General features: G+C 41.4%; 1 protein-coding gene and 1 long non-coding RNA gene across 8 annotated transcripts; one reads left to right on the top strand and one right to left on the bottom strand.

Annotated features, from left to right (window-relative positions):
* Nucleotides 1-75,603: 75,603 nt before the first annotated feature.
* LOC127379819 (uncharacterized) lies at nucleotides 75,604-114,620 on the bottom strand. Of its 7 annotated transcripts, XR_007888371.1 has the most exons (9): nucleotides 105,362-105,398; nucleotides 98,476-98,558; nucleotides 89,519-89,604; nucleotides 88,232-88,401; nucleotides 83,917-84,011; nucleotides 80,871-80,997; nucleotides 77,192-77,344; nucleotides 76,627-76,712; nucleotides 75,604-76,172 (listed from the first exon to the last, which is right to left on the bottom strand). It is a non-coding gene; the product is annotated as an uncharacterized LOC127379819 (long non-coding RNA). The 7 variants fall into 7 exon arrangements; XR_007888375.1 differs by lacking the exons at nucleotides 98,476-98,558; nucleotides 105,362-105,398 and adding an exon at nucleotides 114,508-114,620; XR_007888374.1 differs by lacking the exons at nucleotides 98,476-98,558; nucleotides 105,362-105,398 and adding an exon at nucleotides 105,587-105,623.
* A 3,424-nt stretch (nucleotides 114,621-118,044) lies between these two features.
* On the top strand, nucleotides 118,045-119,382 carry POU3F3 (POU class 3 homeobox 3). The gene is given in 2 exon segments (XM_051628608.1): nucleotides 118,045-118,499; nucleotides 118,501-119,382. Coding segments are annotated over 2 exon segments (1,320 nt in total). The 3' UTR covers nucleotides 119,366-119,382.
* The last annotated feature ends 1,417 nt before the right edge of the window (nucleotides 119,383-120,799 follow it).

Here is a 120,799-nt window from a genome sequence, read left to right as displayed (position 1 = left end):
GGGCACAGAGTCCCCAGACCAAATCTCAAGCCCTCTTCTGCCAACCTTCTCAAACCATCTCAAAACTTCAGTAATAATCTGAGCCAGAGATGAAACAGAAACAGAGTCAGTACCCTGGAGGTAAAGAGCTCCTCATCACCTTATTAGCCAAGACTCAATAAAATTTGGCTCACTTTAATGTTTTTTTGCCAATCTCTTATGCTTGAGCATAATTCTTTTGCCCTAAGGGCAAAGGGTGGCAGAAAAGAGAGGAAGAGCTTTCACCTATTTGTTCTTCATTTGTAGTAACAATTCATATTTCTAGGAGTGTGTATTGCTAAGCAAAAGGGACCATTTTCAGTGGTCACAAAATTATGCTTTCATTCTTCCTTAATGTGTTTTCTCAGGAAGAATTTTTTTTTTTTTTTCAAGTATAAATAAGGAGAACCTATTCAAGGCATTTTTGTTTATTTAATAGTCACATTCTTTCTCTAAAAAAAAAAAAAAAACAACAACCCTCCATAACACCTTGATTGCGTTACAACTTCATTGCATAAATAAACCTGAAGTTTTACTGGAAGAGAGGCAGCTATTTTAAAGATGGCAAAATGTCAGCTCTTGGATGGTTGGTTTCATTTAATAGGGCTCCACATGAATTTATTAACTGTTCCATAACGTCTTCTGCCTGCACCAAATGGCAGACTTTAGGCAGAAACCCAATGTATGTTTAGCTAATGTATAACAAACAGAGTATTTACATGGTCAGTGGACCCTATTAGGTATTAAGAATGGCCTCTTTCTAAATTTACTGTTAATTCCCTTCCGCAACAAGCTAAATAAAGTGTTCACTTCTTAGAGAAAGCTAAGAAAATGTGAACATCTATGGGTGCACATCTATAGGTCTTTTATTTTAAAATGTCTTTAACAGAACTTCTGACAGTTATCTTATTTTCTTTTCCTGCAAGGGTGACAATGTAGTTTAAGATATTGTTTCCTGACTTTAAAGGTGCCTTGTGGTTTTTAAGGCTATTTCAACAGCTAAAGAAATTCTACTGCAGACACAATGTATCAGTTCATTTCTTAAGCAATAAACGGCAAGCAGGGTGGTGCTGAATAAGCATGCTTATATGGAATTTCTCTTTGAAAAGCCCACTAGTTAGGCCCTATAACACTTCAGTTGATATTTCTACAGTGCAAACACGATAGTGGAAATTAAGTTGCCCCAGCAAATTCAGTTTAGGAGAAATTAGTTATGAATAAAATACTGCTGCTGGCCTTAGAACATTGAATTTATCCACCAAATAATATCTTAGAAATACTACTTCAGAAGAAATCAGCTCTAAATAATTGATAAATTTGGTTTGTTTAGAAACCTTTTGACCCCTGTAATAGAAAGTAAAAACACATTTCAGTTATTAAAGTCACATATATTCCCTCTGGTGGGGGAAGCTTTTAATTTTAAGCTGGTCTCTGTTGGGGCCATTTGATAAAGCCTGGAAAAACCTTTTCAACTGCTGCTGGTGGATTTGGGTCAGCTTCCCTTGGGAAAATGGCAAAAGATAAATTTGTAGCTTTTCATAACACATAAGGAAACTTCAGAGATTTTAAACATCAAGAACTATTGGAACTGAAAGACACAGTTTCCCTTTTGTTTCTCCCCCTCCTCCTCCTGCTCCTTCTTCTCTTTTCTTCCCAAAAAGAACTTTAAATTCCCTTGTTGTTCTAATTTTTTAATTTTTTTTAACCATAGGGGCTATAATGTTTTGTCCTCTCTAACTGCACTACTAGTGGTCCTTATTAACGTAAGATTTATTTTGAGATAGAAACATCATTATACAGTTTTTGTTTTCAAATGAAGTCATTTTATTCTACTGCTTTCAAAACCAAGAGCAAAATAAAAAACCCTCTATCACATTTTTTTTAAATGCATTTCTTAAACTTTGTTTCAGTAGCTGTTACCAGATCTTTATGTCCACAAATGTAAGTTGGTCTCATTTCCCCAGGACAGTAATCTCAGTTTATGAATGAGGGCACTGACTCTACTGGGATTGCCAAAACGCAGCTAACCTCACCACACTGCTGTTTCACAACAGGAAAATGAACATGAGTGGGGGAAAAGAAACATATTTAATGCTTATAAAAGCAAAAAGACAGAGTAACACCCCACCGTAGAACATTCAAGTAGCCACTTTGTGCATAAAACAAATACCCACAGGCAACAAGTGGAATCATGCTGCCCCCAGAACCTCAGACACGCAGGCATCCCTGCTCATTTTTTAAGAGGTTGCTGCTTTTCTATGTCCCCTCAGGAGCTACCTCCAAGAAGTAACACCCGCAGACTTTGTGGTACATACCCATTTCTATACATTAATCTGAAAATACCAGATTCACTTCATATAAACTACTGAATGCCCACCATTCAACAAATAACAACCTTCTTTTGCCAATAGCCTGCTCTGAACAAGAACAAAATAAAAGCTATGCATTTTCTTACAGTTTCTGCAATTGAGCCTCTCTGCTGTTGTCAGTAAGACCAAAGTATGATTTACTGGGATACACTGGTGAGCACAGAGAGACATTGGGGCAGTAGATGGATCTAGCAGGCTGAGATCCTGCTCCTGAATTTTGTGGTGAATGTCACATTGGCACATTTGAAATTACAGATAAGTTGTATTTTTTGAAAACTAAACAGTTCCCCAACAATGTCCCGTGCACAGTCTAGGAAGAGTGCACAGCCAGCCACAAACTGGCAAGAAGAAAAGTTTTCTTCTCAGCCAACTAGCCTTTCTTGAATAGCCAGTTATTTCTTTTTTGCTGTTTCATGCTTGGTTGCTGTTCCCAGTGTAAGACACTCAGTTGCAAAGACTCAGTGGTAAATTATTAAAAGGGTCTCTACTGGGTATCCGTTCCCGCAGCCACAAATTATGTGCTGGTGTACCTCTTCCTACTCTTGGCAGGTGCAGTTCCTCTGTGAGTACTTTAGTAATTCAAACACCTGCATTATTTCATTATGTTAGAGCTGTTCTTCAAACAGTTGCACCCACACCCCATTAGCACCCACAGGGGGAGGCCAACCCTAGGTAATTTATGTGAAGGGATTGCCTTCTTGGACAAGAAAGATGACGTGCAGGAAGCTAGGCTGTGATTTTACAGGCACTCTGTTCCAGCTTCCCAAATAAACACACTTAACACACATCTTCATGATCTCCTGGCCCACTTGGGTGAGGGAACTGGAACTTTTTGTATTTACTGTGAACTCAGTGTTCACATAGGAAATGAGTGAGGAGCCACCCATGTTCAAAATTGTGACAGCCTGGAGTATTTTACAGTGTTTTCCTCGTACAGGAGTATCTTGGAAGGGTGTGATGTTTTGCATTGAAAAATTTCTTCTTTTTTCCAGTTGATACCCTTTTCCTGATGTCCACTGTTCTGCTTTGCACCAACTCAGTGTAGGCTGTTCATTGTTTATATCAGAGAGTCTCACAACTCAACATATGCTCTGACACAAAGGCAGGCTCTCAGTGTTGAGGTCTACACTTCATCCTGCAGTTTCTATCCAGTTGCACTGGTTTTCCTAGAAATGTAAGAGACCACCTTATTCTTTCTTTTCTTTGACTGTGACCTGATGCTCCAGGCAGGTCACATAGTATCTCCACTTCTGCTCTTTTTCCTTCCTTTGTTTTTCCTTTTTTTTTTCTTCCCCCATTCTTATTCTTCTCTGTCTTCCACCCACCTTATCATAACCTCCAGCACACAGACAACTGCTGGCTGATCCCCTTCCACTGCTTTTCTCATACTTCAGTAGGTTGATTCTTCCCACAAACTACTGCTGCCTAATTCCTCATCGCTAATCATTGCTAGCAGTGTCTTCCCACGCATATGCACCAGCACATATTCACCTGCTAGAAGCCTCTTCATGCTTCTCATCATCTGACACTTTCTGGCCAAAACAATTGGATGCTTACACTGGTTACAGAGGAAGGAGCCCACATATGCAAAGTCCAATCATTACAGTTACCCCAAGTGATCAGCCGGAAGAAAAATCACCACGTAAGCAAGAAGACTGAATTTTTTTTAAGTAGAACCTAAAACATGAGTATAAATTTCTGCAAACTGATTGCCCAATAGCGAATCTCCCAAGTCACAAGGCACTGGAAATAGAATCTGTGGAGAAAAAAAAAAACAAAACTTGTGGTTATTTTTGTCAGCAAGTGGTCCTTGCTGAGTAAATATGGGACAAATGGGAGTCAAGTTTCTAATAGGTAGTGTCTGATCACGATGAAGTTTGGAAACTATTTTACAGAATTCTTTTTAAAAAGGTTAAGAACAGCGGAAAGAAAGTGATATTTTTAAGAATAAAAATTTAGTATTTTTACATATTAACATGCCTGATACTTTCTTCTGCAAGACAGATTTTCCAGACCACCTGTCTATTGAATAGCAAAAGAAGAAAGCCACACTAAAATAACTCTGGAATACTGATGGCCATTGTACACGCAAATCCTATTCATTGCAAATGAAAACCAAAAAACAGGTCTACCTTTTCAGTGCAAGAAGAGGCTAACTCCAGCTGAATAGCCACCAGAATAGGCAAAACTATCGAGAGGATAAAAATTTTGTAGCACCATAATAACAAAATAACCACTCTGACACTGTATTATTGTAGCTGAAACTAAGAAATCAGAAATGATAGCATTATCCCTCATAATTCTCTACATAATTAGAAAACAGGATCTGAGATGTCTTATCAAAAATAAAACACTCAACAATAAAATCAGGAGTAAATACTGTAAAGCAAATGCAAACAAAGCACTGAAACCTCATGAGATCCATGATCATGTCAGCCTAACATTGGAACAGATTTATTTGAATCAAATGGGAAGGATTACCTCTTGTAATGATTATTTCTTGAGTATTTTTTAAATTGAGCTGTTGAACAACCCATTGATGCAACAACGTAATGACACATTGAAAATCACAGTTTGTTCATCACAGGATTCCAGATGAGTTAATAGCAGATAATTGCATGTATTTCACAAGCATGTCATTTCAACAGTTCTCTTTGATATTTCAATTTTAGTGCACCTTGTAAACTCTGGCTGTGTACAGCCAAGTGTGTTGGGAAAAGACTCTTTCCAAAGAGAAATGAAGTTCAAGCAAGATTAAAACCAACTCAAAACCCAACAATCCAACAACAAAAAAAAGCCTGTTTTTTCCAGGTCGGAACATTTGGATCAGGAAGGCATAAATGTTACACTCAAAATATAGCAAGCTCTCTGAATATAAGTTACTGAAACCCAAGTTAGTTTTAAAAAATACATATAAACTAGAAGCAAGGAAACATGGGGACAAAAATGCCATCGCTTGTCTTCATTAGCTGCAGAACATTACTGTCAGGAGTTACATCACCAGCACCAAGACTATACACGATCACCATCCTCACTGTTCATATTGCTGGTAAAACACAAGCCCTTAAAGAGCACCCAAGTGGACACTTCTGCTCTGGTTTTGAGGTAGCACAGATGCAGCCTTCTACACCTCATTAACTTTGACTCCTGGCTGGAAGGAAACTGACAGTTCTGGGGCATAATATATTTTGCCTTAACCTAAACACCTATAACAAGTTTACCTTCAGCCAGGTAAATCTCACCCAAACTTGCCCATACTACTGTACAACAGAGGTAACACACAAACACAGATGCACACGCACATGTCAGAATGCAAATTCGCTTTGGCAACTGCATTTGCCACAGGAAAAGGAATTGTTTAGGCAACAAAAGAGACCAGATGATTTGAACAATAGTTACTGATAGTTGTCCTGAATTCCATCGGAGATATTTCTATTCATGTGTGTGTTACGAATAAGTGTCACAAGTTGGTAACGTCTTCATTTCAGCTGGGTTCATTACCTGTGTTTCATTTCCAAAAGACAAGTGATACAGATCTCATGGTATCCACTGAAATTAGTAAAATTTATTTCTGCCGTGTTTATATCCACCAAGAGGCTGAGTGATCCTCTGAGCGGTGTGACTTCTGAGCCTCTGCCTTGGTGCCATTGTTTCCAGATTTATGCTTTTTCAATTGGTAGTGAGGGGTGGGGTAATCACCAGATACTCGGTTTATCCGTTTAATGTGGCATTGAAAAGGGCTGCAGAGCATCAGAGTGGCTGGGGCTTTGCAGCACGTTCTTAGCCCTGTCCCTGCTGGAAGCAAACAGCGAGTAGGAGGAGGCATGTTCGTAGAAGACCTGGCACAGTGCTCAGTGCCTCCCCATGCTGCAGAAGACCTTCTTAGCTGGAAATCTTTTACAAACACATTTAGTCATTAGAAACCTGGTCCACATTTTTGTGCTGCCAGTAATCCCTCTAGAAAGCTACCATAATAAAGGATAGAATAAGCTACTCTATTTGTTCAAATATAGATAAAAGGACCTTTATACTGCACAGGTAAAGGTTTCTACATTAGGTTAAAAACATTTTAAGGTACACACAGGAATCTTTGAGCTGCTGCTATTCTAAGTGAGCTGAAGTGAAGCTAGCAAGAATCATGTCAACCTTACTCATCAGCTGCCAAGTTCCTGAGAGCGTATTTCACTTTAGAAGCCCCTGTGAGGATTCAAAAAAATTCCAGAATGTCATGAGAAATTCTGAAAGCAAAATATAATTTATCTCTGACTTGGCATAAAACTAAAGCCTGAAATGCCTCTAAACTGAAATTTATTTTTCAACTAATTTAAGTTATGAAAATCTTCAGTCAAAGCTGAATATGGTCCACTTGGTATGTGTGTGGTCTTCTCCAGAATCTGGTGATTGTGAGCCCTGGATAATATCGATACCCAAGTACAGTGAGCAGTATAGACCTCTACTTAAATGGTGAAACAGGAGCTTATAGCTTTTTGTTCCAGAGCAAAGAACATTCTTCTGTAAAGTCCTGGAATAAACAATAAACAATCTCTGCATAAAAGTAAAATACTCAGACTGTACAACACCTTTGGTAACTGAATTCACAAACCACACTAATGATATGGATATGGATTGTGTGGCTATCATGGGTCCTAGAAAGTTCTTTGAAATTCTTAAATCTTGTGGGTTTTTAACCAAAGAATTATATATGTAAAATAAGATTGACTTGAGTGGATAGCACATGTTATATCTGAACATGAGAACATATGAAACTCCAGGGTCATAAACTGCTATGTGAAAATAATTACCTGGACTGTAAAACCATGTATTTGAGACTAGATATGTGCATTTAAGTGCTGTATGCTAACCTTCTTTTACCCCCTGCATACCTCCATCCTAAATACTGATTTAGACAGGATCAATTGGAAAATAGACTATGGTCATCTGTAACTTTTCTTTACACCAGAGTGTGTTCAGAGAAAACGGGATAAATTAGGGTTCAGGGGTATTTTTTAACTTTCAAGTACTAGGTATTGCAGTTTCACAAATTTAGTCTAAAGGTAACGGCTGTAAATTATTTTAACAATCCTTTTCTTCCTATTTCTGGTATCGTAAGTCACATGTGATTCTTGAACCTTCTGCATTGCAGTACAACATGCTGTTGCTAGAGATATCAAGAACTTTAACTGTACAGATGCACATTAGCTGAGGAAAGGTGCCTTTATGTGTGTGTATGAATGAGGAAGGTGTCAAGAAGCAGCCTGGTCTGGCTTACCTTACACCTACCCCTTGAGCTAAGGGTTTTATATAGATGGAACTGCTCACTTGGGAATTTTTTATAATCTAAGACCACAGATGTGTTCTCTTCTTCACCTACCTTTCTATTTTCTTGGCTTCAGTTGTTCCATCATGTCCCTTGGTGCTGGCAGTGTCAGTGACAGCCTGGCCCACCGCCTGAAGCCTACCAGTTTTTTCCCAAGAGATAAAAATAAGAGAAGGATAATAGCAATTTTTGTCACTTTGCATCCTAAACGGAATTTCATGGGACAAAGAGAAGACACTTCTGTGACCCAAGGAGATTTCCTTTGCTGAATATCAAACACCTTCTACAAACAACAGAAATGTGAGAGATTCTCAAAATAAAAGGTCACAGGGATTTTCTATAATAGAAAGGCTTTAACAACCTGAATACAGGGTGTTGTTACCAGCTGCCCCTACGATGAATCGGGTGAGGAGCTTCCTCAGTATGTTTTTCTGAAATTCTGGGTAGCCACTAACTTGGGGGATAGTCACTGACATTGTTCAAATCAGAGTCAGGGAGTCCGTTGTACATTTAGCAACAACAGCCCTGAAAGCATGGAAGGCAAATAAGAAAGGACTCTAAGCAGGAAGGGACATGACCATCATATTTGAGACACTTTGGTGGCAGTATGCCCAGACTCACTCTTCACAGGTAGCCTCTGTGTTGGACCCAGGGAATGGCATTTGTTTGAGTGCTGGGAAGAACCCAAGTTCATTATGAGAAGGGCAGAGAAGGAACATGGCTGGCTAATGATCGCTGGTTGCCTGAGGCAGTGAATGGCCTAGCAGCTGTGGAGAGAAAACAATTCTTCCTCTGCCCACCCCCATTTGAAAACGTCACATAAACATCTATTTGTGAACAAATTTAGCTTGGCACCTGATCAAGGATGAATAAGACAGGAGGTCTGGAAAAGGGCAAGAGGCACGATGCCCATACTCACACATCGTTATGTATCCCCAGAGGTGAGAGCTTCTCCTTTCTGGGGGTGAAAGGAGCAAGCCCCACACCTGGAACAGGGTATTGCTCTCACTTCAGAAGTTTGTGTGCTTGAGGGGTTACTAGCACATGTGGGTGTAGACTAATATCACTCATTTCAGCATGTGGATAGCATGCTAAGAGCAAGTTCCCTCCTGCCCTTCTTTCTTCCTTGGCCACAGCTCCTTCTAGCTGTCATCATCCCCCTCTGGCCACCTCCATGCTCTTCTCCCACCCACCTACTTCCCCAGGATTCACAAGCTCCATTTCTTCACTCTTATTTCCTTTATTTCTTTTCTGTTCTGAGCACAGGAAGGTATAGAAAGAGTGAAAGCACCCGCACCCCATCCATTTTCAGAACAAAGAATTTGACTTTCAGACCTGAAGGAACTGAAGGGAGAGCTGTGTGACACTCTTGTCTGTGCTCAGGACATGTATCATGAATACAGTGAGAGGCTTGTTGGCTAGTTCTATTACATGGGAAGACAGTTACCATTAATAGGGACTTTGAATATTCAAGAGTGAAAGCAATACTGCATTTATGTGTGGTGTTCTGTAGATTAAAGAAGAAGCAATATTTTTGGGATGCCTAGAATTTCAAAATCTGATTTCATTTTAAGCATAAAACTCCTCTTAAAGCACATATTCAGCGTGCCGAAGAACACGTCTTTCTTTCTTTGAAAAGTATTTAAAATATTCCAGCAGAAGAAGGCAAGAAAAAATTATTTCAGCAAGTCTTTAATTTTGATACATGCCGATGAGTACAGAAGTGTGAAAATGAAACAACTTAAGAATGTATAGCTCAAATTACATAAGAAAATCGTCCATTCAAAGTGTGGATTTAATCATTTTTGTCTTAGTCAGCTCATTCTTTCAAACACCCGTTTCCCATTCTAGGTTACAATACTTACACTGTAGTGTAGATTACTATAATTAGCAGGTTAAACACATGAAAACAGCTTTTCCCCCTTGATGTGCCTTTGGATCCTTTATTTTGCTAGCAGTTGTACAGTAGAGTAAGTTCATACAAAGCAGAAAAAACTGCTGCAGGGTTTCTTAATGCTGCTAATGTTCTTTTATTTCCCTCCAGTAATAACAAGGAGAAATTATTGTTGGTAAATAAAAGATAATCACGGAGACTTTATGTCATGAAAAGCATTTTAAAAGCTGTATGTATAACATGTATCTGTACAGACTGCTTATATTTAGAGAGTAACCAATGCTGGTTTTCATTAAGAGGACATGATGAGAACATCTCTAATATCCTTGTACAGAGAAGCTTTTTCTGACCCAAAGAAGTCCCTTCAGTTAGAATACAATTTAATGCTACTGAAGAAGAAAAAAAAATATATCCTAAAAATGTCTTTTGTGCTGTGGTATTTACAGCAAAGATCAACATTGTTCTTACTTTGTTTTCTCCACCAACACATGCCATGTGGCATATCTGGAGATGTATTTATTTTTTAATCATATGTCCTGCTGGTTATAACATAACTTAATGTACCAGCTGCAATTAACAGACTGTCAAAGGATCAACTAACAAGTGCTGATAAGCTTCATTTAACTAATTTGAGGAGTGGAAGTTTGATTTTCTTTTTTTTTTTCCAGGAAGGTAGCTTGTTTCCTTATTTCCTGTCAAGTGAGCCAACTCCTGTGACCTGTAGTTAAAAGGGCCCTTTGTAATTAAGGCAGTGAGTCTCCAAGTGAACAGTTCTCACAGTAGGAGGGGGAAAAACAGAGGGGGGGGAGAAAAAAAATAAAAGAGGATGCATGACACTGCTTAACTAACTAATGGGAGCTGAGCCGATCCATTTTCCTGCAAGCCAGTCAGTGTACCGTGAGTGCACAGAATCTCGCCCTTCATTGGCTTCGTGTCCATTTTATGGACCAGCGAGTCTATTAAGATCTTGGTGAGTGGCCCTATCCGAGGGCAGGGCTCTCTCCTCCTCATCTGCCCATAGACTACCAGAAACTGATCAGCCGTGTTATATCAATAACGTTCTCACACCAGGTTGTGTAAATTGATCTTTTACAATTTCTCTCGGTGACAGTCTCTGTAACCAACAAGATAAATCATTCCTCCTGTGGCTTTTTTATTGATTCCTGAGACCTGTATAAAAATTACACTGCTCAAGCTGTGAAGTGAACATCCTCATAAAAGAAGATTTTCTATTTACAATCAAAATACTTTTGGGTGCGGATCAAGCACAGATTTACTATCCCGCCACCATAAGATACCAGAATTTAGCTGAGATTCAAAGCACTGGCAAAGTAACTCATGTAAACTTAAAATACTAATGGTGCAGTACAACCCCAAGCAAAAAAGCAAACAAACAAACAAACAAACTTCCAAGAATATAAAGTCTTGTTGAAGTAAAGGCACTTGTAATAGCAAACCATCTGTTAAAACAATGATGCAGAAGAAGCACAGCAACACAATCAGCCATCTTTTTTTTCTTTTTTTTTTCAGTTGCTTGTACAAACACTAACACAAATTGCTTTGTGATACCATTTTATCAACCATGCAAAGATATATATTTTTAAGTAGAAAAATACAATTTGAGAGCTCCTTACCTCCTCAGAAAAGAAAGATTCTACAACTTTGGAAGATCTGGCAGTTGCAGTATCATTCTAAGGAAATTTATTGCAGCTGCTGTATAGTATTGGCTTTACTGTTTTATTAAAGTAAAAAGTCTAGTAGTGTTTGACATAGGCAACCAAATGCATCCATTGTTTTTAGGCAGTATCAGCTCCACAACAATTACATTCCTTCCACCTTATAAAATCATTTTAATTCTGTTAAAATAGTCACTAACTTCTGGGGGTTTAATTGTTTAAAGCTTTTGGTAATATTATTTATATACACAGTTTAAAATATAGTATTTTGATGCATCTGGACTTACAGTGAACAAACCTGTTAAGTGTTAAATCATCAAGCATCATGAAAGAATTAAAAAGTGATTTAGATAACTGAAAAAATACATATCGGATACTATTTGCTTGTACTGGTTCAGTCTGTGGCGTTGGATATGGCACTTGCTGGCCTATGCCTCAATGTACCCATCTGTAAAAACACTATTATAGATATCAAGAAGAAAAAGTCATTATCATATCACGCTAATTTTATTCAGGAGAAATACACCCAACTCAGCCTTGTCCTCTTGGAACCTGTGAAGTTTAAATTAATGTTTGCAAAATACTCTGAAGCCCTTGGTGATGAGACCTACAAGAACACAAGCTGTTGTTATGAAGACTCTGACACAAAAACGATGGATGCATTCAAGTATTTCAAGTTATCAAAAACCTGTGAAGCCATGATTAGTGTTACCTGGGAGAATGCTGTATCAAGCAGTCTCTCAAAATGGAGTATCTTGTTAAAGGCTCAATATATTTCCCATGAGGTCCGAAAAGTTAATATTTTCTGTTGATATTATCAAAATCTGTGGTAGAGCTAAAGACTTGTGATCACTGAAAACTATTAAGTTCTGAAGCATGCTAAATGACTTAAAATGGCAAAACCATAGGCTATTTTTACCATTCTAAAACTGATGGCTAAGTCTTCACCACAGAGAGAAACCTCACAAACAAGATGTTGTGCATTAACCTGAAAATTCATAGTATGAAAATTATGAAGTTTCTACTAATGCTATAAATCTGTCCTTAAATGGCAGAAGCACCTCTTTTATTTTTGCTCAGTAACAGGATAATTTCTCCACTTGCATGAAAAAGAAGAAAGAAATGGGGATTTAAAAAAAAAAATAAAATTATTTTTATTTTTTAATAAACATGATTATGACTCTGCTCTTGACATCTAGAGAGGGAGGTGACTTCAGGGTAAAAACTAGTGATTTTTTTTGGTTCACTTCTCTGTTCCTCTTCCTCTCTCTTCCCAAGGCATGTTGAAATGGGAAGAGCTGAAACAGTATTTATTAAAAAAACTTCACTGGGAGAAGTCAGTTCAAGGCATGTGATACAAAAACAAAGGAACGCTGCAAACAAGAATTGCCTGTGGCCAGTAAAATTACTGAAATATAAAAATTATGTTAAAGAACATTTTTTTTTTCTATATTTTGAGATAATTTGGAAAAGAACTTTAATTATCCAAACCAGAATATTATCTTGTCATTACTAGCTTTATTAATTTACTGCTCTCTTGCATGTGGTGAACTGATGAGGAAGAGCACCAGTATCATTTGCGATGGAGGAGTTTTGTCTGTTTCCTTCAGACAAGAATGCAAAATACCTGGACCTAATTTTTAGCAGAATCCTCTTGATTTCTCTTAACCCTGGTTTGTGATTACTCTTCGAGCAGCTCATTGGAAGCAATTGTGGGAAAAAGGCCATTCTCTTTTCAGCTGTTCTTCCAAACCCTAATGAGTTAACAATTGAAATACAGAAAGTTGCTTCAGAGGTCAGGAGAGTATATTCTACACAATGGTTGCAGCATTTGAAACCATGACAGCACTATAAATTGACAAACTAAAGCAGAGCACTTGGTGGTCTGAAGTGGAGAAAAGAACATCAGCCAAGAGGGGTAAAAAGACAAGCCATGAAACCACAGAGAAAAAAATGAGTGATTTTTTTCAGATCACCTTGTTAGAATTTAGTGTACCAAAGGTCAGATGAGTAGAACAATAATAAGGTCCAAGGTTGAATACCAGCGGGGAAGCTTAACCCAGGAGCTCCAGGTCAACCATAAGTGAATGAGGTAGAACAGTGAAACAGTAGTCACCCAGGAAGAGAACGCACAAAAGTCAGTGGGTTAGGGGGAGGAGCCCACCAGTTATCAATTAGACTAAGATAAAGCCCATGGCTCAAGCACCTGGGATAGCAAAATAATCCCAGTGTGATGAAAGGAGATTTTCTCCTGGTCACTGTTCTCACTTGCTGGTTTTCAGGTTTTGAGAAGTCCAAAATGTTGCAGAGCTAAAGATCTTAAATCTGTAACAGATGAGAAAATGCAGGCCAATTGGATGCATTTTCCCCGTCTTATGTGCATATGACAATGTTTTCATCCCACGCTGGACAGTCTGCTGGGATAAAAGAGGCATAAATATAAGGTTCTTTTAAAAATACGAACAAACACAGGCACGCATGCACTCACACACACACACCTTTGTAAGAGGGTGTTTTTTAACTTCTTTTCTTGTCCTTAGAAAAGTACAATTCACACCAGTTTTATTTTTAACTCATGAGGAGGAATTTCTCCAGATTTGTGAAGAAAACTGCTTCAAGTGATGAAGTAGAGAATATTTAAGTTACATTTTACAATGTAGAATGTATATATCTGTCTTTTTTGCAAAATGCCTATACAACTTCCTCTTCCTGTGAATGTGCACCACCTAATATAGTACGAATTTTGCCATTGCTTTTATACAAGCTAGAACAGACCAAAGACAAAGCAGATCATGTCTGATATCCTATAGTTATATCCAAAATATCCAAGTAAGCTAGCTTTAACTATCCACTAAAACGGACACTTTTTTTTTTTTTTTTTCCGCTATGCAGAGTTCCATGTATGGATTGTTGTAAGATCTGAACAATTATGGTATCACCTTTGTATGTGCTTGGGGGTATGTGGTGGGGACGAGGGGGGAGTGTGTGCATGGGTCCAACCAGCAGAAGTTTTGTGCAGCATCTACAACATATAGCTGAGATATTATTCAGGCTTCATAATCAATAGGTGCTAAAAAGGCAAGGATATATAATGTCAGCTAAAGTCAAGCTCTAAACATACTCTATTTGTAACCCACTGCCCTATTTTTCAATTTGTCACTCATAACCTCATATATCTGAGGAATTATATGGTCCTGGACTTCTGTCAAACCCATCAAAACTCTTACAGGCTGAGCCAGTCTCACCAGCTCTAGTAAAAGCATACAGTATCCTTACTATTCTCTGGTGTGTAGATGCTACTTTTTGGATTACAAAAGACCAATTGTAAAGATACTGTGATAACTTTTCAAAGTCCTTCACTTTTGCCTCTTCAGAACAGTATCAGTGCAGACAAAGCAGGGGCTGATTGCTGAGCAGAGAGGTACACCCTGCTCCACAGCCAACCCCTTCCCACCATCACCGAAGAAGATGCCAAGTGGCAGCTTTCTTGCTTTAAACAAGGTGAGTTTTCTGACCTGAAAGCTCCTCCTCCAAAAACTAAGGCAGAGAAGCCCAGAGACCAAAAAATCCCCTTTTTCATCAAAAGAGTATCAGTGGTGGCCCCTGGAACCTAGCAGGACTGGAGAAAAAATACGACCTACTTAAAGAGGCTGGGAGCATGAAAAAGTTTATGAAAGGAACATGTAGCTCCAGGACTGCAGTTTTCAGGATTGTAACTGGGTATTATGCATGTTTGGGAGAAATAATTTAATAATAAGCTATGATCTTATTGCATATAATACTGGAAAGAGGTTGCAACTTCTTCACAAGTTGATTAAAATATATGGTTTGTCCAAAGAAAAAAATACTTGAATTTCATGTATTTCTCTCTAAGTGGCTCTTTTTTTTCATGTCATGAAGCAGCTAGATCTACATTCTGGAAATTATGGGAGGTCATGCCAGATGTAAGCAGGGGAATCAATTAAAAAGCATGAAAATGTCCATTGTTTTAAGAGAGAAGATCTTTCATAAAATATTCTGCAGAAACATGGGTGGCAATAGCATTTCTTTTGTGTGCAACAGGGGAAGTTGGATTAACTGGCATTAGGATTTAATATGCTTTTCTTAGGTGAAGGTTTGTTTGTTTAACTTCACACAAGGAGGAAAAGTGGTGTACCATTCAGTTTCGTGACCATTTTTTTCCTTCTTACTCAAAAAGTCAGTTTCAAACCCAAGTTCATAACATCTGTCTGAGATGCTTCTCCTGGAAAAACAAGTAATTGTTTGCAGTGTTCCTAAATAGTGTTAGGTTTGCCCTCATGACACAGGAAAAGTGCTCTGTAGTATTAAAGCTCACATATTTAAGATTTCTATACTGCAAAAAGTTCTGAGCCATCAAGATCAAAGAAATAGTTGATTTTTAGTAGAAGCAGTTCCATTAACTGAGTCTGCCAATCCAATGTTACAGTAAACGGAGGTAATAGTGGAGGCTTCATTTGCCAGCAAGAAGAAACTAAGTGTAGGCCAGTAACTTGCCAGTTAGAGTTATCTGTACCTAGACATACCACAGCCTTGGGGAAAGATTTGTATCCAGTTCAAATGCCAAGGCTGGTGTTCATTTTAAGGTAACAATGTCTAATCGTAGAAGCATATAATCAGAGAATGCCAGATTGGAAGGGACCTCAGGGATCATCTGGTCCAACCTTTCTAGGTACTACTATAGTTTATATAAGGTGGCTCAGCACCCTGTAAAGTGGAGACTTAAAACTGTCCAATGTGGGGGAATCTACCATTTCCCTTCAGAGACTATCCCAATGCTTGACATCTAAGTTTACATACAGATGTTGACCTGTCCAAGATCTTGTTGTAGTCTGTGAAGATCCATGTAGAAGTGATTAGAGAGTCATTTAGCTCATTCTGGTGCATATATATATGCTCAGCTGAATTGTTCTCCAGGCTCCATCAACTGTACTAACTAGATCTTCACTGATATAATGAGAACTTAGACACCTACCTCTCTTGTAGAAACTGCACTGTAGGCACCTAAATGTTAGTGTTTGGGTTTGAGGTACATATAGACTATAGAAACAGTCTATACTTACCCATCGTTAAGGTAGGTTAGTTAGAATAGCTGCAACATCGTCTGCATCTGAGCTGTTTTTTCTGTGTTCCCCTAGCAGTCAGTAAGAAAGAATAATCACTTGTCAAGTGAGATTCATCTCGCTCTGAACTAAGTCAAGTGAGTTACACTATAAATTGTGTATAAAATAACTTTCCACTGAAGATACCAGAAAAGTGGTTCAGATGAAGACATCTACATAAGCAGGACAAAGCTCTCTTGTGGTCTCAAGCAGTCATTGAGAGATGGAGGGATTTAAAGATAATGAGGTGGCTTTTAGAATTGTTGGTGAGAGTGATCTTCCAAAGGAGCAGGATACCATTGACATCCCATCTAAACTTCAACCAGCAGATGGTTAGATGTCTGCCAGAATCTCTGACAGGAACACCACCATCAAGTATTGAAAAGCTAAGTCAAGAAAATGAGAAACGTGATGTTCAGTGTGATGAGGAAAGGAAACCCAGTAGAGGGACCTGAGGAACTGATCCCGTGAGCTTTGACAATGGGTATTGGTGTTGTCTTTTCAACAGATATAAGCAGGAAACAACAGCAGCTATCAGTGCTTGAAAGGAAAAAAAGTGCTGTTCTCCAGATAAAAGTTAAAGGTGAGTTGTAGGTAAATGATGGAGACAGAGAGAAGGATGCATCTTAAATATACATTACGGAGAGCCAGAAAAATTCAGATACAGCCCAGATGCAGGAAATCAAGAATAGGTGTAAGTCACCAGTGCCAATAAATATTATAGGTGTGGTAAGACAGAAAAAAAACAGATTAAGGGACATTTGGCTGTCCTGCTCTGGCTCTGCTTGAACTTGAGCTCATAGCTGGACATCCACAAGGATATGTTAGCCAGTAAAAGTGAGGGGTTTGCTTGGACTGAAAGCAGATTTGGCAAAACTGTGTATCTGTATGGCCCAAAACAGAACTAATCCTTACCTACACATATGTTTCCAGACAAAATTATTCAAAGGTAAGAAAAAAACATGGAAAAAGAGAGAAGTGACTCAGGAAAAGAGTCACGGTGTCTTCACACACAAGATGGAGGCAGTGTTGGAGGTTCTAATAGAGCATACAATGAAGAGAGAGTAGAGTGTTAAAACAGCTTGAAGGAGAAAGAGCACAGAAAGATAAATAAAAATTAAAAAAAAAAAAAAAAGAGCATATGAAGTTAGACGTGAAAGAATTTTGCTCTGGAAACAGGAATGGTGCTTGACAGATTTTGTTGAGAGGCATGCCAGTGAAAACTGGTGCACCAGGAAGTGCTGAAGAAATAATCAGAAGAGAAATCCCCTATAGCCATTATATATGGTTCAAAGGGACATGGTCAAGCAAATGAGGTGTGTTGAGTACATAAGAAGACTTGTAATGTTTCTTTTCTTGCTCAGACATTCACATTGTGGTGGAGACTAAAACATATTTATCTTGTGTTCTGGTTTGGTTGGGTGGGTTTTTTGGTAGTGTTGGAAGAGCCACAGGAGTGGCTCTAGTAAGAAGCTGAGAAGCTCCCTCTGCTCCAAAACGCAGTCAAAAAGCCATTAGAGGGACAATAGGTGCACCTCAGCGATCAACATACAAAATAACCATTGTAACACCTGAGTAGAGAAGGAGGGGGAGAAGAGCTGTACTAGAGGAGAAGAGTTGTTCTGGAGGAGGAGAGCAGTGCTGGTGGTTGGTGAGGAAGAAGGGAAAGAAGGTTCCCTAGCAGAAGTTTCCCTGCAACCCATGACGAGATGGCAGCTGTCCCCTGCATTTGTGGAGGAACATGGTGGAACATTCCCTGAAGGCACCAGGAGGGGTGAATTTGGCCAGTGGACTTGGATTTTGTGGCCAGTGGATTTGCTGCCAGTGGATTCTGATTATGCAGCTTTGGAAGACCCTGGCACCAGGGGAGGTGACTGTTCCCGAAGCAGCCCGTGACTCTGTGGGAAGCCCAGGCTGGAGCAGCTCCGGACCTCGTGGGAAGGACTCATGAAGGAGAGGTTCGTGGAAGACTCTCTCCCATAGGAGGGACCTGTGGAGAAGCAGGGAAGGACTGTAAGGAATCCTTCTTCCTGAGGAGGATGGTGCGGCAAGAACCACCAGCCTGTGAAATGACTCTAAACCCCATCCTCTGTCCCCCTGTGCTGCTGGGGGGAAGGAGGGAGAGAAACCGGGAACAAAGGGATTTGGGCCTGGGAAGAAGGGAGGCGTGGGGTAACATATGCAAGCCCTGCTCTGTGTGTTGTCTGTGTCCTGTGTGTGTTTGATTAGTGTGAAATTACATTATTATTTTTCCTGAAGTGGAGTCTGTTTTGCCTGTGACCTTAATCGGTGAAGAACCCTCCTCGTCCTTTGTCTCAGCCCAGGAGCTTTATCCTCCTCATCCCAGAGTGAGTGTGCGAGGGGGGGGATGGGGGAAGCTGTGTGAGCAGCCATGGGACCGGTTCTTTGTTGTCATATTGGGCCCAAACCACGACATCCTGCAGGGAAAAAAGCAAAAGAGGACAGACATTAAATATATATATAAAACAAGTGCAGAACTTTGAGTTGGACGAAAGTGTTCTGTAACGCAGCGGGATATTTTGCTGTGATGTGAAATGCTGAGTGCTTCCCCTGAGCTCCTGAAGAAACTGTGCCTTCCATAGGAAGCACCAGTTATTTGATGGATTCACCCCATCAGTAGGAAACCCTGTCAGATGTGGCTACCCCTGTTTTGGGGAAGAAGGTTTCCCAACCACAAGAAATGGTAGATGTAATACTTCGGCTCCTCTGCCCTCGGCAGATTTAGATTCTGAAGGTTTAAAATGGGTCTTCAGCAGTTAAAATGTCAACAGCCTCTTATCAGAGGTATGTTATTAGCTGTACCTCATTTTCCTGTACAGTTAAGAAAATTGTATAAATTGGTTATCCAGATTTATCAGTTTGTTAGACAGTAAGACAAGCTCTGGTCATCTTATAGTATCTCTTAGCACATTTTTGCCCAGTTGGATGAAGACCAAAATGACTGATCACGTCTTTGTTAAAGATTGCAGTGGGGGACACTAAGAAACTGTGGAAGTAGGAGTTAATTGAAGTAAATCACATGTACTCTCTCGTGTTAGTGCAGAGTGGCAGAGGTGACAGATGACCAGTATGATCCAGCCTGTCTGTTTTCATAAAACCAGTAAATCCTGACTGTGGCCTCTAAAGGGCTCTGATTGTGAAGAAGTGTGGCTAAAAGACCACAGCTAAATATTACAGTATTGGTGTCAGACAGCACTATTATTCAACTTTCAATGCTGAAAATATGCAAAGCTCTCACTAGGGAAGACAGATAGATAGATAGATAGATAGATAGATAGATATAAATATAAGTTACTATCATGGAGGCCATAATTCCCTCACCCTCACACACAACAGAAAAGACCAGTTCAGAAGAAAAATGAAAATTTTTCAAAGATATTTTAAAACTGGTAATCCTGGCCAAGTCAATACCAACTATGCTGTTTCAAGTAACACTTTTTGTACAAAGACAATATTCCTTTGTGGTGTTGCTGGATCAAATTGATACAATGAGAATTCTATGGGAGATAAAGTTAATGGCACCATAACTAACTTGTTTCCAAATTCAATACAGAAAGATGTCTAGCAAGTGGGCAGTCAGAAATAAGGGCATTACCTACCCCTTTTCAAAAAGGGACAAAAATATATCGTTGGAAAGTTCAGTTAACTCTGGTGAGGGGGTGGAAAGATTTTCACCCTTTTCTCATCAACTAGAATGTTTTTCACAGCCAACAAATCACAAGGTACAGTTAGATATAGGACCACTTCTGTAGGAAAATGTGTTCATGTTAAAAATGAATAGAAATTATAGCAACAGAAGAAAATGAAATTTGCAAGCCTGGAGAAATAAAACAACTTGTTATTTATGATAAACAACAGGGGATTGTTGTAGGTCTGAAGCAATCAAACGAATCTTGCACCACAAAGCAAATCTGAAGAAAAAAAAATAATAATAATAATACTTAGAATTCAGACTTTTCATTTATTGAATTGTTTCTGTACAACAAGCTGTACAGAATAACACAATACATACTAATGCTCTGGCATTAGTAATGAAACAACCTAGTTGTAGAGGAATATAGTGCTATACAGGACAGAGAGCTGTTATTTTGTTGCTTCACATGCTTCTTACTTAAACATCCATTGTGCATACTTTTTTTCTCTGTCCAAAAATTGTTCCTCACATTAGTTTTTAAGAGTGTAAGAGTGCATTTAATGATTAACTGGAAGAAATGACTGCTCAATAATACATTACCATTTGTGGACCTAAACTGGATCAGTTTTTTATTCCAGTGGCTTTTCAACTCCCTTTGTTATTATTTCGTGTTATACTCTGTGGTCCAAAATCTGACTTCTTCCAAGACCTTTGATTTGCACCCTTATTCACACTTCATATATCTGCTCAACTCAAAGAAGTGAACAGAGCTCTTTTTCAAGCCCATATCATGGGTCATAAAAAAAACAGTAGTCATGGTCAGGTTACAGATTTCTTCTTTTAAAAAAATTTCAACCCCCTAGAAAGCCTTATCCCAGTCTGCTCAAAAAATTCAACATACCAGTGGTGCACACGTCAGGACACTGTTTTGTCTTATTCCCACACACAGTGTTAAAAAAAACACTGTGAGTCTTTCAGTGCCATCCACACAATTGAAAATTAAAGCAATTTTTAAATTCAGATTCATTTAATATTTGAACTTTCTTGTATTATTACAATCAGAAAAGAATTCTCCAGAAAGATGGTCTGAAGGCTTTGTGAGGGAAGTATTATTTATTTTTTTTATGCCCAGCTGCAGTGAGAGCACAGAAAGAAGAAGCACTTTTCTCCAGAAAGTTTAGTGCCATTTGTCTGCCCAAAGCAGAAAGATTTTGAAGAAACAGAGCACAGCTTGTTCTCCTTGGAATAGCTGGAGAAAAGGAAGGAATTACTCTACGGTGTCATTTCAAGTCTGTTAAAATACTACCTGGCTCTTTCAGAGTGTTTATGACCCCTTCCTAGCAACTACCTTTTCCAGCAGATTCTTCATTTTGCTCAATTTAGGAATGAACATACATACACAGCAATATACATTAGAAGCTGCTCATAAGCTAAAATTTGCGTGCATGAGAAGTGTATCCATGAGTTTAAATAATTAACACCTTTGCAGTGTGCAAAGTCTATTTGAGCTGACCTTTGGAGCTTTTGCATAACAAAAAGCAAAGGGGATTGTTAGACCTTGTTCACCTGTTTTCCAAAGGCTGCTGGACTGTCAAAAAGTGTATCTTATCTACCAAGATAGATGAATATGAAAATGGAAAATAAATCACACAATATCAATGAAATGGGGATAAATTGGAGCAATAAGATTAAACTTCATCTCAATTTTATTGAAACAAAATGTAAATATTTTTGCATATGAAAAGGTACACAATGACACTAAAAAAATTTTTTGAAGTGTGAAGAGGCAGAAATTGTCTAGCTACAAAGGGTAAGTCATTCACTGGTTGTCTGGAGTAAGAAAGAAAAAGAAAAAGCTGAATATTTCCATAAGAGTCCTGTTCATACTTCATCGCACCTTCCTTTGAAGTGTGTGGCTTTGATCACTGCTCACAGGACAGTGGACCAACTGGGCTTCCAGTGTGATACAACTTAACATTCCTGTGATCCTGAATGCCACAGAATTCCTTCATGCTAGAAGACATTCAGCATGATGGACAAACTTGTGAAACTTTTCAGGAAGTAACAGGTATTCTAGGTCATTTTAGTCTTTCTCCAAGAACTGATGTTCTCAGCTGTCATCCTGCCTCTATATTAATTTTTTATGTCAATAGGCCTTTATCTATTTTTACTGCCCAGGCAAGTAACCTCACAGAAAAAATTATAAAATTGGTGAACACAGGAATGATAGAAAGTTAGTGGGCAGAAGCTAGCAACAGGTGAATGAATGTCTATAGCTCAGAAGTCTGGTTTAATTCCCAGTTCTGCAGCAGGATGGATCACTCCTGCATTTTTTCTCCAGACTTTACCCAAAAACCCCACGGGAACATGTTTGCATGACTGTTACACATTGTGGTAATTGAAGGTTTTACACAGAACACAGCTGTGCCATTATAAACCTGGTTATCATAGAAGTGTTTAGAACCAAATTTTGTTATTCTTTCTCCAACCTTATATAAACAAAAATCAGGAATTGCATACCAGGGTATATGAGGCTCCAGTTACCTAGAAAGTGCATGGGTCAAAGTTATATTGGTGTCATCCCATGATTTTCATGGCAGTATTTTGTCCAGGATTATTGCTTTTAATTTGAGCTGTTCAAAGTGATTTTTCTCTCTTTCTTTTTTGGCACAAACCAGTGCATAGGGAAATGCTTCAGTAAGGAAACAAAATCTCCTTAATTTTGTGGAATCCACTAGACAATGAAGAATATTCAATTACAGCCTCTCCAAATACATATTTAATTTCCCTTGTTTCCAAAACTGTCTGGTAATATTAGACTGTTCCTCTTTCTCACTCTGTATCTATATATATCTATATATATCTATATGTGTGGGGTTTTTTTTACTATTAATCTTTTTTTATATTGAAAAATTGCTCTCACTACTGGAATAACTATTAATCATGTATTTCATGCAACCATTGGCTCTCCTATAAAAGTCCCTCACTCTTCATGACAGCTGCTCTTGGCCCCAAAATTGCTGGACCTAAGCCGGAGTTCTTCACAGTTCAGCAACATTTGTTCAATTCTTGTCATTCCATCACAGAGATGTTGATAAGATCAATAGAAAATACTTTATAAAAGTAACCTTTTCATCATTAAAAGAAGACCGACAGTTTCCTTTTTGAAGGGGAAGTGTTTTCACTAAAAATTTCCATCCTCTTAAAGTTTCTAATTACTTTCCAATCAAAATATTCATTCTCAAAAAAACCCAGTTTTTATTTCATTTCACTCCTTTACCTCTCTTTACTTCTTAAGAAATTATTTCGTGTTTGTCAAGGAAGGCAATATGCTGACAGTAGTTTTCACTCTTCTTCTTCCACTGATTTCTCAATCATACTCTAGCTTGTAAAGTCATAGCATGTGAAAGCAAAGGAAGATGCTGGAAGAACTATACAGCTGCCAAGAGGGCCCAAGGCTGTCCTCACTACTTGGACATGGATCTTTGCACAACACTGTACCTTTTTGATGATCAAATAGCAGGATTTTTCAGCCCCACTGTTCTTGAAGCCAGTCCTGAAATTCAGCCAGAAACCTCCACTGTTTTAGTAACTACTAGCTTGCACATTAAGTGGTATAGGACGACCTGGTGTCATGTAGTCCGTGGTCTGCTCTAGCCACCCACAGTGTCCTGGGTGAATTTCAATATTCCCGTATTTCTTTCACTGGCAAGTGAATCTAGCTTTGTGAAAGATTGCCTCTCATTCTGCTGTAGAAACTAAATCCAGTGAAACACAACTTTCTGGGACCAGAGCCAGGTCACTCTCAGTTCAGTGGACTTGTCTTTGAATTTAGAATTAAGGGCTCATGCGTGTCTCCTTTCATGAGAGGCAAAACTCATTCTTTCAGTGATCTATCCCCTCAAATATGGAACTGGTGCTACCAGTAGACTGCATCTTTGCACACATGAGGAGACTTCGCTGGCAAAAGTTGCTATGGAGTTTTATTCCTCCTTCACTGAATATCTGTCACTTCCAAACTGATGTTAATTGATGCCTCATTGCTGTGGTGGTGGGAGTTTCAGAACAGATGTTAATACAACAATAAGCATGTTAAGGAAATTTAAAATATAAGAAGACTAACTTCTGCTTACAGTCTTTATATACTACTGCAGATTTATTGGGAAACAAAATAAAGAATATATTTAGCTACGAGGGGTGGAGTCTAAGATTAACGCATTCACTGCTTTTCTAAAGCAAAGTTGAATGAGTAGGCCTGATTCCCCTCCTCCTTCAGTAGCATTTTAAATGTACCAAGCAACTTTTTTTGCACCAGGTAAGCATCTGGGTTAGTAGGGCCTACTGATACACTGGTTTTTTTAATCTAACACTAGCATCTAGTATGAGAGGTACAAGTCATCTGAACTTAGAAAATAATGATGTTAAATAATTACACAATGTCTTTAAATTATGGTTTACTGTTTCTTAAAATGGCTGTATCATCCATCAAAGTATACTGTAAGCTTTTTAACTCAATGTATCATGGAAATGTACTCCGTAAGATTACAAGCAAATGCATTTTTTTCATTTGTATTCACATTTAATTGAAATTCCATTATTTGATATTCAACATGGCATAAATCCAAATGTGAAGCATCTATAGTGTCCTCTAAGTTATATAGTACAGTTTGATATTAAGATTTTTCTAGACAGTTATACAGTACTCAGTTTTACTATGAAATATTTCATTGTGTTTATTATTGCCTATTTAGACTCATGTAAACTGACACTCCCAAAATAAGCAAGCTTTAAGATGTTAATATAAATGTTATGCCTCTTTTAATTGCAATAGACATCTCATTAAGCAATTTAATGCCAGTGGGACCTCTTACCAATACACAAAAAACATACTTTGCCCAGCTTTTATATATGCTACAATATGATGGAAATATTTTTTTCCACAGTGATGTTCATCAACTTTCCTTTTGCTCTCCAAAGCCAGCTGAGGAAGCCCCAGCCCCAACATCACAGCTAACCCTGCCTTGGCAGGCTGGGTTAGCTGGTTTCAACCAGAGCATCTTTAGCAAGGCTGTACCTGCCTGGGTGGGATTAACTAGCAGGACCTGCCGGACTCAGGACCGGACAAACGAGATCTACCTAGACCATGGCCATGGTGGAATTAGTTCTTCATCTAGGCAGAGAGAAAAACATGCATGACATTTTCATTAGCCTAGAAGGCAGAAACATCTGGTTACTTGGTTCAGCTCATCAGCAGGAGAGCCTGTAGTTGATTAGCCCTTCTCTCAGTAGTAGGCGTTACTACAGTCAGTGGGAATTACTAAACATGGTTTCAGGGGACTGACGTTAATTTGGCTTGCCAAAATAATATGCAATTTTTTAAGGAGTTTGTGTTAATTAGTTGTATAATTTGATGTGATGTGATTGGGTTTGCACAAAGAAAAGCAGAACAGGGTTTGCTGTTAGAAGCTGCAGTAGGAGAATCAAGAGGTGGCACTTAAATAGTGCACAGTATGAATTTGCAGCAGTGAAAGGCCTTAGTTCATGATCTAATTATACAATAGGATTCCCTTTTTCAAAAGCTAAAAGCCTTTTAATTTAGATTTCTTCTTTTAAGGTGTTTTATTTTGATTACTAATAATTCCTGTGCACCTACTACTTTACCACAGATTAAATCAATGTTGATGGTTTATTTTGGCCTTTTTATATAATATACCACTTTTAGCAGAAAAGGAATATGGAAAATTATAAAATTAGACAATTTATATTTTGTATAACTCTTCACTGCATCTCTCTGCCTGCCTTCTACCCTTCATCCCCTAACTCTTTCACAACTATTATTGGCAATTTAGGCTTCTTTGCTACCTGTGAAATGGTAATCAGTGGTAGCCCTGGTGTCAGAACTACAATTTCTGCCAGGCTAATTGATAACTGTGTAGTCTGGGAACTTAGAAACATACATAAGGTAGTCAACAGTCTCTCATTAAAAGAGCTTGCTGCCTGCTGGGTGTTGGAAAAATTTTGGAAGGTTGCACTGAAGGGTGTTAGCCGAGGGCTCTGGCTGAATGAAACAGTTCTTTAGGTTCTTTCCTCAGGAATTACTGTGAATGGGATTAAATAACTGAAGCAGATCTCACAAATAGCATACCCTTCCGTGTTTCTCTGTTCTTCTCATTTTTCTTGTCTATTTGGACTGCAGATTCTTCGGGCTGATGCCTATTATCTTCCAATGTGTTTGTACAGCGCTCTGCACACTGAGTTGCCGGTGCTGGCCTTGGCCTCCAGACACAGCTCTCATAGACATTCCATTTAATTAACTCACAGCTCTCTCCCATTTTCTGTCGCACCCCACCCAGTATTTTAACACTTCATGCCACCCTCACAAGGAACAGGAGTTTATCACTATTTCCATGGGTAAGGAAGTCTGAAACATAGCATGAGGTACTAACAGTATCCAAATTTTGCCACATGTTTATCCAGCAGATTTGTCACCTTAAACTGTTTGGGTTGTTAATAGCTACTGCTTCAAATCACTCCTGAAGAGGAATTGTCTCCCTCAGTTAATTACCAGGTACCAAAATTTAGGCAGCATGGTCACTCAGAATTTTTTTACACTTCTGCAAGAAAACAGCTTGATAGTTTTGTCTGCAACCCTCTCTCCACCAGGGATGGGCAAGAAGAAGAGAGCAACATATTTGCATATTGCCTGGGAGAGGTCCTCTGGGGACTGAGGTTTCCTACAGATTTCCTGGGTAATGGGGAACCTTCTCACATGCTGCTGAAAGTTTGTCTGAACCTTGCATGCTGATGTGAATACTTCCTGGAAATGTTCACAAATCTCAGAGTTGCCTGGAATCTCATACAATGCAGGTTTTCTATGACACAAAGTTCCCTCATAAATGTTTCACAGAGCTCTCCTCTTCAAGTTTCTTAAAAGAGACACTGCATATTTATGGGATGCTCTGTTCAACATCCAACCCCTGTGAAAAAACCCTTTAGGTTAGGCACAACTTCAGTTAGGGTAGTGAGTCCACCAAACAGAGAAAAGTGAAGAGTCTTACTAGGCTCCTTGTCTGAACCATCAAGGCTTGGGAGATATGAGCTTGCTAGTGGGAAGTTTTTAAGGTGCAGAAAGACTGGTGTCAAAGAAAGCACGTGTAGTATGTAGTGGAGTGGAGTTGGTATTGCACATAAATTCATTAGGAGTGGAACATCTGCCTTATTAAGAAAGGCTGTGGGAGCTGGGTCTCTTTAGCTTGGAGGAGAGTGAGGGGTGACCTCGTCAACATCTCTAAATATGTAAAGGGCGAGTGTGAGGAGGACGGAGCCAGGATCTTCTCAGTCATGTCCAGTGACAGGACAAGGGGCAATGGGTGCAAACTGGAGCATAGGAGATTCCATGTAAATGTGAGGAAAAAATTCGTTACTGTGAAGGCGACAGAGCACTGGAAAAAGCTGCCCACAGAGGTTGTGGAGTCTCCTTCTCTGGAGACATTCAAAACCCGCCTGGACACGTTCCTGTGTGATGTGCTCTAGGTGATCCTGCTCTGGCAGGGGGGTTGGACTGGATGATCTTTCAAGGTCCCTTCCAACCCCTAATATTCTGTGAAGATTCTGTCATAAATAAGAGGAAAGTGTGCAAGTGCAAAAGGCTATAATTCCATTGAGTGGCTCCAGTAACAGAAAACAACAAAAAAAGACTTTTCACTTGCCCAGGGCAACACTGAGGACACCTGGAGAGATTACAGGTAATTTCCATTAGGTTCAGCAAGGGTGCCAGTGTCCATCAGGGCAGCTATCTGTGCAAAACTGAGCTGGCTGTCACGGGATCCCCTGAGTGCTTTATGGAGTTGGAGCCTTATAATGTTCATATGCTTGCTATTTATTTTCTATTTTAATACCTGGTATTACTGAAACCATATTTATTTACCTTGAGCAGTCAGTTGGTACATTTACAGCAATGTACAGAAACTCTTCAATCCCTTATCCACACTACCTACCATATTGACCAGTATTGCCTGTTTCTGATATGTCCTCAATTGTGTACCCCTTTCACTGTTGTTGTCTACCTTATGCCTAGCTTTCAGGGTCATGACCAGTGAATTTCTGCATTGCTTTCAAGCTTTTGTAGAATCGTTTTCTGTGTTTTGCTCTATATTTTCTACCCCGTCTATCACAGCAGTGTCCATGACTGGGAATACTAGGAACTACAGTAATGCTAATACTAACAAGATTGGTAGGAGAGAATTAATGCATCTGAGAAACACTAAAAAATAAATGTGCGATTTTGTTAACAGAGGACACTTCATATAAAAGAATGTTATAAGACAAATGGTTTAATTACTTGTTGTGAGCCACTAAGAAACAGTACAGTAGATAGACTTTCAAAATTCCTTGTTATTATCAACTCCTGTGCTATACATGGGTAAATATCTCTTATATCAGAAAGATATGTCTCTTGAACCATTATTAATTTACAGAAGAAAAAAAGAAAAAATCTTATTTGAAGAAAACTATTGTTTTGGGTCAGGTTGACTTCTGCAGTCCCTAGTACAACTACAGAAACATTTCTATTGAAGTAGAAAGGTTATATCTTTGCTTATTTAGTGAAAGATCATAGCCTTTAATGGAAAACCAGGGCATAAGTTACATGCTAGTATCTAGAACTGGTTAAGCTAGCCTGTACAATTCTATATTAATTTCAAAAGAGCTTTGAGAGAGGTAAATTGGTTCCAGTGAATATGAAGAAAACATTCAGATTTTACTTGGATACAAAGGAATAAATGGATGTAGAGATTACTAGTGAATTTCCCTTCTTAGCAGAACTGCTTTCTCTTTTGTTTCCTTGCCTTCTGTCCCTTTCGCTTCACCAAGTGATATCAGAAGAATTCGAGCCAGGCTATTTTTCTACTTTGTGGTGAATTACAGAATGATTGTTGAATGAATGGGTTTTAAAGTCACCAGTGGTATCAGTATTGGAGGGGGCACAGAAGAGACAGCTGAGCCTTACATAGAACAACAAGGCTGACACTCCTTAGGCACCTGCCTACATTGCAGTATTCCCATATGAACTTCTAGACTCATAAAATGCAACAACCAGGTTTTCGTCTGTGTCAGCAGCACTAAGATTTTGCCTGAAGCATTCACCCAGAATTTTCTTGGAGCTCCTGAAAAGCATGAAGTATCATGTTTGTTCCTGTTACCCACCTGGATTTTCCCTGTGAAGTGTGTTACAGCTCAAGATTGCCCAGCCTTGTGAAAGATACATTAGTCAGAGGTCCATAAGTCAAAAAATAAACAGAAATCACAAGGAAATCTAGTAGAAGAAAAAAAGTACTGTAAATATGCAGGTCCTTTTTCTTTATAAGTCATGATAACTTAAGATGCTCTTCATCTTTTGAAACAGGGCTGGATTCTTCATGCTTCCTCTAATTTCTGGATGCGATTATTCCAATTTTTCAATCAATAAAGGTTCAAATAACAGTTTGAGTGGATACTTTACCCTGTTAAAAAAAAATCAAGCACAATTAAAAGTCATTGAAACTTCTTTCTGTGATAGTCTAATGCAAAAGGCAAACAACTTAAATTTTAAAAATATTGACTGTGAATGCCTAATTTTAAAACTACCCATTGTCAGATAAGTAATTTATAAGCATTTCAACAAGAGTTACCATTCACGTTGTTTAAAATTCCTTTTTTTAACCTTTTAGCTACAGACTTTTTCCTAAGACTATGCAAGATTCCAGCTCTTTACCTTAAAAATTTCCTAAGTTTTATTCAAGCATCCTCTGATGCTTGGATCTAGAAAAAAAAAATATAGAACATCATAATGTTCTGGCTTAGGACTTACGGACACATCAGTGTCACAATTGAAGTGCTTTATTTGGAGATCTGCAAAATGTCAAAACAGAGAAACAGTAACAGGCAAAATAATTAGTCTGTGTCACAAGCTGTTTGCAGAGAGGAGAGAAAACAATCCATTCAATATTCCTGACTATGCTGTTTCAACTAGGAGAGGCCAGACATAGATCTGGTATGGAATTGTGCGATAAAATCCCCAAATTAAACAGTTAAGTAATACAATTTAAAAGCTTTTTTTTTTTTTTTAATAAAGGTTTAAGAGCAATTAGGCAACAAGGATTCACCGTATGGCAACATTTCATTATGAAACTCAGTTACACAGCAAAACTATCCGTTTTTCCTTGTTGCCTTCCAAGAAAATGCTGTTACTTTCCAAAAGACTTTATGCTCAATTAATCCCTAGTGGCATCAAAGGATGCTAGCTGCATGTTCCTCCACCAGAAGCATTACTCGTACGGAGAAGGTGACAGGCTAATTTGCACAGCTACCCTCCAGCAGGGATTTTGCCGTTAGACTGGGTGCAACTCCAAACTTTTTATTTCCCTCTAATCTTCCCCTCTCTCTACCCCTTGTGTTCTTCTGAGGCAGTTGTTTACACATAACATCTGATGACATTACTAACTTTCCTTGCTCTTTAGTCTTTTTACTTTCCCTCCAAATTCACTTTTTGCTTTTTTCCTTGCCACCTTTGCAAAATCTGCCAAGAAGGAGGGACCCTCACTGAGCCCATGCTCCTGGGGCTAGGCTACCAAAATGCCTACCTTAAAATTGACTCCAGTATCTCCATGCTACATACAGTCAATTCTGTCTTCTGTCTGCAATACAAACACAAATTTAGCTAAAGAAATCTTTGGAGGAGGAGGTTGTCTTTTCATTAAATGCTCAATATCCATTATAATGGAACTTAACTTCTAGTTCAGGGCCTGAAGGCATATCACAATGCAAATAATAGACAATAATGATAATAAAAAGAAAATTTTCATCACAAGAAACCTGATTAGTCTCCTACATCCTGGGTAAAAGTCTCTATACTTGTATAAAGTTTTGCAATTTTTATTTTGTGTTTTTAAATACAGTGCCAGTTAAGACTAATTCTCTCTTTCCCCTTATTTCTATGCAGATATATTTATGTCTCAGTATTCCTGTGAGCTCCCTGAGCTGATGTTTGAAAAACATTGCTAAAATAACTGTATCACCCCAAATTTAAGCTTATGGAATCTCCACAGCAACAATTGTATCTGGGTAACAAATAGTTTGTTAAATGGAAATGAAAATTATCAGCTACATGGATTATTTCCTGTGGTATTCTTGCAATGCAATGCTTTCATTCACATGCTGTTAGAGTCTTACTGTGACATGCAGCAATGTTTTCAAGATGCCCTACAGCTCCCGAAGGTATCGTCATGAGAATTAGAGGTCTCGGCAGTTTCTTGATGGGATGGGATTTAAAGGAATATTTGTACATTACTTTCTTGTTTGAACATTATCCCTAATAGCATATCCAGCTACATCTTCTTTTTTTTCTCTTCACTCATACAGAGATGGGGAGAGCCTATAAGAGAAACTATCAACTTGTGGTAGATTTGCAGTTTTGAAGAAGAAATTATTCGATCACTTGGAGGTCTGCTCTGGATCAGTAGTATCAGTATAGCAACTGCACGTGAGCAGGAATAAGTTTTATTTTGGGTTAATTTGCAGAAACTTTTCTACATGCCACAGTGACACAATTTAATGATGTAGGCTTTTTATTTTAGTATGTTTATTACTAATTTAGTTCAAGCTCCTCTTTGGGCCCTATTAGGCCATAAATATAACTATTTCCTTATTTCATAAGGAAATAATTTAAGAAAAATCAATAGAAGGAACTTACATGGCAAAATAGTTACCCATACACAGGTATCCAACAACATATCTAGAAGTACCAATTCAATCACTTTCACAGAAGTGTATAGGCAGATTCACCCTAGCTGAATTAAATTTTAAGAATAATTTGAAAGTTTTGTGTTGTATTATTCATTTAAGGTAAATGATTGAGTGGGAACTGGTTGTCCATTCAAATAACAGTCAGAGATGCTGTTACCACAATTTTACATAGACTACTTGGAGTTTCCTAAAATTCGTTGACATATAGCTCATGGGAACTGAGGCTACAGCATTTAGACCATTCCCTATTCTTGGCAACCAAGTGCTATGAGCTTTCTTGAGGGTATGGCAGAATGTGGCTGAGTCTGGGATGAACATGGTAAGAAAATATGATCAAAACACTGAGATAAAATATGCATAAACCACTTGTAACATCACTCATGTACCTGGTATCACCTTAGTGGAAAATTAAGCATGTCTTTGTTTCTACCTCATTATCACCTGAGTCCTCAAGGGGCTGATGACAGACTCATCTTTTCTGGATTTTTCATATTAGAGGCAAATCTTTCAACTTGAGAAGGAGAACGTTTCACCTCTGAGCTTCCAGCCTTTATTCCCACCATCCTCTCAAATAAAGTATTTTTGTTTCTTCTTCCACCTCTTCTCCTGTGAACTTGCCCATCTGTTTCTATTTACTACCAGATTTCCCCCTCCCACACTCCTCACACAGTTGGTGAACCGCACAGTACCCTTCTCCTGCCTCTTCCTTTCCCCAGGATTTTGCCCATGGCAGCTCTCTTCTCCTCTTCCTGAGGAGCTATTTCCTTAAAAGAGAGGGTGGCCAGCATTGTGCTTGCTGTCCCTGGGATTCATGTGGCATCCTGCCTCTGGGCTATGAGATTCCCACCTGACCTTGCAGATCTGCCAACGGACTCCCTGCCATCCATGGGATCCTCAGCTCGTACCACGGGACACGGAGCACAACAACACTGTGCATCAAGGTGTCTGTGTAGAGGGATGTTGTCAGACATGGTATGAAACTGGTGCTGCTTCTCTGGGAGGACATCTCACTCTAGGGCACACCTCCACACATGTGCATAGCACATTTCCAGCTACAAATATGATTAAGAAACTAGACCATCTCTCTTATGAGGAAAGGCTGAGGGATTTCAGTCTTTTAAATCTAAAGAGAGAACTGAGAAGGGATCTTATCAATGCTTATCAATACTTAAAAGGTGGGTGTCAGGAGGTTGGGGCCAATCTTCTTTCAGCCATGCCCAGTGACAGGACAAGAGGTAATGGCCACAAACTTGAGCATAGGAAGTTCTGTCTAAACACAAGAAATAACTTCTTTACTTTGAGGGTGGTAGAGCACTGTAACAGGCTGCCTAGAGCAGTTGTGGAAGCAAGGATGCCATCTTGTGCAACCTGCTCTAGGTGAACATGCTGTAAGTGAACGTGGTCTACCAGGGGGGTTGCACTATGTGATCTCCAGATGTTCTTCCAACCTCTAAATTTCTGTGATTTTGGGACAGCTCCTTCATGAGTGTGTGCTTGTTCCTCATCTGGTTTTGTGTTGACTATAAGCTGCTCAGAGCCAGATGTTGCTTTCTTGAATGCTTACGCATTTCTCAGTGCAGAGACACTGCAAAACCAAGGTCACACTACGAAAAAAATGCTAGTAACAGATAACGAATGGGAGACTTCAGAAACAAAGGAGGGAAACAAAAGAAGAGCTGACATGATAAATATTTGCAAAATAGTAGTAGGGGTCAATCAAGAACTTGCATCCTCCTCTCCTATCACTACATGATGGTAAGGAAATACTGATTGAAAGTAAAAGATGGTGTTTGGAAATTCATCAAAAGAAAATATTTCACCTCCCCAGCCACAGAGTGTAATTAGTTTGTGATAATAATTGTCTTTGTGTGGCACTGAAGTATAGCTGCTCTGTAAGAGAGTTACAGAGATAGCACAAAATATTTGTAGTTACCTATTTTGTAAGAGTGATACAAATCCCAGGCTTCAAGGCTTTAGGTCAGCCTCTGTTAAAGACAAGGAGGAAACCTGATATGCTGGTACTTTCAGAGAGATTGAATATAAGACCTGAGAGACCTATCATCTGATCCTGTGTGGAATTTTCTACAGGAAAGAGAGCAAGGAGGAAGCAGAAGACTGGAGGGTCAAGAGGAAAAGTGTGGGGAAAAAAAATCATTAAAACAAAAATAGACTAAAAGTATGGAAAAGAAAAAGGGTAGAGCTGATGAATAGGTAAATTCTCTTTTATTTTGTTTGAGTTTAATGTTTCAGCAGAGCTCTCCAGTTTTTTTTTATTTGAAGTCTATGTATTTACCTGTGTTTTATAGAAATATGCTTTTAAGGATCATATGATTTGACTTGGAAGCTACCACTAGTGTTTACCTCAGTGATTATCAATATACCAGTAAGTCTGATTTTGTTTCCAGTTCCATTTGCAGTAATATTGATTTATTACTACAAATAATTAATGCTAGAATGGAATGTCCAGCAATTAGCAATTTGTGAACGCTAGATACCACATGCTGCTACAGTTACAAAAAGTATGTACTACAAAGCTCACTACTTTTGCACCAGGAAAGACAAAGAAATTATCTACATTTTTTAAAGCTATTAAAAGCTATCTAATTAATACATAAAGTGGGAGGGATAGCAAGAGATTAATGAACAATTCTGGACAAGATAACAAGCTAAACATTTGGTGAGGTTTGAACCATTTTGGTTTTGTCTTGCTTTGGATTTGATCCCCTTGTCTTCAAGGTTCCTTCCCTGCAAGCCAGCCCCCAAGAAAGCAAGATCCAAAATATCAAGGCAAAGTTTATATTTTATATTTTACCTACTCGCCTGAAATTGTAACCAGGTGTAATCTCAGTGAAAACCCAAACATTGTGGCATGAAGTTGATCAGTGTCATTGCAACTATTCTGAGCCATGTGTTGGATTTACTCCTTTCCAACAATTGCTGGACTATCCTTACTGCAAGTGAACTTGATATCTTTCAAAAAATGCCACTTTTCTAAAAATATGGAAGCAGAATGCCTCTACAGAAAGAAAAAGTATTGACTGGAAGAGCAGTATATCCACCAATCAAAGCAGTGCTCCAGAGTGGATATTTTAGTTTGTGTTTTCAGTTTAACTGGTAGCTCACCCCTGTTTTGAGAAAACGTGGTAGGGATTGCCAGTGAAACCTTAAAACATAGAAAATTAAGTCTGGGACAGAAATAATCCCATGCACACATCCATCTCATTGAGTTACTGTAGTGTTTCTGAGTTTCGTCTGCTGTTCATGCAAGACAGCAATTGCAGCATAAACAAATAAAAGCAAAAGTATCTTTATTTGGGTTATTCAGCTTTCTATCCTACTGTTTTCTCCTTTGTATTAGTCCCTCTTCCATGCCCCAGGGCTCCTTACCAGCTCCTCATTAAGGCATGCACCTTCTTGTGGCTTCCTATCAGCCTCCTGCACTGCAGCAATTAACCCATAATAGTACCAAGTACACGACTGTTGCAGCATTTATTCAGATTCATAATACTCTCTTATTGCACGCCAGGATTTAAAATGAATTTTTAAGGAAACTAAAGATGTGTTGAAATACACCAGGTCTTTACCAAAAACACTTCATTCTGTACTGCTCTCAAAACTTGCTTTCATAAGTAATGGGTTTTTTTCAAAGAAAGGAAATGCAATAATTCTGTGGGCATCCATGCATCACATTGTAGGGAGTTGCAGGGGGGGAGTATATTTAAACTGGAAGAAGTAGAGATCTGTTGGAAAAACTGTAAGAACTGACTAAAGAAGAGATCATGGGCTATGCTGAGAAGGGATCTATAGGGATGGGCAGAGTTTAGTGGAGTCTACACAAACAGCTTTTAGGACTGATCACTTTGTCAGGTCGTATTTTCATTAATAGCCACACTACAGAAAAAAGGTGTGTGCTTTTACTGGTTACACAAAGCTAAGAAAAAACTACCAATATTGAGTTGTAATAGTGCAAGCAGACAAAAGAGAAGAAAAGGAATGGGAAGGGGCCAGGTGAAATCCAGGAACAGAGCCACGAGATGGTACATTTCAGAAGACAAACAATGAAGCAGTGGTTTTAGGCCTCCAGTTTGGGTGGAGAGCATTGCTTCAACAGTTGGCTAGAAAAAAAAAAATATATATAGATGCTAGGTACTTAATTTAGATCACACTGCTTGCTAATAAAAGGTAGCTGTGGGCCTTAGATAAGTTGAGTCCCCATTAAACAAAAGTTTTTGGGGAGTTACCTAGCAATGTTAGGGGTTTTTTTTCTGGTTTTTTAATTGAATGCTGTTGCTCTAGACCAAGCACAGGCATGCAGTGTCACCCATGTGTGAGAAAATTAATTCAGACTGGGACAAGCACCAAGAAGGTGTACTGGGAGGAGGAGGAGAGGCTATATAATAAGGGAGACTAAAAGTGCTTCACTTTTTTACACAAAGACAAAGGCTGAGAGGGAACATAACTGTTGTCTATAAATTTACAAGGAGGGAAAAGAGCTATTTAAAGGTTGATGTTGACATAAGAATAAATGGTTATAAGATGGCCATGAATAAACTCAAACAGGAAATTAGGAGGAAGCACTGGAATGAAAATTCTGGAGCAGCCCTTCAACAGGAGCAGGGGAAGGAAAAAAGATTCACTGGTTCCAGCATGAAACTTGAGCTCTTCATGAAACTAATTATGTGATGTGTGGTTGACAGCAAAAACTAGGGTTTGAACTTGATGCAGGAGGTCCTTTTAAATCCTATTTCCTACATTTCCAGGGGAAGCTGATTTAAATCTTCAGCAAGAGATGTCTTAGATGCTGATAACAATAATTAATACCTTATACTCCAGTGAATACCCTTCCATCTAAAGACTACAAAGCACATTGAACACATTCCCACATTGAACACATGTGGGAATTAAACATCTAAATATCCACCTGTGTTGTTACTGTTATTTTGTAGCCAGGAAATTGGGATGCCCTAAGCAACTCTTTTTTGAATCACTTGCAAAAATCTGTAAAAATGAAGAATAGACCTCCCAGATCTCCTAGTTTTAAGAATAAACTTGTAATTCTGAAAATTGTCATCATGTTTTCAAGGCTTTTTAATTCCAGAAAATGTAAGAATTGTATACAATTGCTTGTACAAAGCTATAAGCCATATGCTGTTTAGCTGAAAATGTCAATGAGCGAGTCAGCAACAACAAGAAAATGAAGGTGTTTGTAAATGTTGCATTTAAAAAGTGTTTAGAAAAATGAGAGCTGTCCTCCAAAGACATACACATCTTCAAAATCAGAACAATGCAGTATTTCACAGTCATTAAATAACGTGTCACGTAGCTACAAACAAGAATCATACAGCTTGAAAAAATGTTCTTTTCCGCTTGGGGAGTTGGAACAGCACCAGTTCCACGTGTGTTAATTCCCACTCTGACTTCCACCAGGAAAAGTGCCAGGGGTGATGAGGGATGGAGAGCAGTCTATCCTTGGCTCTGTTCCCTGCTCTGAAGCCCTTCCCTCCCAAACCTGAAGGATCCCAGCCATATTTGCCATCCTCTGGACAGGTATCCAGCACACAGAGGAGACTGAACACCAGGTCAGCTCTTTTCTGAGGCCTTAAAGTCCTCTCTCTCACCCCTACTCTTCCACCTGCATCAGGTGGAATTCCTTAAGTCCGTCTATGTCTTCCTTGCACTGTACTAATCCCTAAATAGAGAAGCACTGCATACAGGGACACACTCAGAAGAAGAGCTGATTTGCTCAATTCCCACCTACAAATATCCTCCTGCTTCTTCCAGTGCCATGTCAGATGCTGGGTATTGTCCCTGAACAGAGTAGTAAGGCCGTTTCCCTCTGCCCCTTCAAATTCCTGCCCTCTGTGGCCTTGGCCAAGGCATTTACAAGCCCCAACCAGACAAGTTCTCATGCCTGGGTAGAGCTATACCCCAAAAGAACAGGCTCTGCCCAGAAAAATATATGTTCTAAGTCAAAGGAAACCACATATGTGTAGCTGAGCACAGAAGCTGGCTCCAGAGGCATGTAGACCCTATTAAAAGCAGGTGCTTGAAGCAAGACCAAGCACCTGCCAAGGCTAAATCAGCTTTAAGAACGAAGAATACAGTTCAGCAAATCTGCGGTGGGAAGCAGTGTTACGCTGGGGACAGGAAAGAGTGGGAAAGGCACACAGAGAATTTGGCAGTTTTCTGAATCCACTCTGTGTCAAGAAAGCCAATTAATTATTTTCTAGGTGGCTAAAATTTCTATACACTTTTTCATACTTTAGAAAGATATAACTTTGTAGAGGACTACAGGTTAGAATGCCCACACCTTTCACATGCTGCTGACTCTCCTGGACCATAATCTCTCCAGTGAACAGAACACAGAGCCCTGTTTTCCCAAAGCTCAAAACAATGAGGCCCTGATCTTTGTAACACCATGGAAATAACAAACAAATTCATAGGAATTCCCATACACAAAATGGCCAGATTCTGCCCATAAAAATGTATGCTCTGTTTAAGGCAAAGGAAATCGCACATGTGTAGCTGAGCACAGTAGTTGGCTCAAAGCCCACTTGTAACTAAGCCATGCATGTGAGGACAGAATAGAGCCCATTGTCTTTTCAGAGCTTTTTTTTGTTTGTTTTGTTCTCTAGCACATGAATTAGCTAAGCTGCAAAACAGAATTTTTCTTCAATGTAACATGTCTCTGACAGGTAAAATTTTGTTTTTTTCTAAATCTGTTAACTCACACTTTAGAGACTGCTGATAGAAGGTAATACGTGCCTACAGTCTCTTCTTACAGACCTACCCAAGGGAAGTTTAATCTGCTGTGGATAGTGCCTGAAGCAACTTCTGATAATATTCTGCCCCAACTCATTTGATCTGAGACAAGAGGTGAAGGGTTTCCTCCCTCGAGTTCCCACACAGCTTTTTCAAGGCTGCGCTTTTCCACACAGGAACTAGAAGACAGACTGCACTGGACAGAGAGAGTGGAAAAATGTCCTTTCTGGCTTTCCTCAGCGTACAATATAGCCCTTGGTTTCTGCCACTGTTCCTTTTCAAGGTTCTTCTGAAGAGCAGAGTGAAGTAGAATTATTAATATATTTTCCAACCACATTAAATTTCCAGTAGTTTTTCTACAGAATTTTAGCACAGTGGTACCCGTTCTTTCCTACTCCTCCCTTCTTACTTCCAGCATTTTCTCTCTGTCTCCCCAGAAGATATTTACAGAAACTCAAACAGAAGAAAAGTGATATAAAGGTTTGTTTCCCTACTTTTCTGCAGAAAGATGGTAGTGTGGGAAGGATGTTTAGCCTAAAACCTTTTCGTTACTTCTTCGTCTGCCCCAGGACACACTGACATGTCATCTCAGATCAGCATTTTCAGAAAGTTCTACACATATTTTTTATTGGAGCACCTGTCATCATTCCAGATAGGGCTCCTAAAATCTGAAGTGTAGCCAGCTGGAAATCTCAAGGAGTGCCCATCTGAACATGGATTGAAATAATCTCAATAACCAGCCTTCTAGTCCCTGGGCCCATCTCCTTCTCTCCCAGCCTCACTACCCACCTGAAAGGGCTCTGCTGAACAGACAGAACTACTTCACTAGAAATAAATCTCCAGCTTGAGTTAACAACCTTTGTCTGTTCACAATTTCACAACCAACCCCCAATATAAAAAACAAAGGTGTGTTGATTTTGGTTTCAAAGCAGCTTGGGTAGAGCAGAAGACAATTTGGAAACTTGAAAAAATCCTCAGAAACAAAAAAGTTGACAATGAGCTGATAATGTATGACTTAAAGGTATTTTACCAGCATTTAATAATATTGTGAAGGGAAGGAAGGGTTGAAAGAACGGTTGTTTTTTTTATTACTTTCAACTTCAACATTCATTTGATACATATTAGAGGGCTCAAATGCAACCACATTAACAGCTAGGAGACCCACTTCACTGTGAGCTTGCGGGAGGTCTTGTGCTTGAAGACACTGAAGTATTTTGCTTTTAAATGCTCTGCACTTTTTTTTATCTTAAAAAAATAAAAAAACAACCAACAACAACAAAAAACACCAAACCTTATGGGATTCAATTAAATTGGTCTTCTGCTGGCTTTTTCCAGTCAGAAGTTACACGTAAGCTGCTTCCTGTATCCCTTGCTCTTCCTCTTTCCTATTCCCTTGCAGGAGGTTTTGCTAGGCATATGCACCCATTTCAGAATCTAATCATAGGCAACTTAAATCTTTCCAACGTTACCCACATTAGTAATTGCAAAATAATAAACATGACAAAATTCAGATTAATAGGGCATCCTGCTCAACTCGGATGGAGGGGAGAGCCCTCTGGAATTCTAAGCGTAATAGGTCTGTGTTTATTTCACAACCAATGGCATAATGTGACTGATTTACAAGAGTTTAACTCAAGTGTTAATCTGACAGTGACGAAGAGCTTCTCAGTGGCAGAATCACTTACACTATCATATTAGTTGCCTCCTCTATTAAAGCAGTGTGGTCGATAATTGGAATGCTTTTATGTCTAGTGGTTCTGACAAGGCTCTCTTTAGGTCACATATGGGCGGTCTGGCTTGCTGCACAGCTGAACAGTGGCAAATGATTTAAACTGAGAAAGTATTGTTCTCCTCGTACTATGGAGCAAGGGCAGTTCAAGGAAAGGAAGGCTCTGCACCGGCTACCTGCTGGTGTGTAGTAAAATAAGATGGACATGATACTGGGTTGGGAGTACAATTAAATCTATTTTGCACCAATGTGTTGGTGGACAGATGAGTTTCCACATGGCAGAGCTTTATGATCTTTAAGGTAGACTGAACTAATAGATTGGTGTGGAGAGCACTGAAGTTACTAAGGATGAGAAAGCAAGCAGCAGTACATTTGAACTACAGGTTTCTCATATGCTCCACGTCATGCTGAGTTTTTATAGCTCCTGGCTTTCAAAAAGCCTGTTTCAAAGAGGTTTGCGCTAGACTGGGCATGCAGTTTTGCTCTGCAGATATTGTCGCTACCGATTTAGTGGAATGCAATTAGGAAGCCTAAATTAAGTGGTAATGGAGAACCAGCTCTTGAAACTGGGGTTTCCACGGCAACCACTGCTTACAATACAGCCTTCAGTTAGTTTTCCCACTTTATCTGCAAAATGCACAATTGAGCTTTAAAACAGCTTTGTGCTGAAAAGCGCACTGTAAACAACTGTTTGCAATGAGAGTTTTACACTGTCTTTAAATACAACAAGCTATCAAATAAAATTTCCTTGTCCACACTAATAAAAAAAATAATCACGCAGTGCAAAACACAAAAGGGTCCAGAAACTTATTATTCATTCTGGAAATGTATATATAATACAAAAAATTCAAGATCTTGTGGGTCCTCAATTTGTCTTTTAAGTCTTATCACTATTCCTCGATTTTAAGACACATAATCCCACGTCTCTCAGTAGTGCGAAGAACTGAGCTTTTTGGTACAAATACTGTATTTATCACAATAGCAATGCTAGATAGTGTAAAGTGCTTTTTGTCTAGTATGAACTATATAAATGTGCGCTTTTGTCAGACTTCCTTTAACGTATATCAATTTTTACATTTTAATTTTTTTTCCCTTTACAATACATTAAATGCATCCTTCGTAAATTTTCATACTTTATGGCAAAGTAATACTGTGCCATTTCTGAACTGCTCAATATTCTGTATTGCTTTAGGATCATAGCCCAACTTTTGCACCTTGTCAAATGTAAGCACAGGTGATTAGATATGCATAAAATATGGGAAAGTAGAAAGGATGATGGTAAGGTCATATGTGTAATTTGTATTGACCGGCCTTTTCACGATAACCCCATCAAAATGAATCTCTAAACTGAAAATACATGTTTGCAACCGATTGTCTCTCCTCTGTTGTTCAATCACTAGTTGCAGATTAATCCTATCAGGTGATTTATAATAGTTGAGATCTTGGCAGTTTTTAATTTTCATTTCCCCCCCCACTTTTTTTTTACTCATTTATTTTAACCAGGGTAAAAATCTCAGGGAAAGCACTGTGTAAACTTCACTGATATAATTTCAAAAGAGATATCACATAATTTGCTCATTTTTCTGGCCTGTCAGTGGTTAGAGTACTCTAAAACACACCACCAAAAGCTGGCACAGCAAGTCAAAGCACACCTAATTTGTGTCTCAGCTGAAGTGCAGCAGCCCAAGCACTGTGCAGCCTTTCAAAGTTGATGGACTTGGCGTGTACCTGTGTGTGTCACAGTAACTACACAGGGTTGATGTGAGAGAAAAAGGGTGCAGGGGTGAAGGTGGTGGGAAGAGAGGGGAAGGGGGAGCGTGGGTGCCTTCCCTAAAGACCCTACTGGTCAGAGGCCTGTATCATGGCATCCGCAGTCATGTGTAAATCTGGATTTGATATTGTCTCAGCAGGCTTTGAATGTGCCAGGCAGGGAAGCTCGCCCTTCACGGTACGGGTGTGCTTTCAGCCACGGTGATAGGGGTTGCGCCTATTCTGAACCTCCCTGATCAGGGAATCAGGACCAGGTTGGGAAGGCTGCCTGCAAAGTTCACATCTCTGCCGTGTGCTGGTGCTAAAGGAAGTTTCTCTTGTGATGGGTAGGCTGTAAAACACACAGCTGTAGAGACTGCAAGAGGTGAACAAACCAAAGAACTTAGTAATAAAAATTATGTGTGTGCCAATATTATTTAATATTAACTTGTGAAGATTGTTGAAGAAACACATCTTTGTCATATATCAGAATTGGCTCTAAAGCTGAATCAACAGATTAATAGGGTTATTTATAATGATTTTGTCCTCGTAAAGGCTTTATTATTTAGGAATCAGAGGTGGGAATTGTAATTTCTGTAATGATTTTTCATCACATAAATTAGCCTGCCTCAACTCCTCCGTCTAGAAGGCAAGAGAAGAGGTTGAGCTGGTCCCCTTCCTCATTCTTACACAAAATCTGCTCGTTTGGACGGATCCCAAATTTTGAAGAAACAAGTTCCTGGAAGAAATGCAGAATGCCAGTGCGTGCAAGACTTTCACAGGGCATCTCGTTTCAACACTGACTGCCTGCATTTTATCGGAGTACTAAAGGACACATTGAAATTATTTTGTTCTGGCACAGGCGCCCGTTGAGATGTGTATGCATTCAATTGCACTTGACAAATCTTAGGGGCAAACAAAATGGTCTAATGTAAGGAAATATCTTAGCATATTCCAAAATGACATTTTTAGACCAAACATGTGTTCGATTGATTTGCCTTCTCCAGAGATCACTTTTGAATCCCTGCCAGCGATAAGCTGGGGGGGCAGGCTCTTGCTGAAGGCCAGGAGGGTCAGCCGTGCTTCCGCTGGTATTTCCTGCGCAGCAGAGTCCCGTACCTAACTGTACAAATAGCTCCACATGGCATCCTGAGAGCGTGCCAGGGAATTTTATGATCGCACGCCAAGTATGGTTGTCAGGTTCCACTCCACTGCTGTGTGTGTATGTGTGTGCTCATATGTGTGTGTGGCTGGAGCTAACTTCAGACTGAGTAATTACCATAATCCAAACAGGGCCTTTACCATCTTATTTGCATTCAGCCAGCAGTGCTGTTTTTATCAGCACCACTACTGAATTGTTGCAAAGTTTTAATTATCTTGACAACTCTCCTTTTTTTTTTCTCTTTTTTTTTTCATTCTTTTTTTTTTTTTCCTCCCCCCTTGGGTTGTGTTTGGATTTCATCCCTCTACAGCAGCAATCAAATTTCTGCAATAGGAAGTTTTCTCACTTTCTCTTCTTCTAGCAGTAATTTATAGTATCCCACCTCAGAGGCTGCTAAGAGTGGGGACAGAGGCAGATAGTGGTTGTCTTTATTAATTAACGCTTAATATTTTTCGTGGCACAAGCCACTCAAAATGCCTCTTTTTCAATTCTGTTTGAAGCCCTGGTGTAACTTTACACATGTGTAAGCTTGCTGAACTGAAACAAACTATTTCCTATGCACAAAGCTACCCCCTCGCATAAATGTTGGCCAGACTAGTGCTTTAGTTGTCATGTTTTCTGTATTCCTCAAGCTTTTGATTTATGATTAGTATAAAATGTATCATGTCACTTATATTTGCTCTCTCTCAAACACTCTGCGTTTCCTGGATTTGAATGCCAAGTTCGACAAATTCAACCTTGAAATAAGACACCGTTTCCTAGCAGTAAGGGTAATTAAACATGGAAGAGCTTACCCTGGGAGGAGGTGGACTCACCATAGCTTGGAGTCTTTAAAATGAGATGAGACATCTTTCTGAAAGACATGATTTAATCCAGGTTCTGTGGAAAGATTCTAGTGTACATATACAGAAGGTCAGATGAAATGATGGCAAAGTCCTTTTCGACTTATGAGCCTATTGGCCTAGAAATGTGAGTTCAGATGTATTTTGGTTCACATTTAAAGATCAGATATAATATCTGCATGCAGAAATTGTCTTTAGGGAATACTAAGGCAAAAATATTTTCCAAAATTGTGTTATCTGCTGCAGGCAACAAGGTTTTGCTTGTTAGGTTTTGCAATGTCTTTTGTTTTGCTTTTAAAGGTAGTTATCACAAAGGTTAATACAGATTAAAATACTCCAGTACAAGATCATTATGTAGGAATAGGAAGCTTTAAAGCCTAAAGACCTGCAACCTGAACAAGTGCAAAAATTATTTTTGGCCTGTTGGTTTCTCATGTGCAATAATTTTTTTAAGAATAAGCACAATTAATATTTTTATGAGCAGATAATATGATTGTATCTTGCTTCTTGTCTTCTATTAAGTTCACGCATCAGATTGCATATAATTTTTCTCAAACCATATGATAGAATAATGTTTGTTTGAAAGATAAACAAATTCTATGTAACAGTCATTAGACATTTGTTTTGCTGCAGTTTGGCCTTATGAACATGTTATCCTTGTTTTCCCTTTAAAAGGAAAAAAAAAAAAAAAAAAAAAAAAAAAAAAAAAAAAGATCCATTAGAGATTTCTCTTTAAACCCAGCAATCTATGCATACTACTAAGAATCAATGCTCTGTAAGCTGTCTGGTGTTCTGCAATAAATTCTAGCTTTTATAGACTTTTACTGGGCCAGGTAGCTGCTAATGCCATAGAAATTGATTATTTGTGGTGTTCTTATCACTGCTTAAAATATCTAATTACTTTTTCTCCACAGATTTGGATTTGGCTTGTTTGATGCTGAACGATTAATGAAGGAAGCCCTAACTGGACAAATGTTGGTCTCCTGAGACAATGTGTTGTTGATAACAGGTCTGATTTGAACAAGTCTAGTCAAATCCAATTTTAATAGTATTTAAAGGCACAAACAGAACATGTGTCATTGTTTTTGGGCTAGTTTGCTAGGGGTTTAAGTCTGTTATGCTACAAAAGTTTATTCCCATTAAATATTAAGCTCCACGAAGCAGCTAAAGCACATAGCTGTCAACTGCAGAGACATGTATTTAGCCTCAATACAGCAAGTTTTGCTTAAAATTTGCCTTTATTCTTTCATACTTATGCAGACTGGGGTACGTAATTCATCACTGCATGACTGTTCCTGTAGAGGAATTACTGCACTCTGATTATTTTGAACCTTAAAATTATTGATTAAGGTAAAGAAGAGACAGGAAGCTACTGCAATCAGTTCTCAATCGAGCAAGGACAGCCTTCTTTAAAGGCAGCTAATCCTTAGACTAAAAGCTGTACTCAGTTGCTGCTGCTCCAGTAAGATTTTTTGTGTAGCAGTGCCTGTGTCATTTACATGAAGTTAAGTACAAATCGTTTTCCACTGCACTACCAAATCAAGATAACCACCAAACATCAAGCCACTCTCTTACTGGATCACTGCTTTGAGTGTGAAATTCAGCTCACAGCTCAGACACAGCTCCAGCTGAGGAGGAAGATCTCCCATCCAAATACTGGACTTCAGAATGTTTTCCTTCTGCATCAAGATGAAGGAATGACATCTAGACTCAGTAGGGTCTAGAGTACTTTCCTCCTTCCAAGAGCTCGCCTTTCCTAGAGTAAACCTGAGACAAGAGGGACTTGCGTCCATGCACTTTGCACCCCTGCTAACCATGGTGCTGGTCTCCCTTTGTCTCCAAAAGGGATTATTGAAGGAGAGATGAACAGGTAGCTCTCTGAAGGTCTTAAGCATGGCACTGCAGATCATTTTGAATCACCAGTTTGCAGAAGTGACTGCAGATACTGGTGTCTGTTGGCTTTAAAAAGCTATGTAGGAGAAGGTAGAAATCTCAGAGTGGGAACCAAAATTACTGGACAGAAAAAAGCTCAAGCACAAGGATTATTCTCCAGCATGTATCTGTAATCATAGCTCTTTCCAGAAATGTGCCCTCTAGCCAGCTTGGGGCCTGGAGTCCTCTCCTCAGGCTGATACTAATAATATTTGATTGAAATAAATTAACAAAATCCTTCCTGTCTTTTGCAGCATTATCACAGTCCTAGCAGTGATGCTGTAAACTAATCTTTTACCTAACAGCCTAGTAGTTGTTTTGGCAATATTTCATGTATGAGAATACCCCAGGTCAGTTCTCTCTCCAGCCCCAGGGCAGCCAGCCTTGTCGATGCCAACTTGCAGGGACAGCCCTTAGGCACAATGTTCTTCACCTGGGTGTTTCCTCTCTTTTGGAGACATACCACACTTTAAGAAACAATTTCATGTTTATTGGTCTGGAGAAAACAAAAGAGGTGTTGTAATTATGTTTTTTTTTCCTGCTGTGGTAGTAGAAAACAATTACCTGCGAGGAACTCATCCCATAAGGCAAAGCATTTTATAACTTACTTATTTTAGCCAGATCTATGTTAATATAGTTTATGCAAATGGATGGTTTTGTGCACCTATGGATCAATGACTTCTTCATGTTTTTCAAGCATTTCTACAGAAAGGGCAGAAATGTACTAGAAAGGTGCAGTCCTGCGGGATAGCTGTCTACTGAATGTGTCTCCTCCATGCAATCCTGCAGTGATTCTGCAGCAAAGCAATGGCTGGAAGTTATACCCCTGAGGGACAGGAGCACTCTCCATTTTCTCTGGATCAATGGTACAGTGTAAAAGGCACAGCAATGAAGTCTGTTTCTCAATATTGTGCCTACTTGAGGCTCCTGAAGGTGTGATTAATTAGGTGTGATTAATCAAGCCACTAGTCATGACCTTCTTTTTTCCTGTCATGTTACTTATAAACAAGAGGGCAGTCAGTGAAGTTAAATGGTATAAGATAGTAAATTTAGGGCAAATAAAAATAAATCAGTTATGTTGCACGTGATTTGTTGCTACAGGTGACCATCTGATAAGTAGGGTTTCTTGGCTGCAAAGAGCAGTTGTTAATCCTATTGCCATAATAGATGGGACCAATCCTGTATTCCTGGGACTTCTGGGTACACAGGGAAGGCAGAAGTGAGTCCTGCTTGACTAATAAAGTAAGAGCAAGCGTTCCACGTGCTGAGAAGTCAGACAGGAATGTTGTTCTCCATGGACAGCAGCACTGCACTATTAGCTTGATCTATGACTTGCCATTTCATGGTTTGGTTGTTTGTTTATTTGTGTGTCTTTGTAATTCCCCCAGAACATACTGTACTGGCTCTCTCTGTTGACTGAATGACCAGACTTGGGCAGAAGATATAGCATTCTTCTGCTCTGACCTTTATATCAAAATTGATTAACAATAATTCTTTTGCAGAAAAAGATTGACAAGATGTGGATGTTCATCCTTAATGAACTCTAGTTACCAAAGTGGAAACCAGCTAACTTTGATGGTTCAACTGACCACCTTCTCAGCAATAGCTGGGTATCTGCTCCTTCTTGAAATGGTAAAGTAATGCTATATCTGTATAGAAGATGAAGAACCACCTGTTGGTCTAGTAATTTTTTTCTCTCTCTCATATCATTGATTTCCTGGGACCTTTCCTGTTACTGGTGGTAGCAGGATTTGCTGGATAGTATTTATGCAGTGAGAAATGGCATGACTTAGAATTAGAGCCTGTGTAACCCTGTCAAGTACTCAGAATTATGAATATGTACTTAAATCTTTGTACAATAAGAAGTCCACTCATAATCTAATTGTTTTTGTTTGTTATCACGTTTGCCATTTTACAGAACAGTTCACTGGAAGGTGCCTAATTTATGTTGTTTTCACTTTCTAATAAAAGATCTTATTTCAAATAACCTTTTTTTTCAATTATGAAAATACTTTCCTGGTCTCATTAAGCCCAAAAAAGATGAAGTGTTATTTTTCCTTTTTATTTGTGACAATACAAATTAAACACACTATGGTGAACTAATTACTACATTTATTTTTTTTATACAGAACAAGCCTGTTAACTGTGAATGTGAGGAGATGAAGCAAGCAAAAAAAAAACCAAAAAGAAGTGTGAAGAGCTTTGCTGCCATATCGTCTATGACACTGTGTCAGCTTCTAAGTTTTAGAATAAATGAGTGAATAGGTATGTAAGAAAGACACTGTTATTCTACAAATAAGGGTTATTTCAAAGGAAATAAAGGAAAAAAAATAAAAGGCATGTAAATACATCCTCAGACACTACATGATGGCCACATTAGAGAAGGAGCTTCATTTTGTCTTCTTTTAATTTCAGATCTTCACAGGAGACCAATATTGTGCAGAGGTCTAGATAATGGCCTTGGTCTTATCGAGTATTACCATAGTGTTAGTATTGCCATTTTCCTGTTGAAGTCACTCACGGGAGAGAAACCACTCTGTTGTACAAGTTAAAGATCCACCTTCTGTTCTTGTACTTAAACTGCATTTGGGCACCACAATGTTCACATGCATTGCAGCATTTTTCAGAGTTGTGCACTTTACATTTTAAGATATTTTGTCAATAGTAGAGATAATAGATATCATCACCTTTATTTAACTATGAAAGTGCTGATTTTCTAATTACTTGAAGTTTTAATTATTGTGATTATAACTCAATACTGCCTCCATGACATTGCACATGCAGAAGTTACGTCAGTGCAAACCACTAGGGATAACAGGCAGCAAAAAATAACTTTTTATCTGTATATTGATAGTATACTGGAAACTGAGAGGCCAGGACTCATTACAGAGAAGACCATCCTTTGCTCTTGTTTCCCTCCATGGACATCCATGCTACATCCCTTTCCTGCTTTACATACCAGGGACAGAAAACTGATTCCCTCACTAACAGGGATTCAGTGGCCTTCTTTAACAGGCATAAGTTTCAGTGCAGTACAAGAATGATATCTTAGAGAAGATATAGGGCATGTCTAAAATAACTACTCTGTCTTGCATTCCTTCATTTTCCCAAAGCAAGGGAGCACACTTGACCTGGGAGCCATCATCTTGCCTTACTTTAGGCCTGGCCCTAATGGCCAACACTGAGACATTTCACATAAAATGGCCTTTGCCAGGATGAGGTGCTGGCATTACTTACCAGAGGTGGAGGAGTTCTGGAAAGAGCTGGAAAAAAAACTACCTGTAGATGAATTTGCACTTCACAGAAGTTTCTGTTAAAAAAGAGACAGAAAGAGACTGAACAAGGCAGGCGAGAAACAAACACAGAGAGGGAAAAACTGGGAAAAATAAACCAAAAAATATTTCCTTTAACTATGGTCAGAGGTGAAGATTATATTTGACCAAGCAAACAAATCCTCCACTACAAGTCACAACCAAAATTGACTTCATTTTTTGTTTCAGCATTTTCCATAAAAAGGAGCCAGTCAGTTATTTTCTGACTAACATCACTAATAAACCAAGCAGATGATTTTGTATGCTGTAACATTTTACTGTAAATACATAAACAGGATATTCACTTGTCTTATGCAAGTTCCCAATGTTCTTTGTAATAAACCAAGTAATTTTGACTGAAAAATGTTGACCAACCCTGACCCAACAGCACTCAGACAATGAGCTCAAAACTGACACAAGTCCCATCCATTAAAAAAGTCAGTGGCATTACATTCACTTTTGCAATTTGAAGGATAATGACAGAAATGCAAGAGATGGAGCAATAAGAACCATGTGGTCCCTCTTCTTCAAGGGTCTCATCCAGGGTCTACAAAGTTAATGTACGTACTCCCTTTGATTTTAATAGGATTTGCATAAGTCAGAAATTATTGAAAATTAATAGCAGGAAAAGGAATCACCCTTTTACATTTGCTGGGTTATATACATAATAAATTTGTAAAAAATGAAAACAGTAGAAAACATTAAAACAGATCCATATACTGACCTTATTTTAGCATTCAAGATGACCTCATTTCCTGCTCCAACACAAGTATGTGATGTCATGAACATCAGAAGATTTATTCAAAACCTTTACCACAAACATTCTGTTTCCTATCATCAAATGCTTCACCTTGCTTTCTTCTTGCAGTTGTTTCTTCTAGAGACATGTGTCTTTGGGCAAGCAGTTACTAATGTTGAAGATTAATCGGGAGCACACCACCACCTGGGACACCAAAGGATTACAGATTGCCCTCATGGGAACTACTGGGTGGGAAGCGGTGGCGGGTGAGAAGGGTGTTCATCCAAAGTAGGGTGCCCAGGAGCACCCCAGGAATCAGAAGCAAAGCCAAGAATCACTCTTCCAAACACCTATTTCTGAATTAACCTAGATTTTTCATTTCTAGTTAGAGCAGATAGATTTTATTCTTACAGTGGGACTAGGATGATTCACAGATAAAATCAAGGATGCAAAAGGACTGTAAGATTAGATCCTAATTCCCCATTTCACCAAAGGAGAAGTGAGGAAAAGACAGATGGAGTGATTTGTTGGGGCAAGCAGAGCCCTAGGTGGAAACAGATCCCCTGAGCTGTTCAGAGGTTGCCCTTTCCTGCCTGTGATGTGGAAGAAAAGCAGCCATTATCAGGCACCTGCAAAAAGCCCCTCCACCTGTTTTTGCTTGAAGCAACACAGCCCAGAAGACCATTTGTGTGTTCCCCACAAGTCCGTAGGGAACCTGTTATTGCTGATGCAATGCCTGGCTCCAGCACACCTGCAAGGTCTCATTGATCTGCTGCTCAGTGCTCTAAAAACTCAGAAATCTATTATCAGTGTGAGCATGTGCTTATTGATCAGATTACCTGCATCTGCTCCCTGTGTGTACCTAATTGTACCAATGTACACGCACACACACATAAATATACACACACGTATGCGGATATGCAGGCACACACACGTGGGTTATTAGGATGTGTGTATGTTAAAGGCTTTACAGACTTTTGTTTTACAAAAGCCCACATAAATAAAAAGAACGGAGCTTCTCCACGAAACGTGAGCATGGAAATGCTCACAAGTGGCCAAGAGCTGTTAAATAATTAATCAATAGAGCAGTGTGGCAGTTTGAAATGTAAATGTGATGGATGAAGGTGTGATGCTTGTCATCAAGCAGAAAATGATGTGACTGGAATGGATAACCTGCAGTACCTGCTGACTGGCAAAAGCTTGGACACAAAGATAAAGTAAAGCCATCAGAAAGCAGCCCCAGCAACCCCTAATTCTTGCCTTTGACCCACAATTCACTTTCATGTCTCTGTCCCTGAAGACATGTTTAAAAAAATGATGAAGAGAGATCTTGGGGTGGGAAAAGGGAGAGAAAAAAAACCATCTGAAGAAATGCTACCTGATAAGGCTGCGGGCTACATTCTTGAGAACACCTTTCTTTTCTTTATGTTCTCCTTCTCCTGTTAAATAAAAATGCAGCTCCTTTTTTCCCTTTCCTTTCTTCCAAAACTCTCCCGAGCCGCTTCTGCAAGTGGTTCTGTGACTCGGGAGCTGACAACAGCCACATGCAAAGGAACAAAGAATGAGAGTGACAATTCAGAGTGCACGCAGGTGAGAAAGACACCTTTTACTTATCAAACTAGGCTGCAAAAAATGCTCTTTTTACTCAGTGAGCTAGAAATAGAGGTGATCTAACAAGGCACTGATCCAAATACTTTATTTTGTGCTGAGATGTAATGCTAACAGGATTTTTAGGTTGACTGGTAGTCTGTGGCCCCTGTGTTCAAGTAAGGAAGCATTCCTTCCATTTGGAAAGAGGAAAATCCATATAATTACTGTATATTCTGTGACATGAAAATGTACACCGTGATGGCAAAAGGTGACAGAAAATGTCCATCAAAAATTTGTTTTCAGGGACTTTCTACATCAGTCATTACACTTTCTGTGTGGGAAAAACTCAGGTTGATGGGGTTCAACTGAAATGTCCAAATTTGAGAGAACTTAACTTTTGTAAAAAAGGAATTTTTTTAATCTCTCTTTTTTTTTTTTTTTTCTTCTCTGTAGAAATGCAAGCCTGCAAGTAGGATTTAAAAGTCTGATGGTTCTTTCTCCCTGGAAGAACGAATCCTATTTCTCAGTAAGTACCATTTAGCAGGTTGTCTTTTCTTGCCTCTTTTGTTATCAAAAGCCCATTCTTTTCAGAAAGTGAAAAATACCATGGTTTAACATTAGATTCCCAAACTCCTTGAAACATACATTAGCAGATAACACCCACTGAAAGTGAAAGCTGAATATAGATATGTAATAGTGCTTTGGCACACAAAATAGATATTTTACCATTTCTTAGACATAAAATATACTATAAATATTCTCTTAAAATCTTCTAGGTTTTTTTAAGACCCCTATGCATGTGTTTATTTTTGTAATGGCATAAAGAGGCAGTAGATCTCCAAGTGAATTGGCCAGTATTTTCATACTACCTCAACTGATTGTTTTGGATTTTGTTGGTTTTGGGTTTTTTTTAATCTTTATGTTTCTGTTATACAAGAAGTAATGAGAAAACACATAAGTATTTATAGAAGAATAAATCTGCCAAAATGAGTTTTAGAAGTCAAAAATTAAAATAGGATCCTAGTTGGCCCAATTCCATAGTACATCACCTACTTTTAGTCTAGGACAGCTTACTTAGCCCTTGAAAGGAAATCTTCTCTGCAGCTTTGCTACCTGAATAAGTTTTAAGCAGGGTGTCAACTTTTTGTGCACACAGGGCATGACCACACTCCACAGAAATATTTCCACTTTAGAGTGACAAAGATGTGAGCTGATGGGAAATGCAGTCTGTGTTTTCAGATTTGTACTTTGGTAGCTTTCTTCTAGCTCGTATCAAAGCCCTCAGCTGTAAATCTTGATCTACATGGCAGGTACATTCATATTAATTTTTAGTCCTTTTGCACAGCTTCAGGAATGCAATCTCATTGTAAGTAAGAATCAGGCCCTAGAATGTGCAACGATCTGGGTAAACTAGTCTGTGGGGTGGAAGAATGATCCCACACCTTACATATTTATCACTACTAGGACTTCTGTTCCACCATAAACTTCTGTAGGTGGGTAAAAAGCACCATTACAGCACTATGTTGTCACTACGGTCATAAAAGTCTATTTCTATACCTTCAGTTTGTCTCAGTTACAGAGGGTCTTGCAATAGAAAAATGACAAATCAGGCTGCAAATGTGCAGCAGTCATCCCCAGCCTCCGGAAGGAGACTCACCTACTGTGGTTGGAGAGCATTGTTGTGCACCCTGTCCTCTGCCCTGTCTGGAGAACAGCTGGCTAGCACTGTGGGATGTACCACCACATGAGCCATGCAATGCTTCCCTCTGAAAACAGTCTGACGTGGGAATGTGGCCACTTCCCCAACACTAGACAGTTTTAGATCTTATCTTGACAGGGTGCTGGGCCATCTCATCTAAACTGTGTTCCTACCTAGAAAGGTTGAGCCAGATGTTCCTTGAGGTCACTTCCAACCATTCACTGTGCTGTATAGCTGCCCACATGTAATGTAGAGATTCCTAACAGCTGAGCAGCAGGAATGGTGTTTCACTGCATTACAGATGCACTAACCACTGCTCACTAGTTCCTAATATCATAAAAATATAGAGCTACCTACATGACTTTGCCTTTTTTCCCTTTTAAATTTGCTGGGTAAGTACAAGAGAGGAAAATAAAAAATGCCCTGAAAATGGCAGTTCTGAGAACCTGGGTCTTAACTCCAATGGTGGCCACCAGCAACTATCTACAGAAGAGAAGAGGGCAACCCCGTAGCAGAGTGACCCAGATCACTCCCCCAGCCTCCACCAATTGGCATCTCAGTGACTTCCTGAGCTAGAAGAAATTGCCTACTTTGCTGTAGTGATGGTGGGTAAAATATGCTGCGATGAATCTCCCCTACCAGCAGGCTTTGTTTCACCCCAAGTGTTGCACCAAACTGGTTGTATATCATCATGAAGAATAACTGCATTTCCCCTGAGCTGATTTCCTACAGCACATTTTACTTAGATACTTTTTCAACACTCCCACAAATATGCCATAGTGCTCTAGATAGCACAATCTCCTTTTCAAAATGAATGGCTCTGATTACAGGCGTATTCATTTTGTAAAAGGTACAAAAAGGATACAAATGTGCCTTTCCATCTCATCTAATGTCAAAGTAAGACCTGCTTGCCCTTTTATTTCAATCTCCCCAATTTGAAAATAAAAAAATGACTTGATTATATGTTTTTTACCATTAAGTATATAATTGCTTTTGTATTTTGACATTTAATTCCTTACTAAAATGCATGTTAGGAATTAAAAGTCAAATCTTTTATGTCTTTGATGTACAGATCCTTCCATGTATTTCAATGAGAGAAACAGAAGAGTGAAATCTTAAAACAAGTACAGTGAAGCCATCTGAAATGAAGTCACTTTTTATACTGGAAATCTGTGTGTGTCCCCAGTTCTGCCCTCCCTTATCTAGGTCGATGGCTTTTTGAAATTGCTGGAAGGTCTGAATGAGTCAAACCCAAGAAAAACCTGCAGGACTTGACCTTTAAAATAGAGCTGAGATTATATTGTGCACTGTGGGGCAGATCTCAAGATTATTGCTAAGTCTGAAAATGACGACTGAAAGCCATACAACAGGCACTAGCCAAGCACTCAGGTGTCTTGACCTGACATGGGATGGCAGTAGTGAAGAAGACATGTCCCAGCAGTGAGGGCCAGGAGCATCCAAGGCATGTCCCAGCTGGCTCAAGGCCAGTAGAAGGGCTCTGGTGCTGAGAGGACGAGGAGATATGGATGTATGCAAGGGGACCTGAATGTTGCTTATGGATGTTTCATGTGTTTTTTGTCTCACTTCATCTCTACTTTTCCCATGAATTTTTTCCCACTTCATGCACAGCTCTTCCTTAAGGGCAGCACCCCTCTTTCCCTTTTACAGCTCAACCACTCCTTTTCCTCCCAATCTTGTATCCCTCCTTTTCTTTCAGCCATAGAAAATTCTCTTTTTCCCTCTACTGCATTCTTCCCTGTCTTTCTCATATGTTTCATGTTTCTGCTTTCCCTTTGTTCTTCTATTTCACTTTCACTACCTGTTCCCTTTAATTGAATTTTCTCTCACTTCTTTCTTCCCTGTACAGCATGCCAATCTTTACCTTAATTTCTGTTCATACTCATCCACAACCTGTTTGGTGACATTTCTTCTGGCAGTAGTTTCTCCCCATCCAGCTAAGTCCAAAAGTGACTTGACCTAATCGCTCTCTACAACTACCTGAAAGGAGGTTGTAGGGAGGTGGGGGTTGGCCTCTTCTCTCAAGCGAATACTGATAAGGGTAAAGAAAATGGTCTGAGGTTATGCCAGGGGAGGTTTAGGCTAGATATTAGGAAGAATTTCTTTACTGAATGTTTAGTCAGGAGGCGGTGGAGTCAACATTCCTAGAGGTATTTAAAAACTGTGTAGACTGAACCACTTCAGGATATGCTGTCATGCGCAGTGTGTCATGTGGGTTTTTTTTCATTTTGGGTTGGGGTTTTTTATTATTTTGAGGCAGGGGGTTGTATGACAGTTGGATGTGGTGATCTTAGAGGTCTCTTCCAATCATGACAATTTTGTGATTTTGTGACCCTTCAGCCTTAGCTGGGGTTATGTAGTGCCCTGAGATTTATGGAGTCTAGCACTGTCTGGGAATTTTTTCTGAAATTTGCAAAGTGAACAGTAGCCAGGAATTCAGATGGACTGAGCTTGGGACAGGCTGAGCCAGGAATGCTAGTGGTAGGCAGTAATGGTAAATGAAAACTCAGCAATGTTCTTCCCAATGTTAATATTCTCACGCTGTCACGTCTTCACTACACCTGTTAACACAAACTGCTGCTCTAGGTGAATACCTTCTTGGAGTAAGATTCCTGCTGTCTTTGTCCTTTTCCCAAAGCAAGGGACACAATTTTTCTTTCTTTTATCTCGGGAAAGACACTTTCAACAAAGCAAAAGGATGATACACAAGGTAACCAAAAACAGAAGTAAAAGGAGTAGCACAGTTGTATCAGTAAGAAGCAAGTCAGAGAGAGAGAGACAGCTGAGTGTATCTCCTTACAACAGTTGTGGTGTCACCATATCTCATGGAGACACGCTTAGCTTCTCGTAATGAAAGAAGCTTGCATTGCATTGATGCCAAGTGCACGGTTGTTAGAAGTTGTCTCCCTTTGGCCATCATGTGTTTGCATGTTACAAGGGGAAAAAGACAGCTTGGGGCTGCTCCAGCCCAGCCGTGGCTCTCCAGGGCCTCCTTTCCCAGCATCCCTACTGCATCCTGCTGCTGAATGGATTGTGAGTGGGAGCACATTTTCCAGGCATGTGGTAAGAGTGTGTTTATGCACATGTGCTCACACACACACACATTTTTTTCCCATCACTGTTTGCACATTCAAAAATTGCAAATTAAATGGATGGGAAGCCCACAACAAGCAGATCATGTAATTGGCCCTGGCCCATACCCTCAGGAAAGGGAGAAGGTAGGACTTACAACAAGGAAAGAGAGCTGCTAAATGAGTAACTACAAGTAATAAAAGTAGTAGATGTATTCCTGTAGGGTCCAGTCTTTGAAGAAGTTGCTCAATTAAAGCTTAAGATCAGGCATCCAGAACATCTTGAGTTTGTTCTCATGAGTAGCTATTTCACCACAGTGTGGGTGTCATTTTGAAAAATCTGCATCTTTGAAAATCTGTATCTTTGCTCAGGGGCTCTGCTTCACAGTTTCAGGATAGTAATCAACTCAAGAAGATGCTTCAAAGGTAAACTTTTTCTTTTTTTTTTTTTTAATAATAATGCAATCCTAAAAGGGGGAGGGGCAAAATAGATGCAAATTGCCTCTTTCTTCCAGCTCGGGGTGACCAAAGTCTTCAACAGGTCACCTTCGTTGTTACAGTTCTGCAGAACACACAGGCAAGAATATTAACTAGTGCTACTCACAGGGGATTCTCTGTTCGCATTGGTTACAGAATGGCTTTGGGGTCATTCATACTGCCCTTTAAAATATTTTTTTTATGGCAATAATGTCAAACAACTCCAAAATTTACTGCTGCTTAGCCTGAAAGGGAGCTGTTTCTCAGAACAGAGAACTTGGGGAAGATGTTTTCGCTCAGCTGGAAGCTTTATGGTGCAGATTTCATCCACACAGACCAGAAGTAAATGTCAGCTCCCTTGAGATTCTGGAACTTGATGTGTGTTCAACCCCAGAAATCAGGTGATGAACTACAACTTCAGACTCTCAGAAACTAAACACTTCGTGCTTCTGAAAGGTTGAGATTGTTTATATTTTTTCTCTTTTTTTTGCCTTTTTCTTTAATTTTGATGGATGACGTTTTGTTCTGCAGTGAGTTTTAATGCGTGTCGCTGTGGAACAATTTCAATTGTCGAAAACAACAACAACAAAAAGCAATATTTCAATATTTCTCAAGAAAAAGCTTCAAAGGTTTCAGATCTTTTTAAAATGTTTCTGCTTTATTTTGACATAGCATAAAAGTTTTGTATGCATTCTCGCATCCACTATTGTGACAGCTGTATTTAATGAGTGCAAAATGATCAGAAAAACACACCTTTACTGTGGGTTGCCATTGCCAGCAAATGACAGGAGAGAGGCAGTACTGTAATAAGAAAAGCAATGAAGTAATTCATGCTACTACTGATGTGGTATTTCTAACTCAAATGCCTAGGTATGCCTTTTGAAAATAATGCATTGGTCACATTGTCTGATAGTTTCATCAGATTCTGCTTCCCAGTGCTTTTTGAAACAAAACCATGCATCCTTAGCCTTAGGTCATGAAGTGGTTGGTTGCCACATATTATTTTTGGATCACACCGTCAGTTTCCCTAAGATCAAGAGGAAAAGGTCCTAGTCTTGTCTATAAATACTGGCCTTTCCATCAGACTGATGCTAAGCATGAAATGCAGATCTGCAAATATGCTAGCAAAATGAAACCTTACACAATACATTAGCTTTCTATTTTATATGCATGTTTAACATCAGAGTATTTTAGTCCAAATTGGAGACAGTATAAAAATAAATATAAATGGATTTGAAATGCAGGGTATTTCTATTTTTCAAAGCTTTGTCGTTCCTGACTTCCTCTGGTGACTGTTAGCTTATCATGCCTTTGTACAGGAGATCTAAGTATTTCCTTCTCTCTTGTGTCTCCATATGGTACCATTTCCCAGATAGTCTTCCTTTGGTCACAAGATGACAGTGAGAATGGATTGTCAAACTGGACCACTATGACAATTTACTCTGAGGGAGAAAATCCTGTGGGTGTTTAAAAGCTTTACTGTAAGTTATATTTGATTAACTTATCCTACTACTGACAAATAATTAGGTCAGCAATTAATTTCAAAATGCAAATGTGCTACGGGCCTTCGTGTTTTAAGAAATTCTTTTTGTCTTTAGTTTTTACTTGCGCTAAAGTCTTAATGGATTTAGCTGGGTGAAGGAACAAAATTATGGTTTCTAATGCTTTATTTACAGGGTTGAGTTGGACTTTTTTTAGCAAATATTGACTACAAATATTTGTTCAGAAAAAAATGGAGTAAGAAAATGGCAGAGTAATGATAAGCCAGACATTTAATTTTTTTATTATTTTTTTTTCACACTTCTGCTTCAAAATATGGATCTACTTTTTTGGACTAGGAACAAAAACAAAAAACAGAGGGTCAGGATTAGACGATGGTAGCAAAGTCATTAATGGCTGCTTAAGCAGTCTAAGAAACCATGATATACCTGAAAGGAAACATGCTTAATATTGCTACAAGTGTGTTTGAAAGAAACCTATCTCTAAGCTTGTCTCAGGGACTTTATTATTAAACAAACAGATTAAAAGCTCAGCCCTGCCCAAGAGAAGCTCAAGGGAGTTTTCCATTGACTTTAAGGGAGTGAGGCCAAGTCTAAGTTTTCTGTGATTAAAATAATGAAATTTTTTAGAAAATATTCAAAATGTACAGCTATAAACAAACCCAACCAGCTAGCCTGATATAAAATCTGAATTAATTTACATAGGTGACTGACTTATATTAGAATTTTCTAGCAGTTTATTTGCTTAATTTATTCAAGTCAAGAATTAGACCACCCTCTCCAATACTGGAGAGAGTTTTCTTACAAAATTGTTACTGACCTTAAGATGAAGTTCTAAACAGATCATAACAAGTCATATTTTTAACACTTAATTACATAAAGAGCTTTGAATGAAGTAATGGTAAAGGAAATAAGAAATCATTATATTTCTATTAAAATTGTTGTGGTTGCTGTTATTATGGGGGGCAAGTATTTTTACACCACATTTTCTTAAATTATTAATAAAAATTTTAAAAATCCAGAAGAAAGATAAAACTAAACATTGAATTTTTAGGAGATTTTTGTTTGGGAAAGAAAAAGAAAAGTCAGAGTCAAAAAGAGAAAAGTATGGGAGTCAAAATTTTGTCTCTCACCTAAACAGACTTGTTTTCCAGTCTCCCCCGAAAGTTTCCACCCAGGACTCTCTTTCCAACTTAGGCAGAATCTTAAGAACTTTTAAAGTTTCACCAGGTGAGAGCAGGCAACGTGCAACTGAAGCTTCATTTTGAATGAAGGGGAATTTATTTATCATCAAAGCTGTGGGAGACAAAATCAGAAATACAGCTGAGTACGAGAGTGCTAAACTCTGCAGACAGAAGTTTTCTGGTAAGAGACAGGCGGCGTTCGTGCTGCTCAGCTGTGTGCTGGGCATGGACCCCATTAAAGCATCACATTTCAAGAAAGATGCAGCTGCCTTCAAAACTGTTTGAAGGAAAGGAATGGGAATGATCAGAAGTTGGGGAAATATGACCTGCAAGAAAACCTGAACTGGTCTGATTTCTTCTTGAGAGGAGAAAATGAGAGTGGGCATAAACAACAAAGACTTCAAATTTGAAAAATCTTTCTGCAAAGAAGAAGGGAAGGGTTTTTGTTTCAGGTCTACAGCGAAAAGACAGAAGGTAACAACCCTACATGGAAACAGAGGAGATTCAGGTCAGACATTGGCAAAACTTTCTGACAGTGAAGACACTGAAGCTGTGGAAGGGATTGTCTGTGCAGAGTCTGAAGTCCTCTTTAATGAAGAACTTCAGAATAGACTGGGCAAGCTACTTTCCAAAATAATGTGAATATATTTTCTGGCTGGAAGCCATCCCTTAGCAGTGATTACACTGATTTTTTTTAATTTATTTTAAGAAGCTGATGGAACTCCTATTTTTGTGATAGTATAAAACAAACTTTTAATTAATCTAGGAAAAGAAACATACTATGAATTTCCAGCACCACTGCCACTATGTGTGAGAACAATTGCACATGGGTTTATCTGCAGAAGCAGATAAAATGGTCTGTATGACAAAAGGTGAACTAAGTAAAATTTAGAATTTAAAACAAAAAATATTAAAATCTTTCAGTGATCAGTAATCTGGCATCAAATACTACAAAATAGAATAAGTCTATGTGTCTGAATTTTATAACAGAAGTTGAGAGTTATTCAGCAGCTTTTAGGACCAGGGTCACTGTGACTGACCAAGAAGAAAGGTCAGAAAGCAATTGCAGATTCTGCCCCAACATTGATATAATCACAATTTGGTAAAGATACATAGAACACAGCAGAATAATTCAAGTTTAAGTGAGAATTGTTATTCTTAACAGGTAGTATCTGATTATTTGACCACAAAAATAAAGAAAATCCACATTAATAGAACACTTCACTTTTAAATTTTATTAATGCATTTGTATCCGTTTACATTGAAGCAACAATACTAAATATTCTAGCTGCTTTACAAAAGCCTTCTGATAGCTTCCCTTCCTTGAATGCTTCTGTGCTATCATTCTGTCTTTGTCTCAAACAGGGAGCAACACATGCCCCCCTCACACTATTGGTCCTTCCCTCCCTGTCATTCTTGGGAACTGCGGGATTTTCCTTATCCTGTAAAAAGGCAAGTGAGGATTGCCTTGTGGGGATCAGAAGGACATTTCCCTTGGGACTACTAGGCAATGGTGCAGGCCTGGCTAGTATTTGTTTCTCCTGCCATCCATTCGGAAGGGCGTAATTCCAAGGAAATCAGTGGAGAGTTTTAATATGGACTTTGAACGCCAGATATGCTTAAGAAAATGAAGGTGACTAAAAAACTATTTTACTGAAACTCTCTCAGCAATCTGGGACTTCTCTTTGAACAAGAAACTGAATTAAAAATGCCTTGCTTTGGTTTTTGTAAATATCAGATGACAAATGTTAGACTTTTCTTGTAGCCTAAAACCCTGATGTACTACAGCAAATTGTTGTTTCATAACTTCAGGTAAACTTGTTAAGCTAAATCCTCCCACTGGTGTCATTTGGATCCCAAATATTATTTTGAAGTAAATCTGATTCTTCTCTCATGTTGTTTCAGCTCTAGTAAGGCTTGATCCTGTGTACATAAACCATGGTACAACAACAGCCTTCTTTTAAATAAGTGGAATCCACAGCTTTAAAAAATTTTTTACTTGACAAACTCTTAAAAAATCCCTCTTATCTGACATCCTGCTTTGATAAAGTTTTCTCTTTGGCACAGTACAGCAATGTAAAAGGTTCTTAATTTGTATAATATGGCAGAGGCAGGCTCCAGAGGCTCTCAGGTGTCATCTCAAAGCATGCATCCTACCCACACCCTGCAGCAGCCCCAGAAGCTTTCTTTGGGTGTCTTACAGCTGCTGGGGCCCCAGGCACTCAGCATCCCTTTGTCTCAGGGTCCAAAAGCTGACACAGAATGCAAAGGACCCCGTGATTTCAGAACACAGGCTCAACAGAGGGAAGAGTGAAGGGGTAGCTCATCACTCTTGAAAAGCCCCTTCAGTGCTCAATAGACCCCACTGAAAGTGTCATAACCACTTGCTGGCATCTACATCACTCTTACAGCTACCACTGAAGATACTGAAGAGTAATAGAGAGAAGAAAGATGCCTTAGATCACATGGGATGCTCTGTTTCATTGTGAGTATAACCACACACAAAAGCCATCCAGCAAAGAGGCAAGACCAGGGAAATAGAGAAATAATTACCTGGAAATCACACATCCCGGTTTAGGAAAGGATGCAGGGGAAGCAGCTCCCTTTCCTTCAGAAAACAAATATTGCAGCATCTTCATCCTCTCAGCAAACAAATAATTATGAAACCCTGAAAGTGATTACCTTAGTGCTGGTCTCTCCCTTACCGCCCAAGCCAGCCCACCCATGACAACTGAGACAGTTGGAGAATCCCAACTGGCAAAAGAAAAAAATAAAAGAAACAAAACCCAAATCTCTCACATTCCCCGGCTGCAGGCATCATGGAAAAGTGCCTCAGGCCCCACACGTGACTTCACAGCAAAACCTAGAGCCAGCCCTGAGGGGTCTGGTACAGGGAGTGAAGTAATGTGACTGTGATTAGGATGTGTGGAAATTAGAAGCTGTCTTGTTTTAAGAAGGTGAGTTGTCTACCAAGCCTGCTCTATGTTTCTTTCAACTGTAATGTGGTGAAAAAAGGCTGTCTGCAGAAGATGCTGTATTTCTCTACCCAGTCTATGTCACTTAGAGCTTTCTACGCTAGACTGGCTTTAAAAACCTCAATTTAAACCAACATGAAAGATCCTTAAACAGTAAATAGCGTATTATATCAAAAACAAATAGATTAAAAAGTGAACATCCATAGCCAGTATATTTCTTTCCAGAAGAGTTTCACTTTCCACACTAACTAAAACTGTAAGACTGGCAGATCTGGGCCAGAGGTTTGTAATGGGCCTTCTACTTTTTTTTATTCTTCCTTCTCCAGAGATAAATAATCAGTTTTAGAGAATTGATAAAAAGAGACAAGAATGAAAAGTGAGTATGACACATTTATGAGACGGATTTTTCATCTGATTCTTAAATACAGCACCTTTATTTCAGATTGTATTAAAAAAAGAGACAGGAGAGCCACCCAATTTATATTGTGCTGCAGCAGTGAATACATATGAATATACAGAGCACAGCCTGTGAGAAGCAGAAAAACCACCAAAAATTTCCTGACAAGTTGAAGAAAGTTATGTTATCATTCAAGAGTCATTTAATTAAAAGAGAAAAATTTAAAAATCGACCACATGTCTAAAGGCAGCAGAGGATAAAAACACATTGTTTCCAGACAAACCCCCACCAAAGCCATGTAACCAGGCATTCTGAAGAATTCAGAATATCTTAGTATTTCAAATTTCCTTGAGCACTTTCAAGAAAAGCTGGAGTTCTGCTGTAGGATTTGCTACATGCTTTCCTCTCCTGATTGATAACAAGTAGTAGGATTAGCAGTATTTTTCCCCCATCGTTTCTCTGAAGCTAATGGAGTCGAAGATTTGTTACTTGATCTAATGGCAATAGCTTTCCAATAGACATGCACAAAATCATTGATTAGTTTGTCCTCTCCTTGTTTGCATTGGAACACTGTTCAATTTACACCAATTAAAGAATGCTTGGTTTGTGTATTGAAGAATAATTAAGGAATGGAATTCCCTATAGGCCACTAAAAATGACATCTGACTGGAATGGTGATTACAGCATGAAGGCAGCATTAGTATTTAAATAGTTTGACTGCTATATAAAATCATTACAGCATCTCACCATGAAAAAGAACATTAGTTAATTTTGCCTATAATAAAATTAGTTGTATGTATTTGCCTGGTCTCTTTAAGTAAATTTGACAAGGCTAATCTTAAAGCAAGCATTCCAGGTTTGGTGGAAGGAGCAGATAGAACACTGTTTAAAGTAATCATCTTGATAGATATGTATATAATCTTCAACCAAAATACAAATATGCACAAACGAATAGCAGAGATTTGCCAGAGACTCTCAAATCAAATTTAATATTAAAAACACATGGGTTCCTGAAACTGAAAATCCAAGGATAACTGGCATGTTAATTATACAATAATCAAGGTTTCACAAACTGTAAACACATAAGAAATCATTATTTGTCCACCACTGTGGTTCTCCAGCTTTTAACATCTTTTCCAGCACTGCATGGAGCAAGGCATCAAGGGAAACAAACAGGCACAGTGGAAGGAGTCATTTTTGCAGGTAGGGCTCCCCACTGAAATATCTCAAACAATTAAAAATACTGGAGTAACCTGGCACGTCTGTGTAATGCTCCCTTAGACAAGCTTTTTTTTTCCTTCAGAGTACAAGGTGGAGGAGAAGCTCCTTGAAAATACATTTGAGGAAAGAGGACTTTTTATCTTCTATTTAAATTTCTCCTATGCATATTAAATTCTATCTCCTAGCCTTAGATTACAATATCTACAGAAATGATCTATCCAAAATGTGACAGTAGCATTAGTGTGACATAAATTGCTTGGGGCCATTCCTGGAGCATATTTACCTTTCCATAGCCTACTTAAATATAGTGTGTTTTTTTAATACTAAACTTAGATACTGTAGTATATTTTATAAGGTCATCTGCCTGCTTCAATACCTCACATTGCAGCTACTATCCTTCCTATGAGAATTTATGCAGTTTCCCTTGAAGGTTGTCAACACTCTCTTTAATTCGTTAAAGGGTTCTCTGTGAAGAAACGTAAGACTTTTCCATTTAAGCCTCTAAGGGGAATGAGACTTATTAGCACGTCTACATTGTGTAATGCACGACTGTGTGTTAAAGATGCCCGAGTTCCAAGCCCCAGTTTCAAATGAGGTGCTACATCTGCACAGCACAATATACCCTTATTTGTGTGGCCCAATAGCTGTGGCCAATCTGCAGCACCTCTTTGTAGATCAAATTAAGCTGAACCCTGTGCTGTTCTCATGACCAGGCCTGATTCTACAGGTCACATACAGATATCTTCACTGCACCATATTTCACTGCATGGATCTGCCCTAAAACTAAGTTTGGGAGAGTACACTTCATCAGACAGTACAACCACTGACTTTCCACAGGATTTTGTTCCAATATTTAAAAAGTGTTCTGTCCAAGTTGCATATGTACCAGACCTCTTGTTGGGATATCCCACTATAACCCATCTGACTAGACCCTGGGCTTTCAGGAGTGCAACTAACGCTTCCTTTCAATGAATAATCTTCCTTTGCAGCAGGGCTGATATAAGGGTGCATTCTTCTCTCCACCCACAAGAAGAATGTCCATTAATTTCAATAGAAACTCTCCATGCAGAAAAGGGAGAAATGTGCCCTGGGGAACATCATGGAAGAATAATGGTGAGGAGAGAAAAGTGATACAGTACAGGCAGAACAAAATCAGAACCCATCACACAAATAAAACTGGACAAGGGTTCATTTTTTAAGTCAGTCAGAATGGCAGGAAAGCTTTGAAAAAATCAGGGCTATTTCGTTCACTTTTGCATACATTGGCTTTCAGGAGACATGAATAGAAACCTAACAGTAACTCTTTTTTTCATACTTTCTTTCACAGGTCTCACTGGCAAAGAAGGATTTAGCACTTAATTCCTGTACTTTAATGTGGCAAATTAGGAATTTGCACCTTAAAAGGAAATCGCTTTTCAAACTCCCATAAATTCTGGATTTTATTTTTTTAAAAGGTGGAAAACATTCCCTGCCTTCATCCTAACACATAATAAATAGCATTCTCCATTACTTTTCCTCAGAAAGGTGTAGGAAAGTAGACCTGGCCAAAGAGAGTTGTTTATCATTCCTCCTGAGGAGAAGCTAAGGGCCTAGTGCATGTCCTTAACCATTTCATCTCCTACAGCCCTTTTTAGTTTAAACTCACACATTGCTCTCTTCACCAAAATGAAGTGTTTGATGAGGAAAACATTTAACTTCAGGCTTGGCCATGTGATGAAGTAGGGTCCACTGGCATTGAAAAAGCCCAGACTGGAATATGAACAGAGTCAAAATGTCATGGGGTTTTTTTATTATTTTTCAGTTCAACATCCTCTAAAAAGTAAAATCCCCACACTGTATTTGCCATAATTTTAGGTAACGACTGGCTGGTTTGCAACAGGAGGAGGTTGGTGATGCAGACTGACACAGTGCGAGGGCACACAGCAGGCAGCAGTCGGTGACTGTCCACGAGGCTGCACTGGAGGTCTGGCTGGTTCTGCTGAACCCAACACCAGGTTCCTTCTCTGGCAGGCTTGAGAGTGAGGAGGTGCCCACTGGAGTGTGACAAAGGGCATGATCAGAGCACTCCTGTAGTGCTTTTCTTCATAAAAACAAGGCAAGACTGAAAGACAAGAAAGTGTGACCCAATGAAGAAGCGTACTGTCACAACGTGGCACTATTCTGGCATACTGTGGCTGTCAGCAAAACAACCTCCGTTCTGACTGTCGACACCCAAGTGAAGATAAGCTTCCAAAAAGGTTAGTACACATCCTGATTTGATTTATTTCTGAGTCATTTTTGGCCCAGTTTCTCCTTGTCTGCTCTCCCTAGAACAACAAAAGGCCAGAGGCAGGTGTTGGGATGGCACTGTTTTTTTGCATTTAATGTGTGAGGCATCATAAAAAAAAATCAGTGGTCACGGAACATGCTCTAGATTTGTCTAAGCATAAATGACTCAAATACTAACGTGAATTCAGTAAAGTTAGAGTCTGTGGAGTGGAGATAAATTACAGCAGCAATTGAAGTTGAATGTGATATGTAAATCCAACTAACAGAAGACTGTCTGGAAACAATTATTCACAAAGCTGCTGACCCTCTATTTCTTTAAAGAGTTAAACATTTGGATTGGTTAACTGGCAGCCTCAATAATAGGCATATGCTCTAATCTTTGATCCGTAGCTGAATTTGCAACTCTTTGTATGAGAAGCAGATCACACAGATTTGCATATTTTTAAGGACCCATAGGGAGAAAAAGAAGAACAAAAACTTATCTTCCAAGATGCTACTTTGAGATCACACAGAGTGTCTTGGGTTCCGCCAAGTACACTAACGTTCAGAGCCAATTGTAAGACTCACAGATCTTATAAATGGCCCTAAACTGTGACATTCACATCTGAAGTTTAAGCAAAATTCCTTCCAGAACAGAGAATTTTAAGCCAAGGTTGCATTGTAACTCTTTACAGAGGTATGTATTTCTATCATTAAATTCTCGTTTCCACATTCAAATTTGTGTCATAACTTTTGTAAAATCTGAAAGAGTTCAGAGGTAATAGATTAATTGGAAAATGTCTTGTGACCAAATGGGAAACTGTTGTCCAGACTCAAATGCATAAGCAAGTAACAGATTTCTGCCAAAGTCTTGACAACCTCTTAGTTTTGGCAACATTTTCCAGTGCTGCAGAAAATTCTGCAAACACAAGCAAGACAACCATGGGTAGAATGGATGCTAACCAAACTTAATTTGGTAATCATCCCTGCAAATGTTCTCAGTTGCAGAATATTTCAACACAGTCTTTACTCAATTTGAAAGGAAACCCTGTCACTTTACAATAAGCTTTTTCTCCTGGTTCATCTAAACTACACTGATATCCACAGAAATTATTACGATAATGGAGTTTTGTTACTTGCCTGTGTATACTTCCTATACATCCCAAAGTAAAATAAGGATTACTACATGAGATTGTGAAGATATGTTCAAGGAAAACAGTGCAAAGAAGGCACTGTCCAAAAAACGTTCTGTCTAGCTCTGTTATAGTTCCATGCAATACGCCATTTGGGAGCATAAAGAAATGGTAGAGAAGGTAGACTAGAAGCCTGATTAACACAGGAAGCTTCCAAGCACTATCTGAGTTGTCCTGTGGACAGGTAAGACTTTGTAAAGTCCTCTCAAAAATCCCACAAAGAGGAAAGAAAGGTGGTTCGCGTTCCTGGATAAAGTGCATTATGAAGATGAGGTTGCAATGGTATTCAGAAAGCTTCTTTTGAGAGCAATCAGACCATCTCCAGGTGAACAAGAACCTGAGCCAGGAACAGTCTCTTCAGTATCTTAAAGATGGATGGAGGGAATAGAGAAAGAGAATAACGTACAACTGTGAATAAGAAAAATCACAGCTGATACAAATTTTTTGAGAAAGGCCCGGTCTGTGTCCTAACAGTGCACACATTCCACAGTTTAAGCTGAATCTAAAATAACCCAAAACCCAAGGCAATGCTTTGCTGCTTTTTGCATCTTGCCAACATTAACAATAAGAGATGCTTTTCTGTCATCAAGAGGGCTATGGAACTAGCTTTTCAAACTCTGGAAGCATAATGAAAACAAAAGGTCAAGATTTGCCTTGTTTCATAATTAGGATTTTTGTATTCCTTTTACTAACATGAACAGATACTTTTCTTTCTGTGTTGGTATACCTTTATGTATCTCTTCCTAAAGGCCTCTGAAAGATTTGTAATCTCTCAAAAACTTTTAGGGGATTCTGTAACGTGCTTGTTTTGTGAGAAGGCAGGGTGGTAAAAGGAGAGACAGAAATTGCCTTAAGAGCAGTATAGTGTGATTTCAATTACTTTGCTTAGTTATTGCTAACCATATTTTATGAATATCCGCACATTATTTTTGTTCTGGCCATCGAGATGATACTTTCAAATTTATTTTGAAAATGTATTGTGATATATTGTAGCAATGTAATCTCATAATTGTACAAAATGGGTTATACCAGTTAAAAGAAAAACAGTAAAAGCTGCCTCTGTGCAGTTTAATCTCTGTATCTTAACTTTGTACTGCACTAGCAGGCCATTTGCTGACAGAGTTTTTGTCACGCACTATTAAGTGGGATCCTAGTATATCACTACATTCATTCAAAATGTTGAAAGATAAAATAAGAACACCTATATGTGATGAAAATGAGACCAAGAAATGAGCATTTCTCTTTCCATCATGTAAAGCAGAAAGTCTGAAAATCATTTCAGTTAAAACAGATTAGAAGTTTTATGTTTGGGAGGCATCATCATTATTGCAGACTAAAAGAGAAGAAATAAATATATATATCAAATCAGAGCAACATCAAATTAATTTAAATTTAAAATGGCAATGAATCAAGACATTAACAATGGGATAACGTCACCTTTGTGGTTTGATTGAAGGCAATTGCCCACATGCCTTCTGTAGTCAAAAGACAGAATCACAGAATCACAAAATTGCTGGAGTTGGAAGGGACCTCTAGAGATCATCTAGTCCAACTCTTCCACTGAAGTAGGATAACCTAGAGCATTTTACGGGTTTGGAATATCTCCAGAGATGGAGACTCCACAAGCTCCATGAGCAGCCTATTCCACTGTTTTGTCACCCTCACTGAAAAGAAGTTTTGCCTCATATTTAAATTAAACTTCCTATGTTCCAACTTGTACCTCTTGCCCCTGGTTCTGACAACAGGAACTGCTGAGAAGAGCTTGTCTCCATATTCCTTGCACTCACCCTTTATATACTTATATACATTGATAAGGTCTGTCCTCAGCCATCTCATCTCCAGGCTTAGGAGTCCCAGATCTTTCAGCATTTCCTCAGAAAACAGATGCTTCGATGCTGCTGTCACTTTTGTCACCTTCCTCTGGACTCTCTCCAGTAGCTCCCTGTCTCTCTTGAGCTGTGGAGCCCAGAACTGGATGCACTATTCCAGCTATGGCCTCACCAGGGCAGAACAGAGGGGCAGAACTCTTACCAGTAACAGGGACTTATTTTATTATGGCCATGTGAGACACCATCCTAAAACAGCCACATTAAATAGTTGAACTAAGTAAGATCTGGAGATGCCACTTGCAGAGGACAGAGAAAGAAAAGAGCCACCTGAGACTAGATAGTTAATCCTCAGCTACAGCAAGGTCTAATGAATCCTGACCTGTATTTGAATTCACAAACTTTAGGAAATTAAGGACCCAATTAATTTCTGAGAATTTTGCATTTATTTAAACAGATGTGTTGGGGATGAGCATGCCTGTTTCTGTCTTGATATGGATTTCATAGACTGGACTTTGACTGACAGTTCCAGAATTATGGATCTTGAGACGTATTTAACATCAACCTGAAAATGTTAAGAAGTTCAGGGTCTTTTATCTACTCCCAAAGGCCAATGAGAAAGCAGAAGTGTCTGGTGTCAGACTTTTCTTCTTCATCTGAAATACGAAAGTTAGTGAAATAAGGACGTTCACCACCCTTCTGAAAGCTAGGACAACCTCAACCAATAGCAGAAATACTTTTCCCGTTGATGGATACAGTCATGGAACTGTTTTCAGATATAATTTCCATATCCGTAAGTGCCCTAGGCAAATACAGTTAATGTTGATCTCATACCCATCCCATGTAAAAGGGATGTTTGTCTGTGTCTCAAATCAGGTGTATACGTCTTAACTGACTATAATACAAATTGAGCTGGTATCTGGAGTCTGATTCTATAAATAGACCTAGTAATGATCATCAAAGTTAATTTAAGTAAGTTTTATGTCACCAAGTTCAGTAGTGTTTGCAAACACATATTTTCATAAAACTGACCTTCTTTTGAAAAAACTGGCCTGAAGGTCAGTGTCACACGAGACAGAGAATTAAACAGGACATGGAGAATATTTGCCCTGCTTCTGATGTTCTAGTTCTATTCTTCATAACCATTAAAGACTGGATTGGCTGTATGACAGTTTCTATCTGTATTAAAACAGAAAGGGAGTGGAAAGAAAAAAAATAAAGAGCTACAAATGGAACTGAGCAAAAAGAGACGGAGAAAGAATTGCTGCAGGCCTCTGGTTTCCCTTTATCAAAGGTAAAAAGACCAAATGGCTGGTCACTTGGCTGAGGGCTCAGGGCTAGGATACGGGTCCCACTCCTCCTGGGTTGTGGTGCTGAGCACATAGCCTGTCAGGGATCACTTGCCATAGCACTAGAGTAGGGGACTTCTGCAGAACCAGCTCTTCACCTCAACATCTTTCCAGGGACAGGGCTGGTTTGCATTAGCAAGGGTTTAACCCACTGGTGACAGATGGAGTGCAGAGGAATGGTATTGGACTTAATAAACCAGCCAAATAAGAGTGGCTGCGGCAATGTGCAGAAATACCCTTCAGTGGAGCAGGGAGAGAATAGCAGCTAGAGCCAAACCTCACCTGTTGGTGAATATAAATCTTGGGCTGGGTTATGCTTTGAAACGCCCCAGAGATTCCCCACAAATCTGTATAAAGTGGGTCAGGAGAAGAGCGCAACAAGCTAGCAGAGGAGTTAAATGAGTCTCTTGCATCATGTCTGCTGCTGAGAGTTGTGTAGAAATTCCTGTGCCAAAGGCACTTTGCAAAGAAAATCAGAGTGTGGCCTTTATACAGATTGAAGTCTCTAAGGAGGAAGTTGTAGAGTAACTTGAGAAACTCAAGTGCAGTAAATCACCACAACCGGATGGTGTTCATCTGGGAGTTCTGAGGGGAAATAAAGTGAGAAAAAGCCAAGATACTGACAAGGGGATGCCTTCTTCCGTTGAAAAATGCAGCAGCACAAGAAGGCTGGGAAGTCCTATTATGCTGCCTGTCTTCAAAAGCAGATGAGGAAAATCCTGGGAATTGCAGAGCTTTGAAGTTTACCACAGTTTCAGGGAGCCCAAGAAACCAGCTCTGAACAGAAGTTCAAGAGAGAATTTGTTGGACAGGAGCAGCCCATGAGGGTGCTCTTCAGTCTCTCAAACGACTGAGGCTGTTACAGGGAGGAAAAGTATCTCCCTGTATGATTGGAATACCTGGAGCAGCCTTCAGAGAGAGAGTGGGATAACAGGGACTTCTCAGAGGAAGGTGACCAAGTGATCCAAACGTTCAAAAGCTTTTGCAGAGGTCACTTATAAGTAATTGCCATAAAAAATGTTAAGAAATAAAAATGAGAAAAATATATTGAAGATTATTTGTTCCTGGACTGAACTACAAAGCAATCTAGAAGAAGTGAATATGGGAAACATTTGTCTTTATGGTGAGGGGAAAGGTGAACACCCAGTAGCAGGTAGTAGGACTAGTGTCATAACAAATTAACTGGTCTGAATCCCAAATTCTAATGCATTCAAATTAGTGTATACAAAATCCACCCCAGATCTGGATCCAAGTCACACATGTGGTTCCCATCTTAAATGAGGAGAAGTCAGTTCCTGGATTCAAACTCCCTGAGCTCTGAGGTTTGAATACCCTGTATCTAGAGACTGTATACATGACAATTACATATGAAATATGGGGGATGGGAGGGGTGCATGTCTACACATAGCATGGAAAGGAAGAAATCAAATGTAAACTCAAAATAATTTAAGGAGTGATTTGTGGCAGAAAGTGCTCTGATGCAGAGATTGCTTTACATATTTGCTCTTGACATTAACTTGCTGCAGCTAGCTGAAAGGGCAGAAGATTAAGAGTAATAGGATGGTGGCAGTTCTGCTGGGTTTGGTGGGCCCACTTACAACCATGGATCTACATGGCTTTGTACTCTCAGTTTCTCTCCTGGTTTTTTTTCAGTTCCTGCAGGCCCAGTGCACTGAAGGCAAAACTGCTTCAGTTTTTAATTCACTCTGTCTCTTTTGAATTCATTACATTTTGAAAGCTTTCAAAGGAAGTCAGAGGTAAGAATTAGACAAAATATAGAAAGTGGGACATTTCTGACTAGATTGTATGCTTTCTGTGTCTAAAAAGAAAGCTTTTTTTTTAAGCAAACTGTAGGAGGGCTTGTAAAAATAGATATTTACATTTACATACTGGGACAGATCCTCAGCTGCCATGGAGCAGCATTACTCCATCTTCTTGAGCAGAGACAACTGTAACCACCAAGGCTGAGAACCTGCCTCTCACACATGCACATATATGTGTGAAATATGTTTAGGATTCTGTGTTTTTCCAAATGTACAGAAACTACTTCTTCCTCCAGGTGCTGTACATTAAGCTGTGGGAGTTAAAGTTCCCCTGTTTTTAATGAAGGGTGGTGTCTTCAGGGAGACAGCATGAGGAGGAAGGACTAAGTGCAAGGAGGAGAAGGACTCATGCACAAAGGAACCAGCTGAACAGAGAATCCCAGGGAAGAATGAGGGGGAGAGAAACAAGATATAAAATAATGCCCCACATAGCCATGCTGTGGTCCAAGGGCATTACTTCTCAACAGCAACTGAAAATCAAGCAATATCTGCACTCGCAGCAACAGGGAGTTAAACACTGACTGAGCAGTGACCGTGACTTTTGGAAAACACCTCAGGTGTTTCCTGCTAGATAGCAGCTAGATATCCTGCTATTGATAGTAAGGTGGAGAAAAAGCAGTTCTGCATTCAGCTATGCTGTTGCTCGAGTTATGTAACATAGGACAGAGAGTACATGTCACATCAGATAGTGCTAATAGGTGCCAACAGCCACCTTCGCTCCTTCTTCTCAGTCTCCCTCTGCATGAGAGTCGAGTGAATAACGATGGGGAACAGCAATGTATTGCTGCGTGCTTCTGCCTTACACAGTGGGACCTGCTAGTGAAGCAGACAGTACTGGACTCTGGACACATATTGTACAATGAATATCCATCATAAATAATAATTACCACAGTAGGGGGCAGCAGCCAGCTGTGGAGGAAAAGTAGGGCCAGCTGCTGGAAGGGATGTAGGCACTGGCTGAGCATGCAAGCTGGGCACTGGGGAGGGCGAGAGGGCCATGGCCAGGAGCCAGTGGCAGCTACTTGCCAAAAAGAGGGAGATAAAAGCACAAAAGTGGTTCACCAGAGGGAGCTGCTCCCGGCCACCCCTCAGCAATCGGTAGCAGCCTTCATCCAGGAGGGAAGGCTGGTGGTAAACAGGAGCATTGCCAGCCAGAGTGCATGGCCAACACTGCTCACATGTACCATGCTGGAGCTAGCAGGACTGGTGTCAGGAAGCCAAGCAAGCTTGCCACAGGGAAGCAGCCCTGCACAAGCTTATGGTTTATGAGAGAGCCATGCCTCCTTCAGGAATGAGCACAGACTCACCCTGTTCCACTCAGCATCTCCCAAGCGGTATCCCCAACTGAACCAGGGTCAATACTCCTGAAATGAGTAAAGCTCCCCAGTGAACTGATAGGCACCCACTCACTGCTTTTCTGAAGTGTCCTGGTGTCCAGGTCTCCCTGATTTCATTTGAAGTGAAGTACCCAGGACAAGATGTTCTGGATATCCCCAAACAGCAGCACTTTTAGCTGTCTGAATTCCTCTGAAGATCTGATGCTTAGCGCTTGGGGTCCCCACAAAAATGAAAAATTGCTTTTGAACACACTGCACACAGTAGTCCAGTGCTACAACTAAAATTGATCATGGATCTAAAATATTTTTCTAACCACCTTGAAAAGTCATTTCTAAGACCAAATCAGTTCACCAGTCTCATTTTCACAAGGCTGTTCATGGCATGCTCCCCACATACTGGTTTCTCAGCAAAGTCAGTTTAAGCAAAACCAGGTTAAGCTTCTCCACTTGCCCCATATGTAATACTTAACTATTTCACCAGCAGAGTGTAACAGTTAATGAATGCATGTTCTGTGTAGTGATTATAACAACATAGCACATTTTGCTTGAATTTAGCTTAAGTGAAATTTAGCTTTACTTATATTCCTGTCTTATCTTCAAGCTTGCTTTCTGTGTCTGGTTAGTTTTCACTGAGTTCAAATGCAAATAGATCAACCCTGTTTGCATTTCCTTCCAAAGGAGGAACGTGTTTATTTCCAGATTACTACACACATCCACCAGGAAAAGTCACACAGGACAACTGAAGTTTTTTTGCTGTTCTGCTAGTTGACTGAGCATAGTGGGTGTGTTGTGGGTGAAGTTAAAGGGAAGCCACTTTTCCTCCATTTCTCAACAGAGAGGCTGAGGGATTTTTTTGCTTCAGTAAAAAGGAACAGTTACTGTCTGGATCTCTGTTTATGTAGCTCACAAGAGATTGGAGAACTCAACAGGGGACAATCTCGGGCAAACAGGGCATGGTATCAGGGAGAAAAATCCATCATTTTTACATATAGTAGCCAAGGATAAGCCTATGTGAGCTCAAATGCAAATTCATGGGCAACAAAGGGCCTATATGTTGAATATATGTATACAGTTCAAATGTAAAGAACCAGATTCTTTCCAAATAACTTTTCTCTGAACATCTGACCTTAAGAACCAGCCTCAGTGAAGTGCTGGCAAACACCAAGATTTGGAAGGAAGTTAGGGGTGTTGCACTATTTTGAAAGCTCTGTTTGGAACCAGCTGTCATTACGAATGTCTGCTGGTACCCCATCTTAGCATACAGCCTGTCGCTGTTGAGCATCATGGGAACGAGCCAATGGAGTGTATTGAGCTATGCTTTCTTGCTTGTCTTTGTAGCTCAAATTATCCCTTCACACAGCCATAACAGGTAAGCTTTGAATCTATTTATGCCATATTCTAATTGGTTCCATTTAATTTGTGTATATGTCTCTCTGTGTGTGTTTGTATATACATATATGCATATTTATATGCACATATGTACATTTGGACAGCATTATTAAATGTAAATATGCATACTGTCACAGATTATTGCTGTGTTCATCACAGATTCTTAAGAGTAGCTGGCTTTATTATACAATAAAACAACAGTAGGAAGTTACTGCCTTCTTTAGGATAAATAAGGAACACAAGACTCATCATACTATATACATTTAATGGTTTGGACATCTCAGTGCCCACATGAAAGCAAGGAAACGTTTATTGCAATAGGCAGTATAATTATTTCAGCAAGGAACATCCATCCCACACTCCAAGAAATATGCTATTCAGCATCACGAGATCCTAGCATTATGTCATCAGCTGCATGAGTTTCACAGCTTATCTTTCTGATTTCATGTTACAGGAGTAAACTCCAACAAAAATGTATAACACTGCCAATTTAACAGCACATTTATGTTAATATGAGCTGAAATGGTTTCAAGAAGGTGAATAAGATCAGTGTTTCTGTATATATGTGTGCATTTACACATACATTTATATGCACACACACACATGCATAAATAAATGTGTGCACGTCTGTGTGCACTATCTACAGAAACTGTCTTTAGAGATGCCATTATATTATAAGGTTGATTCTAAGTACATTAAACTTAAAAACAATGTTGCATACAGTTGACCAATTTAAAGAAGCCCCTGCTGGTGCATGGAAGACAGAGCTAGCTGGTATCATTAAACTTCATCAGATGAGGCTGCAGGTAGATGAAATGTTCCTTAATCAAAATTTAAAGAGAGCAGATTAAAATGATATTACTCCAATCCAACAGAACACAGAAGTAAAGACATTCAATTACAACCAAGATCTCATTTAGCACTAAAGGAGTGTTGTTTGTTGATCAGAATTTATTGCCTGAAGTGAACAGTTAGGCTTGTGACTATGTATATAATTACTTCCTACAATATACTCTCCTAACACTCAGATAGTTATGGAAAATTATGTCTTCCATAATTTTAGACTGTGATGTCCCTGACCAAGAGTTAAAAACCAACAGCAACAAGGATCTTTTTTATCTGTACTACTCTATTTCCTATCATTGAGAAAAATAAAATAAATCCATAATTACACATATTTGTTTTTTTTATCTATTAAAGTAACAGTTTAAATATGTTTTTGTTGGACAATAAAATAAATGGCATCAGGGAAGTTATTTGAGCAGAATACTCTACCTGTGTGTCTGTGCAGAGCTCCAGCAGCTTTCCCCTGGGGATATCAGGAGGGTTTTTCAGCAAGTAGATATTGAGGGTGCTCAGCTCTAAATGAGATCTGTCATTAGTTGAGAGAAACGTACCACATCATTAAAGTTTCATAACTAAAAAAAATACTGGAAGGCAGGAGTGTGACAAAAGGTGAGGAAGAATGACCAGGACACTGAAAGGACTGATTTGTCAGAGAAGATTAAATGACCTAAATTGCTATGGGTTGGCTTAATGTTAACTAGACACAACATCACACTAGTTAAAAGACACAGGAGGAAAATAGCATCAGTGAAGGAAACGAAGGAGGTTTGCAAAGAGTCATAACTAGGAGAAATATGATGATGTTAAGAAGGGAAAAAAACTTTTGACAAAAAGATAGTCTAGGCAGCACAATCTCTCCCTGGGGACATGACATCACTTAGGACATTTAATCTAGGCACACAAAACACTTGAAAATACACCATAGGAAACAACCCCATGGTGTCAGGGAGCTGTACTGGATGACCTAAAAGGTACATTGATAATTTGTGTGCACCTCTTATCTGTGATTTTCCTTGCTTGTATGACCAACTCATTGTTACTCTTGTGTATTTGGTTTCTCTGGGCCAAATCCAACTCGAGCTGTAGTCAGCAGAATTTTCCGATGGGAGCAATAGAACCTCAATGTCTTTTCCATGTCTTTGCTGTTCTAAAAAGAAAAGAAAAGAAAGAAAAAAAAAGCAAACAAAAAAACCCCCACACCACTCTGCAGCAGTATTAATATATATTGTGTATGAATGTATGTACAACTAAGCCTTTAATATTTCTTGGATATTTAAACCTGTGTTTATCCTTAGAGATATTCAGGAAAATGTGCATTTGCTTTCAAGCAGGGAAGCTAAAATGTTTTCTAGGGAGGAAACTTACAGTTCATCTAAAAATAACTTTTGATTAAAAACTGCTTTGGTTACAGATGCATTAAAACCATTATCTATACTAAACTAAAAAAAAAAATATTATGGAGAAATGGCAGAGTTCTGTCTATGCTAAAACAATAATGCAACTGATGAAAGAAGCTAAAAATTAATTCTGATCGCAAGACTGTAGTTTTCAAATACTTTTACCCACTATCTGAGTGTTATAATCATATGATGCCTAAATTCAGCTCACTTGCAGGTAAGGAATCACTGTTTTGTGGCAGCTCAGTGTCGGCCCCTTGAGAGGCACAAATTTTTATGTAAGTGGGGCTGAATGTTCAGGGGTCAGGGCTGTGTGTTGGTGTTGTCCATATATATAGCAACTGGCATTGTGAATCTTTAGAGCAGGGTTTCTTGAAAATACTAAACAGACATTTTGGTAGCCAGTATTGAGCCCGTGGCTATACTGCTCCAGGCTGTGATCTTGTCAGCTTTTACAAGATAAGTAGGGTCAGGCAGGGTCAGCACTTGGATTGGTGAGTAAAGGCAGTAGCTGCAGGAAGTGTCCTAGGCAATAGAAGAGATGTAACTGTTTTCCCTGAGCCTTTTCTAATACCCTGATGAAGGCAAAATGCCCACCTGTGACACAAAAGCAAGATCCTCACCCTCTTCAGTCGTCAAGAATCTCATTTTCGAAGAGATCTTCCCCTGACCTGGCGTGGAGGTGTGCAGTACAGGAAGCAGGAGACTGCAGAACTCATGTACTGCTGGCACATGAGCGTGGTGCCAGTTGAGTGGCATGTAAATACATGGCCCCAGCATGTTTCATCAGGAAGGGGCTACAGGTGAAAGACATTTCTGACACCTTTGAGGATGCTGGCAGCCCCAGATTAAGTCTTTGGCTGTGTTTAGAAAACAAAACACAAGTCTATCAAGCCAAGACCTTGTACACCAACTTTCAGTCTCGCACATTTCTACAGAAAGTATAGAAGAACTGACAATGAAATCCTTGCCCAATGGTCTACATTGCCAAGAATTTTAAATTGTAAGTTAACCAATTTATCCTCTAAAGTTCAAACAATAAATAAAATTCTATGTGAAAAATGGAGTCTTTTATTCCTTTGTCAAAATCTGATCAGAGTAAACTACAGATGTTAAAAGGCACTGTAGTTCAAAGAATTAAAAAGAATCTTATGGGGTTTGTATGAAGAAAAGAGTTTTAGAGAATAATATGGAAAATATTATAATGCTATTATATAAATCAGTGACACATCCTCACTTTGAATACTGTCTTCAAATTTGGTCACCTCATCCCTGAAAAAAGAAAGTAGAAATAGAACAAGTCCAGCGAAAGGCAATAAAATGATAAAAGTCAAAAGAATGGGAAATTTCTTGAGATAAAGAACACAAGCACGAGTTTGTCTCTCAGAGATTTGTTCTCATGGGACTGCAAATCATACAAGAACCTTCTCCATAAACTTTGAACAAGCAGTGTTGCCTGACATAATCTAGAAGATGTCCTTGGACCCTAGAAGTTTTGGGAGGCTTGGGGCCCTGACATGAAGCAGACATTGAATATACTTTCCTCAGTGTACCCTGTTCTCTTAGAGGACTTTCAACCACTGGAGGCCAATGTGACCTATGAACAGTAGATACGGATCTACATATTAGCAACAACGTTTTTCCTTTGCTGACTATAACCCAAACGCATTTTTATTTGTATGTTTTAGAAACTTCTCTTTCCCATATCTTTCTTTCAAACCTTGGATGAGTTTTTCAGAAAAGAATGAGTGATTCAGAGGTAAATCCACTGATTTTCCTGGTAATCTTTTCAGTTCAGTAACTCAGTTTCCTCAAAAAAATGCCATTTGTCTATTCAAATAGTCTCAGCCCCAAAGGAATCACACAGCCTCCCTCACTTTGTGCAATGGGATCCCCAGGCTTCGTCAGAGCTCTATTTAAGCTTGATTATAATATAAATAACATTTTGTCCTCATGATCTTCCAACCTAATTAGCAGCAAAGGAAAAAAAAAAAAAAAAACAACAACAAACCTTTCCTATCCTGCAAGGTGAAACGAAGAGTATCAAATTTCAAATGGATAAGAGGTATTGCTTTTCCATACAATGTACAGTTAATTAATGGAACAGATAGTACTGAGAGAAACAGCACCATATTTGTAAATGAGGAAGCATTTTTAGGCATAAAAGTGAATCTTCACACAAAGTTCAGATTGGGTTAAATTCAGTAGCATGTATTATGTAGAAGATCAGATTAGATGATAATAATGGTTACTCCTAGCCTTAAAAAAATCTGTGAGAGTTATACTAGCAGATATTATGCAAAAACGTCTAATCATCCCAGCAGTTCTCAGCATATGCTAGTCAATAGGCAGGATCATGAAGGCATCTTTGTCCATGGTAAATTGTTACACTGTTAAACTTGCAGTGAGGAGGGAGAGCCCTCTTCCATGTTGCCTGGTATTGGCCTCTGTCAAGGTCAAAGTATCTGAGGTCTAACCAATGCCAGTGGCTGTTAAGAAGCAGCCAGAAGGAACTCCCTTTATACACAGAGCATCACTGAACATCTACATACAGGAAGTGAGGGGGTCTCTGACCTACTGATGGATTACCAGGGTATTTATGGACTCCTGCACTGGACCTTCAGAGGATCGGGAAAGGCTAGGATGCTTTTCAAACCTGTGGATGTTCAACTCTCCTACGAGAGCTGGACAACTCCTTTCTCCTCCACGGCTGTGTTGGAACCCTGGGGGCAGCATATTCATGCTAGCATGGTCTCTTACAGCTCTGTCTGTCCATCAGGATAAAGCAGACCAAGCTCAGCAAGGGCAACAGAGGTTTGGAGGAAGGTGAGGAAACCGAAGGCTTAATAGCTGCAACTAGCCTTATATTTTGGTCTATGTGACAGCACATCCTGGAATCCTAGTGCCACATCACCCAGGCCAGCATCCCTTCAGGGTGTCCCCAGTCCCGGCCTAAACCCAGACCCACCCACAGGAGCCTATAGAGACATAAGGTCCATCCTCAGCTGCCCATGACTGAATTGTACAGCTGAACCTGAGAAGTAGGGCAATGCTCCCCGTGGGCAGGTGTAGGCTGTGGTGCCTGTGGTGCTCTTTGTTACTTCAGATAGCCTCAGATGGGAGCAGAGGTCAGGACATCTCATTTGTCTTGAAAAGTGTTACCTTGTTTTGGTGATGCATGATGGATATCTGGTTCATTTCTGAACTGTTAAAAAGATGTTGATGCTAACAAGATAACAAGATAACAGAGGTCCTTTTTGCCATGATTGCACTTACCTACAACTTCAGTCATCTTATAGGCCCCACAAAAAATCAGGGAGGGTGTCTTCTAGGGAAGAACTGTTCAGGAGTCATTTCAGTTATGCAAAGTCTTTTCAGCCTCATGGGCTGGAAAAGTTCTCTACTGTGGAAAAAAAAATAAGAGAAAAAAGTTCAAAAGAGCAAATCAGCTCCTTCCACTAGAGGTTTTACACCAGTATAAAGATGGTGCATATACATAAAGCAAGGACAAAATGCACACACAGTTGTGATTCCAGTATGTTTGTAATGGCAAGACAGATTGTAAATTATTTATTTGAGGGGCAGAAAGCACCACAAAAAAAATGCATATTATTCATAAAAATGATTGTCCTGTTCACTTGTATACCTCTGCAATTTATTCCATAACAGCTTTTTACTTCAAAGAAATCACTAGCTAATGACATCTCAAACTTAAAAAAATCCACTTATTCACAACCCTGTCCCTGAGGGAATTCCTGCATGTTATCAGAAATTTTTCCAAAGATCATTAACAGATATTACAAACCAATTGAAACTGAGTATTTTCTTTGCAAATTACTTTTAACTTTAGAGCTATTGAAAAAAAGACATTGAGTGATTTAATTTACTTAATCTGTCTACAGATTGCAGCTATGTGCATATCCTGTGATTGCATTTCCAACAAAAAGCATGTATAACTATCCTTAATAGAGATATTTTTCTAAATTATCGTACAAGATCAGTAAGATCTCTGAAGATATTAATGTTTACTTTTTCATTTAGAAAATTGCACTCAAGAATGAAATGGGCACCTTTATTCTGTTGTTATCTTAGGAATAATAACACACCATAATACTTATTTTACCTGCTATTTTAATTAAAACTCTAATAATCATCTTGTCTGTGTATCCTTTGAGGATATGTTCTACTGATTTTTCTGAAAAACTACTGTATTTTCCCCAGGCTGTGAAGCCAATATTTTAGAAACACCTTAAACAGCAATGAGTATACTGAAAAAGATCCTCTGTCTTGTGCCAATCCAAAACAGCTTAGTGTAGAGCAACCTAAATCAGCAGAGGAGGGCTGGAGAAGGTGCCTAATTCTCCACCTTATTGCCTTAAACTCCTCCCAGAGAACCTTATGCATATCAGCACCACTTCTGCAGGAAGTACGGAAAATATCCTCCCCCATGAATATTTAGCCTGTAGCTTCCTGGCTAGGGTTCCTGCTCTCTTTGCAGATAAGAAATAAGAGCTTGAACTCCCCTGAAGCTCATCTGGACTTTGAAGGTATTTACTCTGAACGACAGTGAAGGCAGCTGCTGCCCTTTGTGTCCCACGCTCATGTTTCACAGCCTTTGCCAGGTTGCTCTTTGTAGACATGTGGGCAAAGCAATGTGTAGTTTGAGGAGGCTAGTCAAGATTAGCTGCTGAGAGAAGTTCAGCTCAGCTGAGCTGGTGACTATCTGGCCAAGAGGCACAAGCAGAAGATTTTTGGTGTCTTAAGATCTTTATTAGCAAAAATGCAGGTGATGAACTTAGAGGAAGCGTGGATCTGTATCCTGGACTTAGACAACTATATGCAATGGATCTCAATTATCTCCTTTTATGGCTTTGGACCCAAAGATGGCAATTCAGAGAAGGATCGAGTCCTGTGAAAGCTGAGAGACCAGAAATCTTGACAAAGGTCCAACACCTTTAACTTGGCAGCTTGTACCTTTCCACCATCCCTTGGTGTAAGATGGGCATGAGAAAGAAGATGGGGTGACTGCAATTGAGCAAGGAGTATCTGCACAAGCTATTGGTTTGGTTTTAACATACACTGCAACATGCAAAGGGAGGGTGGTACATTCTTCCTTTCTCCTGGTAAAGGTGCAGCCTCTTAAATTTATGTTCCTGCTCTTCATTCACCCACATGACCTGTCAAGACACTTCTCTGGTCATGGTCCAAATTGCTCGTTTACAGCCATAATAGCTCTGCAGGTGCCAGTAGCTGCCACTGTGAAATCCTGCTGGTTTTTAAGATCCCTTCTTCTTAGAGGTGTCTTTCCCACCCTTCTGTCACACACGTACAACTGGCATCACAGTGTCAGCTCAGATGGTGCACCCAGAAAGCCAGAGCCCCAAGACAGTTGCTAGTGACTTTCGCTTCACGCTATCATCACAATCTCTAATGCGCACCCAGTTCCAGGGATGAGTCAGTTCAGAGCTGGAGTATTGTCCCCTTCTTCCCTCCCTGCTTTCCCTTTCTGTGTTGCTTGTTTTAATACAACTAGCCACCCTGTGCTCTGGGACTCCTTCTGAATGAGCACTGGCAGCAGAAGCCACCACCATGCCTCCATCAGGGGTGACCTGGACTTTTCACCTGCCAGCATCAGGCGCTGCACTGTCAGCTGCCAAACTGGCACTGCTCCACCGGCCGCGGCAGCTGAGCGCCTCTGTTGTCACTCAACCCGGGACATCTCCGTGGAGTCTGATAACACATCTGCTAATTAATGCCAGTTGTGATCATTGGTCAGATCCTCAACTGGGATAAACTGACATGGTTCCATTTAAGCCTGTGACAATTAGTGGCAGCTTAGAGCTGACCCGGTGGTTTTCTTTATGATGTGGATAGATGTCTTATTGGAAGTGAATAAAATCCACCGACTAATTGCATATAAACTACCAAACAATCAGAAAATGAAATGATTGTCAGTAACTCCCAGCCTGGGCCAAGTTACAATGGAGACAAAGAAGTGATAACCCCAGATATGTTAACAACTCTCTGAGCTATCTAAGCTCCTCATAATAAAAATAATTAATAATAATAGATGTACTTCTGGATATATTCACCTTTCTGTAAGGAAAGCCTAATGAGTCTGTCTTTTAAGAAAGAGACTATCAGGAAATTCAAATGTGATTCTATTAACTTGTAAGCATGGCACTTTGCATTTTAACAATTGAGCAGATCAAATCTATTCTTTAATTCAATTTTTAAGTCTTTTAAACAACACTGGTTAGTGAAAAGGAATAGTTCAAGAATTTTTTTCTGAAGTTTGTCAAAATTTCATTTTGATCAATACCTCTTCGTTGTTAGGTCATAACACCAGTCCTCTCAACCACAGTAAGCAGAGCTGTAGTAGGTATTAAATCCTAACTAGAGGCAAGTAAGGCACTCCTGGAAATAAAGCAAAAGTTTGATAGGTTATATCAAAAGGAACTGCTGTTATTATTATAATTTATTATTTGTTAAGCACTGACAATGTGCTCAGTACTGCTGATTAAGTTCTTCTGAGCAAGTTCTACTGATTAGCTTCTAAGGACAACACACTACTACAAAGAAGATATGTGACAGCTATCAAGACTTTTGCTTTCAAGGCTCACTTAGCAAAACAATTACATGCCAGTTATGTGGGTTTTATGAAAAAAAAAGGGGGGAAATGCATAAACTGAGTAAATATCATTACTTTTGTGTTCACTAATTTTCCTACTCCAGATCTCTCACTTTAGTACTGTCTGACAGCCTCAAAGTTGCACTGAGATTTGAGGAAGATCTAAAGCCTCATCCCTGCTTATATTCAGTTTTAAACGTCATGCTATATTACAGGCAAGCACATGGGTTGCATCGTTAGGATGTGTCTTTGGATTTGGGACTCACTCCCCTGGGAGGGCAGAAAAGGCTGAATGGAGCAAGTCCAAGACAGACAAAAATCTGAGCTCCTTCAGACTCATGTGCACATTTCCTCCATGCCACAATGCAGATTGGACAGCTGGCCAGTGCTCCACTCATAGGTGGTGACCTGACATTAGAAAGACTTTTGTGGGTGCAGGCACCTATCCGCTTGGGTTCTTGTTAGGCTGCCAGGGCTTTTCACTAGCAGACTTGTTGGTAAGTGTCTCTACCTTGAGCTATGGGCACATTTTGCAGGGTATCTAGAAGTTGGGATGTTGGGTTTGTGCAGGTCTACAGCCACTGCAGCGATGTCTGTTTTACATCTACATTAGCATGTAAAGGAGTCAATTTCTTCCTCCACCTCAGATCCTTTACAGCTTACCTCCAGAATGGCAGATTCCCACAAGCAGGCACTTGATGGCAAAATAATGCATGTGCATCTGTGTCTACACAGCAGGGGAAAGGGCCAGGGGCAGCTCTAAGGACCTCTGGCCAAATTTGCATGTCTGGATGGTGCTGAAGGGACATTGTCCCCTGCCCCAGCTGGGCAACACCTAGGCTTTCTAACCACAGTTATGCCAGAGCTCCAGCTGTGCAGACATTCTAAGAAGAAAGACTCCCTTTTGTCTGCCGCTATCCTTTAGCCTGCACACTTCCCTAAATCCCGCCAGCACGCTTTTATTTTTTTGTAACCAACAGGGAGAAGTGAGTTCTTATATAAATCCTTTGTGTGAAGATCAAACTGCTCACATGCAGAACTATTTTATTTTTATTTTTTTTTTAGGGGAAAAATCTGCCCTAAAATAATCATTCCATGTTATCCCCACGGAGCATCTGCACTGCCTTTTAAAATGCATCCAAGGCCACCCTCAAGACCAGACTCAACACCAGCAGGCTACAGCTGAAGATTCTGTGCGTGTGGGGAGGACAGAGCGTGGGCAGCCCGGGGCAGCAGCAGGGTCAGGGGCAAAGCAGCTGGAAGGGACCGTAATCTGAGTTGCTCCTTGCAGACAATGTCAGCCTTTGTCCTGATAGAAACTTGTGGGGCAAGGCAGGAACCAGGACGGAGCATGTGAAAAAGGTGTTTCTTTACCTAACCAGTTTGGACTCCTCCAGCATCCAGCTGGCAGAGCCTGAGGTTTCAATCAAATCTTGTAAGTTAACATTAGTTTACTAATAGACCAAGGAGTATAGGATTTGGTTGAGAAAACATAGCCTTTCATTCATAAACACAGAAACCCTTGTAACGGAGAGAAGAATCTGCAAAAATGATCAACTGATTACAGTGCTACCAGGAAAATCTTTACAGAAAAATAAAAACTGAAGAAGAAAGCCTCCAAATGACAGTGGAACAGCAGTTTAAGAATCAAGTTCAATGTGGCCTGGTGTTTGACTATTTAATGATTTTATTACCAGCTAGAAAAATGGCCACATATTAGGTATGTGAAGCCCCCATGTGTGACACCAAGGACTAGCATGGCTGACTGTAGCAGCATATCTTTGGGAAAGCCTCCCCTCTCTCCCTCTTTCTGTTCTTTCCCTCTTCTTGTGCTGCCGATTGGCTTGAATACAATACAGTCAGGGTTTTACAGCCAGTCTTCATTTTCCCAGAAGGTGAACCTCTTAAAAAGTACCACAGGTTTTTTTATTCAGGACCATAAAAATGGACTTGCAATCCAGTGCGACCATCTAAAAGACGGATGAACCAATTCCATTAAAATAAAAACATTCCACCTGTGCCCATCCCCCAGGAAAGTCTCAGCCAAAGCTGGAACTAAAGCCTAATCTAGCCTTTATTAAAGTGGAAAAAAAATATCCTTTTATTCTTCTATTCATTTTCTGCTGCTGTGATTTCCTGAATTTCAGGCAAGCCCATGACCAAGAGCTGCAGGGCCAAGAGGGGCTGGATGTGCCATACTCCTGGCCCAAATGGAAGCAGGAAATACTAAACATCTTGCATGGAAGCCTGTTCTCATCAGGTTTATAGCCTAGCTTTTTCCATCAATAGCAATGAGGATGGTACAGACAGAGTTCAGAAATGCATCCAAGCATATGGGAGTATATCTACGCTAATCCTCTTTTTGAGCTTCATCCAGCACTAAATCAGAGCCACACCGGCAAGAGGAATAATGCAATAACTTGTGGAAAAAGCATGGCTCCTTTCTATTAGGGTGGGGAAAATTAAACAACATGACTCACTTTTCTCCTTGAAAGCCATAGGAAGAATGTTAACAGTGTAAGTCATGGTAAAAACTGGAACAGCCAAAAGTCAGGTATCACCATAACTCGCCTGTCCTGTGGCCCTACACCCTCGTGCATCTCAGGCTACACAGCACCATTGGGACAGCACTGGCAGCCTTGGAAGAGCTACACGAGAACTGCACAGGTGGTAAAACTCACCTGTAAAGCTGTGAAAATGCATTTTTGCAAGGTTAACTCACACTGTGATCACAGCACTATGGCTGCAGCCACCGCCCTGAGACATCTCCTGAAAGCATCACTGCTGGAGTTCAGGGAAAGAAGGGATGTGGGGTTTTATTTTCCCAGCAAGAACACAAGGCACTCTGTCTGAGGGAGGAAAAGGGCTTTGCTGAGCTCATCAGGGGACAAGAGGGCCCTATGGCTGTGGCAAAGCCTGAAGGGTGTGCCATCGGCGCTGGCTCGGATGTGGGAGCAGAACTCCGTGTAATGCCCACTCCCCATCACAGGCTCTGGCTTCATCTACTGAAAGAAAAAGCAACAGGGAAGGCTGCAAGATGAGATCTGCACCAAGTACTTGAGATGCTCTAGCAGCAGTAGTATGTGCTGACTGGGGCTAGAGCCCTTCATCACTTTTTCCCTGTGCCTAAAGCAAAAAAAAGAGATTTTTCTAACAAGTGCAGCCACGCTCTGCAGCCTCCAAACGCTGTTCCCTGGACGCCAGACAGGGGACACAGAGAAAGATTTTCAACAGAGCTTGCTGTGGGAGTGCTGATGGGTTAGGGAGTTTAAAAAGAGCTGTCAGCTGACAGAACAAGGTGGGTAGCTCAGGATACAAGTTAGGAGAGGATTTGGCTAAGTAACTAGCGACAGGAAAAAATAAATACAGCTCCACACATACAAGCACATACACGTGCAGGGCCAACCTACCACTCAGGCAAAGAGCCTATTGTTTCCACACATAAAATCCTCAGTTTTTCATTATCCCACTTTTTGCCTTTTCCGCTTAAATCTGGAAGGAATCATATTTATCTCTTTTCTTAAAGAAAGAAATCAGTATATGACTTGGTGGAAAACCCTCTACAACATCCAGTTCTTCAAGATTACTGACCAGAACCTTGTCTGGTGTAACTCAGCCTCACTATGTTGACATCTACAAAGCAGAGCATCTTTACCCCAGCTTAAGATCTGCCCCCATATGCTGTTTCTTTAAAGCAACTTGTCTTCCCTTATTTTTTTTACAATATGCATCTGGTTTAAGGTGACTTTTCTTTTTCCAGCATATGGAGCTGAATGATTATGACGATTTACTCTTATTTTAAATCACAGCCTATTAAACTGAAAAATAAATGCTAATATGTTGTTATGGTTAACTTCTGAATGAATTATTGATATGAATGAGTAGTTGCAGCTATCATAATTACTGTTTATTAAATAAATATATTTTGAATTAGAGACCTGTGATTAAGAAATCACTTTTTTGTCTGAAAATTGTTTCCCGGCTGCTAGTAAAAGAAATAACTCACATTACTCTAAATAAAAAAATGTTGGGGAAATTATTCGATTTTTTATCTTTCCCTTTGCTCTGTGAACTTGGCAGCGCTTTGTGCATATTCCCTTTCACTGCTTCTCTCCTCTAATCAGTTAAGTGAGGCTCTTTCCCCTCTGTTGTTTGTGTGGATCTGTCACATAGCACCTAGAGACACAAAAAAAAAAAAAACACATTTGAAATAGGAAAACGTGAAACACAAAAAACTAAAGGATTGAGGATCAGATACCTGAAACTCCTCTCAACATTTTCTTTCAAGCTGAGCATGTTTCATATTAACCGTGTCTCTTTAACATAAATAATGATCTAATGAAATAAATATGAAATCGGAAGAATTGTAAGAAGAATTTTACATTTAAGAATGCCATCTGTGTAACACTTAGCCTAACAATGAAATTGTTTCAGCGCCAAAACAGCTCACTCTGCTTCCAGCACAAGTTACAGGAGAGTGGAATGCTTTTGCAGAACAGCATGAAAGCCTGAGTCCAGGGGTAGAAGGAACACCTGGGTTCAGACTCCCTGTGCTTCACACAGACAACACATCTCACACATGAGTTTTGAACTAGTCCCTGCTACTGTTTCCACCTTAAGTCATCACTAATTTTTCATGCAGCTGCTGCTTTTATACCAAGGAAATTTAGGTTTCAGAGGAGAAACAGGTCAGCACAAGGGTACCCTGCGACAACTGTTACACCGATCTTCTGCTTTTTCCAGAGTCGGTTTTACATGGCTGAAGAGCACAGGACTTAGAAACAGGACCCCCTTGAAATACATCTGCAGGGAGAGAAGTTCTCCCCATAAAGCACTTGGGACTTAACACCAGCCCTAATGGCAGCTTTTAGGACCAGTGTCCTAAGCCATAGGGTTGTCTGGGTGTGCAGTGGAAAGACCCACATTGCAGGATGGAAGATGCCGTTTCATGAACTGGGGAGCCAAGCCCTTGCCGTGTGCAAGGCAGCGCAGAGCCGTGCTGAACACAATGGAGATTGCTTGTTTATACCAGCTGAAGAGAAGGGAACATATTTGTTTTGAGTAAGCTGTGTTAGAATACATATTGTTTTATATGCCCAGGCCTCATTACACTGTGCTAGTCTTCAATATGGATCAGATCCTAAAACTGCTCAACATACTGAAATAAATGTGAGCTCTACCCACAGAACATCTCCAGACTTAGGCCTCATGTCTATCAATGTCAACTCAAAAAAACAAATGTTCAAAAAAGAAAAACAACAAAAGTATCTTAGAGACAGTGGAAGATGCTCACGTGCAGTAGATGTCATTCAAGGGGATGTTGAGGAATTACTTGGAGAGAAAGAAATCCATGTAACAAGACTGAAGAACAGAATGGGCCTAAAAGAAAAGGAGAAATAATTAAAGTTCACTGAAAGAAATATGACTTGTACCAATCAGGTTTGCATTTTAAAAGTTATTCAGAAACTGAGGTTAAATCTTTCCTTCACATTAGAGATGTGGACACATTAACATGCCCTCTGGCAAAAGTGGCCACAGCCCATATTTTGCTTAAAGGTAGTATCGTAATAGCATCCACAGCGGAAGAGATAAAGAACTGTTCAATAAACAACCTGAAGTGCTGTAAGCTGTATTCATATGAAGCAAGGTATGAGCCAACAGAGAGAGACATTCAGCTGCAATCAAAGAGGTTCTGAACCTAAGTGAGGGCTCACATGACAGTTGGGATCATTCTGAATCCCTTCCAATGAAGATAAAATAGCATCAAAAGCAGGGAGACTTTTTTCTTTCTTTTAAGGATGAAAACACAACATCATTAGTCAAATTTACTCTGAACTTCCACGTCCTCATGTTGATTTGTACTCAGGTTGAGTAAACATATCTTTCCATCACAGTAAATAGATGTAAAAGCCTATCAGTATCTTAATTGCTTAACGAAGGATGCAGTGTGGGGTGTAACGCTCTTTTTGACTATACTGTTGAAGTTAACAACCTCTCAGAAACACCTTCTATACATCTTGGCAGTAAAAAAGTCTGTTCCTTCGTGAAAACTCTGCTTATCAAATGTCAACCATTTTGCAATCATTTTTTCCTAGTGTTGGGGAGGGGTGGAAACCTCCGAGGACAATTTTCCAGGTGGACCATTGTGAAATGGAATTTATTGCTTTGACATGCTGTCCTTTGCAGGTCCGCATACCACAGAGAAATTAAGCTTGAGAAAAGCAAGGAATCCACAGTAAGGGCAGAACTTCCACAGTGTGGGAGAAATAGTCCCAAATGAAAATGGCCACGGTACTGAGCAGGACCTGGGAATGGGGGGCTGGGAGACTCAGCCAGCAGATGTCAGGCAGGAGCCTGATCTGTGATGCATAGCACACACCTAGGGACATCTGTGAATGTGCCCTCCTCTGTCCTTGCACACCTAGTGCCCTGTGTTGAGAGGACTCGTGGGAGAAAGCAGTTGTTCTGGTAAAAATCAAGCCATTTAATAGAGGTGCAAGCAAAATCAGCTCTCCGGTGTGAGGACAGTGAGGGAGGAGGGAATGCCACGCATCTGAGATTGAAATCTGGCTCATGGTGGGCAGGCAGGCAGAGCACAGAGGCATAGCTGCCAGCCTGACATGATGGATCAGGAAAGCTACTAAGAAACTGCGAGAGTCCAGGCAATTGAAGCAAAGTAAAACATGAAAAAGGCAATAGGTCAGCCCACCTTAACAATCTGGCAATTAAACAATCATCCACTTCCAAAGGCGTATGATGTCCTAAACAGTAGACATCCCAGCATGTGATCACTACAATGATGAAGGGACAGGCTTATCAACAGGAATTAATAATAATAATTACCAAGACTGTTAATAATTTTGGATAGGTCGTTCTGTAGTGAACCCCTCTGAGGAAATAACATGGTTGGGCGTTTTGGCTTAATTCTATAGTCCCATATCAGCTTTATTCAGCACACTGGAAAACAAAGGTGTGTTCAAAATTGTCCATTACGTGGGAGATTTTTGCCAAAATCTCACCCTCCTTCGGTTAGTCAGCAGTGGTGAGTGCTGTGGAGTCGGCTTCAGCTGCTTGCTCCAAAACCCTGAAGCTTTCAGAAACATTCATTTCTGCTGGCATCTCTCAACAGCTCATTGTTAGGATTTGTTGTCACTGGCACGGATGAACTGAGACCGATGTATGGGGCAATCCAGCATGACAGTCTTCAGCCCCAGAAGTGGATTCCTGCTCTCCTTAGAGTCCAGGGACCACCACTTGACTCAGAAGGATATATGCAAAAAAAATTATCTTTCCTCTCTCGTTTGCCTGTGTTAAGCCTAAGCGTGTTCTTCCAAATTAGCAATCAGGCAAACTGTGCATGCAGAAATCTGCACTTGTAGAAACTGGGTTTTTTTCAACATTCCAAGATTCAATATCTTGACAAAAAATGAAAACCCTTTAACAAATCTGCCCCTAGAGAAAAGTAGCTTTTTTTTTATTCCATTTACTGTCAAACTGCATAAAGAAAGTATAGCTGAACATAGTCCTATAGGTTGATTTGTTGCTTTAAATAATGTCACTAATATCCAGATATCAATGTGATGGTGGAGAAAAAAAAGTTCACATTGAGCTAGATTCAATTACAGTCCTAGAAATTGAAATTAAGTCTGATGCTACATGCTTAATTCATGTTAGTGTGACTGAGAAAGGGAGTATCTGGTTTACCTTGAATTTCCTGCTTAGTAGGATGAAAACATGACCCATCACATTAATTAAAAAATAGTTTTCAAGTGTAGCTTAAGTGGTATTGTACTGGCAGGAGGAGACAAACACTTTTTTGTCCTCAACATGTTATATGATACAAAGGAAGCTGTTCTACGACGTCTTCTTCGTTTCCTAGATAGGTCTTACAATTCTTATTGAAGAATAGGAAAAATATTATGAAGTCTCACCAGAAGAAGCCGAAGATTCTTCTTGAATAAAAAAATTATACATTTGTCTCTCAAAACCCATAATTCTCTTCTGACCACATAGTTTGAAACAGGTGCATATAGGCAATTACCATGCATTATGCCCGTATCTACTTATCTCATTTGGGTATTACACCCAGCATTGTATGTTCACATTTAATACCCAAAAATATTTTATCCTATCAGTGGAATTTCAACCAGCACACATTTGACTACTGAGTTCACATATGGGACTGGGACTAACTTTTTTCCTAATATGGTGATGGTACAGGCGTTATTTAAATGACTCCTGAGCCTTGTAAATATACACCAGATGTATCTTTTGTAAATGTTACATTTTTCAACATCTCAGCGTTTGTGAATAGTTGAAAGCAATGCCAGCCATGCTTTAATGGGGCACAGAAGCGTACTGCGTTCAAAGAAATGGCACACCATTGCAATAGTCAAAATTACAAGTGCTGTCAGAAAGCTACATTTTCATTTTATTGATTAAGACCAGGTAATGCAGTGCTCTGCAGTGCACCCTCATAAGTGCCTTTTTCAGCTGACTTTTCCCTGCATAGGGATGCACAGAGAGGGATGCGGAGTTCCCAGGGCTGCTGTGGGGAAGGAGGAGGACAGAGCTTTTGTGAGCCAGATGTGCCCCACAGCCACCCCAGATGCGGAGAGGGAAGGGGTGCAGGGGCTGATGTTGCCATGACCATGGTCACCACCTGTTGCCAAGATGGAACCACAGGGACACGCCCTCTTTTCCATTGCAAGGGAGGAAGCAAAACACACATATCTTTGAGGCAATTATATGTTTTCCTGTGGCTCAGGCTCCTGCTGCTTGGTCCTTCCTTGTTTCAGAGGTAACTCAGCATGAGAAGAGACACCTCTCCTAGGGACCTCCCCTGAAGCACAGAGTGAATTCATTCAGCTGTACAAAGCAGCCACCTCCTGGGCTATCCTGGACCCCTTTTTTCCCCAAAGCTTTTACTGGCTTTCCTGCGTCACTGCAGAAATTCAAGAGAGGATCCAGGATCACGTGTGTGACAGACTATGGAAAATGTCCTCTCTGCACTTTGTTGCCTGGCACTGGCCCTAACCATCACCACCACACCTTGTGTGCCCCAATGGTCTCCCTTTTGGCACCAGGAGGTAAAAGAAGCCTTCTGAAAATCAGCCATCATATTTGCCTGAAAATGCACTTCTCCTTTGCAAGGTTTTCCCCCCAGCTGTCTCACAGATAAGAGGAAAGGCCTTTATCATGTTGCACAATTACTGTTTTTCACAAGGCGAAGTGCTTCTGCTCTGGGAATTCTGTGCTGGAGTTGCACGATGCACCTCAGTCCAGCAAATCAGCTAAAATCACAGCTAGGTGACACATGACAATAAACTTAGAGGGAATGGACTAGATGTAATGCCCCACTACAAGTATTATTTCCAAGTTCACAGGCTTGCAAATTAAAATGTCCCTGGATCACTGCCATAAAAAAGAACATTAAAAATCAGGGGAAGAGGTCTGGGCATCTGTTAGAAGCATCTAATATATACCAAATGTGTTTGCTGAGCTTCTTAGATATATGCGTCGCTGAAATACTGCCTAGGACTAATGTAAAAGCAGAAATATTTTAATTGTATTTTTCCATTTGATACTCAAATGAAAAAATATCTTATTAAACACAACACTTGGTTTTGCTATTTTAATAAAAAATAAGTTGTTGAGGAGAATAAAAGCAAAACTACATATTCTTTTCCGTATGATGATCAAATGAGCCTTTCATGTTTCTATCTTATACTTCACTTTTTAGCATTTTGAGGCAAATAGCAAATATCAAAAGTTAGTAAATAATCAAAGACTTATTCAGTTTTTCCAAACTGTCATGCTGCTTATCTTGTAATAACTGATCTCTTAGGTAGCATAAGATATTTAATTGCTACTGAAGATGATTTCAATGAAAAAAGAGATGATGTTCTCCCTTACCCCTCAAAAAGACAAAACTATATTCTTCAAAAAGACACATGCCGACAGATAGATTCTGATCTCTTCTACACACACACAAGTGCAATAGCTAATTTTACAAGATTTGATAGGAGCTGCATATATGAGATTACACCCTGTCCTCCTGACTGCACTTTCCACATGGAAAATGGCTTAATTTGGAAATAAATATTGTTGCTGATAAATCCAGACTCTGTAGTCTCCGGGCATCCGACTAACCAACCCTATGAAAATATTTCAAAAAGCAGCTAAATATGCACAGCAACTGCATTTTAAAGGGACTTTTTACTGTGTTGGCAAAGTGCATATTCATGTATCCCCCCTGACATGATAGACTGTAATGGCTTCGGTCTGTCATGTCAACCATCTGCATATTAAACAGTCCCTAAGTACACATTGACACAGCAGACCCTAATAGCTCTGAAGCCGTAACAATCTATTGAGTCAATAATATGCATGTTAAAGAGCTTCTCCTGTATGTCCATCAATATCTTTTATCTTTTCGTGAATTTGTATCTTCTTTTTATATGCATCTTTGGAGTTGAGGTTTTAGGAACCTTTATCCTTTAACGTGCTGCCACAGATGTGAAACATGTGGCACAGAGAAGCATATGCAGTAGCAAAATCCTTCCCTGTTATCGGGGCCAGATCTTAAAATGAGAACTGTAATATTTTTACACTGGCAGCACACATTCTTCCAGATAAGGTGGAAATAGCCCCTCTTTTCTGCTGGGCTGGATCCGGTGCTTGTGAAAAGCCCAGGAAAGATTCCTGATGATTTCACAGGCTTTGGATGGAGCCCAGTGTGATGCTACTCATTTCCTATTACACATTTCCTTCTAATTAAATGAAATAGGTCACAAGGGGAAAATGAAACAAAAGACAAATGTATTTACTTACAGTAATATCAACCCCAAAAAAGACAATCAGAAACAAGAGACAAGATAATACAAAATACACTGTCTCTTCATTAACTTGAAATTATGTCTGGTACCACAGTCTTAATTCATTCCTGTGTGATCCTGAGATCTTTTATACTGTGAAAGAGGGAGACTGCTATTTCAGGATAGGAAAATGGTGACTTAACTTCCTTTGTCTAAAAAACTGCAGAGAATAAGCTTAATTTGTTTTTCTTAACTTCACATCACTGTACCGTGGTGTGATCCTCTCACACCCTGATCACAGGACTTTCCCACCTTTTCCCATTCTTCTTGCTTTCTGTAAGCATCACAATTTGGCTTACACTTTCAAAAGTGAATCCAAAGTGCAGTTTGTGTTTCCAAAAGGCAGACCCAGGAACAGGAAGGCCACCTGATCCTATCAGCAGATCTTACTGGCCTGAATTCCCCTCTCCTTTCCTCTAATTTGACACCGATGTGTCTTTGAAAGACATATGGATTTATTCCAGCGCATTCTTGATTAACTTTCACACCAGTGGAGACACAATCATGGTTCTCTCCCTGTTGCTTTCCAGGAGCATGCAATTCATCCTCCCTCTGCCTTGCCCCATGTTGCTTCCCCAGACACAGCAGACCAGATCATCTGATTCTGTGCCTCACTCCAAGTCAGCATCCCCTAACCGCATGACAAGCACTGAGGTCACCCGCCCTCTATTAAGTCCTCAGTATTTTTCTTCTTGTCGCCAGCAGGCTTTTCTTCCCAATGCATGGCAGGGAAGTCAATGAGATGCCCACATGCATGCCCAGAGATTTGCCCAACCATGGGCCTGATCCTCAAAGCCTCGGAGTAGTGCACCCCCTTCATCCTACATGCCACCCTGTGTGTTATCAGGACAGGACTTTCTAGACAGTGCATAATGCAGTGCTTGCACAGCCACAGTTTTCACTATTTGAGCTTATCTAGTGATGATCTAGCAAGTAGATTTAGTTTTGGACAGTAGATGATATTTCAAAATGAATAAAAAGCTATTGAAAAATCAAAACAAATGAACAACAGCTAAAGGATGGATATTATAAAAGAAAAAAAAAAAAAAGGTCACTGAAAGTCCTGCTGTCTACATTGCCAGAATTCCCTTCAGCTAAGGGAGTCAGCCCAAGCAGAGCTCTGGAAGGGCTTATTTCTCTTTATTGTCAGCTCCATTTTGTGGTGACATGGTTCATCACCAAAGCACAGATGAAGCACAGTCCTCTCTGCAACATTATGGGTACAATTTTGTGTATTTGAGGAAAATGCATCCTCCCTGGAGCTTCTGTGGGAGCTCTCCTCTGCTATTCACTCTGGTCAGCCCTGGTACTTACTATGTAGCATCCCAATAGCCAGGACCAGTCCAGTCCCAGTGAAACTAAGAAGGTCACACAGCAATGACAGCAGCTCTGGGTCATATATGACATCCATCTGCTCATCTGGCTTTTCTATTTGGACTTAACAAGCCCTGTAGGCTTCCCTTTACTTACCGGAGTTACCAGGCAATGGCAAAGAAGGACGAGAAAAGAGCTGCAGGCCACACAGCCAGAAAAAATATAACAATTCCAGTTGTTGTTACCCTGATTTATGAAGAGAGGTCATGCAGTCCAACCTCATGTTAGATCAACAGATATCTGCCACCAGGCAAAAGAAGAGTCACCAGCCTCTTGAGAGACAGAGATGTAAGAGCGATAAAGAGAGGGTGAATAGCAGAAAGGCAGTGCTTTCGAGGCAGGGAACTCCATGTCTCCCCAACAACCAGCTTGTGCATGCCTCAAGTACAAGGTGGGTTCTCATAGGGTGACAACGTTGACAAGGTCCTTGTTTCCTCCCACCTCAGCCAGCTCCTGCCCAAGCCCATCCCATGCCCAGCTGTGGCTGAGCCTGTCCCAGGCTAGCCTGATCCTGAGCCCACCAAAGTCAGTAGAAAGATTCCCAGTGATGATGAAGGTCCATATCCTCAGGCAAACATGGGAGAGCAAAATTTGGGCAGGGCTATGATTTCACTGTCTGTGTGCATAGGATGTCTCCTTTCCCACACAGAGGAACGTTGGCCACCCTTCCCTCTTTTTTGGTTCTCAGTGTTCAACACTGCACCTGGAGTTATCTCCCATTTACCAGGGAGCTGATTTAAGTGTCTGACTCAGTCACATATGTTTGGCTCCCTTATCCAGAGTAAGATTTGGCCTACTAGCTGTGAAAACAGCTTATATCACATGTGCTGCAAAGCCTAGCCAGAACAGGCTGAATAAAGGATGAAGTTTAATCATGGAAATGTTGACCTACAAATAGAGAACAAAATGTTAAACCACATGGTATAGGGTGCTGCACGCCCCAAATATCAAGGAGAGGAAAGAAGAATTGAACACATTTGGAAAGTAAAGCTTACTGTTTGGGGTTTGGGTTTTGTGGTGTGTTTTTTTTTCTTTCTGCAGATTCAGAGAGTCAGACCCACACTGTTCCCGCTCGCGATGACACCCTGGCATCTGAAGAACAACATGACACCCACCACAAAATGCTGCTGTTGGCTGGTGCCATCTAAAGCAGTGAGGGTTAGTGAGGGAGGTGAGACTGCCAAAGGAAGGAGAATGGGGGTGTCACAGCAAGTGGGACCCAGCCACCAGCATGACTCGAGTCTATGAGACTTTAGCCTATGGGACTCAAGAGGTAAACATGATGGGGGTGAATGCCCCTTTCATCCCACACTCTTGAACACTAGCCATGGGTTACCTCTAAAGACTGGGAGGGTCTTTGTCATTATTTTCACACGCCTTTCAGCTGGGACGTTCTCACCTTTGTGGGTTTCACACAAAGAAGGCAGAGAATCCGTTTCCATTTTTAATCACAGCCATCACACAAACAGTTCATCTCACAGGATGTGAAAACTTTCTCATAGGCTTTATTTAACATCATTTGGGGGGTTGCAGAAGACAAAGAAAGAATTTTAAAATCAACAATTGTCTTGCTTTCAGTAACTTGCAGGCTTTGTCTTTAGGTACACTGCATTTTAGACAAATGTAGTTAACAGCAGCCAGCCAGGCCTCACTGACTGACAACTGTTTCTTTACAGGATTTCTATGTGCCAAGGAGCTGGACAGTAACACCCATTTGGTATTCATGTAAAGTACTTGCAGAACAATAATGACAATAATTGCTTCTGATTCTTGTGTTTACAACACTGCCAAAGTATCATTAGAGCCTTATTTATAGATAATAATGCTTATTAATCACACATATTTGAATTTTGGAATGTATTAGATTAATATTCTTTTGTAACTTGGTTCAGTACTAATGCTATGAAAAGCACTCTCTGAATGCAGCCCACTGGGAAGTGCTTGCCTTGGAAAAGTAAAAGCATCCAAGCCATCTGCAGGTAAGGGACAAAGGGCATACCTCTTCCTTAGCAGGTAACCATGGGAGCCGGACACACAATTCCCAAAAGCAGCTCCTTTGGACTAAAATCAGGGGGCAGGCTCCTGAAAAAAAAATACCATAAAAGGTGTGATAGTCATGTCATGCTTGAGCTTGCTTTTTGGTGCTCTATGAAAGGGTTTGTTTTCTACTGCTTTGTAAAGAAACAGGTTTTGAGAGGTGAGGAATAGATCTGTCCATCATCTCAGTCTTTACAGCCCATTTCCCCCATGGATGAGTTTAACTTGGACCTCAGGATTCCTCCTCAGCGGAGTGGTTGGTAATGAGAAATATAATACAAAAACCACTCCTAATTTTGGTTATTAAATAATTCCAGTTTTTCTATATCAACGTCTGCTGTGATTCAATAGGATGATAGAAGGAAAATGGATTCTTAAAAATGACAGCTACAACAAGCAAAAATGTTACCCAAATCTAAATATCAACTGCCATATATTCATATTCTCCTTTGTCTCCCTGTAGCCCATTACAATGCTGAAAAATACACCAAAGCAACTGCAGTACCAAACTCTCCAATTTTTGGTGTGTGGCCAGCTCCATAAATTTGCATTTAAACAAATAAAATCCAGAACAGCATAGTATGACTTTTTTTTTTTCTTTTCTTTCTTTTTTCCCCTGAAATGGTTCTTCAAGCAAATTTAAAGAGGCTCTGTCAGTTCAGGGACCACATTTCCATCTAGGTTTTGGTTTTTTTCCTTTTTACCCATTAATGATATAATGTAGCAACTATAAACACCAGAAATTAGAGAAACTGGAGAGGGGGGTGGTGGTGGTGTATTTTATTCTTTGCGTCCATTTTGTGGTTTTATGGTGTTCCCTGCACAGTCAGGATAACCTGCTCCTCAGTGCCACAGTCCCCATTGTCTCCAGGGATCTTTCACAGTGGAAGAAAAAAGAAATAATTAAAATGCAGAAGCTTTAAATTGCAAAGAACACTTGTGGCTTTGCTGCAAACTGCTCCTAGCCAATATATTTTAACAGACGAAATAACAAAGTGAGGGTGCCCCTTTAAAATGTGTCTCACCCATTAATATTCTAGCGTGCTTTGCTTACTGTGTTTATAAAATGCCAGTATTGAGGTTTCCCAGGAATTTCAAGCCTACCAAGATATCCGGTGCTGAGCACAGCCCAATCATTTCTAGAAGAGGCCAGGATTTAAAATAAAATAAAAACTTAGCAGTGTGGTTAGAATGAAATCAAAGCGGGAAGTCAGGTCTGAGATGCAGAGCAGAGCCCTATCCTTATGGGTTCGGCACAACAAAGAGGGGCACCATCCCTGCCCTGGGGACCCCAGCTCCCACTAGGGGCCAGGGGCCAGCTTGTTCCTGGTGTTGCTGGGAGGAGGTGCATAGCTTCACCCACCACTTCCAGGCAAATAAATTATCCCCTCAAGTACAGGCACTGAGGCTGTGCAGAGCTTTGGACTGGGCCCCTTTCCTACTTTCAGCTTGACACCATCTGACCAAAACTGATCCTAAAACTTGCTGGTGCTGCATTGAGGAGACTTAGACCGATAACCGGTTGTGGGTTTTTGGTTCTCCTGCTTCTCCTTTTCTGAAGAGGAGCCCACAATTATGCCCAGAAGCACGCAACCTGCTACAGGGTTCACCGACGCAAAGGCATCTGTGGCATATTCACCTCTCCCCAGCCATTGGCTGCTCTTGAAAATGTTTGCTATATTTTCCTTAGGTTTCAGCATGTCACAGTGCAGAAAGCTGTCCCTTGAACAGGTCTGAAATTTTCATCTTATTCTTTTCTAAAGGTAGTAAGAAATAGCCGGAAGGGTTCAATACTAAGATCCTAATTTCAGAAAGTCAAAACATCAGCATTTTAAATCATAATTCACCCTATGCAGATTCCAGACTTCTTATTTTCTTAATTGAGTAATGAATAATAATTTCTGTTATTGATGTCTGTTTTTTTTAGGGCGGTAGTGTTTAAATAATTTCTCCCATCTCTCTGAAGGAAAAGGAAAAGAGTTATCACATGGGGAAAGGTGCACTTGTGGTTTATATTCATAGACCTGATGTTAAACCTATACAAAGACAAAAACAGAAATTTCCAGGGATAGCATTTCACTATTTTTTTCAGCCAGAGATACAAGAAGTCAGTTGTCTATTTCCACATTTGACTTTCTAAGAAGTGGCCACTTTTTCTCTTTTTAAATACCGAGTTTTCACAGTTCTTGCTGAAGTCAAATGAAGGGGTAAATGCTCAATACCCTTTGAAAAATAGTCCCTTTCCTGCAGTACCCCTTTCCTTTGCCTGTATGGACCCTTGGTATGAAAAAGCTAGCCCTCTCGCACAAAATAAATAGATGACCCTACAAACGCTGCTCACATGCCCCAGCAATGAAGCACATGAGTCAGAGTATTCAAAACCAAGTGTCAAGAAAGCCCAAGTGGCGAACAGCAAAACCATCTTCCTAACTTTAAGTGGGGTTGCCACAAGTTAGGGGGTTGGATTTATAGATAATGGATATGAAAATCAAGACAGAAAAGTTTTTACTAACTTGCTCACTAACCGTATCTCTGTGGTCACAAAACGTTAAAAATGAACATTCAAGTAGAAAAGAGCTAAACATAGAGAGAGTTTCAAAAGTGTCTTTTTGTTATACTGTTTTATTTGCTATATTTCTCACTAGAACAGTATTATTCTGTTTGTATTTAGTGTTGGTTTTACTGTCAAATAGTTATTCTTTCTGATATCAGATTGCATGATTATTGTGTATTTATCCCTCCACATACGTATCATGAGCATTTCTTTTCCTTATTTTTCTATCATTTATAGCTGCTAAAATTTGTAATTTGTAGTTCCACATCGTCTTCACAGAACTGTAAGACACAAGCAGGAATAAAAATAAAAACATACCTTTTCATCAAGCAGACTGCTAATCAAAAGGATAAAAAATAATATTTGTACATTTCTAAATAGTCCTGTAGGAGTCATATATTTGTACTATATGCTCTATATCGTATCATTTCTCCCTCTCTTATGACACCTCTGATCACTTAAAAAAAATTTTCAAAAACATTAAGGCACAAACCTTTGTATGGAGTACTTTTAGTATGCTTTTGATTCTGACAAGATTAATAATTATCCTATATGCATGACACAGTGTTTTAAAATGTTTCTGCTACGAGTTAGTATTGTGCATATAGGTATAAAAGTGGAAAGAATGGTTATTTCACAGCAGAGAAATGTATATTTAAATAAATTGTGATTAAATGGTGAAACTGTTTAAAAAGGAAAAAAGCTGCTTTTTTTTTTTTTTTTTCTGTCACAGGTATTCTGAGTTTGAAATATCTGTAGGGAGCTTCAGAAGGGAACTGGGCATTTTTACTGAAAACACAAGCTACTGAAATTTATGGGAGATAGCTGGGGGAAGCATAGCAAACATCCCAGGACTCTGGGCAAAAGTGGCCAGAAAGGGACCTGATGTGTGGCAGGTGAAAATCGTGTTCACTCCCTACCACCACCAAACCACCTTCTTCTGTGGCAGCTGCAACTAGCTACTGGTGGGAACCAGGTTATGGACTCACCAGACTTTTGCTGTCCTTCAATGAGAGAGTCTCTAAGTGCTCACAGTCCTCTTGACAGCTTGAGCCTTTCCTAGGACTTGCAACTCCCCTTTTCACTAAGTTCATACGCATCCAGCACTTTCCATCAGTACAAATACATGGTTTTTTGCCCAGCTGTTTATAATGCCCAGTCATTCTATCCTATGTAGCGATTGCAGTTATGGCTGGGCTGGTTCACCAGGGACAAAGAGGATAGGATCTAACCCTGAGATGGCTTAGGTCTAAGGACAAGGTCAATGTGGCCTGTAGACCCAATGTCATCCACACCAAATAAATCCTAAAATAATCCCTCGGTTGATATTATGGTCCAATGCAGACACATCAGAGAGTGGACTGAGGGCCAGATCCTGCTCATTCCAATGAGACAAAACTCCAGATGGCTTCAATGAACAGAACAAGTGGGATTTGGATCATCTTGAGGAGCACAAGGTTTTACTTCCAGAGGCTGAGATGTACCTGCTCATTGGAGCAGAGCAGTGAAATGATGGAGTCAATAGACCTTGTACTACAGAGAGAACCAAGGGCTACACTTTCTCCCTGCTAAAACCAAGAACAAGGCAGGTGTTGGCACTGCAATTTGCCCCTGAGCTTTGGTGCTGGGATTCAACTCTGCTGCACTCTCTCTAACTTTCCTTGCAGGAGTAATTTTTAAGTAATGTAATGCGAAGTGCCAGAGGGCTCACTTTTTACAACATCAAGCTGAATCATATCAGCTCCCATTCTAAATTTAAAATATGATTGCATTACTTGACTTCATACTTTTTATGAAGGTCCCGTTGTGATGCCGTTTCACGAGGTAGAAAAGCCGATGCAGGTATTATGGGCCCTATCAGTTCATTTCATCTCATTAATCAGCTACTTAAAAATGTTTTCCTTGCAACACTGTACAAAAATAAAATGAATGTTCCTTTTTTATCATTTCCCAAATTAAATTCATATTCCATAATGACCGTATTTCATGTGCAAAATAACAAAATATGTTTACATACCTGACTTCACTTTTTTAGTGAACTGCTTGATTTGTAAAACGTTGCAGATAAAATTGGAACCTAAAATGAATTACTTGTTTTTTCTTGATATGAAACCTTGTTTAAGTTCACAGCAATTTTTAAAATGATACATTTAAAATATTAATATTTCCTATATATTATTCACTGACTTCCAGGTTTCATCTCAAGTTAGTGGCACTTCATATTTCAAAGGAAGAAGTGTATCTTTTTTTCAGTACTAATGTCTATTAATTCACTTTGTAATATCATTCTGGTTCAGACAAATGAGATTGCACTAAATTGCTTATGCCAAGAATCATGCTAAAGCTGCTGGCATTATATAAAATTTTATATTCTATCACTATTTTATAAGTTTTTTATCTCAGTGGCATCTTTTTAGGCATAATTCATAGCCCTGTTTAGTTAATCCTAGAAAGACAAATATATGCACAATTATTTTTATGCTGAGATGGGGGTGTATGCAGATATTTACAGTAAAGTCTGTAACTTAAGTGATTTTTGCAAGGTACACGATGCAAACTCCCAATTAACTACCTTGACGGATTTTTCTTTAAGAACATTTTTAATTTGGGGCAGTTTTCTCTTCCAGCATGTATTTCATCACGCATGTGTATAAACATGCGTGTATGTGCACATATACATTAATGAAAAATAGATTTCTGTGGGTGTAGAATTACTTAAAATTACTTTAAATGCCTCATATGCATATTATGCAACATAAGCCATTCATGTAATCATTAAATATCTAAATAAAATACATTTTATAGATATTAATAAAATATGTGAAGTGAGTCCTTAAAGGACCTATAAAGGCCTAAACATAGAAGGATTCTTCATCACATCCAAAGAACTGCAAGAACTGTAGATATAAAACAGAATCTTTTTATACGACAATGTATCTTTTATAATCTTTCCATAAATTCCACATGGCCATGTAACTATTTCCAAAGATATGGATGGAAGTTATACCTGGACAGGTTGAAAATGTTTAAAGAGTAAAGCAGCATCTAATCCTATGAAATGCCTTTCAGGAGTGAAATAATTACAAAGCACTGGAGCAAGAGTAGCAAACGGCAGTAAGTACATGTAAGGAACCATAAATATACTTCAGTATTTGTATAGTAGACTTTCTCTGAGTGTCATCAAAATCAGGTGTTCAGGAGCTAGAAATCCAGCTTCAAGGATTGCAGATTAATATGTTTACATGAATATACAGTCTCTGCCTTAAACTGGAAGTTTGCAACATTGTTAATAATGTATGCCTCTTCTCAGCACCTGGTATTTGCTTCCTTTGCAATTTAAAAAATAAGACTATTTTTTCTTTAAATTTGATCCAACTCTTTAAAAAAATAAATAGCAAAATAACTGATGCAAATCCCTGTCACTTGTGAACACAATGAAATTATATGGAGAAGAGTGAATACAGGAGTGTCTCCTCCTCGGAAACAGAAATGAATGCCCTGCTCCTATACGGTCCTCAAACGTCAGGATTCTGAAATATGAATTAGACCTCAAATGCAAATTAACCTCGGAAGGGGGGAGGGGGGGGGGGGGGGAAAATCAGAGAGACATACCAAGTCAAACGCTCCTTTTTCTGCCTATCTCGTCCGCAATGATAAAATAGGCTAAACAAAACAAGTGCACATCAAGATAGAGCCAATTAAGGGAAAGAGAGCAGGGAGGGGAAAGTGGGGAGGGGAGGAAGGCACCTTACTGAACACATGGGGAGTGGGAGCGCAGTATCCCACCCCGAGCCATACCTACCTTGTGAGTGTTCAAAGGAAGACAACTGGGGTAAATTGGAACCAGCTTTGATTTTTGTCATCCGGTTGCACCCGGGATGCGGGATGAGGGATGCGGGATGGGAGGGGGGGGGGGAGGGAAGGGAGGAAGGAGAAGGGTCGGTCTTGGTGGGGGGTAAAGGGGGTATAAAAAGAGTGCAAGAGGAGGAAAAAATACCGAGCGAGGGTGCCAAACGGTATGCAAATGATGGGTGTTTGGGGGCGTGGGAGGGTTGGGTTGTCTGGGTTGCTTGGGGTTTTTTTTAGGAAAAGGAGGGGTAGAGGATAGAGGAAAAGAAACACCGTCAGTGGCGGGGTGAGCGGGTCCCCGCCCGCTCCGCACACGCGTGGGGGAAGGCAAGGGGTGTCATGCGGGGCGCGGCGGAAGCCCCGTCGAAGGCCGCGGGGCAACGCTGCCAGCCGCGGGACGCGTAGAGGCGCGGAGTACTGCGGGGGGGCGCGGAGCGCTACGAACCCGTCTCTGCGCCGTGTCGGCAGCGGGCAGGGGCGGTCAGGACGCGGGGGCTGCCCCTTCTCGGGAGCCGGGGGCGCTCGGGGAGGAGGGGGGGGGCGCGGGTGCATGGCCGCCTCCCCCTCTCTCCGTCCTTCATTCATCTCTCTCGCCCATCCTCCCACCCCCCCGCAGCTGCTTCACCGCTCCCCGCGGCTCCCCGCTTCGAAATGAAGACCGGCAACTCACACCAGGGCTCACCAGCATCCCACGGTCCTGAGGAAGGAGTTTGGGGCTGCGTGGAGGGGGAGGGGGGGGGGAGGAAGCGGAGCGAGGAGGGGGGGGGTCTGAGAGTGACGGTGAGGCGAGGAGGAGGAGGAAGGAGGAAGGCTGGGAAGAAGGGGGTGGGGGGAGACGGAGCTCCTGAAATGGAGCCAGCCCAAACGGGAGCCGATGCTGGAGCGGGGGCTGCGTCATTTCGGGGCTGGGAGAGGGCTCAGTCTCCCCCTCCCCCGCCTTCTCCCTGCCTGCACGCAGGGTGGGGGGGCAGCTACCGGCAAGGCAGGGTGCCCCCCGCAACGGGACGCTGCGGAGCCGGGCTGCCTCCCGCCGCCCTTGCCCGCAAGTCCCCGGCGCCGGGACGGGACAGGAAAACCCCACGCCAGGGGAAGCGACAAGCTCAGAGATGCCAGAAAAGAGAAGGGGCTAGGAGAGGCTCCTGGGACTTTCTGCCGCTGGGCAGTGGGCAGGATCGGTCACGGTCAAGAGTGGGAGCCCTTGGCGGGGCCGGGCCCCGCGAGGGAATCGAGGTCCCACGTCCTGACGGGCTCCCGGGAAAGGGTAGGAGGAATGTTCGGCATCTATAACTGCGGGGAAACTCGCAGCCTTTCAAAAGAGTTTCAGCTGGGTGAGTGGAAATGCTTTCTGCCCTTCTCACATTTGGAAGTGCAGTGGTCCCCTGGGGGGGAAGCGATTTTTTTTAATTTTATTTTCTTGCTGGACAGTGGTTCTTTTAAAGCCTACAGTCACGTCCTACTGCTGCAATTAGAAACAAACTTTCCTTCTGGAGAGAGGAAGTAGCTGAGACTGAGGATCGGAAGCTAGCCAGTGGCCAGCGGCTACCCTAGCCTTTGCTGACCCTCGCCCAGGGGCAAGGGAGGTGCTGCACGGAGGAGCTGTGGGTGCAGCACACTGCACATCCGTGGCAAAGTAACTGGCCTGAAAACACACTTGTTTCTTTCAACTATGCCCACCTTGTCCAAGATAGTTTGCTTCTATAGCTCATCCCCCTCCAACGCTTTCTAAACTCAGTTTCAAATACTCATAGATTTTTGTTATTATTTCTTTCTTTCCCTACCACCCCCTTGGTCTCAGCTTTAAAATGCGAAGCTGCTGACAGTGGGGCTGAGATCGCAGGTGCTGCCATGGGTGCCCATGGTGAGCATCAGCAAGGGAAAATTGTGTCCCCCAGGCAAGATTACAGCACTGCTGCACAACCGTGTGCAGCTCTGTCCCAGACTTCTACAGCACCTGCCACAGCAAAGGTGGTGTATGCAAAATCCTTTACATATTTACTATAGTAATTATTGTTATATGCATATGGATTTTACCTCATTTTCTGACTCTGCATGTGTACATCTACAACGCATGTGCGTGTGCACACACACTTATATCTATGTATACGTATATATTCAATAGTGATGGGCCTCTTAACTGAGCAGTCATTTCTCTTCAGCTGGATGTGTAATTCATACACATAGAGATGATACCTAAGGTGTTTGGGGGTGGGGATACATAATATCTTCTAAATTTGAAGTTTTTATCAGGCAGAGCAGATTACTTTAAGCGTTCAATTTCTCAGCGATCCAATTTTATTAGGATTTACTATCATTTGTGCTGTGCATCCCTAGGGAAATAATGCTTTGATTAATGTAATCCTGGGCTGGGATCCGCCACATGCCCCTCTCCCAAGAGAAGGGCCCTGTTTGACAAACAAAAACAGAGCAGCAACTATTGCAATCTGCACTCACCTTTCAAAAGCACACAGATCCGCGCACACACAGGCACACAAAATGTAACCCCATCCTCCCCCAACTCCAAATACAATAGCAGCATCTCAAAACAATGTGCACTTATTCATTTGCACATAATGCCTCTGATTCAGCATGGGCTGTACAGTCCAGCCCTCAATTGAACAGAGCTAGCCCAAAAAGGATTCTGCTCTGTCCCCCACCGAGAAGCTGAAGCATCTCTGGGAAGCTCAATGCCTCTCTGTGTTTCAGGCTCTCCTTGGGCTCCCAACATTTCTGCCTCTTTGTTTCCCACTGCAGGCCTTGCCACAAATGGATTTCAAGTCTGCTCCTTCAACCCACCGGCAGCCCAGGGGCCCCAAGACCCTGTCCCTGAGAGGCTCCCTGGCACCCACCTGGGGGGACATGTATCTCTCTATACGGGCACTGGTGAGTGAATCACAGCCAGGCACTCCGCTCAGCTCACAGGGGGAGACAGGGGGACACCCAGAAAACAACCTCAAACAGAAAGTCTTCACACACATTTTTAACCCCGCCTTTGGGGGTTGCTTGGATTTGAACAGCTTTGTTCCAGCTCTCCCCCCCCCAACCCTTGCCCGCCCCCCTCCTCCCCCCCCTTCTGTTTGTGTCAAAGGCTGGCAGGAACAATAGCGTTTAAACAGGAATAAACATGCCTAGATCAGAGCGCAGCCCCAGAGAAAGCTTTCCCTTTCTTTATATCTCTATGTGAACTGGCCAGTGTTTCCCCCTTTCCTTCTCCTCCCCTCTGCCCCCAAAAAGAAACCCATCACCGGCAGCCCAAGGGGCAGTTTAAGGTCGATTTTCTTCCTCCCACACATCCCGCCAAAACAAAGCAAGTCCCACTGCTCCTATGGAGGGCATCCAGCCCAAAAAGAGGGCTCTGGCCACTCTTGGACCACTTTATTCCAAGTCCGGATTAACAGATCCAGGGAAAGGAGGAGGGGAGGGATCTCCATGCTGGAAATGAGGAGGGATGCGGTTTGCGCCAGGGTTTTCAGTAAGATGCTACTCTCTCCTTCGCGCTTACCCACTGACCCCTAATACGGTGACTCAGCGATTACCGCGCACTGGGCGTCTGTGTGTGTATGGGGAGGGGGCTTCCCCCCCCGCTTCCTCCCTCTTTTCTCTCCTGATGAAAAACGATGCAATTACATTTCTGCATGCTGATCTGAGAGTTCAAATAACAAGCCTTAAACGCGTTATCAGGCGCTTGTTAAAAAAGGAAGGGGGGAGTTAGGAGGAAAGGGGAACAAATCTGGACGTATGTACGCGTCTGTTCATGCCTGGGTGTACGCGTACTTATAGATGCCTATACTTATATATGTATATAGATACATATTTAAATGAGAGACCGATAGAAGAAGAGATCGGTTGTTGCTCGGCCCTAATCCCTGCACCCAGGCAGCTGAGGGAAGAGCCTCAATTTAAAACAGCACCAACCAAAAAAAAAGAGCAGAAAGAGCAAGAAGGGCAAATCACTCCAGATAAAAGTTATTCAGGAGCGATCTCTGAATTTTCCCAACGCAAACTGACTCTGCTACCAGCGCTTGATCCATCTTTCCCGCTCCCCTTCCCCCTCCCACCCCAGGGGAATGCATCCTTGCATCGCATTTTCCTCCCCAGAAGCGGCTCCCTCTCCCCAGGCCATCCCGTCTGGGCGGGCGTTTGATGGGACCTCTGCATGGCTGCAGCCCCCTCCGCGCCCGCGGAAGGGCCGGCGGAGAGGGGGCCGCCCCCGAGGTCGCGGGGTGGCAGCGAGCTCTCCGCCGGGCTTTCGGGTCCCCGCCTCTGCATCCCCCACCCCGTTTCTCTTCCTCGCCTCCTTCCCCCCCCCCTCCCTCCCAGCTCTGGCAGGCGGCAAGAAATTGTTTCAAAAGTCGGATGGTGGAGCTGAATTTAGAGGGGAGGAGGGAATAAATAAAAGGAGATGATGAATAATGTTAACTTTTGACTGTAGGAGTAATGATGGAGTTGAGAGAAGCTGCAGGGAAATATGTCACCTAATCCCAGGTCTGCCAGAGTCCGTTTTATTAAACATGGTAGTGCTGGAATTATACTGCTGTAAAAGCGACTGAGTACTTGAAAGTATCCAACATCAGGCAAATATATATAGTTTGGAGGAACGAGTGTAAAACGAACGCGTGTACAAACCAACCACACGACCATGAAAACCCCAAGCGGATTAGATAAATATAAATACATGTGCATTAAAAAAAAAAAAAAAAAGAAAAAAGAAAAAAAAGGCATAGTAAAACTGTAGCTGCTGCATTCACGCAAGGAGAACAGACAGCGTGTGCATGTTTGTGTGCAATGCCAAAAAGAGCAGCCTTAAGGTTGACCTACTGCAATCTGCACTGAGCTCCTCAGACAATAGACAAGTTCAAATGTCAAAAAATCTAATAATAAAAAACAGAGCTGCCAAACTGCACGAACTGTTTTCTGGTGCATCACAATTATTCACCCTCTTATCCTCTAGAAGTCTGCCAGTCCTTATGCGTGTAAAAGAAAATCTATGTAATGCATATGGATTATTTTTTTTTCACATGTGAAACGCTATTGAGATGGCAAGCACGCAAATCAGAATGATATCATGTCTAATAAAAGCGGGGCTAAGGTTTTCACAGTCTCTTTTAAAAGACTTCAACTTGTAAATCCCCTTTTTATGTTGCTACATGCACAATTATTCTTACAAATAAAAATCTACGTGTTCAAGGAGCTGGGCTGGAACTATATATCCCTCTGATTTTAACGTCGGTGGGAGCATTAGGTTTCCATCATATGTAATGTGTCTACGTTGAGCTCAAGTCAACAGACAGATTGTTCCATTCATTTGGCAACTTTCATTACAGTCCGTGTGAGGTGAGCTCTAAGCACGACACGTTGGGTAATATCCGAATTATGCAGCTGGGAAAGAAAGGACCCCTATTTTAAAAGCTATCTTGCTTTGCATGTGCAGTTCTGTGTTATTGGTCTCATTTATTACAGAACCCGAAATGCTTTGTTATGCTCAAAACAATAAATAAGGTTCCGTCTGAAGACTTCAGAATGAAAGGTATGGAGAAATTATCCTCCTGCCTATTGTGTTTATCGTTATTATCGCCAGCCTTTAAAAGTAATCTGTATATTGTCCTGTTTTCTCCAGTTTGGTTAATGTAATATCACTAGCGCAGCTATCAACGTGGTCTTAAGAACCATGAACTACAGTATGAGTAAGCTTGAAAAATCCAGAGCAGATCACATTAGCCAAGAACGCTACATATCTGGAAAGCAGTCAACTTCACGTTTTCAGCTGCCTGCTGTATTATGCACGAATGTGTTTTACATATAGCAGACTGTATACGGAATATGTCTTTATGTTTAACATTTTAATTTGTAAATGCTAATTAGGCAGTTGGTCTCCACGGTTATATTAGTAGATACCTAATCATTTCCCACTATAAGTAAATGAATTCTAAATACGGTAAACATTCACTTTCTTTTCCCTACCTCCTCGACAGCATCGCTCCTACATCCATTTTCCAAAGGCGTCCATTCGGACAAAATTGGCATTTACTAAAAGAAGGGGGATGAAAAAAAGAATGCTCTCTGTAGCACTCTTACCACGAGGGTGCCATTTCATGCACAGCCCAGGCAACTCGAGCCGAACCGGACTTTTCCAAAGGCAGCCAGCAAAGTTAAGTTTTGCCGAATTAACTTGTTGCTCATTTTAGCGTTAGTTTTTCTGTTCGCTTGCGGTACTCCGAGGTCTGCTGCTGCTAGCTGGTCATACAGCAGATTCTAACTCTTGTTTTCTTTACAATATCACGCACGTTACACTGGAAGGTTGGGAGAAGGAGGGGGCAGGGGAAAACTGGGGGGAAATCTGCTCTGTCCCAAACGCGGGATCCTAAAGTTTTCTGGGCTCTTTTGACTCATAACCCGCCACCCGCCTCAGGGGCGAGGGAAATGTTCTCTAAACTAGGGCAAATCTCAAGCAAGCGACCCTGTTTCTGAGGAGAATGACTCTCTGGAAATGTGTTTTACTAGTCTGGAATATTGCTAGTGCTTGTTACGCCAAATGCGGTGGGTGGAAAGTTTTGCTCATGTAAATATCTCAACCATTTTCCCTCACGGTCAATACACACGGAGACTTGACTCCGTTTTCCAAATGAAAACCCACGAACACTTTAAATGAAAAGTGTATGTTGTTGTAGGTCGTTTTCTCTGATTACTTTTATCTTTTTCTTTTTCTTTTTTCTTTTTTTTTTTTTTTTTACACACACACCCTTTTTGTATGTGTGTGTGTGTGTGTGTATGTGTTAGGGGCTTAGGCAGGGAGTTCATCTTGCCAGGATCTATCATATTTATGGGCTGTGTGATTTCCAGGGCTCCAATTGGTCTTTCCTTTATGGAGGCAAGGAATAAAACTTTCCCAGTCGCACGGAAACTGCTGGGGCTCCAGAACGGGGGAAAAAAAGTGGCTTCAACCCCTCCGACGCCGCCGCTTTCCCCCCTCCCCGGGGGCTGCCCGGGACATTCCCCTTGCAGGTGCGTTAGGGGATGCTGCAGCCACGCTTGTCCGCCAGTGCCAGCGGGAAGGGGGGACGGGGGGAGAAGTAGCCGTGCTTGGGCAGGAATACCACAAAAAGACTGTATTTCTCACTTCTATCCCTTCTTGCAAACTCTTAGGGAGGGAAAGGGAGAAAAGAAGCGGGCGCTTCGGGTAAGGAGCTGAGACTGTGTGTGTTTGGGAAGGGACAGAGCTGTGTCGAGATAAGCTGTGGTCGCCCTCGGTGGTGTTGTTTTTAGTTGAGGTTAACGCCTGCGAGTGTCCCAGACGGCGACAACTTGTGCCCGGTACCGGACGAATGCGCGGCCGGTGAGGGAAGGGCGGGAGGCGGAGGGAGCCCGACGCTGGCTCTAGCAGATAGAGAAGTTGGGGAGCGGGAGGAGTGGCCAGCTTGGGGGGGGGGGAATGAAAGCTACTTTTCCAGGTGAAATACGGAGATTAAATACTAAATTATCTTTAAAATCCCGAGTTGTTTTATTGCATCTCCAGAGGCTTAAACGCCTTATTTGAACAAAAACCCGAACCGACCAAACAAAACAAAACAAAACAATAAAACCAAACCTGCGTGGCACCTAAGGTCACCCCGAATCATGGTGCCTGTGTTTAATTAGCTGCTCCTGCTGCCTCGCGGGCCTCGGGTCCCTTGGAGGCATCGCCCCAACCGGGGACACTACTGGAGCAGCCTTTGAGCCCACTCACTCCCTCAGCGCTCCCCCTGCCCCCCCGCCGCTCCGCGCCAGCTCCCCCGGCCCCGGGAGTTTTTGGGGTTCTCTCTCCCTGCCGAGTGCCTTGGCAGCGGGCGTCAGAACCCGGCCCCGGGGGATCCCGAGGCTGCCCCGCAACACACCATCCGCGGGGCCGGGCGGCGGCGGGACAGGACGGGAAGGCTTGGGGAGGGGGTTGGTGCTGGGGAGGGGGCCGCAGGACGCCCCCTGGTGGCCGAGCGGTGCCTGGCGGAGCGCGGAGAAAGTTGATTTTGTTCAGCAAGCCGTATCGTATAAAATTAACGACAGCCAATAAAATTAGCTTACATGTTTCCACCGTAAAAGTCCCAAACAAAATAAAGCTAGTTTTAGAGAAGCTAAGAAGCTCTGGTTTGGCCCCGTTCTCTCTGGCTTGAACTGGGGTCCTTTTATCTAAAGCCCAGTGCACAAACATATAGCTTAATGTGACTAGTGTTCTTCCTTTTATTTCTTTCTCTATGGCAACCAATATGTTCTGCTCAGAAATGTTCCCCCATCAAGGAAACAAATGATCTTGAGGGAGCAGCTCTATACGGCATCTGTTCTGATGGAGCACACAGAGTTAACCCCAGTCAAAAGAGACGCTGGGCACGTCAACAAGAAGTGGAAAATGAGCGATTCTTTTCCCCCCCAAATTGAAACCTATACCTCCCTCATTTTACAAGCCATTTTATTGATTTGACTATCGACCGTTTCCAAAGAAGTAACTAGTTCTAGGAAATTACAATGATCACCAGCTATTGTATGTCCAAAAGAGCAGCAACGGATAGGGAAGTACAATTTTTTGAAAATAAAATAAAACGCAAATAACACAGCAAAACTGAAATAAATTGAAGTCACGTAATGGGATATTTAAGCCTCGGTAAAGTTTTCAGGAGCGGTATCTGGCCTACTAATTCAATCCTACATTATTTATCACATTATTTATCACACTGACCCAAACACTATACAAGAGTTTCAGATCATTAGCCTATACCTCTCAATTAGACTGGATTCCGGGAAAGCGGAGAGACAGGCAAAACCATCAGGAGAGAGAAACAAAGTGAAATCTGGTCTGTAATCCTCCAGCCCCAATCTCCTTGGAGAATAAAACGAAGGGATGTCCTGGTTAGTTTTGATTGATTATACTCTTTCTGATGGACTTTCACTACAGAGCTCTAGATGTTGTGCTTAACCGTCTGTTCCCTAGTTACAATATTAACCCTCTGTTTGCACTGCCGCTCAGCACCTTCCCCTGCCTCCTCCCGCTGCGGCCCCTCCGCACCGGCGCTGCCAGCAGGTGCCCGGCTCACCGCGCACCGGCCCCGGCCCCTCTCCCCGGCCCGTTGCATCGGCCAGGCCCCCTCCCCGCCCGCCGAGAGACACCCCTCCCCCCCCTCCGAGAAGCACCATTTGAAAACAGCCTCTCCTCTCCCCTTTACAAATCTGTAATATTTTCGAGAGCTTTCTTTTTTCCTTCCCAGCACCCCCACCCCCCGCCCCCCCCGAGTCCTGGTGTTACAATAATTAACAGCGCCCAGAGAAGTGAAGTAGTAACCAGAAAGACTTTTCCAGCGCTGAAGAATTGCTTTGCTGCCTTGAGCTTTGGAATGAATCCATGCTTTTTATGTAATATTTCACTAAGGTGCTTTTCGTTGCTGGTGGGATTTTTTCCTTTCCTTTCCCTTTCCTTTTTTTTTCTTTTTTTTTCTTTTTTTTTTTTTTTTAAAGCCTGTTTCCTTCCAGGCAGTTGCCATGGGTTTTTCTGTCTTGTCCTAAGCTTTTGAAAATACATATCCAGAAGACTTTCAAGAAAACAAAAGTAGATAAAAAATGTAAAACACTTACCCATCATACTTCCAGGATTTAGAGACTTTTTTTTTTTAATTTTTGATTTTAATAAGGTGACAGGGGGAAAAAAGCATATTCTCAACTCCAGCGAAACGATCCATGCTAAGATTTTCCTTTGCACTGACTCCACGAAGCCCCGCTCTCCACTAGTCTATTATTTTCACCAAAATATATGAAAATTTATGCAAATGAAAATCAGCACTAACTGTTCTCCCCTTGTTATACTTTGGATTTTTTTCCAGACAAAACAATCACACTCTGCAAGGGAGGGGGTGGGAAGAGTTGGGGAACTAAGTTGGTTGTTGGTTGTTTTGATTTTTGTTTTTTGTTGTTGGGGGTTCTTTTATTAATAAAAAGACATTACTACAGCTCGAGCTTTAATTTTTGTTGTCGCTTTTGCGAGGGTGTGCATTTTTTATTTTTTTAATATTTTTTTTTGGGGGGGGGTAATTTCTGCCCCCGCCCCTTCCTTTTTTATTAAGAAAGTAGATCTGTTTGCAGAGGCGCTATCACGTTTCATCAGGCCACCTGAGACGGCTTTTGAAAGCGTGTACTGTGAAATTCATAGCAGTAATTTAGACAAAATCCTCACTGTATATTAATGAAAGACGGCCCCATGGCACCGTTCCTATCCTCCCCATTCAGTGTAAACAAAACCACGAGACTCACTCGGTTTTTGAGCCTGATCCAAGCAAAATCGGCTGGAAAGGAAAACATGGGGTTCTGGCACTGACTATTCAAACGTCTGCACCTGGAGATCTCAGATTTATTCAATGAAATCTGTGTTGGATCTTTTATATATATAAAAAAAGAGACCTTTGGAGAACGCACGGGAATAAAAAAAATATATAATAAAAAATCGTTATGTTTGGGGTTTAGTTACCAGTGCCCTTCAGACCCCTACGCTTCACTTTAATGGTGTGGTTTCTTTTTTTTTTCTAAACCTGCTTACCATGGTATTTTTTGCCGTGCCAGCCGGGAGCTGGACGGAGCCCTGAACACCGGCTGCCCGAGGGGCTGGCTCCGCGGAGGGAGGGGGCTGCAAGTGGGACGCGACTCGTCACCTCCCGGACCCCATTCTTCATTTTCTGGAGGAGGGGAGCGGGGCGGGCAGGGCGAGGCGGGGGGCGAAGCTCCCCAGTTTGATGCCCACCCCACAGGGGGGTGGGGGCGGGCAGCCCCAGCCCTTAGGGACGCGTGTGGGGCCGGCGCGGCACTGCGCGGCCGGCATTAGCAGCGCCGTGTCCCCTGAATGTCCGACCGGTGCGACTGCACCGACAGTCCCCGAGGAGCGTTCAATTTGCCCTTGTTTTTGTTGCCACTTTCTCTTTTTCCGTGGTTCACTGAGGTTGCCTGTGAGCAGCGTTTCCGCTCGGTCGCATCTCTCCGCTTCGCTCTCCCCTTCACCCCCCTCCCACCCCCTCGCCTTCCCCCGCCTCCCTTAACTCTTTCCGCTGGACGAGAAATAATACAGCGTTTCATGCCGCGGGGCCGGCTCCCCGCGAGAGACCGCGGCTCGCAGGGCAAACCCCGCCACCCTCTCCCCTTTGCCACCTCCCCCGCCGACGGGGCGGCCCTTCTCCGCGGCTGCCGGGCCGGCCCCTCGGCGTGACGGCTGCGGGCGGGCGGGCGGCCGGGGGGCCTGGGCGCACCCCGGGGTGCGGACAAAAGGAGGAGGGGGCGGGCGGTGGGGCGGGCGCCTCTGGGGCAGCGGGTGGGCAGCTCTGGGTGCCGCTTGAGGGCAGCGCCGCGGGGGGTTGGGGGGGCGTGTGCCCGGCAACCGCGTTCGCGCCGTCTCCTTCCCCGCGTCGTTATTATTGTTATTGTTGTTATTATTGTTGTTGTTGTTATTAATTATTACCGCGCCCCCCCCCCCCCGCCCTCGCCCCTGCCCCAGCGGCGGCGGGAGAGCTCCGAGGTGCGTGTGTCTGCCGGGCAGGAAGAGTTAAGAGGCGGAGGAAGAAGAGCAGGGAGGGATGGAGGGAGGAGGGAGGGGAGAGGGGGGAGGAGGGAAGGGCGAGGGGGGGGGGTTGAGGGGGAAGTGCCGGGTGGGGGGGGGGGGGGGGGGAGGAGGGAGGGGGGGGGACGACTTCCAGCTCCGACGCCACTTTGCCTAAATTAAAAAGCAGCCAATCGGAACGGCCGGAAGGGGGCCGCGCGGCCGGCGGCGGGCTGTCCGTCACGGGGCCGCCAGCCAATCGGCGCGGGCGGCGGCGGCGGCCGGTTTCCTCGCGGCGGGGCCGGGCGGCGGCGGCGGGAGGGAGGGAGGGAGAGCGGGAAGGAGGGGAGGAGGGAAGGAAGGAGGGAGGGAGGGAGGGCGCGGGCACGGCCCGGGAGAGGGAGGCGGGGAGAGGCGAGCGGCGGGACTCCGGCACCGCCAGTGCGCGCTGCCAGCCCGGCAGCCAACTTCCCCGCTGGAGTTAGTGTATAAAGGATACCATATATGCACACACACATACACACACCTCTCCACCCAGGCGCTCCTCCTCCGCCTCCTCCCTCGACCAACTGCTGGAATTAAAATAAAAAGCAAAACAAACACCAAAAAAAAAAAAAAAAAAAAAAGCAAACAACAAACCAAGCGAGAGAGCGAGCGAGCGGGAGAGGGAGAGAAACAATTCGCGAGGTAACAAGAAATCTCAACTTTTTTTTTTTTTTTTTTACTTTTTTTATTTTCCAACCGCCTAAAGGAAAGGTAGAGAGAAAAAATGTCTTATCCAGAGCGTGACTCTAGCAAGAAGGCTCCGACAGGACTCTTGTTTCAAAGGGGACAAAGTGCTCCAGCAACAGCACAACTTTGAGAAATGCATCATCACCACCATCACCACCATCATCATCACAGGAAGTTTTCTTAGGACACCAACAAAACTTGCAAATAAAAGAGCAAAAGGAGATCGAGGAACCGAGGAGAAAGATACAGAGAGAGAAACAGAACAAGGAAAATATACTCACACACAAAGCCTTAAAGGAAGAAGAAAAGGAAAAGTTTCACTCTGAGAGGGGAAGGCTGAGAGGTGGAGATGTACTCCTAGGGGAGCGGAGGGGAGAAGGCACGGGGGCTTTTTTATTCCCCCCCCCCCCCCGCTCTTTTTCGCATTTTAGCCTTTGTTTGGTTTCCTCCCTGCGAGCAGCAAACTCGGGCGAGAAGAAGGCGGAGGAAAAATACATGTACAGCTAAATATTTCTTCTTCTTCTTTTGGAAAAAAAATAATAATAAGGAAAAAAAAAAAAAGCAAAGCGATAAAAAATCAGAAGGGCGAAGCGAGAGCCGGCGACCGCACCGGGCGCGCCGCGGAGCGAAGGCAGGACGGCCGGCGGACGGGCGGAGGAGAGCGCGCCGCGGAGCGCTAGCAGGTGAACCCCGCGCCCCGGCGCCCCGGCGAGGCTGGGAAGGCGGCGGCGGCGGCGGCGCGGGCGGCGGCCCCGGCAGCGGCCCCGGCAGCGCCGGGCAAGGGCGCTCTCGGCGGGCGCCCAGCAGCCGGCGGCGGCGGCGCGGCGGCGCGGCGGGGGCGAGCGGCGGGCGGCGGGCGCGGGATGGCTGCGGCCACCTCTAACCCCTACCTCCCCGGCAACGGCATCCTGGCGGCCGGCTCCATCGTCCACGCCGACTCAGGCGGCGGCGGCGGCGGCGGTGGCGGCGGCATGCAGCCGGGCAGCGTGGCCGTCACCTCCGTGGCGGGCGGCTACCGCGGCGACCCGGCGGCCAAGATGGTCCAGAGCGACTTCATGCCGGGCGCCATGGCCGCCAGCAACGGCGGCCATATGCTGAGCCATGCCCACCAGTGGGTGACAGCCCTGCCCCACGCCGCCGCCGCCGCCGCCGCCGCCGCCGCCGCTGCCGCCGAAGCAGGCTCGCCCTGGTCCGGCAGCCCCGTGGGCATGACGGGCAGCCCCCAGCAGCCGCCGCCGCCGCCCGACGTCAAGGGCAGCGGCGGGCGCGACGACTTGCACTCGGGCGCGGCGCTGCACCACCGGCCGCCCCACCTGGGCCCCCCCGCACCAGGGGCACCCGGCGGCCTGGGGGGCGGCGGCGGCCGCCCACCTGCCCTCCATGGCCGGCGGGCAGCAGCAGCAGCAGTCGCTCCTCTACTCGCAGCCCGGGGGCTTCACGGTGAACGGCATGCTGAGCCCCCCCCCCGGCGGGCAGAGCCTGGTGCACCCCGGGCTGGTGCGCGGCGAGACGCCGGAGCTGGGCGAGCACCCCGGGCACCACCACCACCACCACCACCAGCACCCCGGGCACCACCCGCCGCACCACGGCGGCGTCAACAGCCACGACCCGCACTCGGACGAGGACACGCCGACCTCCGACGACCTGGAACAGTTCGCCAAGCAGTTCAAGCAGCGGCGGATTAAGCTGGGCTTCACCCAGGCCGACGTGGGGCTGGCGCTGGGTACCCTCTACGGCAACGTCTTCTCGCAGACCACCATCTGCCGCTTCGAGGCCCTGCAGCTCAGCTTCAAGAACATGTGCAAGCTGAAGCCTTTGTTGAACAAGTGGCTGGAGGAAGCCGACTCCTCCACGGGCAGCCCCACCAGCATCGACAAGATCGCCGCCCAGGGCAGGAAGAGGAAGAAGCGGACCTCCATCGAGGTGAGTGTCAAGGGGGCCTTGGAGAGCCACTTTCTGAAATGCCCCAAGCCCTCCGCCCAGGAGATTACGAACCTAGCGGACAGCCTGCAGCTGGAGAAGGAGGTGGTCAGGGTTTGGTTTTGCAATCGGAGGCAGAAAGAGAAACGGATGACCCCCCCGGGGATCCAGCAGCAGACCCCCGACGATGTCTACACCCAGGTCGGCACCGTCAACTCCGACACGCCGCCCCCTCACCACGGACTGCAGACCAGCGTGCAGTGAGGGGCACCGCGGGCGGGCCGGGGGGAGCGGGGCAGCGAGGGCCGGGCCGGGCCGGGCCCCGCCGCCGGTACCGGCACCGCCACCGGCACCGCCGCGCACACCCGCACGCTGACACAGACGCTCACACACACGCACGCACACACACACACAGACACACACACGATCCAGGCTCGTTCAGACTGCTTGTGTTTATATATATATGGATTTACGCGTGCATCTATATATATATAAGATCGATACCGATAGGGAGCGGTGGAGAAGGTCGATCCGAGCGAGAGTGTTCAGACCGTGTTGAGAAAACGGGGTGGAGATGCATAATGCACCAAAACTGCAGATGTGCCGAGGGGTTGGTTGTGGGGAGAGGGCTTGGGCGGGTGGGCTCGGGCATTTTTTTCTTTAATTATTATTATTGTTTTTATTTTCACTCTCCAAATTAGCCCCCTCTCGTAGCGAGGAACACCACTGATGTCTGCACCTCTTCTCTCCCCTCCTCCCCCCCCTCCCCGCACTCTCCCTCCTATCCCCAAAAGGGCTCTCTTCTATGAATCACTGAAACTTTTTTTCTCCTTTCTCTCTCCCTGTTTTTTTTCTCCTCTTCTTCTCCTTCTTTTTTTTTTCCTATTTTTTTTTTCTTTTGAATGGGAGCAATCAAAAAAAGGGAAGCAGAAGCAAAATGATCTGGTTAATCTGAGGGTGCCTGCCGCATTCCAGCACCCTGTTTTTCTTGGCCAAACCGTAAAATTTTGGTACAAGGCAGACATCCACTCTGAAAACATGTATATCTATATAGCTATATATTCTGCAAAATGAAAGGGGCCACTTTTTTTCCCAGGAAGAAAAAAATAATAAAACATGCACACAGCACTAAAAACAAGCAGACTGCATAGGGAAGCAAATACATATATATATATTTATCTATATATATAGGTATAGCTATAGAACAGAAATATGGAAATAAATGCCCGCACGCCGAAAAACTGACCCTGAGGAGAAAGGGGGGAGGGACAGACGCTGGGGGGAGGGTGGGAGAAGGAGAGGTTGTTGGCCCCTAAAGTTCGAGCTCTGTAGAAGGACTTTGCATGAATTAAGGGAACCAGCGAGAAAAAGGGAAATAATTTAGGGCTGTCAAAAGTCCTGCTCCTGACGGCTGCCAATCATCATGGAAGAGTCATAAAAAAAAAAAATCCACTGCTAATATTTTTTTTATTAATATTTTTATTTTTTATTTCTGGACTGATTCAGATAAAGGGATTTAGAAGGACTGAGCATCTGCAGCTGCACTTATCTGAACTTCTCCTCTCCTAAATCCGTTGCCAACTTTGATTGAATGGGTGCTGTGGATGTGATTATATAATACTGCCATTTCCAAGCAGTGTTTTTGGTAGGTTTTAATAAACAGACTTTTCAAAAAGACGGCAATATAGAATTGTTAGA

This window comes from Apus apus, chromosome 1 (genome assembly GCF_020740795.1).
Source record: "Apus apus isolate bApuApu2 chromosome 1, bApuApu2.pri.cur, whole genome shotgun sequence".
NCBI lineage: Eukaryota > Metazoa > Chordata > Aves > Apodiformes > Apodidae > Apus > Apus apus.
Note: the sequence above shows the minus strand (reverse complement) of the source record. Positions and strands in the feature narration are given on the sequence as shown.